The sequence below is a fragment of the Procambarus clarkii genome, chromosome 43, assembly GCF_040958095.1.
Source record: "Procambarus clarkii isolate CNS0578487 chromosome 43, FALCON_Pclarkii_2.0, whole genome shotgun sequence".
Taxonomy (NCBI): Eukaryota; Metazoa; Arthropoda; class Malacostraca; order Decapoda; family Cambaridae; genus Procambarus; species Procambarus clarkii.
The window spans coordinates 25,878,956-25,981,938 of record NC_091192.1 but is presented as its reverse complement, the minus strand read 5'-3'; the positions used below and the strand labels follow the sequence as shown (position 1 = coordinate 25,981,938).

At 40.6% G+C, this 102,983-nt stretch overlaps 5 protein-coding genes across 10 annotated transcripts; 3 read left to right on the top strand and 2 right to left on the bottom strand.

The window, feature by feature from the left end:
- The first annotated feature begins 7,409 nt into the window (after nt 1-7,409).
- Nucleotides 7,410-27,808, top strand: LOC123755855 (telomerase RNA component interacting RNase). Its single transcript, XM_045738755.2, has 3 exons — nt 7,410-7,799; nt 23,075-23,152; nt 25,922-27,808. Exons 1-3 carry the CDS (start codon nt 7,476-7,478, stop codon nt 26,033-26,035), a joined length of 516 nt encoding a protein of 171 aa, XP_045594711.1. The 5' UTR covers nt 7,410-7,475; the 3' UTR covers nt 26,036-27,808.
- A 1,577-nt stretch (nt 27,809-29,385) lies between these two features.
- Nucleotides 29,386-40,854, bottom strand: LOC123755856 (kinetochore protein spc24). Of its 3 annotated transcripts, none has more exons than XM_045738758.2 (6): nt 40,619-40,854; nt 37,580-37,780; nt 36,018-36,133; nt 35,523-35,650; nt 32,780-32,856; nt 29,386-29,710 (listed from the first exon to the last, which is right to left on the bottom strand). In XM_045738758.2, the coding sequence occupies exons 2-6, from the start codon at nt 37,767-37,769 to the stop codon at nt 29,586-29,588; spliced, it is 636 nt and encodes a 211-aa protein (XP_045594714.1). In that variant the 5' UTR covers nt 37,770-37,780; nt 40,619-40,854; the 3' UTR covers nt 29,386-29,585. The 3 variants fall into 3 exon arrangements, with proteins under 3 accessions (XP_045594714.1, XP_045594715.1, XP_045594713.2); XM_045738759.2 differs by having other exon boundaries at nt 40,810-40,827; XM_045738757.2 differs by lacking the exon at nt 40,619-40,854 and adding an exon at nt 40,273-40,586.
- A 1,028-nt stretch (nt 40,855-41,882) lies between these two features.
- On the top strand, nt 41,883-68,242 carry LOC123755857 (mitotic spindle assembly checkpoint protein MAD1). The gene is given in 15 exon segments (XM_045738760.2): nt 41,883-42,209; nt 45,169-45,341; nt 46,250-46,417; nt 46,934-46,999; nt 49,676-49,816; nt 50,122-50,252; nt 51,462-51,585; nt 51,928-52,073; nt 53,461-53,605; nt 53,717-53,746; nt 53,748-53,909; nt 55,034-55,203; nt 62,669-62,847; nt 66,738-66,928; nt 67,820-68,242. Coding segments are annotated over 15 exon segments (2,331 nt in total). The 5' UTR covers nt 41,883-41,989; the 3' UTR covers nt 68,105-68,242.
- Nucleotides 68,243-71,976: 3,734 nt separating this feature from the next.
- LOC123755859 (matrix-remodeling-associated protein 7) lies at nt 71,977-82,420 on the bottom strand. 3 transcript variants are annotated; one of them, XM_045738763.2, is made up of 4 exons: nt 82,058-82,354; nt 77,825-78,043; nt 73,593-73,717; nt 71,977-73,348 (listed from the first exon to the last, which is right to left on the bottom strand). In XM_045738763.2, the coding sequence occupies exons 1-4, from the start codon at nt 82,103-82,105 to the stop codon at nt 73,234-73,236; spliced, it is 507 nt and encodes a 168-aa protein (XP_045594719.2). In that variant the 5' UTR covers nt 82,106-82,354; the 3' UTR covers nt 71,977-73,233. The 3 variants fall into 3 exon arrangements, with proteins under 3 accessions (XP_045594719.2, XP_045594720.2, XP_069156254.1); XM_045738764.2 differs by having other exon boundaries at nt 82,064-82,351; XM_069300153.1 differs by lacking the exon at nt 82,058-82,354 and adding an exon at nt 82,355-82,420 and having other exon boundaries at nt 73,092-73,348.
- A 321-nt stretch (nt 82,421-82,741) lies between these two features.
- Nucleotides 82,742-102,307, top strand: LOC123755858 (DDB1- and CUL4-associated factor 17). 2 transcript variants are annotated; one of them, XM_045738762.2, is made up of 10 exons: nt 82,742-82,960; nt 83,051-83,190; nt 85,968-86,108; nt 88,858-89,124; nt 89,826-89,944; nt 93,004-93,174; nt 95,099-95,244; nt 96,792-96,873; nt 97,278-97,421; nt 99,885-102,307. In XM_045738762.2, exons 1-10 carry the CDS (start codon nt 82,890-82,892, stop codon nt 100,356-100,358), a joined length of 1,755 nt encoding a protein of 584 aa, XP_045594718.2. In that variant the 5' UTR covers nt 82,742-82,889; the 3' UTR covers nt 100,359-102,307. The 2 variants fall into 2 exon arrangements, with proteins under 2 accessions (XP_045594718.2, XP_069156253.1); XM_069300152.1 differs by lacking the exon at nt 93,004-93,174 and having other exon boundaries at nt 82,760-82,960.
- Nucleotides 102,308-102,983: the final 676 nt, after the last annotated feature.

Genomic DNA, 102,983 nt, shown 5'->3' with positions numbered 1-102,983 from the left:
ATCACAACCCACAAGAGTTATGATACTAGTAACACAATAATAACCTGAAAAAAAACATATATTATATGGAAAATTCTTTTGTATTTGTTTTTTCTTATATGGGACACAGCACACAAAGGAAGAGGTGCACAGTATATCATTACAAAAGAACTAACGCTGAAGGCCAAAACAGCAAGCTGCCTAAGCGGTAGGATTGATGACTTGACGTCGGCATACATGGAAAACAGTTCAGTTCAGTTGACTTCGGTTTCAACTTTTTTTTTTTTTTTTTTTTTTTTTTTTTTTTTTTAACAGTCGATTAAGGCAGTGTCTGGGATGCTCCCGGACGCAGGTTCGAATCCTCGTCACGGCCCTTGTGGATTTGTTCATTTGATGCATCACGTTAGTGTGATCTTTGTGTATATTAATGTTCGTTCCATGCCAATTTCTGACACTTGTTCAGCTTGACTTTCCCTCCGTGGTGCCTACCGGTGTGTTGTCTTTGGCCCCCTCTTTGGGTGGTGTACGTGCTGAAGGGCACCACGTAGGGGCCTTGTGAGCCATCAGAGGGTTGCCCGTGAGGGGCCGCCCTGAGTGGATGGTTGGGTGCCCAGGCTGGGGCGATAGGGAGAATGGGGTCTTGGCACCAGTGTGGGAGAATGGGCGATGTAGTAGGACCCCTGTTAAAATGGGGGAGCACTGCTGGGGACTACACACCCTTCCTGCACTGCACCATGCTCGGCCTCCCTGGCTGCCCTGGTAGGTGGTATCCCTTGGTTCCATGTCCCAAACCTTTAAATTAATTGATTGCATGGATGTCGACACGACTTCTCTTACTCGGGGGTGAGTTTTGTTGGGTTCCCAGCCATATTGGTGTGTCTTTAAATGAGCGTGCGGATGCTGCCGCCAAGGAAGCTGTCCGCTCTTGTCCCATCTCTCGTAAAGGTATTCCGTTTTCCGACTTTTACCCGGTTATCCATTCCTCCATCCTTACCCGTTGGCAGGCTTCTTGGTCGTCTGTTACTGGTAACAAACTACGTACTCTTAAATGTTGTTTTTCCTCGTGGCCGTCCTCCTACCACCGTAACCGGCGATGGGAAACGGCTCTGGCGAGGTTGCGTAGTGGCCATACTCGCTTAACCCATGGTCATTTGATGGAGCGCCGCCCTGCTCCTTATTGTCCTAATTGCATTGTCCCTCTTACGGTCGTGCATGTTCTTCTTGAATGTCCTGACTTCCAGGACGAGCGTGTCTTGCTTTCCGACCGCCCCTCGCGGTCACCTGTCCCTCAATAGAATTCTTGGTGACTTGGATACTTTTGATATTGTTCGCTTTATGCGTTTTTGTTCTCTTATAGGCATCCTTGGTGATATTTAGCGCCCTCTGATTATTCCGCACATTTGATGGTGCTACATAGCCTTCCCGGTTTGGTTCCTTCTTTTGATAATTACTTACTTACTCGGGGGTGGGCGACCAGGCCCCTGAGTCGGACTGTCCTGGAAGACTGGGCTCTCCTTCCTCCTGGATGGGTCGAGCCCCAAGCCCTCTGTGGTGACTGCCTCGTCCCCTTACACGGCTCCATCTCTCATTGTGACTACTGCGCCTAATAACCCAGCTCTCTCTAGAGGTTCTCACCGCCGTCCCCGCCACGGCCGCTCTCGTATGCTCTCTTCCCATACTAATTCGTACCATGCCTTGTTTGGTCCTGCTACGTGGACTAAGTACTTTGACCTCCATCCTTTGGATTAGACTCGTGACGATTTTTCCCTTCATAGGCAACTTGTTGATTCAGTAGATGCCTCTGTTACTTTCAACCCCACCCGTCTCGGTACCTGTGTCATTGCTGCCGCTGCTGCTGCTCTTTAGGATGCAGCTACCCGCTTGGCTGCCTTATCCTGCATTGGCGAGACCCCTGTTTGGGGCTCCAAGAACGCTCGTTTAAATGCCAGTGTTGGCACTCTTCTCCTACCGCACCATGTTGCGAGTGGTGTTCGAAATCTAAGGGATTGCCTCGAGGATATCAAGCATATCCTCGAGGCCCAAGGCCATTCTGTCCTTCAGGTGATACGTTTACTCATCCCCCTCGTGGTCGTCGCCGTCTGCCCCTTCGGGTTGTGAAGATTACCTTTGATGGTAGGACCCTTCCGCCCTGTCATTCTTGCTGGTGCCAGATGCTCCGTTCAGGAGTATATTCCATCTCCTAGGCTCTCCTAGACAAGTGCTAGAAGTTTGGGCCTGGTGCCCTCAAATGCTCTTAGAACTGTCTGTGTCCCATGCGTCTGGATGAGGTTCACTCTAAGTTGGAGTGAATTTCTCCCCAGGCCCACTGCCTCAATTGCGGTGAGGCCCACCCCTACCTTCTTCCACGCGCGTGTATACGTTACAAAATTGAGGCAGCCTGTCCTCAACTTGAAGCACCGGGACCGTTTGTCTTTTCCTGAGGCGAGGCGCCAAGTTCATCGTCTCCCATTCACTGGCGTCTCTTATGCTCGCATGTTGCACTCTTCCTCTCCTCGTCCCCACCTTCCTCAGTCTCTCAACCGTTTCCAGGCCTTAGACCCAGACACGCCCACCACCTCCTCCCCTGTTCTTTTACGTTCTGTCCCGAAGGGTCCCCCTTCTGGTTCTGTCTGGGGTTCACCTTCTCTCTACCCAGTCTCTCATGCCTCCTGTGTCTTCTTTCTCCTCTCCCCTGTGATCCTCCTTCCCGTCGTTCTCCTCCGTCTCTTGGCTCTCCACGCCGCCTGTCTGTGTGGGCTGATGTCCATCGCTCGCCCGGAGATGATAATGTTCGCTCTCGTTCTTCTTCTTCTATTGAGACGATCGAGTCTGTTGCCCAGTACATTGCTGCTGGGACACCTGTCTCTTTGAGTCAGAAGTGGAAGCCTGGCTCGTCTCCTTCCTCTTTCCCGGCGGCTAAGAAGGCTTCGCTTTCTTCTTCGCCCGCTATCTCTGGCTCTATCGTTCCATCCCCTCCCGTTTCGGTGGTGGAGCCCCCCTGTTCCCGCTATGGAGGTTTCTTTGGCCCCCGCTTCCGTCTCGGTTGCTACCCTTGCTGAGGTGCCCTCCCCTCTTTCTGCCCCCTCCTCCTGCTGTCCTTGACTGCCCCTCTCGGTTGTCTCCCCCTCCGGACCTTGCTCGTCAACCTCTGGTCTGTCCTCGCTCCCTTCCTACCCAACCACTTGGGCTGGACGGTAGAGCGACGGTCCCGCTTCATGCAGGTCGGCGTTCAATCCCCGACCGTCCAAGTGGTTGGGCACCATTCCTTTCCCCCCGTCCCATCCCAAATCCTAATCCTGATCCCTTCCCAGTGCTATATATAGTCGTAATGGCTTGGCGCTCTCTCCTGATAGTTCCCTTCGCTCCCTTCCCTTCGTCCTTACTCGGTTTAACCATGCCCCCTAACCCTGACTTATCTGTTCCTGATCCCGACCCTGAGCTACTTTAACGTGCTATGTTCCCTTTTCACCTTTGTTCCTTCGTTGTTCTCTGTTGCTATCCTAGTCTCTTTGTGCGTAAACGGTACATGGTTTGTTCCATTTATCTTCCCCCCAAATGTCCCACTTTCTCTTCCTGATCTTAAACACCACCTGGACTCCTTGCCGGAGCCTGTGCTCCTGCTGGGTGATTTCAATTGTCGACACACCCTTTGGGGTGATGTTCTGACAAACACCCGGGGTCGCCTTCTCGAACCGTTCATCCTCTCTTCCCTATCTCTTCTGAATTCTGGTGAGCCCACTTATTTGGACACTCGGACTCGCACTCTTTCATATCTCGATCTTTCTCTTTGCTCGTCGTCTCTTTACTTAGATTTTTCGTGGCGGGTTCTTGATGACCTCCATGGCAGTCAATTCTCATATCAGGAACTGTTGAGGGCCACAGGGCTAGGCATGACAGGGCGGATCTCTTCGAAGCTTTTAAAATACTGAACAATTTGAAGGATGTTCATCCAGGCAATTTCTTCAAAAGGTCAAATGTAACATGATTGTGCCATAGGCACAATCAGAGAACACTGTATAAACATCAGAGGTCCGCGGTTGTTCAACGTCCTCCCAGCAAGTATAAGAAATATTGTCGGAACAACCGTGGACATCTTCAAGAGGAAACTAGATTTATTCCTCCAAGGAGTGCCGGACCAACCAGGCTGTGGTGGGTATGTGGGCCTGCGGGCCGCTCCAAGCAACAGCCTGGTGGACCAAACTCTCACAAGTCAAGCCTGGCCTCGGGCCGGGCTTGGGGAGTAGAAGAACTCCCAGAACCCCATCAACCAGGTATCAACCAGGTAACAAAAATAAGGAAGAACGTCTTCAAGCTCAAGCCACTATGTAGGACTGAGAACAGAAGATGCTTCCTCACTCGGTTATAAATCCATGGAACCGCCTACCCGCCCAACCCCTAAATGCCAAAACTTTGCTGAACTTCAAAATCCATCCAAAAAAAAAAAATCATCAGGACAAATGGGGAGACCTTTGACAAGTCATTGGCTTACTGTCCTCGTCGAGACCACTTTAGTGACCTCGACGAGTAGAGTAAGTTAAGGTTTTTATAACAAATCCCAAGTTACATTACTGTACTTATGTAACACATCGTGGCCTTGTGGTTTAAGGCGTATCCTTTGGAGTACCAAATGTGCAGGTTCGTACCCTAATCATGGTTCCTACTGATTTTCTCATTGATACATCATGTTAATGTAATTTCTTTATGCACAACGTGCACTAAAAGAGGCTAATTGAAAGAACTGAAATCTATGGAACCGCCTACCGGCCAAATGCGTAAATGCCAAAACTTTGCTGAACCTTAAAATCCAGCTTGAAAAAATCATCAGGATAAATGAGGAGGTGGGGGAGGGTATCACGTACGTCTCTTACGGATATTCTCATTATTATTATTGAGGATAATATTATATTATTATATGCCATGGTAGTAGTGTATTCGGTCCCTCCGACCACACGACGAAAATCACAGAAAACGACCCCAACATGGATCAGACAGCCAGACATATCCATTTATAAATATAGATTAGATTTAGATTAGAGATATTTACCTGAATTTACCCGAGGGTCACTAACACCTTATTGGCCTAGACGAGGACAGGAAGCCAGTGTCCTATCCAGATGATTTTTTAAATTTTGTAACGTACGATTATGTTACGTTGTTGGGTAGATTAGGTACACAGTGTTTAGTGGGCTTTCATATTTATTTAGTAGTCTTGGTTACAACAGTTGGTCGTTTGCAGTGTCGTAGGCGTTGAAACGGAACTTGGAGCAGAGCAGAGCAGAGTGAGGCTGGAGTAGCGGAGAAATCTGTGCGGGAGAGCGTGGCGGCTCGATGGGGAATCGTGAGTGTCTAAACTCGATGAGGAACGAGAGCGTTGTAGTTCTATGGTGTTGTAGTCTGCCGTCTGCTCTATGTCGAAGCTGTAGCATCTTGGGGGGTCAGTTGAAACTGTACACGCCAAGTGTACAATTCTTGAGGTTGAAGAGGTGTGGTAGCTCTGAAGAGTCTGTACTGTAGCTAACTGAATCACTGTGGAAATTGTACTGTTGGCTATTGGCATCTCGAATGGTTATATTATTGGACTACACCTCAGCTTCCTGCAGTAGGATAGAAGGATGGAAGATCTGTTACCTGCAATTATGGAAAAGATTATAGCTTTCGTAATTACTGTTAATGTGTTTGTCGTAGGCTAATAAGAGCGTGGAGCGAGTATATTGTTGACATAATATACTCGCTACAATTTCACAGTTACAATTTCCCCCTCAAGGCAGAGGAGGACAGAGGAGGTCTTCTTGAAGCTTGAGGCTTCAAGAAGACCTGGACAAGCTGCAGAAATGGTCGAACAAATGGTTGTTAGAGTTTAACCCAAGCAAATGTAATGTAATGAAGATAGGTGTAGGGAGTAGGAGACCAGATACAAGGTATCATTTGGGAGATGAAATACTTCAAGAGTCAGAGAGAGAGAAAGACCTGGGGGTTGATATCGCCAGACCTGTCCCCTGAAGTTCATATCAAGAGGATAACATCAGCAGCATATGCCAGGTTGGCTAACATAAGAACGGCCTTTAGAAACTTGTGTAAGGAATCTTTCAGAACATTATATACCACATATGTCAGACCAATCCTGGAGTATGCGGCTCCAGTATGGAGTCCATATCTAGTCAAGCATAAGACTAAACTGGAAAAAAAGGTTCAAAGGTTTGCCACCAGACTAGTACCCGAGCTGAGAGGTATGAGCTATGAGGAGAGACTACGGGAATTAAACCTCACGTCACTGGGAGACAGAAGAATTAGAGGGGACATGATCACCACATACAAGATTCTCAGAGGAATTGATAGGATAGATACAGACAGACTTTTTAACAAAGGGGCACAGCACGCACTAGGAGACACAGGTGGAAATTGAGTGCCCAAATGAGCCATAGAGACGTTAGAAAGAATTTTTTCAGTATCAGAGTAGTAGACAAATGGAATGCATTAGGAAGTGATGTGGTGGAGGCTGACTCCATACACAGCTTTAAATGTAGATATGATAGAGCCCAGTAAGCTCAGGAACCTGTACATTAGTTGATTGACCGTTGAGAGGCGGGACCAAAGAACCAGAGCTCAACCCCTTACCTAGTTATGCTTGCTTACGCAAGCATAACTAGGTAAGTACAGTTTTGGCAAAACAAATCAATAAACTAATTAGTCACTCGATCTTACAGTATTGCCTTAAATAATTTTTCAGTGGCTACTACAACCTGTACTAAGGGAGGAAATCCCCTGGAGGTAATGGATTTAAAACCGCTACATAATTATATATCAATAATAGAGTGCGGCCTCACCATAGCCCGTGCTACTTGGAACTTTTTGTTCTAAGTAGCGAATTTAAAATAACAACAAAACATCAATAATAATAATAATGATAATAATAATAATAAAATTATTTTTATTTACAAAAAAGTACAATGGGTTGAAAATATGGAAGTTGAAAACTATTTGAGTGTACCCGAGAACTTGGTTTAAGTGTAGAGTGACACAGGTGCCAGTTTAGCGTGTGATCTACCTGGCCATTTACACTTGAGGTAAGCTAACATAAACCAGAACCTGAGCCGAGGTGCGGGTAGCCTCGCGTCACACCCTAGACTATGGAGACTGCTGCACTCCATCCTACTACCGGCACAAAGTATTATAAATAAATGACCTTTTTCACCTTTATTTTACCATTTACATTTTACATTTACATTAGAAGATAATATATTATTTGTAATTATAAAGAGCATTTATATTAATTAATAATATTATAAAATGTAATATCATGGAGGAAATAAAATAAGAATCAACTGGCGGATGTTCGCAATAAAAACTGCAAACTAGACAAGAATATCTCTGATATTGGAGTTGTATGTGTAAGAAGGGTGTTATAGTGTAGTAAAGTGGTGAGGGTGGCGAGGAAGATGTAAGTGTGTCCATATGTGTGGCGGCCTGCGGGAGGAGGAGAGGCAGGAGATGTAAACATGGCGGACGGTCACCACCACTACTCCAGCTCTGATAGCAGGGAGGACGACTCTAATAGCCAGGATGCCACCAAACACCAGTCACCTAACATCTTCAGGAACGATGGCTCCTTCATGGAAATGTTCAAGAAGCTACAGGAAGATCAGAAGAAAAAGGAGGAGGAGTCGAAGTGTGGTAGTGGATCAGGGGCGACCACCACTACCACCACCGCAACCACCACTACCACCACAACTACCACTACTACTAGCAGTGATGAGGACAGAGGGACCACCACCGTCCACTCGTCTGGGAAGGAGCAGCAAAAGAAGACGTCGCTAAGTTTTGTAAGACCAGGCTACCATAGCATTCATTATGCTTTTGTCAACCACATCTTGCTGTAGTAGTAACTCTTAATCAGGCTTGGCTTCCATGGCTGATCAATCTGTCATCTTTCTCTCTCCTCTTTATCCTCTTCTCTCTCTCTCTTCCAGGTTTAATTTGATTTAAATTTTCAGATCGCTTAATTTTTGGATCCGGTGCGTCTGGCCGATGCCGTTGAATTTTCTTTTTCAGGAAAACAAAGCTGTATCGGGTATTGCACGTGGAAAGTTTTAATTTCGCAAAAATAGATTTTGTAGATTTCTATCATACTTTTAGCGTTAAAAGTATGATAGGCGTGATGATTGATTGTTCTGCACTATGGGGTCATTTTTAGTACTCCTTCAGTTCTCTTCAGAACCCATCTTGGTAACGTTTTGTTTTTCTTAGGGCAAAGTATTATCAAAATGTAGAACTGATGAGAGCTTGCAAAAATGTAAAAGAAAAAAATAGCGTCAATTACCAGTTGGTACGTATTTCCCAAGTTCAGTGTTTTCTGAATATGGCTCGTCCGTCATGTTAGTATTAATGAGGTTAAAACGTATGCTTGGTATTGTCCATTTTTGTTTGTATATATTCCAATTTGCCACTCCGGATCAACCAACCACTGAAGTGTTTAAACCACTCTTATTTAACTTTAGTGTTGTACATCTTTGGCAGTTTAAATATTTGTTCATATTCAAATATTAATATTTATTCACAAATATTAATTTGTGAACACTTTAGTACAATCCTGTATATCGATATTTTTTGAGAAACATGAGAAGCAAACCTTGTTTGGTTTATTGAGTTTTCCTCCTACCCTAACTACTGACTTTCCCCTAGATACAACCCACAACAGTTACCTAATTCACAGGTACAGTACCTATTTTACTGCTAGATAAATAGAGACATTAGGTGTAAGGAAATCTGGCCAAAAGCTTCATCATGTTTGGAGGTAGCATCTGGGACCCTTTGGTTGTGAGACTGTGCTGATCACTGTGTTATTAGTGTTAATTTTTGTTCAACCTAATTTCTGCTTTTTGAGGTCATATGATATGGACTGTGAGAATGTTAAATGGTATATAGAAAAGTGGATTGTGATAATGTATGTGGTGCATTATTTATTGATTATTTAAGTAATGCTACATCCTTACTTTTAATCTTAATTTAAGGAGATTATATTATTTTGAAGAACATAACTACAATGCCATAATGCTTGAATGAAGGTGAAGGAAAGACCCAATATGTGTTAAGTGTATTAAAAAACAAATTTTTGGATGTACCCTACATCTTTTCTCAAGGTGCTGTATACAGCACCTTGAGAGTTAGGGGGGACATGAGTTACAGGGGACATGATCACCACATTCAAGATTCTGAAGGGAATTGATAGGGTAGATAAAGACAGTCTATTTAACACAAGGGGAACACGCACAAGGGGACACAGGTGGAAACTGAGTGCCCAAATGAGCCACAGAGATATTAGAAAGAACTTTTTTAGTGTCAGAGTGGTTGACAAATGGAATGCATTAGGGGGTGATGTGGTGGAGGCTGACTCCATACACAGTTTCAAGTGTAGATATGATAGAGCCCAGTAGGCTCAGGAATCTGTACACCTGTTGATTGACGGTTGAGAGGCGGGACCAAAGACCCAGAGCTCAACCCCCGTAAACACAACTAGGTGAGTACTAGGTGAGTGCAGTCTTGTGAACAGGTGTCTTGGAGTTTGTGTTTATATAATAATTCAATAATAATAATAATAATAATTATTCTGTGTTGGAGAACAGGAAGTCAGAGTGTATTCATATACGTTTGGCTTTTATCGAGATCCCCCCCCCCCCTCCAGGCCGAATTACTGACCCCGCCCGGGATGCAACCCCACAACAAGCTGACTAACTCCTGAGTACCTACTCACTGCTAGGTGAAAGGTGCCCAACCATTTCTGACCCGCCCTGGATTCAAACCCGGAATTCTCGCTTGTGCATCGAGAACAAACCCGACTGTACTACTGGGACCCTCTATATATCTAACATATTTATGTGATTTCCTAGAATCTTGTTCAGAACATTGTATACAGCTTCTAGAGAAAAAAATGTAGGTTATATCTGAAATTTTTGTTTTTAATACACGCATTGGGTCTTTCCTTCACCTTCATTATTATTTTCTTAAAAGCTTTCAATTTGAGATGTTAAGGGGTTGTAGTAGGCATTCATCAGTCTCTTCTTGAGACTATGGAGTTGCATTCTGGTTGTCAATCTCTCCAGGGCACAAAGCCTGGGTAAGTAGATATGGAGGAAAAGCTGTTACCCATGCAGCAGGTCCCCCCCACTCTACGTTGCTGGAATTATCCAATGGAAAGGCAAATGCCAATACACATGGTTTCAGCATCGTCGCAGGAGCTGCCAGAACGAGGTCGAAGTCAAAGACGAACTGCCTTAGCGGCTGCAACTCCTGATTTTTCCTCGAGGTTGTCTCGTGAAACCTTTCCCAAAAGATGGGTATGGCCGCAAGGCAGTGGAGGTTTGAAGTTCGTGTTTTCCTTCCCAGTAGATGGGTTGCCTTCCCAGGCTAACGAGTCCCATCTACCCGGAGCAACTGGTTTTAAGGCGCGGAGGCACACCCTCGCCCCTTCTCCTGTCAGTAAAAACAGTTCCGCCGGACATAAGACTAAGCCCCCGTGCAGGCCAGGAGTTGGACTTGGTTGTCAGAGGCTATTTGAGACGCATGCCATATGGGAGCTTTTTATAGGTAATAGGAGCTCGTCCCCCATTATCACCCCTGGCTATGACAACCCCTTGGAACCAAGGGGTTGGTTCCAAGGGGGAATAAATAATAATATATAAGAGGTTGTATATTATTATTTATCGATTCCTTCAAATTTTGTTGCTCAAAACTATTGCATTCCATAATATATGCTTGGGAAAATCTGAATTTCAAGGGGAACCTCCTATCATTTACTTTTTTCTTCTGTAAATATAGGCTAGATGCACTTCTGTAAATATATGCGAGTCCATTGATACCAAAATTAACGCTGTAGGACAAGTGTGGAGGTGATAACAATCCCAAGAGTAAAAACATTTTGTTGCTGTTGGGTGCTCACGGCGAGTCATCTTCGTAGTTATTTATTTGGTGCTGGTATCCCTATACGTTTCGTGACTTTGTTTACTGATGTTCTTCTAGAGAATTTTACTGCGAACACGATTGGTACCAAAATGAAATACGTAGCTCGAGAACTAAGGTCAGGAGAGTAAAAAGAGTATACACATTTTTGTTTTTACGCTTAAGCGACAAAAACGCCGCGTGCACATACCGCTTTTTTTTTTTACCTTCGCCGGGCATGCGAAAGTGTTAACTATAGGGAGTGCTTTTACTTAGATTTTGTTTAGATTTTGATTAAATAAACCAATTAGTTGTAATTTGCATTTCATTATTTCCATATGTCTCATGTCCTTGTCACGTGGTTTCCACGAGGCTGAGTTTAGTTGGGCCTGCAAGCCTACCAAAGCGTAAGAGTTCAGCTATCCCTTTGTTTGCTATAATTCCCCACACTTAACGTAGATTCTTCCCTCCTATTCCAAATAACTGGGGATCAAGCCCCACAGTTTATTGAGTGCTTAATCTGTCCAGACCCCGGTTATTGCGCTTCGTGTTAATGGTCTGGTGGTGGCAGCAGAAGATGCTAGAGTTTACTGGGAGTCTAGTACCACGTCGTGAGGCTGTAGAATCTTAGTCAGTCAAAACGGCTAAGACCAAGTGGCGTGGGATTCGGCTTAGAGTAGCTCTGGGGTCCCTCGGTAGAAGAGAAGAAAATAGAATACGGACAGGGGTTTGGGGGTTTGAAGAGTAGAGTAGAGAGAGAATAGCCCCCCCCCCCCAAGGGGAGGGGGGATATGTTACAAGGGGAGGTGTGTTACAAGGGGAGGGCAGGTGAAAGTGGGCGGGTGGGTTGGTGGCTAACTGGTGGGTGAGCAGGTGAGGGCAGATCACCGTATTACTGGTGTGTGGGGCTGTGATCACTGTATTACTGGTGTGTGGGGCTTTGATCACTGTATTACTGGTGTGTGGGGCTGTGATCACTGTATTACTGGTGTGTGGGGCTGTGATCACTGTATTACTGGTGTGTGGGGCTGTGATCACTGTATTACTGGTGTGTGGGGCTGTGATCAGTGTATTACTGGTGTGTGGGGCTGTGATCACTGTATTATTGGTGTGTGGGGCTGTGATCATCGTATTACTGGTATGTGGGGCTGTGATCACTGTATTACCGGTGTGTGGGGCTGTGATCACTGTATTACTGGTGTGTGGGGCTGTGATCACCATTTTACTGGTGTGTGGGGCTGTGATCCCTGTATTACTGGTGTGTGGGGCTGTGATCACCATTTTACTGGTGTGTGGGGCTGTGATCCCTGTATTACTGGTGTGTGGGGCTGTGATCACTGTATTACTGGTGTGTGGGGCTGTGATCCCTGTATTACTGGTGTGTGGGGCTGTGATCACTGTATTACTGGTGTGGGGCTGTGATCACTGTATTACTGGTGTGTGGGGCTGTGATCACTGTATTACTGGTGTGTGGGGCTGTGATCAGTGTATTACTGGTATGTGGGGCTGTGATCACTGTATTACTGGTGTGTGGGGCTGTGATCACTGTATTACTGGTGTGTGGGGCTGTGATCACTGTATTACTGGTGTGTGGGGCTGTGATCACTGTATTACTGGTGTGTGGGGCTGTGATCACTGTATTACTGGTGTGTGGGACTGTGATCACTGTATTACCGGTGTGTGGGGCTGTGATCACTGTATTACCGGTGTGTGGGGCTGTGATCACTGTATTACCAGTGTGTGGAGCTGTGATCACTGTATTACTGGTGTGTGGGGCGGTGATCACCGTATTACTGGTGTGTGGGATTGTGATCACTGTATTATTGGTGTGTGAGGCTGTGATCACTGTATTACTGGTGTGTGGGATTGTGATCACTGTATTACTGGTGTGTGGGATTGTGATCACTGTATTACTGGTGTGTGGGGTTGTGATCACTGTATTACTGGTGTGTGGGGTTGTGATCACTGTATTACTGGTGTGTGGGGCTGTGATCACCGTATTACTGGTGTGTGGGGCTGTGATCACCGTATTACTGGTGTAGGCCTTAATCTTTATTTTCATGTAAAGTATTGTACATAAAAATGTACATTACTGTAATGCACTGTAATGTGCCATTCCTCCATTTTTTTCCCTAGGTTGCCATATTCCTTCCTTATATTGTACTTGAAAGTTTATTTATGTAGTTCTTATTTTCTTTCAATTGTAGTTGTTATTGATGATGGGTTTTTCATTGTGGAAGTCAAGCCAAAATGGAAAAGTCTTGAGTTTTAAATTTAAATGTTTGTAGTAAAGTTATTGTTTGTGTGCTCAAGATTAAGGATTTGATGTTCATAAGTAAATTACTCATAGAAATCTGTTTTTAGAAGTTAGTTCCTGTAGTAGTTTTGGAGTAATGATTCATCAGCTGGTTTTATGAGCTTATTTATGCAGTTTTCTTGATGAAGCTAATTATCTCATCCTTCAAGAATTTTGTGTAAAGTATACTGTATTTTTATTTACACACTAGTACAGCACTGCCAAATATTTCCATATATAATGTAGCTTCAAATGAAGCTTTTTCTGGGGGGAGCCACCTGAAGCTACTACTATATTTGATGCAGCGCCAGACTACAAGGTGCCTTCAGTTGTGGAGTTGTTCTTGGTCTACCAGACACCACGAGCCGGAACCTCAGAGAGGCACAGGGAGCAGTGGCACTTGAGGAAAATTTTATGTAAATTTATTCATGTCTGCCACCACTAAGGTAAGGCACCCAGAAAGTTAGCAAAACAAAACAGACCACCAAGAGGTAAGAAATGAGACAGCAGCCTCGGAATAGCCAAAAGAACTTTCCCAACGATGTAAATTATGACAAAATTTGTGAAACTAGCAAGAGCTACTTTGTCCCACCTATCCCCCTTGTTTTGGGAGAGGAGGGAGGCAGACCAGGTCAACCAGTTCTACCATCAATTCTTATTCTAATATGCATTGTACCTGGATGCCCTCTCATTTCACTCTGGCTCCTGTCTCCATTCTTAGGTTAAGTGGTGTTTTGCCTTTGAGGCTTTTCCTGTACATGGTTGTGCAGTGTGAGCCAGGAATTTAGTGTGCTTGGAGCTATTTGTACTCAGGGTTATCTTCTCTGTGTACTCCTTAATTGTTGCCCCTTGTGCTGTCAGGGTTATATTCCCTGGGGTGTTTGGGATTTCACTCCCTCAGGGGGTCTCCTTGCTTGTGGTGATCCTCACCCTTCAGGTAAGCCAATTGTCTTGGCCTGCCTGTCTATCCTTGGATCGGGGGTGTTTTTGGCTGGTGAAACAGTGCTGGTGGTCGCAGTGGTTCATGTGACCTTGCCAGCGTGCCGCTCTTTTAGCTGTGGTCTGGTTTTAAATCGCGCAAGTGGTCCTTTTTGTTTTGCTGTACTTTCTGGGTGCCATTCCCTTGGTGGTGACAGACATAAAAAAATTTATGTAAATTTATTTGTAAGTGCTCCCTGTGCTTCTCTGAGGAGGCCAGGTTCTGGCTTGTGGTCTCCAGTAGGTCAACAAGAACTCCACGACTGATGGCACCTTGTAGTCTGGCACTATATCAAATATAGTAGCTTCAAGGAGCCACTACAGTTTGCCCATAAATTGGCGTTTGATCACATTCAATGCTGGTTTTCTGTGGGGAGCCCCTACGGCTCCCTGGAGCTATTGGGCTAATGTGTGATATATTAGACTGGGGTGTTAGTCTATGGAGTTCAGCCTACCGGAAACCATGAGCCAGAACGAAGCCCCCTCAGAAAGGTTCAGGGAGCAATGGCCCTGGAAAACCCTCCCTGTGGTTGGAAGTTTTCCTTATCTGCCATTGACCGGGGTTAGGCACCAAGAAAGGTAGGTATAATAAAACAAACCCCACATAGTAAGAAAATTACAACAAAAACCAAGAAGAGAGGCAGAACTCCCTCCAATCCCAAGGAAACAAGCAAACGCCTCGCTCCATCGCTGCGCCGTTCATCCATGCAGCCATCCCCTCCCCTTCCCGAGAGGGAGAAGCCCCGGACCTCCCTGCACCGGCTTCCTAACACTCCAATTCGTTCACTAATGAGGTCCGGGTCGGAGGTATTCTCTGGCCTCGATTTCCAAGGCAGCGTTTTGCCTTCATGTTGGCCTCTGCAGTGTTGTATGGTGGCCTGGTGTCCTCGTCAGTGCCAGGCTGCATGTGCATGCACCTAGGCACCCTGTGAGGAGTACACTTGTGTGTTAGGGGTTCCCTTCCCTGGTGTATTCGGGGAAACCATTTCCGCAGAGGTTTTTGCGGCTTGGTATTTACCTCGCCCTTGGGGCCAGCTGGGGTTTTGTGGTTCTTCTTTGGCCTTGGGTAGGGAGTGGTATTGTGCTGATAGGGGCATGAAGGTGTTGTGCAGCCTGCCTACCTATGCGGTGGCCTATTCCTGCTTCCTTTGTTTTTAGTTTTCCGTGCCTGGTGTGGCTATAGTTCCACTTACAATATTTTGGTGGCCCTCTGCTAAGCCCCCATGATTGTACACTTCGCAGGGGTTTCAGTGTTTTGATCTGCCCCCCTTGTTAGCTTTGGGTCTTAACTGGTTAGCAACACCTTGCCTGGGGTTCCTGTAGCAGTCAGCTTATGGGCCCTGGAAAACCCTGTTGGGGCTCGGTGGACCTATGGATGCGTCTTCTGAGTTCCAGCCCGCCTCCTGCAGGTTCGAAGGTTGCTGTGTGCCCTTGTCTCAGGGTGACGGTCACCTCTTTTGCCTCGGTTATGCTGCCTGTTGGGTCAATGACACCTTTGACCCAGAGTCTTGCGAGTCGTGTTCTCTGCTTGTTCTCCAGTATTGTTCTGATGACATTACTGTTAGAGTACAGGCTGCATCCACGTTGCATGCTAGGTTTAGGTTCCTGCAATGCGTTAGGTTGGTTTCCCACCCGGATGCCCTGTGGCTGCCGCGCTTTGGTTATAGGGACGCGAACCTGAGGGCGTTAGTCGCTTCGACTTTGATTCAGTCCACGCTCCCTGGTCCTTTCCCTGTTGTTCACCCTGCACCTCCTTCCCTGCTATCGCCTCCCAAACTTCTGAGTGTTTAGGAGTCGGAGCAGGGTTTACTTGGTAATGAGACTCTGGCAGCTTCGGGGACTGTTCCAGTTTGGGTTGGGGATGGAGGCATTCAAACTGGTTCCTCCTGCCGAGGCTTCTGGGTCCCACCAGCAGGCCACCTTCTTTTCAGCCTTTTCCCTGGACTCTGCCTTTTCTTCAGGGGTAGAGGGTATGGAGGATGGCTCTGCCCCTGGTTCGGACTTAGGGGATCCCGGGGCTAGGGTGGAGTTCGACCTGGGGGCCTTGGGTCCCCTTTCACCCCGCTTGGGTGTTGGTGCCCTCTTCGCAGGGGGGAAGTGGGTTTTCTTACCCCCCCCCCCCCCTTCCCTGTATGAGTATGATTTGGGGTCGGCTCCTCCCCCGGGTTCCGGGCTCCCTTGGGTTCCTCGGCCCTCTCCTTCCGGAGGGTTTCTGCCTCTCGTATCATCTCTATGGAGGTTTGGGAGGCTCTTGCTGCATACCTCCTGAGATCCGGCTTCTGCCTCCATGATGGATCCATCCCTATTTGAGTTTGGTTCTTCCCTGTATTGGGTGCATTTGGAGGTTCCAGAGTCTTCCTGGCTGTCAGATTGCCCATTCTTTTCGTTGGGAGCGTGGCATGGGTTTTGTCGGAGCTGCACGCTTGAGTGGCGAGAAATTTCTACTATTCTGCAGGTTTACCTGGGGGGGGGGGCAAGTTTGCTTGTTCACCCCTGTGCTTTCTTGGGATGTTGGCCTTGTGCAGCTGCACGTGCAGGTTCCCACCCTTTCGGCGTCCTTAGTTGCTGAGGACTTGCGTACCCATGGGCATTTGGCTTTGGTCTTGTGCGTCTTTTCTCCTCTCAAGCTGTCTTGGGCCTGGCTTGAGGAGGCTGTAGAAGTGTTGAATGCCGCGCCTTCGTCTGGTGTGCTGTTCTCTGTGCTCGGGCGTTGATCACACTGTTAAAGCTGTTTGCGCCTATCCTGAAGGAGGTGGTGTCTCTGTTCTTTACTTCCTACTTTGCGTGCCATCAGGCTGTACTCACGCTCTCTTTGGTACCCGTTTGGGCCCTGGCTCTTAGGTTTTCATTGCCATTTTGTCCTTTGCTGTTTGCGGAGTCTGCTGTCAGTTTCTGCAAGGCGGCTTAGTCTAGTTAGTCGTCCTATATTGGACTTGTTTGTTCTCCCGGGTGGCCGTTCTAGGCATTCTCGGAAGGGTCATGCCAGGGCTCGGGGTTCCGCTGGTCGAGTTGGGCCATTGGTGCCAGCTTCTGAGCCGACATTGGCCTTCGGAGCCGGTGTCGTCTGGTCAGCGTGATGATTACTCCTGTTCAGTCGGCTGGTTTCTTGTAACTTCCCTTTCGCGGTTCGTTCCATTGATGGGGCGATGGAGGGAAGGCTCACTCTGTTTGCCCGCACTTGGTCCCACGATTCGTGGGCGCTTTCGGTTGGCTCCTTCCCCTTCGGGGCTGGCGGGGCAGGGGTCTTCTGCACTTCGTTGGGTCATCTCAGAGTGGGTACGCTTGGGTGTGGTCGAAACAACCCCATCCCTCAGGTTGGTTTCCCGCCTGTTTCCAGTGCTGAAATGGGACTGTACGGATCTGAGGTTCATTCTGAACTTGTCCTGTCTGAACCCCTGGATTCCTTGCTCCTCCTTTCGGATGACCACTCTGTCTCAGGTCTGGCTTCTTTTGGAGTTGGGTGCCTGGATGGTGTCCCTGGACCTCAAGGATGCATATTGGCACATCCTTATTCATCCGGAATTCAGGGACTGGCTAGGTTTCAGTGGTGGGGCTTACAGCTTACAGCTTTCGTTGCCTTCCTTTTGGCTTGAATCTGGCACCTCGTGTATTCACACGTCTTGCCCGAGGCGTGGTGATTTGTCTGTGTCTGCTAGGGGTTCGGGTCCTGGCCTACCTCGATGACTGGCTGGTGTGGGTTCCCATTAGTCTGCTTGTCTGCTCACCAGGGATGTGGTTTTTTCCCAGCTTGTTCAGGGTTCCTGGTGAACTGGAGGGAGTCTCATCTAGTTCCGTCCCAGGTTCGGACCTGGCTGGGTCTTGTTTGGGACTCTCGGACCGCTTCCATGTCTCTCCCTCCAGAGGCATTGTTGAGGCTGCGGTCTGCCTTCGGCTGTTTCTGGGGGGGGGGGGATTCCGGGTTACTCGGCAGTTGCTTGAGCAGTTGCGTGTGGGAGTTTGAACTTCACCGTACTGGTCTACCCACTGGGTAGACCAGTACGGTGAAGTAGATCTGGTCTTTACGAACATGAAGACATTATCAGAGACATTACGATATCAGATACCACAAGCTCATTGAAGTGCAAACGACCATCAATACTCAGAATAGACCTAAAATGTTGATAAAGCGAGAGGGGCTATTCAGTAAATTCAATTTTAATAATAAAAGGATAGACTGGGAGATAATAAACAGGGAACTTACAAACATTCCATGGAACACTGTTCTAAGTAATACAAGTCCTACAGAAGGAATAGAAAAACTGACTTTGGAAGCATATCAAGTCTGTCTGAAACATGTTCCTTTGAGGAAAGCCAGAAAGAGATCCAACGTAGAAAGAGAACTGCAGACGACACTATAAACGCAGGAAACAAATAACGGAAATGCTTATGCAGACACGAATTTCCCGTCAAAGAAGGAATAATATAAATAGGGAGATTGAAGAAATCGAGCGAAAATTGAAACACTCATATCAAACTGAAGAAAGGCAGTTAGAACAGAAAGCCATTCAGGAAATGAAGAAAAATCTAAAATACTTCTTCACATATGCGAAATCTAAAGCAAAAACCACTGCCGGTATTGAACCTATTTGTACAAGTGAAGGTTCATACACGGAGGATGACAAAGAAATTAGTGAAATCCTAAAAAAGCAGTATGAGGACATGTTTAGCACTCCAATAAACAACATGAAAGTGGAAGATCCAGACAATTTCTTTATGTGGGATATTCAAACCCCTGTTACGGCCCTCTCGGGTCACAACTGGGTTCGTACTCTGATGTTATTAGAGGAAGTTGTATCCGGCCCCAAGCCAGTAGTGGCTTTCAAGGGATGAGATCCGTGATGCAAGTAAAATAAAAAGGGAAGGGAAAGAAAGGCAAAAACTTAAGATTATAATTACCTTCACCAATAAGTAATATATAAAAGTTACACAGGGGGAGGGGTATTAACACTACACAGGGGAAGTATATACATGGGCGTCTTCTCACAAGAGACGCTGGATCCTCTCGGTGCCAAGTCCTCGGTGCTCTCGTGGTCTCTTGACGAATCCTTCAATCAAGCTGAGTCTACCCCTGACACAGGCCAGCCAAAACACAGTTCCACTGGGGGCACCGCCGTGGAGGCCGTCAACCACAAGTCCAGCAGAACAGCTGGCAGGTTCCGGATCAGCAACGCTGGTCAGGCCACTCCACGAGCGATACTAGGGTAGCGCCCTAGTCAGGAGCCTCGTGTGATACCACAGATCACTCTCCTGTCTACAATACCCCAGTGGTTAATCGTCTCCAGCAGTCGGTCCCGGGTACGACAATCCTTCACTGCCGCTTCACAGGCAGGGTAACACCACAGTGTTCCTCCGGGAGGCGACTCACAGCTGCTGCAGCAAAGCACAAGGTATGGGGACGGCTGCCTTGGGTAGACTGACTCAACTTCCCTTACAGCAGTCCCAGGTCGACTCTGTAAGCAGACACGTCATCAATAACAGGGACACACTAAAGCACCTCACTTACAGGCTCAGACACAAACGCCCGACATATCCACTCCATAGATGGCGTTGTCGTCTGAGCACCACCTCACCAGAGGTCAGCAGCGGCTGTGTTGTGAGCTGAACAGGACTGGAAACTGGCCCTTGTGGCCAGTACACTTTCGCCCTCACCAGGTGTCTTCGTCCATTTGGAGGGGGTTTCGGGAGCTGACCCACAGATGGCGCGGTCGTCACTGCTCCGTGCTCGGACGCTGGATCCGGGTCCGTAACAACCCCTGTAAATATAACTGATATCAACACGAGCGCACTAGACTTTGAAAGAGAAGTTGAAAACATGCACTCGGCTCCAGGTCCAGACTCGTGGAATTCAATATTTGTAAAGAAATGCAAAGTGCCGGTAGCACAGGGCACTCAGTATAGTGTGGAGGAAGAGCTTGGACACAGGGGAGATACCAGATGCACTTAAAATAGCAGACATAGCCCCTCTACACAAGGGAGGGAGCAAAGCATTAGCAAAGAATTATAGACCAGTCGCATTAACATCGCACATAATAAAAGTATTTGAGAGAGTGATTAGGAGTCAGGTCACCAATTTCATGGAGACCAATGACCTTCACAACCCAGGCCAACATGGATTTCGAGCGGGAAGATCGTGCCTCTCACAGCTACTTGAGCACTACGACAAAGTCACTGAGGCATTAGAAGAAAAACAGAATGCTGATGTGATATACACGGACTTCACAAAGGCTTTCGATAAATGTGACCATGGCGTGATAGCACGCAAAATGAAGTGAATGGGAATAACTGGTAAAGTAGGATGCTGGATACTCAGTTTTCTGTCAAACAGGATTCAGCGAGTAACGGTCAACCATATAAAATCTAGTCCAAGCGCAGTTAAAAGCTCTGTACCTCAGGGTACAGTCCTTGCACCGCTGCTTTTCCTTATTCTCATATCAGATATAGACAAAAATAAAAGTCACAGCTTCGTATCATCCTTTGCAGATGACACAAAAATCAGTATGAAAATTACCTCGGCTGAAGACATTGAAAAAACTTCAAGCTGATATCAATAAAGTTTTTGAATGGGCATCAGAAAATAACATGTTTAACAGTGATAAATTCCAGGTACTCAGGTACTGTAAAAATGAGGACCTTAAACATAATACAGGGTATAAAACACAATCAAATGTGCCCATAGTAGGAAAACAGCATGTAAAGGATTTGGGAATAATGATGTCTGACGACCTAACGTTTAGGGAGCAAATATTGTGACGACCAGAAAAATGACAGGATGGATTACGAGAACTTTCAAATCCAGGGATCCCATCACAATGGTTGTACTCTTCAAGTCACTTGTGTTGTCCCGTCTTGAGTACTGCTTAGTACTCACTTCCCCCTTCAGAGCGGGAGAAATTGCTGAAATAGAGGGAATACAGAGAACATGTACGGCACGCATAGACGCGATAAAGCACCTAAATTATTGGGATCGTCTCAAAGCTCTACAAATGTACTCACTAGAAAGAAGACGAGAGAGATATCAAATAATATACACCTGGAAGATACTGGAGGGCCAAGTACCAAATCTACACAGTAAAATAACAACGTACTGGAGTGAACGATATGGAAGAAAATGCAGAATAGAACCAGTGAAGAGCAGGGGTGCCATAGGCACAATCAGAGAACACTGTATAAACATTAGAGGTCCACGGTTGTTCAACACCCGCCCAGCAATCGTAAGAAATATTGCCGGAACAACTGTGGACATCTTCAAGAGGAAACTAGATTTATTCCTCCAAGGAGTGCCGGACCAACCGGGCTGTGGTGGGTATGTGGGCCTGCGAGCCGCTCCAAGCAACAACCTAGTGGACCAAACTCACAAATCAAGCCTGGCCTCGGGCCGGGCTTGGGGAGTAGAAGAACTCCCAGAACCCCATCAACCAACCAGGTTGTGTCGGTTGCTGTATCACCAGCTTCCTCTTCCCGGTTTTGGGGATTCAGTGCCTTGACGCCTGCCCAAGCCCTCGTTCAATGTGTTCATGGACGCATTGTCTCTCAGCTAGGACTTTGTGACCAGTGCTCACCAGGGCCGGCCAGGGGCGTTGGGGTCTGTCCTTCCGTTGGGCTCACAGCATGGTGTGGAAGTTTGCCGCAGTTTGGCTGTCGTTTCTGAGGGTTCGGTACACCGGTACACGGCTGGTTTGGTCTTCTCCGCACTTCATATCTGGTCTTTTTGACGCGGGTTTATCACCATCTGTATGGTGATCTGGTGGCTTCATTGGTGGTGTCCCACCTGTAAACTTTGTCTCAGCAACAGTATGAAGTTTCCTGGCGCTCTTTCTGGCATTTTCTCTCTCTCTCTCTCTCTCTATAGGTTTTGTCTATTTCTGATTGGGTTTTAGAAACTTAGTTATAATTTTCTAACCATGTGGGGTTTTTGTTATGTCTACCTTTCTGGGTGCCTAACCCCAGTCGATGCCAAATAAAGAACCCCCCAACCACAGGGGGGGTTTTCCAGGCCATTTGCTCCCTGAACCTCTCTGAGGGGGCTTGGTTCTGGCTCGTGGTCCCCGGTAGGCTGAACTTAATAGACTAATGCCCTGGTCTAATATAGAACATATTAGCCTGATAGCTCTGGGGAGCCTCCGGGGCTCACCCAGAAAATGGTGTTTCATTACATTCAATGCTGTTTTTTTTTTTTTAACCAGGACACTAAAGCTGTTTGCGCAATCGCGCGCGCACACACCCACACAGTATAGTATTAGCAGTGCATGCCATATATTTTTTTCCACTTGAAAGTCTTGTCTTTCAATTGGCAGGGATCCATCCCTCTAGTTTAGCAGGATAATTTGCAGAGGTATTTAGCTTGGCTTTCAAAACTATTTCTTTATTTAATTTTTTTTTCTAATGTACAACAGGTTGAAACACCCAAAATGATATACAGTACTTCTTTTAAGGCTTCCAAGATATCTTGTTACAAGAAATTGATGGTGGATATGCCCTAAAGTAATTTCATGGAAAGAAATTTAATTCTTAGCTTCTGTTATTACCAGAAAAATTAACTGCTTAGTTGTAGTTTGACTTGATTAAAATCTATAGCCATAATGTACTGTATATATTTGATCAAAAGGATAGCTAAGAATTCAGGATACACACATCAGGAGGGTTGGTGGGCCCCGGAGATGGAGAAGCAGACTTGCTTGTGTTGTGCTGGATGGTTGTATGTAGTGGGACATAAGGCCAGAGTGCAGTCATAGTGCCACGGCCAAATTGGATTCTCCCACAGGGCACTGGTACGGCTAGAGAGAGAGTCAGCAGAACTTGCCGAGGATAAAGTCAAGGTCCCCCTGGACTGGTGAGTCTTATGGGGCAAAGTGGGCCCAGTCTAATGGAGGTGAGCTTGTCTCTTCGCAGGTGGGCAAACGGCGGGGCGGGAGAATCCTGGCCACTGGGATGGTCAAGAAGCAGCGGAAAGAACCAGAGACTGTGAAGGTTAGTCTCGTTTTGCATTCCTCTTTGTAAAGTTCTTTTTATTCATTCGTAGCTGGTTTTCATGTCTAATCATTTTATTTATTTGAGAAATTGTTTTGGGCTTTCTATCACTTTCCAGTGAAAATGTTTACTGTTTATTCTCCAATAAGTTACTCAAATTTCCCAAAACATGATACTACCGAGTCTTGAAAAATAATATAAATGAACATTAACACTAAACCTGCACAAAGAAACTTGACAAAAGTGACAGGGCTGGTCTATTATGGATCATTTGCTAAGTTGATTTCATAATAGTTCAGAATATTATGGTGACGATAGATAATGGTTCAGGGTACACCAATGATAATAGCTTAGGGTAGAACTGGTGACAACAACATGGGGGAGGTTTTCAGTGGTAGCTCTTGGTCCTAACTACCTAGATAGCTCCACCCAGTTGAATTCTACTAGGCCCATGTGAGTCATTGTAAGCCTAATGGGGGACCAGAAGCTGGCCACCTGTAAAGAGGTGCAAGGAGGAGGGGAACTTAGCTAACCTTATAGAGGTCATTTAAATAAATTAAAACCAGTAATGGTCCTTAGAACAGCTCTGTGGAATACCACTTGCTAGCCTCTCATATCGTCTCTGACTAAGACACTTTGTTACCTGTCAAGTACTGCCGTACCCAGTCCAGTGCCTTTCCTACTATCCCCTCTTGGCTCTGTCTTGTTTATTAGTCTTCTGTGAGACTGTATCAAAATCTTTTTTGGCAGCCTAAGAAGATGCAGTCTACCAAATCTTCTCGTTTTATTTTGGTGACCCAACCCCAGTCGATGATTTTTTTTATACTTCTGAAGCCATGTTATGCCTGTTATAAAGTTTACTCCAAATATTCTGCAATCCTTTTCCTGATGACCTGTTCTAGAATCTTGCATGGAATACATATTAATAATGCAAGTTTATGGTTTAGTGCTTCATGACTGTCAACTTTCTTGAATATTGGAACTACATTTGCCTTCCAGATTTCCAGTAGCTCTCCTATCTTTAGTATAATGTTGAACACTGTAGTTATGAGTAACACCAGCTCTGTGCAGCTTTCTTCAGTATCCATGGTGATATCTTGTTTGGTCTGGTCCTACTGCTTTTGTTACATCCAATTCTTCCAGGTATCTTTTTACCTTTTATACATTAACTTAAATTCTGTCTAGTGCTGTTTCTGGTCACCTGGTGTCACCCCAAACAAAAAATATAAATATAAAAACGGAAACCACGTACAAAATGCAGTCTAATCCTAACATAGAATGAAAAAGGAATGTAAAGAATATTAATTCTCCCACCTAATATAATAATTTACACGTGGAAAATATGAGAGGGGCTGGTCCCAATCCTGCACACAGAAATAACACCACATGAAACCAGAAGGCATGGTAGGATGTGCAAAATACCCCTGTTGAAAAGCAGAGGTGCAATAGGTACTCAATAAGAGTACCTATTGTACATCAGAGGCTGAGACTGTTCAACACGCTTCCACTACACATAAGGGGCACAACTGACTGACCCCTCACAGTGTTCAAGAGAGAACTTGATAAACACCTCCAAAGGATATTTGATCAACCAGGCCGTGATTCATACTTAAGGCTGCGAGCAGCCACGTCCAACAGCCTGGTTGACCAGACCAGTAACGAGGTCTGGTCAAGGACCGGGCCGTGGGGACGTCAAGCCTCGAAATCATTGCAAGGTAAGTTAAGGTATTCTCTACTTGGACACCAATCTGGTTTGAAGATCTACACCCTCTTGTTGAGTTCTTCACACTTTATCATTCTCAGAGTGCCCCTCCCTGTTACTGCAGTCTAATCATATGGTCTCGTAACATTGTTTTTCACCTAGAATGGAAAGAGGTGCTTCATTACATTGTGCTGGTTTTTCAAGATTTCTAATAAGCAAATTGGGTTTATTCATGAGAAAAGTTAGAATTCACTTAAAATATTAACCATGTTTATTATCCATCCAAAGCACATGCCTTCATCTATTGATAATTATATATTTTTAGATTATAACCCAGATTAAAGTGATTTAAATACATTAAATAAGCAGATTAAGATAGTGTTCTTATTTCACAGCAGCCTTGGGTGCTATTAGTGTACATTGCAGGCTGGTAGTGTTTTAGGATATCTATACTTGAATAAATTGAGCAGTGTTTCCCCCACTAGCCAATAGGGTCTTAAGTGGATAATCTTGAGGTACAGTAGTCCTAGTGGAACACAACTCCATACACCATCCTGTACCTTACCCACCCACACTCTTACTTTATCCTTCTGCCTTAATTATACACTTTCATTTACAAGGACATTTTTTTTTGGTGCAATAAAGTTGGCTTCTATATTGGATAGAATTTTCTTAAGATTACAGTACCAATACTTCAAATACAGTTTTTTTTTATTTTTTTAATGCAATTATATTCAAGTTCATTTTCATATTTATTACTACTGTAACATTTTTTATGCCTCTTTAAATTAAAGTATTATAGCCATACAAACTTCTTATAAATAATAGTTTGGTCAATAAAATTAAATCAAGATTTCAGCAATTTGCCGTAAGTCAGAACCCCATCATACTTCTGTATTCTGTTTTACATTTACAAAGTGGGACTATGAGAAGCAAATACAACTGTTGCAGGCTTATTGGGAGGATCAATCCCAGTTTTAAGTCCTAATACAAATTGATTAGGTTTAAGAATGAGTTCAAAACCTCAGAAATAACTTGCTTCATTTTATTTTCCCCTTTTGTTTTAGCCGCAGCCGGATGATGGAAAAACCGATGCCTGGTCACAATACATGAGTGAAGTTCGTAAATACAAGGAGCAGTCATGTGAAGAAGAGGGAAAAAGACGACCCTTGGTTAAATGATTTGCCTCGAAGCCTCGTGTTTTTTTATATACTCGTTAAACATTTTTTCTGTGGCATAAAAATCTTGGCCTGTGTTTGATTCCAATATTTCAAATGCTGCATAAAAGTTTTATGGGGAAAATGAAGATCAATGGTGAAATACTTGTTTACATTGGCAATTAAGTTTGGAAGTACCCAGTACAGTAATTTATCGATAAAATGAATAAAGGTAGCAAATGCAGTTACAGTAATTGGAACAAGTTTCAGTTCTCATTCACAGGTTTTAAGGTGGAATCCTAGCCTATAGGCACTTGACTAAGTGATAATTCTACAATACTGCATCAATTTAAAGGCTTCTTTTTAGCCTTGAATAAGTATTAACTGTTCTTGAACTTCGAGATTTATGGATGTGGTGGAGCATCATGCTCGAGTGTTGAAGATACCTACTTGTTAGACAGAAGAAAGCACTGTCAAAATTTCTTGATGTAATAAATTAACATTAATTATAGGCTATTTTTTTTTCAAATATCTATATAACAAAATATTACTTGTAATGTCAGCCATGCATTGAGGTAAGCAGCAGATAACGTTACCTACTCTGTACTGGCTGTGATTAAACAAATATAATTTTTTTAATTAATAGATGTCTGCTGAATTACCAAAATTGTGTTGAATGAAGTAATAATTTGAGTTTGCTAAATTGTAAATGGATGAACGTTTATTATTATTATTCACCAGCTGCTGAATGCCTAGTCCATACAAGGAAATAGTAGAAGCAGCACATTTAAAAATTGTAATTACATTCTTTTAATTTCATGCTGATAATCTATTGCATGATTTAAAACCGGTGTAATGTTCTAAAAGATACTCTACAGGCTTGTATGGAATTTTTAAATGTATCCTTACTTTGTAAATACAATATTGTGAATTGAGATTCTTTGCGAAAGAATTGTGTTAATTGTTTCGGAGTTGCGTGTGACACACTGCTCTCTATGAAACTTGAAATCCTCATTATCTTAAGCATGGCGATCTTGAATTTGTATGTTAATAATTGCAAGACAAGTGAAAATGGGCTATTCTTGTGTGGGGGTAGTTTTAATAGATTTATAGGCAAAGATTTTATCACCAAGAATTAGGTATTTCTACATGAGCAATTGTTAATTTTCATAGAGGATATTGTTTTGGATAGGGCACATGTGATAAAATGCTCGACTTGCTCGGTTGACATCCACTGGTATGTCTACAAATCTGGTGTTACATCACTTGTCAATTTTATGCATTTGTAAAGCCATTTCTTCATATTTAAACAATATCTTGTCCTCTTCCCTAAAAAAGCTTTAAGCTAATTTTTGCTTGAAAGTGACCCTGTAAGGTTATATACAGTACAGTACTATAGTCATTGGCTTCATACATTTCTTATAAAGCATTTGCATTATGATACTGTAATTTCAGAATCTCTTAGATAGAAGCAAAAAAAAAAAATACTTCAAACATCATATTTGACAATTTATTTTGTATATAATGGCTATTGTTACTGAATGATGCTCATTATGTCTGCTCTCATTTTCAAAATATGCATAAAATGTATAAAAAACAAATGCAGACCAAGTTTAAATTAAAAAGACAAGAATATCATTAAATGATATTCTCAACTCTTTAAACCAAGTTACAACACTACCCGGTACGGGTATAACAATGCATATATTACTGATTATGCATTTCCTGTGCACAGAAAACTTACATTGTTAGTAAGATTACTTGGGATAGGCATTAACAATTAAAATTATGTTCAAGTACATTAATTTTTTTCCGTCCTCTGCCATAAGTAATAATCAAAAAGCTTTAAGCCCAAAAGCAAGACTACCAAGTATTACAGAATATTCAAGTTCCTAGATAATATTCAGGATGCCAACAGGAAAAAAAAGGGCACATAAGTGATATCATAGGTATTAGATTCACCAAGGGGGGGGGGGGACAAGGCAAGCTCTCCAATCTTGAAAATCAGGATGGTCTAGGTGCAGGACGAATGCAGTCTTGTATATGCTACAAGGTTTCATTCTCGACTCAATTGGAGATCCTGAGTTTGATTCCTGGGAAGAATAGAAATGGTTGGGCTTTTTCCTATCTTGCCTAATAGCAAATACCCAGGGGTTATATAGGGGCAGCATCATGGGAAAGGTCAGTAGTTTGGCTGGGAGAGACAGACCCTTGATAAAACCAAAATACAGTGTATGTGTGTGTGTATATATATATGTCGTACCTAGTAGCCAGAACGCACTTCTCAGCCTACTATGCAAGGCCCGATTTGCCTAATAAGCGAAGTTTTCCTGAATTAATATATTTTTTTCTTATGAAATGATAAAGCTACCCATTTCATTATGCATGAGGTCAATTTTTTTTATTGGAGTTAAAATTAACGTAGATATATGACCGAACCTAACCAACCCTACCAAACCTAACCTATATTTATAGGTTAGGTTAGGTAGTCGAGAAAACATTAATTCGTGAAAACTTGGCTTATTAGGCAATTCGGGTCTTGCATAGTAGGCTGAGAAGTGCGTTCTGGCTACTAGGTACGACACACACACAATATATATATATATATATATACACATATATATATAATATATACACACACACACTTACTTTTGGTTTTATTTGAGACTACGGGAATTAAACCGTACTTCGCTGGAAGACAGAAGAGTTAGGGGGGACATGATCACCATATTCAAGATTCTGAAGGGAATTGATAGGGTAGATAAAGACAGGCTATTTAACACAAGGGGCACAAGGGGGGACAGGTGGAAACTGAGTGCCCAAATGAGCCACAGAGATATTAGAAAGAACTTTTTTAGTGCCAGAGTGATTGACAAATGGAATGCATTAGGAAGTGATGTGGAGGCTGACTCCATACACAGTTTCAAGTGTAGATATGATAGAGCCCAATAGGCTCAGGAATCTGTACACCTGTTGATTGACGGTTGAGAGGCAGAGCCAGAGCTCAACCCCTGCAAACACAACTAGGTGAGTACACACATCTCACTGTTGAGGACAGGAAGCTGTATATGTGCTGTAATTTTAACATATTAACACAAGGGGTCAATGGAGGAGTCCTACAAAGACACACAATAGTAGTTACGCCTATAATGGCAAGATAAAATTCTAATTTCAACATAAATGCTTGGCACGGGAAGTATGTAAAGCTCCCATACGTGTACTTAAATGTAAACCTTCACGATGAGATTAAAGATTGTAAAGTGTCTTGATAACATACAAGTTTTTAACTGGTTTTCTTTCAATGTCTAACATAATAGTCCAGAGATAAAAAGGATACACTGTATTGATGCTTTCTCCATAATTAGAAAACATGGTAGAGATAATTGAAGTTTATTTTATATATATAATATATATATACACATTTATTTCAATACAATTGGCAAAATAATCTATATGACACATACATATTTTGAAACATGTGGATGATTAAAATATACACACACATACATTATAGGCAAATACAATAATGTTAGCATCAAGATGCATCAAAGGTTTAGGTGGTGATCAGCTCTCCTTACTGAAGGAAGTCATTATCTGTCCCTATCTGCTCCCACAGGAAGTTGGTGATGAAGAACTGTGAGTGAGAGCCTTTGTCAAACTTGAATGGGATAATGTCTCTCTTTTGAGGTTGATAAATAACTGATATCTGGTTAAGGAAAAACTCCAAAAAATTGTAGTACAGTACATAAAAAGTGAGTTATTATCAAAAGAAGGCACCAAACCAAAATATAAATGCATGTGTATGTGTAATTACCCAAGTGTAGTTACAGGATGAGAGCTACTCTCGTGGTGTCCAGTCTTCCTAGCACACTTTGAAATTACCGACAGTTTTGTCCTCCACCTCACCTCACCTCGCCACTCTGTTTACGAAAGTGAATTTTCTTATATTTCTTCGGCCTTTTTTTTTTAGTTTAACTAAAGAAAGTATATGTGTATGTGTACATCAAGAAATTAATACGTGATTAAGAATGTCAGACCACGAAGGAAGGATTAAAGACAGGAAATTCCGCAAGTACTTTCGTATTTAACCCTTGGGCCGCTAGGGGTCCAAATGGCTTCAACAACCACAGGCACAGGCACACACACACACACACACACACACGGAAGAATCCGTGGTTTAATAAGGAATGTATGAAAGCAAAGGAGCTGAACAAAAGGGCATGGAGGAACTTCCGTAATAACAGAACACCAGAAAGTAGAGTGAGATACCAGAGAACCAGGAACGAGTACGTCAGTGTGAGAAGAGCAGCTGAGAAAAGGTATGAAAATGATATAGCTAATAAAGCCAAGACCGAACCAAAGCTACTACACAGTCACATCAGGAGGAAGACAACAGTGAAGGAACAGGTGATGAAACTTAGGGTGGGCGAGGACAGGTACACAGAGAATGACAAAGAGGCGTGTGAAGAACTCAACAAAAGGTTCCAGGAGGTCTTTACAATAGAACAGGGAGATGTCGCGGCGCTAGAAGAGGTGGCAGCAAACCAGGTGACCTTGGATAGGTTCGAAATTACAAGAGATAAGGTCAAGAAGCACCTATTGGAGCTGGATGTGAGAAAAGCTGTTGGGCCAGATGGAATCTCGCCATGGGTATTGAAAGTGTGCAGGAGCACTTTACCTACCACTCTCCATAGTGTATAGTAGGTCACTGGAAATGGGGGACCTACCAGAAATATGGAAGACTGCTAATGTAGTACCAATATACAAAAAAGGGTGACAGACAAGAGGCACTGAACTACAGGCCAGTGTCCTTAACTTGTATACCATGCAAGGTGATGGAGAAGATTGTGAGAAAAAACCTAGTAACACATCTGGAGAGAAGAGACTTCGTGACAACCCATCAACATGGGTTCAGGGAGGGTAAATCTTGCCTTACAGGATTGATAGAATTCTACGATCAGGTGACAAATAAATAAATAAATAAATAAATTTTTATTTAGGTAAGGTACATACATAAAGAGATTTTACAAAGTTTGTTGGGTTAATAGATAGAGCTAGTACATACAATGCCTAAAGCCACTATTACGCAAAGCGTTTCGGGCAGCAAGATTAAACAAGAAAGAGAAGGGTGGGCGGACTGCATTTTCTTGGACTGTCGGAAAGCCTTTGACACAGTACCCCATAAAAGGTTGATGCATAAGCTGGAGAAACAGGCAGGAGTAACTGGTAGGGCACTCCAGTGGATAAGGGAGTACCTAAACAATAGGAAGCAGAGTTACAGTGAGGGGTCCGCAGTAGACCTCAGACTGGCGTGAAGTCACCAGTGGAGTCCCACAGGGCTCTGTACTTGGACCTATCCTGTTTCTGATATACGTAAATGATCTCCCAGAGGGTATAGACTCATTCCTCTCAATGTTTGCTGACGACGCCAAAATTATGAGAAGGATTAACACTTTCGCTCACCCCGCGCGCCACCCCTCAACTGTGCGATATGGGACCCAGGGTGTCACGGGAGCGTGCGTAAATTCTGAAAAGTGTATACTCTCTTCAACTTTGTCACCTTAATTCTCGTCCTACGAGATTAAATTTGGTATCATTGTGTTCGCAATAGAATTCTCTACAGCACTAAATGCATATAAACTCCAAAAGCCCGGCTAATTACCCACAGCAAATGGAGAAAGTGCGAACGAGTTACCCAGGAGCGCGCAAACGCGATAAAATGTTTTCACTATTTTCACTCTGGTCACCTCAATTTTTGTCCTAGGTCTTTCATTTTGGTCTCAATGGGTTCGCAATAGAATTCTCTAGAGGAACATTAGCATATAAAATATAAAACCTGGTCACGCTCCAACCGCCGACGAGTTGAAGACGGGCCACGCGTTAGCCGCGAGTGAGCGCTCAGACGCCTTCCAGCTACACTCCCAATTCCCTCCCTTTTCAAGCCTTTCTTTCGCAATTTTCTTCCTGGAAGGGCCTTGTTCATGATCACTATCCATCGTGGAGTAAAAGTAGATAGTTTCTAAAGCCGTCAATGCCCACTTTTTGTCAGACTTCCTCAGCCTATTGCGCCCAAAATACAACACCTACGATTTTTTTTTATTTTCCCGTGTTCAGGGAACGCAAATTAACATTTTTAGAAGATGAAATAATTTTTTAAATATTTTTTCTTGCGTACAGGGGTGTAAATCTCCTTAGGACCCCTTAGCAGCTTAAGGGTTAATACAGCACAGTTCATATGACTAGTATACTGTACTTTATATACCAAGTACTGTATGTATGTATGTATAAATTGCCATCCACACTTCCATGGAAATAACATTCCATTCACCTGGACTGAATGGGTCTCGAACCCTGGACCCCTCGCATGTGAGGCTGTAGCTCTATCAACTGAGCTATGAGCAGTCTTAAAAAGAAGTTTCCAGATGCAGCATCCTGCTGCCAAACTGAAATTTTCAACTTACCCTGACTACTATTGAAGCCCAGAAGAATTAAACTTTCCTTTTTAAGACTGCTTATAGCAGAGTTGATAGAGCTACGGCCTCACACGCGAGGGGTCTGGGGTTCGAGACCCATTCAGTCCAGGTAAATGGAATGTTATTTCCACAGAAGTGTGAATGGCAATTTATATGACGTGGGCAGTGGATCAGTAATTCCTCTGCCCTGTAGTTGTAGTGTATTTTTTATAGCAGGATAGGTTAGAGCAAAAAAAAAGTATTTTTACACATTCAGACTAACTAAAAATTGTTAACACTACTTATAAAAGGATACAACCCTTGACTACGTCCTCAGGAGCACAGTAATCCCATTTCAGGTTGGAGATTTTTGTGAATGTACTGATATCAGCTCTGCAATGAAAGACAAATATTAAAAACCTGAGCATTGAATGTTATGAAGCACCAATTTCTGGAGGAGCCCTGATGGCTCCCTGAAGCTATCTTCCTGGGATTGCTTCACACTGGGTTTCTGGGGAAAGCCCCTTGTGGCTTCCTGAAGCTAATCTTCCCCACATTAGAAAGGGTTACATCAGGAAGGCAGAAAGGCAATTAAGATGAGAAACCAGGGCAGGTAACACAATCCAAAGACACACATGACCAACTGGGCCCAGTAACAAAGCAAATTCTGGGTTGCCAGTACCATGTTAGAACACTAACTCCCCCCCAGCCCAATTATCAGCCCAACAGAAAAGACAGCGGCTATAGTCAAGTACAGCATGACGTGTACAAACAATGTGGGCCTTCGAACAAGAACCAAAGGAAACGAGATCAAACAAAGCATCCACCTGAGACAGAAATAGTAGCATGCAGGCAGTGGCAAAATTCCATCACGGGACAACAAACAATGCACCCCCAGCTCAACCAAACAAGCATCAAACACCAAAGGCCTCCTCCGGAAGCCCGCCAACACCATCTGAACCAGAAAAGACAATGGTGGCAAACAAACTGCCTGCCAGGACCAAAAAAACAAAACCCCTACCACTAGAGAAGAGCCTGAAGCTCCCCAACCGAATAGCCAGAGGTGAAAGCCAAAAGGAAAATCACTAAGAAAAACACAAATCAAAAGGGAAACCATTAACTGGGGCAAGGAAACAAGAGTCAAAATATGGTCAAGGGACCAGGACAGCACAGGAGGAAGAACTCATTAAGATAATATGTGGAACGGCACCAAGAAGGTGTCAACAAAAGGAGAGAACAGTGAACCAAACCAAGAGAAAAAGGGACAGGACACACCTGACCGAAACTGAAAAAGTCGAAATAGAGACATGGAGCGGTGAAATGAACACCAGCCACAAAGAAAGATGCAAGTGGGACACCAACAAACCACCTGCTGGTGCCACAAATGGCAAGCGGAATGCATCAAAACACCAAATGCAAAGAGCAGAGGAAAAAGTCAAAGCACCACTGGGCCGAACAGTTGGAAGAGGCATAGCCGTGGAAAAACTGCCCGGGTTCAGATGCCAGGCCAGCAGTACTGAAAACCATGGCTGGGCTGACCACCCTTCCCAAGTATAACTCCAGTCTGGACAGCACCTGAAGCAACAACTGCATTGGGGAAAAAAAAGGTAAGGTTACCTCTACCTTGACCAGTCCAGGCAAAAAGAAACCACCATGAGAGCCTCACAAGCAGGGAATGGAGTGGGAGGTGCAGGTTCAACACCACAGAAAATCAAAACCCCAAGAAGCCAGAGGCCGAACATACAAAGCGTCTAACTCCACAGGGACTGAAACAACCCCCCCCCCTACCCCCATGGTACAGACATCGAACCACCACGAAGTACAGTATTTGGAAGGAAGCCAGAGCACAGAGTTCAAGGGAAGGTGAAGCCTCTGCAGGGCCTGCCACACTGCCATAACACAAATTGTGCCAGGTGATTGATGCATCACAATATTGTGATTTCTGTGTGTAATGAAGTAAGGGTGAAGAGGTAGAATGGCCTATTGACATAGCTCGAGTGCATGGGGGCGTTGTGTAAAACCCTGGTTTGTGTCTCGGAGAGGCTGCAGGATCCAGTAAGTTCAGTAGAACTTCAGTTTTAACTCTTTTGACCATGTCGTAGCTCAGTTGATTAGGGCAGCGTCTGGGATGCTCTCAGACGTAGGTTCGAATCCACGTCACAGCCCTTGTGGATTTGTAGACCCAACTACTGCCCCTGGGCAGCCCGGGAGTACAAGCCACGAAGCCCCATCCCAGATTAGGCATCTGTGAAGGAAGACGATGCCATGGAAATGACCCTGAAAACCAAGAACCCGCCGGTTCCAGGAGTGGCAGAATAGGCAGAACCAGAGAAACCAGTACAATGCCAGAATGAAACCCCACCTATAGGAAGACAATGCAGGCACCTGCGCAAGCGCTCAGTCATCCAACAAATCACCAAGGATCGATCGAACCCTAAATGGCAACGAAGTAGGGCAGAGCAAAGCCATTGGAGGGAAGAGATGCCGACAGAAAGTCTCACTACTGAGACTACATAAGGCTGTGTAGTGTAAAGATTGAATGGGTCTTTTTTTTAAATCTTTATCTTATTTCCTTCGAGTGCTCTCCTACTTCCTGTTATGATGTCTCTCCTGCTCATGAAACTTGGAAATGAGAGTGCTGAGAGGTGACCAACGAAGCCTAAATCATACATTCTGAAGGCCTATCTAAGGAGGCCATGAGGCTAGGCCTGAAAACATGGTATATCAACTCCCTTCACTGTATGATTCAAAGACCGAAGACATTAATTTTGAATAAAATATACTATGTATATTTAAATGTGCTATATTTAATATTGCAAAAACATATTTCTAAGAGTAAGTATATACTGTACTGTAAATAGCACAAAACCTCTCATATTATGGTGAAATCAGAACAGAACTTTACCTTTAATAAATAAGATAAGATTTACATTATTAAGTTTTACACACATTTCAGGGATGGAACTTTGCAAATATGCAAGGATTTACTGTATGACTATAAAGCACACAATATTTTACATAAAGATCATTTATAAGTGAAGGTCATATTGGATACTCACTTCATTTTAGGGATGGAAGTGGAATTATGCAGGATTGTAGATTTGGTTCTAGTGTTCAGCTGGTTGTCAAGCTGTTCCAAATTAACAATACTGGAAACCAATGAAGCAATCTCGTTTTCTACGTCACTCTGCAACAAAGGTGCCATTAAGTGGAAATATTTTGAAATATAGTGCAAGATAAAAATGGAAATACTGTATTTAGAAAAGTTACCAAGAGTAAAATGTGTAATATTTAAAGCTCACTACTAATGTAGATTAAAAAAAATCAAAGGCGATAAAATTTAATTTTCTGTCGAGACTTTTCAGTGTGTGACTTGGTTACAATTTCAAGGTGGGGTGGTACTGATAGCATTATACCATATTAAATACTGTAGTGATATAGTAACTGCAAGTGAGAGATGATTGTTTTCCCATTTAAACTGATACTGTCAACTGTCTTAATGTGAAATACATTAACAGGTATATAAATAATAATAATATAGCAGTGTGATCAACCTTTTCTCTGTTAGCCTGAGCGATCTGAGACAGGAGATGTTGTGCTCGAGGACCCAGGGTTTGTGATCGCAGCTCATCAAGTGTACACTTTTCCATTTCTTGAACATGCAATAATTCTGCAAATATACAGTAAACCAAAGATGTTAGACCTATGGTAGTAAAGCTGTGTTCGTTATAATACATAGTTTAATAACTAAATTTAACTTCAAGTAAACAAATTTGTAAAAGCATATTGTACTTTGTGATTATCTTAACACAAACTAAGGTTTACATTGTATTTTTCAAATTCAAAACAAGTTATTAAAGGGTACTGTATATTAGATCAGCTTTTAGTAGCTAACTTATACTAAAATCTATACTGTGTTCCTTTAAGATCTAATGTTCCTTCAGCTTCACATTGTACAGTATACTTTTTTTAAGTCATTTGTCACAATATACATCAACAATATTAAATAAAGTTGAAGTTAAAATATGACTTCTTTATTAAGGTCAAGCAATTTCAAGATTTCTAAGGCACACTGGTGGTTACCTTCATTTATAAAATAAAACATTACAAAAAATATGAAATAGAGAGAAAAGGCAACATTGAGCAGCTGGATGCACTGGTAACCATTACTGGCTGAAAGAGGCAGATCATTAAACACCAACATGTACCAGCAATAGGTGTAAAGTAGACTTCATTATGCCTCAAATTATTTCTTTACAAACAGGCCATAACACTGGAAAAGATGTGCATTTACCAATAATCAGCTAAATAAAAGTATGGCAATTTGAAATGGGAAAATATAGTGGTAGTTTATTCACAATGTAATGATTAGCATATAAAGTCTAGCTTTTGTTGTTATTAATGTAAATGTTTCTTAGTTAAAATACTGTACCAGTTTGTTTTATTTGTGTTAATTTTTATGCTTCATTTGTGTTTGAGAGTATGTATTAGTAAATATGTATGATTCTGTGTGTTAAAGTTTTCCAGAGCATTTTTATGAGAGGAGTGAAAGAGCCGAAACTCGACACACACACACACACACACACACGCGTGGTGTGAGCTCGCGAAGGGGCCCACCTCAGTGTGAGGTTATTGACCTCCATTATATTTGAGTGACTGGAATACTAATAGTTTATCTGGTGAGTGAGAGATTATTCCTTGTTAGTGTATTATACCATTTCCTGTGTGTTAATAAATGTAATGCACGCACTGATTGATTGTCGAGTCCTGCCAATTCAAAAGTATGGCACCAGCCCCCACATGATTACCTGTGTCTGAAGAGTTTACAAATGCATATTGGTTCAACATCCCTGTTTTAAAATAACATATCTATACTAGAAGGAAGGAAGGAGTGTGCGAGTTCGTACTCTAGGGTACGGCTTACAAGCTCGTGCCCTTACAACAAGATGGGTGTGGAATGGGGAAGTATGACACATTTTACTCTTAGATTTGCAGTGCACACAGTAACTGTGGACAAGTGTCTAATTGTCCACAGTTACTGTGGACAAGTAGACAAAGAAATGTACAATACCTGTACTTAGAGTTACATTTTGGGTATAAATAACTAGATGCTTACCTTCCAATCTCTCATCCAGCAATTGCTGGGTATGATCATTAGTCTGAACTGCACTAGTGAAGGAATCCTTTGCAGATGTGACGAGTGAGCCAACATTGGTACTAGCGAGTTTGGCTACAACTGAACTCGTCAACTTGGTTACCCTCTGCATTTCATGCTCAATGTTAACCTCTCCTTCACTGCTCACCATCTTGAAGGTCACTTTATGATCAAGGAAAACAATAATAGTTTTGAAACAATGTCAATGCTTACAATGCTAAAATAATAAACTTTGTACCCCAAAAATCTTAAAAGATTAAAATGAATAGTGTAACCAAAAAAAATTAAATATCAGCTATGTAATTTTGACCTGTAATTTTTATTTATTTATTTATTTATTTATTTATATAGAAGAAGGCACATTGAGTTTGTGAGAATACATAGCATAGTACAGTATTTACAATCTTGTAAAGCCACTAGTTCGTGCAGCGTTTCGGGCAGGTCCTTAATCTAACAGATAATTTTAAGTAGGTAAATTCTATCAGAATTAATAAAATAACAAATACATTGCAAGACAAAAAATGAGATGAGAGAGATTAGTAAGTATATTAAAGCTCTGATTGATTACATTGACAACTTGATTGGTAATTTAAACAAGATTAATAGACACCATACAGCAGATTGACAGCATATAAGAAGACAGCAAATATCACAATGATAAAGATGTTCAAATTGGGTACATAAAGATTGGGAGATTGGGTAGCAATAGATACAGTGCAATTTTAAAGCAAAAGGTAAAAAACTATGAAGATGAAATTAGGTACTTTTTAGTATTGTTTTTGAATGACGCAAAAGTTGGACAGCTTTTCAATTCAATAGGGAGTGAGTTCCATAATCGAGTTCCATAATCTATGCAAATAAAGGGACTGGGTCCCTTTATTTGCATAGTGTGTTTACACGGATTAAGTTTGACTCTGGGTATATCAAAGAGATATTTATTTCTGGTGTAATAGGACCCATTATCACCACATCTGTCCAGGAAGAGTTTCAGAGCAGGATTTGCATTTAAGAACAGGGTTTTGTAATTGTAGTTGACACAAGAGAATTTGTGGAGTGAGATTATGTTCAGCATGTTTAGGGAGTTAAACAAGGGGGCTGAGTGTTGTCTGAAAGCAGAATTTGTTATTATTCTGATAGCAGATTTTTGCTGGGTGATGATGGTATTATTATTGGGTTAGGCAAGATTAAGATTAGTTAGTTTAGGAGCAGCAAGTTCTAGTTAGGTTAAGTTCAGTTAGATTTGGCCAAATTTCAACGAATGTAAGTACATAGTTAACTATCCACCAACATTTTTCTCCTCAAAGCAGTACAGCAGTGAACAAGACATCTAGTCTCAGGAATAGCAGCTCTGTTACACAATTACCGATAGAAATTAGAGGGTATGCGGGTGTACGGTGTCTCTCTACTTTTCAATTTCCTGCCATTATTAAATTTGTGTGCTAATGGAGACATTTATTAGTTATCTTTCATAAAGTTTCTAACAATTAAAATTACTTCTTTGTTAGAATTATAGTGACCCTTTTGTGATTCCCCCCACCCCAGCATAAATCCTGGGTAGTCTCAGCATATACAGTGGCGCCTCGATTATCGAATTTAATCCGTTCCAGCACCGAGCTCGTCACGTGAAACGCTCGTCTTGCAAAACAACAACACTGTCATCGGAGGCGTCCGAGAACCAGTGGGAACGCCAGGAAGCACCATGTGGCTTGCTTGTTAATGGAGCGAAAGATCGTCAATCAAGAAATTTTCTGCGAGTGCCTCGCTCGTTACTTGAAATGCTCGTCACTCGAGGTTCCACTGTACTTAGTTCACAAAACCAGTGTCTACCTGGCATCCAAAGCCAGCATAAACCTAGTATCCAATGTCAGTGTATACATGGTACCCCAAAGTCAGTGTATATTTCTTTCTTGGATTTTTGTTTTCTTTTTATATATTTACAATACACACACAGCATTTTGGGCAGGTTCTTTATCTTAATCTTACCTGGAATACGATCCCCCAAATCGTTCAACAACCAGGTATCCATTCACTGCCGAGTGACTAGAGGCGTACAGTTAAGGATTGGCACCCAGTCAATCCTCCCGTGCCAGGATATGAACCCAGGTCAAATTGCTCGTGAAGCTCCCGGCTAGTACATTACCACTGCACCACAGGGACTATTCAGTTTAGTCACTTATTGTACAGCTGATACCCATCCCGTAAGGGGGGATGGAAAGGGTTACCGAGGCACATAATAGGTTCAGGGACTGAACCCCAGACTTTATTTAGCTAAGCAAGTAATCTTGTGAAGCTAGCTACACAATTTTCAATGTTCTTGTACAATAATACATGTACATATATCTTTAGACTTTTTACATCACAAGTGATTCAAGAAGTGGTGTTACAACAGTTTATCTCTCCCACAACCCATGTCCATCGCTGAATACAATCAACATTTGCATCATGAAATCGTTATTTATTTATATACAAGAAAATATATTGGGTTGAAAGCGAACATAAGATTGATATTTTTACATTCTTGCAAAGCCACTAACACGCATAGTGTTTCGGGCAGGTCCTTAATCTAACTAATAAAAGTGAAAGTATTAATAGGCATATTGTTGTAGAATTTGAGTTAAACTTAACATAATACTGTAGCAAAAATTTGAGTTTACCATAATAACTATAATATAAATTGATGACACTGATTACACTAAAGTCGCACATCTTAAATACTAAAATTGGTGTAGTAGGTAGCATAAAATAGTTTGAAGCACAAATTAGGAAACTATGAGGAGGTCATTACATCTATCAAGGAAAAGTTTCAGATCAAGATTAGCATTTAGGAACAAGGTTTTGTACTTGTAAATAACACAAGAGAATGTGTGGAGTGAGTGTATGTTGAGGGACTTGAAACAGCGGGGCTGTGAGTGATAACTTTGATAACAGGTACAGTACCTGTGTGTGCACAAGACATATTTAATCTATAGCAAAAATTGCATAAACAATGGGTGTACTGACGGGAGAGCGGCGACACCACACAGGCTGAGGAGGACCGCAGAGGTAGAGGCAGACACCACACAGGCTGAGGAGGACCGCAGAGGTAGAGACAGACACCACACAGGTTGAGAAAGACCGCAGAGGTAGAGGCAGACACCACACAGGTTGAGAAAGACCGCAGACACCACAGAGGTATAAAGGTAGAGGACGACCAGCGGCTCCGGGCGTCTTCTCTTCAAATTTGAAGTTTGTTGTTGCGTCAAACAAAAATTCCTAACTTTACTTTTAAATAATATTATTATATAAAATTTAGCATCTAAAATAATTAAAAAAATATAAACGTGATTATATTGACAGATGCAAATAGTACAATAAAACTATAAAATTATTTATAAATTATAGAACTAAGATTATTATTTGTACAACACCAACACCAAATTCATTCACTCCACAATTTTTGTAACACTTTGTAGCGAAAATCATAAAAAACTTCAATGTTACTTAAAAGTTTTTTTATGTAGCACACGTGAATAAATAAGGTTAATTAATTAATGTATTTGACAAGAAATAGGTAAATATATAGTGATCATTTTGATAATGAATAATTAATAATTATTATTAACGATCTCTGTCGAATCATCATTATTATTATTATTATTATTATTATTATTATTATTATTATTATTATTATTATTATTATTATTATTATTATTATTATTATTATTATTATTATATTATTATTAACAGAGCCAATCTTATAAAAACTTTTAAAATACTGAACAATTTGGAGGATGCTGATCCGGAAGGAGATGCTTCTACACCCACAGGGATATAAACCCCATGGAACCGCCTACCCGCCCAAGCCGTAAATGCCAAGTCATTACTGCAGTTCAAAATCTAGCTGGATAAAATGACAAGGACAAATAGGGGGTACTTTGACAAGTCGCCGGCTTCCTGTCCTCGTCGAGGCCACTAGAGATAGTTGCCTTCAGATCCTACCTTGTGCTTCAAACTCACACCGTATCTTACTACCAACTTCCCCAATATTAGTACTTAAGACATATATATTCATAGGTGTAATCCCCTCAATATATAATGTAGTTATATGTTGATATAAAAATCTTGCTACAATGTGTCCTTTCATCTTACCTGATATGTTAGATTAAGGACTTGCCCATAACGCTATGCGTGTTGGTGGCTGTATAAGAATGTAATAACTCTTGTATATGTAAAAATTAAATTGAAATAACAATGCGTGTACGAAACGTTCGTCAACAACTGTGAGTGGCGGGAGTATAAGCGACCTACTGGATAAACACCATTGCTGTCTTGTACAAGCTCACTCCCCACGTTTTTCACAATTTCACCGTTACTCTTCACCATTTAACCACCATGGATGCTTCTCCTGAACCAACATTCATCGCGAAGGCGATGAAGGACTTCAACCAGTTCCTGTACAGCGGCAACAGGTCTAGAGACTCGTGCATGAGTGGGTCCCGACGCCTCAACTTCTCCGAGGCCCACAGTGACTGTAGCAGCGTTATGGACAATGACTCCACCGATGGATTCCACAACTCTAAGAAAAGACACCTCGACTCTGTTGCTGGGTTTGGTAAGTCTAGGCTTGAGAAGATGCTTTAGTTACAACTTAAGGAAGAAATGTAAATGAAGTAATGTACCACATAAGAATGAAGGTGATTGCAGAAGACTTATTGGCCCATACGAGGCAGCTCCTATTTATATCTGTTCCTTCACATATATGTCTGACCGCAGCGGGTGTGCATATCACTCGGTTAAACAACACTGAGTCCGGCCGGTAACTAGTTGGTCACAGTACAGACAGCCTCACCCTTAGCAAGGCAGGACCTCATTAATTCTAACTAGACTTTCTTTCCCAGCAATGGGAAGCCATGTGGTACACAAGCATATCACACAAAGTACTCCAATTAAACAAATGTCATATAGCATTAGGTTGGGCTGTGTTAGATTTGCTAAAAATAGAAACTAGTTAAAATAAGGATGTCACTGATAATGGATTCAGTAGAGATAGAAAGAAGCTAAAGAAAACCTGTTGATTGGAATCAAATTATTTTTAGAAGTCTTATGAAGCAGCTTGGTAATAGGTTAAAAAAACAAGATTTAGAAAGAATATGAGGCCATTATATACTGTACCTCTAACCTTTTCCACTACCATCCATGGGATGGGTATGGGGTGTATAATAAATTAACAAAATCAGTCAAAATTAGAAGAAAATATTTAAAAAATGTATGAATCTAAAGTCAAATTCAGAGTAGACAACATAAAAACCAGTTTATGGGGTACCTGAACAAGCTATGCAAGATATGAATCTTAGTTTAAGGTTTGAAAAATCTAAATACAGTATGATAAAAAAAAAACTGAAATAGTGACCGAGTCATATAAAGTTGACATTATGGATGTTAAAAAAATTGGAAAATACTGTACTGCATGTCATTCAGGTAGCAAGCAGTTAGAGAAGTATTTTATTTTTCAACCAGAGACCTGACCACACATTTACATGCTAACCAGCATATATACATTTTAGTTTATTCTCCATGGACAAGGTTAGAGATCTGTTTAACATGCTATTTAGTGAGCAATGAACCACAGGTGATTGTAATGCTTTTAAAATGCTAATCTAACCTACATACATAAGAACGTAAGAATAAAGGTAACTGGAGAAGGCCTATTGGCCCATACGAGGCAACTCCTATTTATAACCACCCAATCCCACAATTAAATACATTAAATACACACATTTATATCTGTCCTACGTAAACAGTGTTTGAGGTGTCTTTACATGGTGTCATTAATGTGCGTTTACAAAGGTGAAATGCAATTCTGACCAGCTTCCACATATGCTGTATACACATATACATACATACGAACAAGCTTGAATGGTCCCCAAACCTATATGCAACTGAAAACTCCACACCCCAGAAGGATTCGAACCTAGACAGCCAGGAACACTATGCACCGTGGCGTACCTGGTACTTTGACCACTAGACCACACGACTGTACAAAACTCTTGGTAGTCGTGAGACTATCCAAGATCCGACAGTGCACGGTGGTCAACTTGGACATAGATATTTCATTGAATCGCCTCACTTGGTGAGGCCACGTGAGCAACACAAATGCAAACAAGCTTGAATGGTCCCCAAGCCAATATGCAACTGAAAACTCCACACCCCAGAAGGATTCGAACTCAGACAGCCAGGAGCCCTATGCACCTTGACGTACCTGGTACCTTAACCTCTAGACCACACGACTGTACAAAAATCTTGGTAGTCTTGAGACTACAGTATTTATCCAAGATCCGACAGCGCTCGGTATTCATATAGTATTTGCAGACGTCAGCATACCTCAGCCCAGGAGGGTGATAGTCAGTCACTATATATAATGTAATGTATATAATATAATGTTCATGGGAGTGCATGTTTTCTCTTTCACAAAGTTGACACATGGTGAATTCAATATTTGGGTTTTGAGAGAGCTGCCAGATACGTCTATATCCCAGGCATATTCTGGCCACTATAACATCACATTGCCGAATTCTTGCTCTATTAGTTCCAAATATGAATGTTTCCCCACGATATTTATCATAATGAAATTGTGTAATGAAATGAAATATTTCTCTTTGTCACTGCTATTGAAACACCCATATCAATTTCTACTACTGGTTTTCTACAGGTTGTTTTTGTAAGCATGTCAACAGTGTCATGCTTTGAGATGCCAACATGTGATGGTATCCAAATGAATTTAATTTCAAATCTGTTTTCATTAGCAGCTAAAACATTCATCACTGACTATTTTCTGGGTGTTATTACTATGTCATTCAATGCCAGGAGTGCACTCTACGAGTCACAGTACTGTATATAAGTCCACTGGCTTTGTCTTTTAAAAATTTGGTGGCAAGGTAATATGCCTGAGAGAAGTAGTAAGAGGTCAATAATTGTTACTCTAAAAGAGAAAATGAACTAAAAGCACTGAGGAATGCCTTCAAGTTAAGGAATGTGTGAATGTAAAATATATATAGTGTATATTTTATTCACATATACAGTATCCTGTTTTTAAGTAATGCTTAATGATTGGAGGCCTTGGAGTGGAGAGAAGTGATCATAAGAACATAAGAACAAAGGTAACCTGCAGAAGGCCTATTGGCCCATACGAGGCAGCAGCTATTCATAACCACCCGATCCCACTCAGTATACATGTCCAACCCAGTATCTGGGTTGTGGTATCTGATCAGTCAGATACCACAAACTATCTCTGTTCTCTCCTTAAAAAATTTATAAGAAAATACCAATGGGGAGTAGAAGAACTCCCCATTTCTACTCCCCATGAACTCCCCCATCCTCTACTCCCCATGTGGAGGATGGGGATTAGAACAACTCCCAGAACCTCATCAAGCAGATATCAAGCAGGTACCCTATTTGTAAATGTTTGCCTAAAATTAAATTTGAATAAACAAATAATAAACAGATTTTAGTATTCTTAGATGAAGGTTATTTTAATGTGTATATTACTCTTAAAACTCATTTCTCGTCCTCAGATATTACAAAGAAATTTAGAGAAAAAGACAGCGAAATCATTGGTGCTCAAGCCAAGATATCAAGGCTTGAGGGGCGCATACGTGACTTAGAGATGACGACGAAGAAAGCAAAACTCGAAAGAGACACAGAACTGGAAAGTTTGAGACGAAAGCAGCTTGGAGCTAAAGAGCTGGTAAGTTGAGACTACAGTACAGTACTTCATTTCCATTATAACTATATTTTGTTTGATATGATAATTGCTGTTAGTATCCAGATTTCTACAAAATGATTGGCAAAAATTCCCCCCTCCCAGTGTTACTGTATACAGTAATGCAGAACGGCTATGAATACATTATATTTTGCATGGTAGTTGTAGAGGATTTGTTTTGCACCTAACAGGTACCTAACACATTGACATCATAATCCTTGTAGCATCTGCTTTGTTTTCTTGCCTGACTGTGTCATAATCATACTAAAGCATAATGAATAAAAACTATACCTGTACAATATCTCTGGAAGCTACAGAATAACTGGTCAGAAACTTTTCACATGGACAGAGAATATATTTTAAATTGATAACCCATAATATGAAATGATTAGTTTTAGAAATTTGTAGTTTCAATGAACTTCAGATTATTGTTAGATAAATTGCCAGCAGCATTTCGTGAAGGACATTGGTGATTGATTGATTGAAGATTAAGCCACCCAAAAGGTGGCACGGGCATGAATAGCCTGTAAGTGGTGGCCCTTTTGAGCCATTATAAGTATCAATAGATGATACTGGAGATCTGTGGAGGTGCGACTGCACCCTGCGTGACAGGAGATGTCTCCCGTGTCTGATTATTGATTGATTGATGAAGATTAAGCCACCCAAAAGGTAGCACAGGGCATGAATAGCCTGTAAGTGGTGGCCCTTTTGAGCCATTACCAGTATCAATAGATGATACTGGAGATCTGTGGAGGTGCGACTGCACCCTGAGTGACGGGAGATGTCTCCCTGTGAGGACATTGCTGGTAGCTGTTCAGTTTCAATAATTTTTGTCTATCCTTCAGTATTATTGATTTTCAAATATGATTACACTTATTTCTGCCTATTTTCAGATTGACGACCTGCAACATAAAGTGAAGCAACTGCAGACTCGTGAGAGGGAAACTCAGGATTCTGCACATAAAACTAAAAAGGAATGCAATACAACTAGCCTGGAGTCTGAGGCCAAGATGATCAAGATGCAACAAGAATACCTGCAGCAGTGCAACAGATTGCATGTGGTGGGCAAACATTTGTTTATTTATGCATCCTGAAAAATATACAGTACTTGCCAGTCCTTGGAATTTCTGAATCAAATCTCTAGTTTATAATATTCTAGCACTAAAGTACCTATAGTAAAGTAAAGTAAAGAGACTGATAGAACTACATTTATCTATTCAATATTTTTTGCAACTCTTAGGCTACTTTGATTTGTTAAGCTAGGGAATACTAATAGGGTGCTTGTATCTAGAAGCATTATAGTATTAGTGAACACTACATGCTATCCTTCAGGTTTATCTTGCCCTCTGTGAGCCTCACTTGCATCATGTAGCACAGTTTTGGTCACTGTACAAGAGTAAGATCACTTGAAGGTATATAAAGGAGGATGAAGAAGTTAATTCTGGGAATTGGGAGCCTCTTCGATGAAGATACTAAGAAAACTAAATTTACACTCTTGAAAGGTATAGAAATGATTATATATATCGATTATAACGATATTATAAAATATACTTGATTTTTGTTTATATATTTAACAGGAAATCAGAAGCCTTCATGATAAAGTGTTGAATTTGGAAAAAGAAGTTGATGAAAAAACCTCACAGGTGAGCACAGTAGTTAAAGGTTCCATAAAGTGAGACACTTAAAAAGTACATGTAGCACATAACTTTAGCTGCCCAGGTCAGCATGTGGAATAAATGGAAAAAAACACCTTTGCTTTATTTTAAATGTTTTCCCGAAGCCACATCAACATTGAAGCTATATTCAATAATCTCCTACATACTGATGAGCTCTAGTAGTTTATTTTCAGAGAATGTTTATGAGAAAACAGTTAAAAGTAGATTTTATTAAAAATTATTTTTGGCCCATAAGGGCTTGTACCAAAGAATTTGCAGGCAAAACATCATCAGTAATAAGGTTCACAAGCAAAATTTAATCTATAATAATTATTATTAATCTATAATAAGACTTACCAGGGGAGAGTTGCCCCTTCTGGCCCCTTGGTGGCCGGCCCAGCCTTGGTTTCAGGCGCCGCTTGCTCGGTGTCTCAACCCGAGGGTTTTCCCACAGCTCCACCTCTTTCCGCAGATCGGGCTGGTACGTCACGTGGCTGGTTCGATCTTCTCCTCGAGTCTTCGCGTATGGGTTTTTTGACTCGAGTTTATCATCATCTCTATGGCGATCAGGTGGCCTCCTTGTTGGTGTCCCACCTGAGGGCTTCTTCTCGGCGGCAGTATGAAGTTTCCTGGCAGTCCTTCTGTTTCATTTTGCGTCTTCGTCGTGTTAGTTCCTTGTCTGTTAGGGTGGTCTTGTCCTTTCTCTTGGTTTTTTCAGGACCGTCATCTTATGCCTAACACTGTCGCCTCGTATTGTGCGGAGCTGGCGGAGCCGCTTCAGCTTGCCTTCGGTATCGATGCTACGTCTGCGCCGTTTCGCAAGCTGTCTCGTGCTTTGTTTCACCTCTGGCCTGCTCATGCGCCGCCTGAGCCGTCCTGGTCTTTGGACCGAGTGCTCACTTTCCTTTCGTCTCCTTGTTTCGTTGTGGCCCCTTTGGTCCGGGATTTTTTTCCAAGGCTCTTTTTCTTGTTGGCATTGGCCTCTGGGGGTCGGGTAGGGGAGCTTCATGCTCTCCTCCGGCGCAGAGGTTTCTGCTCTTTTGGTCGTGGAGCTTATGTTCGCTTGCAGCCGTCTCCTTCTTTTCTGGCGAAGAATGAGACTGCTGCGTTTCGGAGGGGTCCGTGGGTGGTTGATGCTTGGTTGGTCAGGCCAGGGGTGTATCATGTTTTGTCCGGTTGCGGCGCTTCGCCGTTATTTGCGCGCCACGGCTTCTGTGTCCGGGGACGCACTTTGGGTTGATCCGGTTTCCCTTCTTCCCTGTTCGCGGGTTCGGGTCTCCCAGGTCGTCCGCAGGGTTATTAAGTCCAGCCAGCTTGTGGTCTATCCCTGTGCCCATGACGTCCGTAAGTTCGCGGCTCTTGCTGCCGTCTTTGGGAATATGTCTTGGTCTGATATTCAGGCGTGGGAATTTTGGCGGTCGAACAGGGTCCTGGCTGCTCGTTACTTTGTGAATGTCCCTGGGCCCCATCGGGCCTGTGTTACTTTGGGTCGGCGGTTGCAGCCAGTTGTCTCAGCTTCGAGTTGAAAAGTGAGCGACGACCGCTTCCCGGGTAAGTCCTTCTTCTTCCGTCTGTGGGTAGTTAGCTCTGGGGAGCCGATGGGGCTCCCCCAGAAAACCAGCGTTGAATGTAATGAAACGCCATTTTCTGGGTGAGTCCCGGAGGCTCCCCGGCATCCCTCCCTCCCTCCCTCCGCTCGGCGTTTTTTTCGTGTTTTTGACATCCAGCCTCAAGAACTGAGGTGTGGGTAGCTGGTGTGGAGGGTCTGGGGCTCCCCCTTCCCCCTCCCGGGGAGGGGGGAAGCTGCGCAGACAGCGGTGCGACGACGTGTGACGTCACACTAGTTTGCTTGTTTTCTGTTGGGGAGTTCTATCCACTAGTTCAGCTTTTGGTAGCAATTTTAACCAGAATAGGGGTTTGTTTTGAGGCGCTTACCTTTCTGGGTGTCTGTTCCGGTCGATGGCAGACAGAATGCTTCCAACCACACGGGGGTTTCTATAGGCCATTGCTTCCCTTGCCTCTCTGAGGGGGCCCGGTTCTGGCCGTGGTCCCCGGTAGGCCTAAGAACTCCATACACATGACTGATACCAAAGTCTGACATTAGCATATCAGCCTGGGAAAGCTCCGGGGAGCCTCCGGGACTCACCCAGAAAATGGCGTTTCATTACATTCAACGCTGGTTATATTAAGAACATAAATTATTGATTTAGTTATGTTAGTTTAGGTTAGGTTAAGATAGCTTAGGTTAGGTTAGGTTGGGTTTGGTCATATATCTCCATTAGTTGTAACTCAAATTTAAAAAAATTAAGTCATACATAATGAAATGGATAGCTTTATCATTTCATACGAATTTTTGTTTGAAAAATATTGAAATTCAGGAAAACTTGGCTTATTAGGCAAATCGGGCCTTGCATAGTTGGCCACAAACTGCGTTCTGGCTACTAGGTACAACATATATATATATATATACATACATACATATACACAGTTATTTATATGCAGTCTTGTTTTCCCCCCTAAAAACAAGTTGATAATCCATTTCAATAAAAGTATGATGAAACAGTATCTGGCAAATATGATATACTAAACTAAAATTTGTTTGTAAAGAATATTTGGTGCAATTTCCTTAATTTTAAATTACATTTTTTATTTTTTTACTCAAAGGCGGAGTTAGCAAAGTCTCTAGCTGAAGAACTGGAGGAAAAGCTTACTGCTTCCCAGAACAAGTTGAGAGAGTTGACATCCAGTCAGCTACAGTTTGAAACTCTGAAGCTAGAGCTTGATCAAGCAAAGGCAAAAATTAAGGTGAGAAACCATTGCTCTATCCTAAGAATGCTGATTATCATTGTCTATTAAAAATAATATACTGTACATTATTTCAAGCGAAATGATTTTAATCTTTTTCTGTGAAGAATGTAATTGTGAGATAAATTGTAGGTTTAATGTTTTCTTGATTCTCAAAATCTTCTAACTGCTGAAATTACCTGAGAAAATATTGAAGATTTACAATATGATTGGAACCACATCCCTGAACTCCTCAAGTACACACACAGTCTAGCTTATAATTATTTTATTCAGTGGTTACTGTGTTAAATTTGTACTATTTACAGGAAGTTAAAGTACAACAAGAAGAGCTAGAGATGTTAAAGAAAAAATCTGACGTTTTTGAGGCGACGGTGAGAAAGATGGCAATCCTGCAGAAAGAATCGGCCAAGTTAAAAGATGACAATAAGTTTTTAAGGTTTGTATGATTGTACTGAAAGTACTAGACCTAATTAAACTTATGAAGAAGTGTGTTGTTTTGTCTATTTTTCTGCTTGAATTTAGGGAATTCAAAGAAGATAATCGTGTTCTGACAAACTGCTGGCTTCCTGTCTCTTTCATGGCGACTGGAAAGAGATGGCAGTATTTGGGTAAATTCAATAATACTGTAATAGGCATTGTGAAAACATGTTTTAGCTAAACTGTGGCAGTGTGAGAGGCAAGTCTGCAGGTGGCAGTGAAGAGTAGAGATGTTATTGGCACAATTAAAGAACATTGTACAAACATCAGAGGTTCCCAGCTGTGCAGTATCCTCCCAGCAAACCTATGAAATAATGCCTGAACATAAGTGATGTATTAAAAAACAACAGACAAGTTCCTGCAAGAAGTGCCAGACCAACTGGGCTGTAGTGGATGTGTAGTCCTGTAGGCCTACATATCCACTAACAATCAAGTTACAGTACAGCACTAACAATCAAGTAACAATCTGTTGGACCTAGTTGTCACTATCAAGCCTGGCCTCAGGCCAGGTATACACCCAGTAAGGTTTCATTTTATGTACAAGATAAAGAACAAGATTTGTAAGTACAGTGTAGGTAGGTGTGTGGATGAGTGAAAAATATGATCAGTGCACAAGGTTTTCTTGTATTTACTTGATTTAAATTTTGGGGTGTTTAATCCTTAAAATGCACATACCATCATCAGATGTTATACCCATGGTGTGAACACCATCCTGAGATGTTTTAGTACTTTGCAATGTTTGAAACTCCTACAGGTACATGGTGTGTCTAATAGATATTTGAGGCCTCCAGTAAACGTCTACTATCTTGAAATGTGACATTATATTTGGAACATTGATCCTATACTTAGGGCTTGATTTTTAACAGTATAGAAAAGCAAAAATCTTGTTTTGGAGACCATTTTTTCTATGTGACACAGATGTGTATCATGTAACGTTTGCACAATCAAGGAGTTAATCTTGTTTGAATGACCTCTCTAATTTTGAATGAATACTTCTGTCATATTGGGTAGAAACTAGCTTATATTGCTTGACAAATCTTAATTGTATTGCAAGTACTGTATCTTGAATTTGGTAGACACTACCTTAGTCTGAGTAGAATATCTCATATTATTTTTACTATTAATATTTTAATATATTTTTAATAATTTTGTATATTGGTCATTACAGAGACACTGCAAGGAACACTGAACTCATAGACGAAACACTCACTAGTGCTCAACAGCAGATAAAGCTCTTGGAGAAACGCTGTAAAGAAAATGCCCATCTCCAGGCTGAAAATGACTTGTTGAAGGTAGTTACCCAGTTACCTAAGTGATGCCAGGGACAGAATGGCATTAAAAAAGTACAAGGAATTCACAAGAACGTAATACTGTATATCTATGAGAAAATAGTAATGCCATACGATGGGATCCAACCCCTATTCTAGAACACACAGTGTGTGTTCCCAAGAAGTTCAGGGATGGGGGTTCAATTCCATTATTTTCTTTCAATATTTTCTGAACATTATACATGATTATAAATAATTACCAGTTTGATAATTAATTGTTTGTTTTGGTATCTAATTTATTTTATCCTTATTATATTCTGAATGTCACTGAAGAAAGAATAGAAATGTTTTTATTACAAATTTCAGGAAACTGTGCAACAGTATGAATCAGTGGCTCAAGAGGAGTTCAGGTTGGAACACAAAGCTACGCCTCAAGAACTACAGAATCACATTATCAGGCTCAAGCGAGGAGATGAAACCCTTACTAAAGGTATAACACAGCTGCGGGCCAGGTAAGTTGTGCTCAATTCATATTTCTAACTAAAGAATGAGGATGTTTCCATCGTTTATCAGTCTGAAAATTTGAACCTGTTAGTTTCTTCATTTCTTTCTATGTAATAAACATCTCTTTCCTCCCTCCACCCGTGGTTCCATCTCCTCTGTGACCTCCAGCTATGTATGCTACTGTGTTCTTGCATCTTAGGTCAGCTGAAATGGTGTTTGAGGGTTCTTATCTGAAAAGTGAGCTGTACTCGACAACAAAATTTAATTAATTAATGAATAGAATTAAACGATAATCCTCCTCCAGTTTCCCTTAGTATCCTCTCCTGAAATCAGGTTTTTCAACAGCTTCATTTTCCTCATTCTCTTCTAGATTGCATACTTTACTTCCAAAAAAACATGGTCACTTTTGCCTCCTTGGGCAAAAGTGACCATGTCACACAAAAAAATTATCAAAAGTCCTGTTTCCAAATTGAGTAGCCTTCTGGGAATATGATTTCATTTAAGATATCATCTTTGGGTTTCATCTCTGTTAGTGCAGCCATGTCTGATGTGTTCAGCTGTATTATATTATTTAGCTCCAGTATTTTTTCTCACTAAATTGATGTTAGTATATACAGTATATGATATAGTACTAAACCTTCTGGTACTCGGCTAGTGATATTTTTCCAACCTGATATGTTGCCTCTGTTTGCCACCTTCATTTTTCTGTTGGAAAATCCTTCACACAGTCATTGCTTAGGATAAGATCTCTTCTCTGGAGTATTATGAACCTGCTTTGACCTCTAATGTTCTTAACTAACAGGGCCAAAGTGTCACAATGTGCACCAAGAAGCTGGACTTCTGCTAGGTTGTTAGAGGTGATGGGTGCACTGTTTGTGGTAGCTGGCTGCTACCCACTGCTGCATTTTCCAACCTCAATACATTTGTTATATTATGTGAGGTTTAATGCATCTGTTTAATTATGCATTACATACATGTTTAATGGGTGGTGATGAAAGGGTTACAGAGGCACATAATGGGTTCAGGAACTGCATCTCGGCATTCATTGAGTTAATGATGAAGTAGATACTATATGAATGGTTTATATACGTAGGTGGTATAAACTTAGTGCTTGACCTCACATTCTCAGGTCTAAAGTAAGGTTGCAATGCAGGTAGATAATATGTGCCATTTGACTGCAGGAATATTACTAAAAATCAATATGGCGATAATATACACTAATCTTGTTCAGATAGAGCAGATCCATATCTTGCTATAGACATACAGTACTATTTTGATATGTTGCCAATAGCCAAGTGTAAGTACTGTATACTTGTAAAATAAATACAGCTAAAAGTAGAGTTTCTACACCTAAATTCCAAATAATTATTTGCTAAGCTGTTTGTGATCCCACAGTCAGAAATCACTAGAGAGCAGTCGGGCATCAGAAGAGGCTGAGATTAAGGAGCTTAAGTCCAACTTACAGAAGCAGCTGTTCAATACCCAGCAGAATGCTCAGCTCATCAAGAGACTTCAGAGGAAACTCATTTTGGTTACCAAGGTAGTCTGTCAATATGTTCTTACCTTATTGTTTAATTCATATTTCTTATTAAACAAAAAAACATCTGTCTCCCATATATTGTAAACTTTGGCTATTCTTTTTTTACAAAAGGAACGTGATAGTTTGAAGAGCATCCTCTCAGTCCTATGAATCGGAGGTAACAATCAACCATTCAGTTGTTAGCCAAGAAAAAATAACAAAGCTAGAAGATCACTTGGAATTATACAAACGGGAGCTTCAACGCCTTGAAAGTGAACTGGATACATCAAGCAAACTTAAAATAGATGAAACCATAATACGACAGGTAAATTAAAATGCAAATTCTGTTCAAGTTTTACTAAATTGTTAAGAGTAATCAGAGTTGCAGTAAAACCTCACTTTTAACAATATTTCATATTAATGAAATCTCACATTAACCCTCCAACCATGTGCCAAAATTCTGTACCTTGCCCCCTCATTTTCATAAGAGGGGGGCAAGATACAGAATTTTGATTTTCATCTGATTTTGTGGGTCCAACTATTGAGCTTTAGTTGAGTTTTAGTTCTTTGGTCCTGCCTGTTGACCTTCAGTCATGTGGGCAGGAATGGGCTATTGGGCCATGTGAGGCCAAGTAGCATTTGGAAGGGCTTTAATTTTGATACAATAAATCCTCCTAGTTATTTTGAGGTTAGATGAGAGTGCTGCAGTTTCTGCCCAGCACCATAATGACCCAACAGATACATTTGAAGAGATCCCTACTGCGCAGGTGCAGAGTGTTCTAGCTCTTGCGGGTCTTCCTTGTGGGACCACAATGATGGCCTTGCTTTTTGCAGAATTCCTTGTTATCGTATCCCTTCCAAGTGCTGTATAGTTATACTGTCTTAATACTTTCTTATAATTAATAGTTCCTCTTGGGACCAGTAGCATCTGAACTTTGAGAGCAACCAGGTTTCTTGCTAAGAAAGATACTTTTGAAAACTGTTGTAATATAAATTTATTAAAAAATCATAATCTTTCATTTGGGTAACATTTATACCACACTAAAGTTTCATCAGCATCCCAGAAGATAGATAAACATGCATAATTTCTATACATACTATATTAACTGCATGTATATGCACTAAAAGTCATTACCTGAGTTTACCCGAGATTACCTGAGAGCCACTAACACTAGTGGCCTTGATGACCTTTTCCAGCTGTACCTTAAAAGTAAAAAATACATGTTAATTCTTAAATACACAAATGTAATGAATATCAGTTTAACATATTCTCACATTATCTTAACATAATTTTATGATGAACTGCAGACTAAATTATTTGTTCAAACGAGGTTTTGCTGCATTCAAAAAAATAACTTGACAGATATGCTATTCATGTATTTATTTAGAAAGAAAATATAAAAATGAATGTTTAAATTAATTTAAATGTCTGTAATTGCTGTTTCTTAGACAAGAGAAGACGAATCAGAGAAGATTTCATCTTTAGAAAAGAAGGTAGTGGAACTAAAGAATGAGATTGCTAAATTGACACAAGACAAGGAAATCTTGGAAGTGAGGCTTGAGCACCGTGCACTCAAGGGCGACTATGATCCAACGAAGACCAAGGTTCTGCATTTTGAGTAAGTTGAGCTTTGGGTGTACATAGTTGAGTGGCAAAATAATGGGAAGATTTGTGGATAGACCATCACCATCCTTGGAAAGGAAAGTAAGGAAATACTGCACTTAATAATAATAATAACTCGCATATACTGTGCATAGATAATATACAGTATTGGTGATTACATGGATGATAATGATATTATTTGTTGATGAAGCTAAAAACTAGAGGGCTGGGAAAGGTGCACTTAAATAAGTAAGGACTGTTGAGAGTGAAGAGTTTAGAAGATCTTGTGTTGTGGGCACTTATGAGGGTAGCATTATTTTAGGTTTAGATCAGTGATGATTAGATTCAAATTGCATGCTTTTGATCTCAATCTCTTAGTTTTTATGTTTGCTTTGAAATTAACATTCTATATTTTTAGTGGTTGTGGCAGACAAAAGTGGTGACTATTGGATGAGGAACCCCAGTGGTCCAGATTTCAAATCTCAAGGGAGAGCAACACTATTAAAATAAGGTTGTGGGGTGCAAGTAGTAGTAGTCTGGCTGAACAGGCAGTCACTACGTCCTCAGCTCACAACCAATAGACCTGGGTTCACCTACCTGTAATATACGTGTCCCTGAGTTAGGCAACTGTTGTGGGTTGCATCCTGGAAAAGGTCAGTAGTTGACCAAGGGGGGACTTCAAAATGCCTAAATACAAGCTTCCTGTCCCTCACAATGGAAATTAAACTATATAATATGAGAACAAAACTATATACTCAATATATATAATTAACAAAAATGTTGACCAAACCACACACTAGAAAGTGAAGGGACAACGATGTTTCGGTCCGTCCTGGACCATTCTCAAGTTGATTGCAATGAGGGAAGGAGGCTAGGCAATAAATAGGCAAGAGAGAGAGGTGAGGAGAAGAAAAACTTAAGAGGAAGAAAATGCAAGGCAAAAGGTATGAAAGGTAAGGTGTAATAAAGGAGATAGTAATAGGAATAAGAACATATGAACAAATGTAACTGCAGAAGGCCTATTGGCCCATACGAGGCAGCTCCTATTTATACTCGCCCAATAAGAAGGGGATAGTAATAGGAATAAGAAGGGGATAGTAAAGGAATAAGCAACAGCCTTTCTCACATCCAGATCCAACAGGTGTCTCTTGATCTCATCTCTCATAATTTTGAACCCTTCTAAGGCTGCCTGGTTTACTGCCCTCCTCTGCCTCTAGTACTCACCTAATTGTGCTTGCGGGGGGTTGAGCTCTGGCTCTTTGATCCTGCCTCTCAACTGTCAATCAACAGGTGTACAGGTTCCTGAGCCTATTGGGCTCTATCATATCTACACTTGAAACTGTGTATGGAGTCAGCCTCCACCACATCACTTCCTAATGCATTCCATTTGTTTCAACTGCATTTCCAATGCATTTCCACTCTGACACTAAAAATGAGAATCTTGAATGTGGTGATCATGTCCCCCCTAACTCTTCTGTCTTCCAGCGAAGTGAGGTTTAATTCCCGTAGCCTCTCCTCGTAGCTCCCCTGGAAACAAAACCTGAAATTGTCTCTATTTTCCGCCTGTTACAACTTGTAATAAAGTTGTTACATCTTGGCTTAACGTGTTTATGACGTATTAGAACGTTGTTACAACTTGCTATATTGGTTGTTATAACTGCTTAGGAGGTGTTAAAACTTGTTCGAACGTTTTATCAACGTCGTAGTTTCAGTGTGTGTTTGGCGGGTCATACCTCTCAGCTCGGGTACTAATCTGGTGGCAAACCTTTGAACCTTTTCCAGTTTGGTCTTATCCTTGACTAGATATGGACTCCATGCTAGGGCTGCATACTCCAAGATTGGCCTGACATATGCGGTATACAAAGTTCTGAATGGTTCTTTACAGAAGTTTCTGAATGCCGTTCTTATGTTGGCCAGCCTGGCATATGCCGCTGCTGTTATCCTCTTAATATGGGCTGCAGGGGACAGGTCTGGTGTGATGTCAACCCCCAAGTCTTTTTCTCTCTCTGACTCCTAAAGAATTTCATCTCCCAGATGATACCTAGTATCTGGCCTCCTGCTCCCTACGCCTATCTTCATTACATTACATTTGCTTGGATTAAACTCTAACAACCATTTGTTTGACCATTCCTTAAGCTTGTCTAGGTCTTCTTGAAGCCTCAAGCAGTCCTCCTCTGTCTTAATCCTTCTCATAATTTTGGCATCGTCAGCAAACATTGAGAGAAATGAATCTATACCCTCCGGGAGATCATTTACATATATCAGAAACAAAGATAGGACCGAGTACAGAGCCCTGTGGGACTCCACTGGTGACTTCACGCCAATCTGAGGTCTCACCCCTCACCGTAACTCTCTGCTTCCTATTGCTTAGGTACTCCCTAATCCACTGGAGCACCTTGCCAGCTACACCTGGTTGATACCTGGTTGATGGGGTTCTGGGAGTTCTTCTACTCCCCAAGCCCGGCCCGAGGCCAGGCTTGACTTGTGAGAGTTTGGTCCACTAGGCTGTTGCTCGGAGTGGCCCGCAGGCCCACATACCCACCACAGCCCGGTTGGTCCGGCACTCCTTGGAGGAATAAATCTAGTTTCCTCTTTAAGATGTCCACGGTTGTTCCGGCAATATTTCTTATGCTTGCTGGGAGGGTGTTGAACAACCGCGGACCTCTGATGTTTATACAGTGTTCTCTGATTGTGCCTATGGCACCTCTGCTCTTCACTGGTTCTATTCTGCATTTTCTTCCATATCGTTCACTCCAGTACATTTTATTTTACTGTGTAGATTTGGTACTTGGCCCTCCAGTATCTTCCAGGTGTATATTATTTGATATCTTTCGTCTTCTTTCTAGTGAGTACATTTGGAGGGCTTTGAGACGATCCCAATAACTTAGGTGCTTTATTGCGTCTATGCGTGCCGTATATGTTCTCTGTATTCCCTGTATTTCAGCAATCTCTCCTGCTCTGAAGGGGGAAGTGAGTACTGAGCAGTACTCAAGATGGGACAACACAAGTGACTTGAAGAGTACAACCATTGTGATGGGATCCCTGGATTTGAAAGTTCTCGTAATCCATCCTATCATTTTTCTGGCTGTCGCAATATTTGCTTGGTTATGCTCCTTAAACGTTAGGTCGTCAGACATTATTATTCCCAAATCCTTTACATGCTGTTTTCCTACTATGGGTACATTTGATTGTGTTTTGTACTCGGTATTATGTTTAAGGTCCTCATTTTTACCGTACCTGAGTACTGTACCTGGAATTTATCACTGTTAAACATCATGTTATTTTCTGATGCCCAGTCGAAAACTTTATTAATATCAGCTTGAAGTTTTTCAATGTCTTCAGCCGAGATAATTTTCATACTGATTTTTGTATCATCTGCAAAGGATGATACGAAGCTGTGACTTGTATGAGACCTGCCTGTCTCTCCAGCTTATGTACCAGCCTCTTATGCGGTACTGTGTCAAAGGCTTTCTGACAATCCAAGAAGATGCAGTCCGCCCAGCCTTCTCTTTCTTGCTTAATCTTTGTCACCTGGTCGTAGAATTCTATTAAGCCAGTCAGGCAAGATTTACCCTCCCTGAATCCATGTTGGCGATTTGTCATGAAGTCCCTTCTCTCCAGATGTGTTACTAGTGTTTTTCTCACGATCTTCTCCATCACCTTGCATGGTATACAAGTCAAGGACACTGGCCTGTAGTTCAGTGCCTCTTGCCTGTCGCCCTTTTTGTATATTGGGACTACATTCGCCGTCTTTCATACTTCTGGTAGGTCTCCCGTCTCCGGTGATCTACTATACACTATGGAGAGTGGCAAGCAAAGTGCCTCTGCACACTCTTTCACCCATGGCGAGATCCCGTCTAGACCAACAGCCTTTCTAACATCCAGATCCAGCAGGTGTCTCTTGACCTCCTCACTCATAATTTTGAACCCTTCCAAGGTCGCCTGGTTTACTTCCCTTTCTCCTAGCATAGTGACCTCGCCTTGTTCTATTGTGAAGACCTCCTGGAACCTCTTGTTGAGTTCTTCACACACCTCTTTGTCATTCTCTGTATACCTGTCTTCGCCTGTTCTAAGTTTCATTAGCTGTTCTTTCACTGTTGTTTTCCTCCTGATGTGACTATGGAGCAGCTTTGGTTCAGTCTTGGCTTTGTTTGCTATATCATTTTCATAATTTTTCTGTGCTTCTCTTCTCACCCTAACATACTCATTACTGGTTCTCTGGTATCTCTGCTTTTTGGTGTTCTGTTATTCCGGAAGTTCCTCCATGCCCTTTAGTTCAGTCCCTTTGCTTCCATACATGCCCTATTATACCTTGGATTCTTCTGTTGCTTCTCGGATTTTTCCCTTTGGGACAGAATGAACCTGTTTACTGCCTCCTGACACTTTTGGGTGACATAGTCCATCATATCTTGTACAGATTTATCTCCGAGGTCTGTGTCCTAAGGTATTTCCCTCAGGAAACGTCTCATCTCCTCATAGTTCCCCTTTCGGTATGCCAGCCTTTTGTTTCCTAGTTCTTTTTTGGGGGAGATAATTCCTAGCTCTACCAGGTACTCAAAGTTTAATACACTGTGGTCACTCATTCCCAAAGGTGGTTCCATCTTAACTTCCCTTATATCCCACTCATTTAGAGTAAATATCAGATCGAGCATGGCTGGTTCATCTCCTCTCATTCTTGTTGGTTCCTTGATGTGCTGGCTTAGAAAGTGTTTTGTTGCCACGTCCAGCAGCTTAGCTCTCCATGTTTCTGGGCCTCCATGCGGATCTCTGTACTCCCAGTCTATTTTCACGTGGTTGAAGTCTCCCATGATTAGCAGTCCAGATCCATTCCTGCTGGCAACAGAAGCTGCTCTCTCTATTATGTTAATGGTGGCCATGTTGTTTCTATCATATTCCTGTTTGGGTCTTCTGTCATTTGGTGGTGGATTATATATGACTACAACTATAATTTTTTGTCCTCCAGTTGTTATGGTACCTGCTATGTAGTCACTGAAACCCTCACAGCCCTGAATAACCATCTCCTCAAAGTCCCAGCCCTTTCTTACCAGCAGAGCTACACCACCACTGCCTTTTCCTTCTCTCTCTTTCCTCATAACATAATAATCCTGTGGGAACACTGCATTTATGGTTTTCGTTAGTTTTGTTTCTGTGAGTGCTATTATGTCTGGGTTTTCCTCTAGTACCCATTCTCCAAGCTCATTTGCTTTATTTGAAATTCCATCTATGTTAGCTTACATTGCCCTGAGGCTCACTTTCTTCTGTCCCTTCTCAAATCGCTTCCTTGGTGAGTGTTCTGCTGGTGGGGGAAGCTGTTCCATGGGTGTGGGGATTTGTGAGGTGGATAACAGGGTCTCGGAGGATACTGGGGTGAGGGGCGGGGGATCAAGTGAGGGGGAGGGGTGACAGGGAGGGTATGAGATGAAGGGGGAGGGAGGACCAGAAGGAAAAGGGGGGAGGGAAGACATGGCGGGATGAGGGGAGGGGTAGCAGGGTGGGAATGGGGTGTGGGGGAAGGGAGATTTGGCTGAGCTTTTGAGTGGGGGCAGCGGGGTTCTCTATGCAGAGGAGGGTGGTGTGGTTGCCCTCCCCTCTGGTGTTACTGGGTATCTGGTTGTGGGTTCCCTCCTCACCTCTGGGGATGTTGTGTTGGGAGCTGTGAGTTCCTGGTTTTCCCCTCTCGCCCTGTGCCTCTTCCTTGCTTCTGCTGCCATGGCTCTCTCCTCCCTTGTCATGTCCCTCTTGAGGAATACTTTTTTGAATTCTCCCACATGTTACAGATGGCTTTTCTTTGTGAGGATCATCTCCTTTGTGTTCTCGTTTGCAAACACTATCTTTAACACACGGTCTCGGTCTTTGTTGTACCCGCCTAGCCTGAAAACCTTCTGGTGTTTTTGTCCCTGTGAGGCCTGGTCACCAGGGTGGAGAGGCTCACTTTGGGATATTCACAAGTTTTTGACTCCTGTTTGGGCCCTTGGATGAGGGCTTTGTTTAGTGTAATTACGTAAGTGTAGTTACAGGATGAGAAGTACCTTGTGGTGTCCCATCTTCCCACTACTCTGTCGTGTAACGCTTTGAAACTACTGACGGTTTTGGCCTGCACCACCTCACTTGACCTGTTCCAACCATCTACCACCATGTTTGCAAAAAAAAAAAAAACTTTAATATATTTTTGGCACCTTTGTTTCCTTAGCTTGAATCTGTGTCCTCTTGTTCTTGAAGTTGCTGGTTTCAGGAATTCCTCTTTGTCAATTTGGTTGATTCCTGTTTGTATTTTTAGGGGTTCTACAAACCCCAGTGTGCACTGGGGTTCACACGTTTGTTTTTACAGCATGCCACGGTCTTAGTTTGTTGCGGGAGTTCTGTCCACTCGTTTGACTTTAAGTAGTCCTGGTAATTTCCCTGTGGGTCTCTGGCATGCAAGCTCAAAAGGTACTCATATTATTGATGATCCTGCTACTAGATGATGATTATTCTCTTTACCTTCCCCATGCTGTTTGCTGGGTTGGTGACACGTACAATCCTGAGTCCTGCGAGGTTTATTCTCTCTGGGTTTCTGCTTTGACTGATTTGGCTTTGAGATTGAAAAAATTTCATACAGTTGTTGTTTTATGGGCATGGTTTACTTATATTAGATGTTCATGACATTGCGATAGATTGGATACCCCAGAGTTGTTCCCTATGGTGTTTAGGGACCCAGAATTGGAAGGGTTGGTAACCTTCACCAGAATTAAGTCTGCACCTGCAGGGGAATTCTTTTCCCCTGCAGGCATGGTTCACCCAGCTTCTGGTCTTTTCCCCTCCTCCATTTTTGAAGCACCTGAAGTTTTCGGAGTTTGGTCAGGGTTTAGCTCAGGGTGTAGCTTGGCCTTCTCGGGGAAGGAAATAGGGGAGAGCTCTGATCTCTGGTAGGTCAAGCAGAATTCCTGTGACTGATGTGACCTATTAGAATGCAACCCGTCCTCACAGTAGGCTGTTTAAAGCAGCGTCCTCCCCAGACGCATTCATCAATTTTAACATACAGGTACAGTACTGTTTATTCAAAGTGATTTGTTCTCATATATAAATTAATATTACTATACATAAAAATTATATGTATAGTTAGGCATTGGTTAGGTGTTTAGGTTCTGTTGGTGATTATTTGTATTTGAAGTACTGTACGTGGATGAAGCATTTATAGAATTGTGGTTCGAACAGAGGACGTGAGCAAAGCACTTGTTTTGGAAGTGTTTGAATGTCATCAGCTGTGAGTCATGTATAAACCGCTTTTCATTCATAAACCGGCGGGTTTGGCAGTTGGATTAACGAGCTTGGATCTTTGTATGCAAGGACGGGCTGTAGAATGGAGCAATCTCAGCGAGATGGCTTCAGGGAGCCACTGGGGCTCTTGAGGTGTTTCATTACATTCAATATTTTACATTGTTATAATTAAGAGATGAAATATAACAAATTCAGCAGGTCTAATTAATTAATATTTTGCTTAGGAACAATCCTTTGGCAAAGGCAGTTAATAATCGTGAGACAGAAATTCAACGTATACAGAAAGAAAATGAAGCTTTACAGGAGCGCGTTCGACTTTTAGAAGGCGGCGAGGCACTTAACATCACAGAGAAGGTTGGGATAAAGTTGAGCGATGAAGCTCACTCTAGCAGAAAAGTCAATGGTAAGTTACTTAAGAATATACTGTACAGGTTAATTATTCCATTCAAGTGAATTTGATATTTGTTTTATAGATAATGAAATATTCAAATTGTTAAGTGTTGTAATGATTATGTATTTACAGATAAAAAAAGTTTCTTCTTGCCATTTAACCTTGAACTGCTCTTCTCTGCTACTTATTACTACCCTGCTTCATAGACTGTTCTCTGTTACTGGTTACATCTCTCTATTTTGGACTTGTTAACATCATTTTAAGCCTGATAAATATGCAATGATGATACTCTTGGGCTAATTGTGCTTCTCTTAGCTAGGTAGAATAACAGTTACTGTACTGTAATTAATCTGACTAATTATTTCATAGTTTGAGCACCTTCATTATCAGTTAACACATTGGGAATTACACTTAACACTTTGCCTGGCCCGGTGCGCGAGGCCCAGCCCACCCTAAGGTCAGCCTGGCGTTTCCTGTGAGCGCTCACCCGCCCTAAAATGTGTACACTCTTTTCAGTTTCGTCACCTCAATTTTCGTGTTACGTCGTTGATTTTGGTATCATTGTTTGCAATACAGTAGAATTCTCTAAAGGGATATATACATATAAGGTCAAAAAAGCCTGGCATACCACCCGCAGCACCCGAAAATCGACCTAGCAGTTATCCATGAGCGCACAATTGTACTAAAATGTGTTTACTCTTCAGTTTTCTCACCTCAATTTTGGTGCTACGTTGTTGATTTTGGTATCAAATTGTTCGCAAAAGAAACCTCGAAAGGGATATACAGTATGCATATAAGGGCAAAAAGCCTGGTGCGCTACCCACAACAAATCAGAAAATTTGCCAAACGTTACCTGTGAGCGAGCACCCATCCACACACCCACACTAAAATGTGTATACTCTCTTCAGTTTTATCACCTCAATTTTTGGGTTACGTCATTCATTTTGGTATCAAATTGTTTGCAATAGAATGCTCTAAAGGGATATATGCATATAAGGGCAAATGGGAGAACAACATTACCAATACCATAAGAATAAAGTACATTGTCATGTGGAAAACCGGCTTTTCGTCATTATTTATACTCGTTATTTGTTCCGACATTATTTGTTACACTATTTGTTTTTGTCTGGCTTCCTTCACATATGTGTTTGTACCACAATATCATATGTATAAAAAATGAATAAACATGTCTGTACTTACCACCCAATGATGTCTGTAGAGTATGAGTCAAGCATTAGGTAGAACCACTCCACTTGCTCCAAGAAAATGTTTCCTGAAGTTTCTCAACCCATGTTTTATAGGTGAAGTAGATGGTGGGTAAGCATTACTGCTTATCCACCCAGTATGTCCTCTTGCGATGGTACAAGCCAGAGCATGGTACAGCACACGGTGACACACCACACCACTTGCACTTATACCTGCTGCTGCTGTCCTTCCTTTTACCAGACTTGTAGCAGCCACGACACTTCAGACCTTTCTCGATGCGAATTAGGGAATAATTCAAGTTTCTGTTCAGACATTCGGGTTTATCCGCAATACGAGGTCTAGCCGTAGCACCACTTGGAGTTGTCTGTACCTCGTCTTCTGAGTCAGATGATTCTTCATTTAGAGGTGAAGAAGGAAAGAGTGGCCGCCTCACACCTGATGGTCCGGGGGATGCAACGTTGTCGCCAGTAGATCTGTTCTAACCATCATGTACATTACCAGCATGTGTGATGTTGTCATTTTGGAGTCAATTCCTATACTCGAAGTTCAACAGTGATCAAATTATTTCTTCGTGGAACTGGAGCAATGAGAGTTTCAGGAAATGGACAGAGAAAGATCTAGGTGGTGATATCACACCAAATCTGTCTCCTGAAGCCCACATAAAAAGAATAACATCTGCGGCATATGCGAGGCTGGCTTACATCAGAACAGCCTTCAGGAATCTGTGTAAGGAATCATTCAGAACCTTGTACACCGCATATATAAGACCAATCTTGGAGTATGCGGTTCCAGCATGGAGCCCATACCTTATCAAGCACAAGATGAAGCTGGAAAAAGTTCAGAGATATAGTCTGAATATATTGAATTTCTGAGACTAGGCTAGTCCCAGAACTAAGAGGCTTGAGTTACGAGGAAAGGCTGCCTGAAATGCACCTCATGACACTGGAAAACAGAAGAGTGAGGGGAGACATGATCACTACCCACAAAATTCTCAGAGGAACTGACAAGGTAGATAAGGATAAATTGTTTAATACAGGAGGAGGTATGCAAACAAGAGGACACAGGTGGAAACAGAGTACCCAGATAAGCCACAGGGACGTTAGAAAGAACTTTTTCAGTGTCAGAGTAATTAACAGGTGGAATGCATTAGGAAGTGATGTGGTGGAGGCTGACTCCATACACAGTTTCAAATGTAGACATGATAGAGACAAGTAGGCTCATGAATCAATCTGTCAATAAACATCAGTTGATTGACAGTTGAGAGATGGGACCAAAGAGCCAGAGCTCAACCCCTGCAAGCACAACTTGGTGAATACTTAATTACCACACCTTGGCTTCAGGTTACTGCCACATCCCAAACCATTTGGTGACATGCCATCTCATTTCTTATATCATCATCCTCAGCTTGGCCTATAAGGTAGTCATCATGGTAACTTGGCTTCTGACTGAACTGTACAAGTGGAAAAGTAATGAACATTTTGTATAAATCATAATTTATTATTTATATGCATTATAAATTGTCATCCACACTTCTGTGAAAATAAACATTCCATTTACCTGGATTCTAGGAGACTGGAACTATGGACCCCAGTAGTCTTATTGTCAGCACTGTGGAGAAATGCCCGACAGACCACTGGAACATTATCTAACACAGTGCAGAGTTACAAACCCCATAAGATTTCAACTTAGATTCAACAGAGCAGAAGTTGTTAAACACATGGGGCAAAATCTTACTGAAGCGACCATACGAGTCATAAATGCTCACACTCTGCCTAAGTAAAACAGAAACAAGCAACACTTAGTGGGGCCAGCCAGAGGCTTAGGACCCATGCAAAAATTTCCCTGGAAAAAAAAAAAATATATATATATATATTTATATATATATATATATATATATATATATATATATATATATATATATATATATATATATATATATATATATATATATATATATATATATATATATATGTCGTACCTAGTAGCCAGAACGCACTTCTCAGCCTACTATGCAAGGCCCGATTTGCCTAATAAGCCAAGTTTTCCTGAATTAATATATTTTCTCTAATTTTTTTCTTATGAAATGATAAAGCTAGCCATTTCATTATGTATGAGGTCAATTTTTTTTTATTGGAGTTAAAATTAACATAGATATATGACCGAACCTAACTAACCCAACCTAACCTATCACTATAGGTTAGGTTAGGTTAGGTAGCCAAAAAAGTTAGGTTAGGTTAAGTAGGTTAGGTAGTCGAAAAAACATTAATTCATGAAAACTTGACTTATTAGGCAAATCAGGCCTTGCATAGTAGGCTGAGAAGTGCGTTCTGGCTAATAGGTACGACATATATATATATATATATATATATATATATATATATATATATATATATATATATATATATATATATATATATATATATAATAAATAAATAAATAAAGCACACAGAAACTGTATTGGAGGGGATCTAAACATTCCCTCTAATGCGTTATGCGTGGTTTCCTCCGAGGCTATGGGTCCCCCTTCCATATATTTTAGAAACAAAAAAATATATATATATATATATATATATTTATTTATTTATTTATTTTGAATACTATTTTATCACAAGCTGTTTTCAAGTACTCTTTTACATAGTGTCTACTTATACTTTTTTGTTTAAATGATCTTATTGTTTGAATAATTATTTTTTCAGAATTAAAGGAAAAAATCAAATCAACGGAAATACGGAACAAGCGCCTGTTGGAAGTATTCAAGCGCAAATCATTGGAGATGCGTGAGGTTGTGTATCGATTAACTGGCTATAGAGTAGATGTGTCAGGGGATAACCATTATAAACTGATCAATATGTATGCAGAATCTGCCGACGACTTCTTTATGTTTGAGGTATGTTACACCACATTTGTTCACAGGATGTGGCACTGGGGACAGTGAAGAGAATAATACATTATACTTGCCTGGTTATCTTTGTAGCTTTCATCCACATTCAATGTCCCAACTACAGTAATTGGATAAATGGTTACCCTTGAAAGATAAGAGCGCCATATAAATACCATATGTGCTAGCATATAGGACACACCTTCACTAGAGATGCACCTGTTTAAGGATATTTTATAGAACAAAATAATTTGAGTGTCTCCTCATACATTTATAGAAAGTAGTTTCAAAGTGTGACTAACTTATTACCATGTTTTTCACTTAAGCTACGATATTGAGCTTAAATTTCTGTTATAGGAATGCATTGTACATGCTAGCAAATATGATTCTGGGGCTCACCCAGAAAATGGTGTTTCATTACATTCAGCGCTGTTTTTTTTGTAGTCGGTATTTAACTTGTACATTGTTAACATGACAGCCCATTTTGATGGTCTGGGTTAAACTAAAAAGCTATTATATAGGTATTACAATATATCTTTTTGGTGTAATTTTTGTGGGTCTGGCTTTCCAAGATTTTACAGAAATGCCATTTAACCCCCCCCCCCCCCCCCCACCCTTGAAAAAAAAATCATCACAAATGCCTCTTGAAGGCTTCTCTGGCAGAAATGAATCAGTGTGATCCTGTTTCTCAGAATGCTTCTAGTCATGTTATAATTTATATATAGAAACTAATACTGTACCTGCAGTGAATCATTATCATTACCCCATTTCCTATCATAGTGTGGTCAGGGACAAAATTATAATGATCATTATTAATATTTTGATAAATACATCACATTGTTTATTATTTATGAATTATGGGGAAGTTTTTTATTAGAAAAGTATCACTTGATTTTTCAGCAAACTGCAAACAAAGAACTGCAGCTGTTGGAAACTGACTTCTCAAGCACGCTTGACGACCTCATTGATGCCTATCTTCGCCACGAGAACTCCTACCCAGCATTCTTGTCAGCGGTTACTCTTGACCTGTTCAACAGACAGACAGTTGAACAGCCTCCTTCATCCAGTGAAGTGGAGGAAGAAGAGGAGGAGGAAGACATGGAACCAGAGTCAGAAGAGCCTAAAATGTCACAGCCAGATGATGACGATGAGTATGATGACAATGATTTGGTGGTCTTGGATTAATAACAAGTTTGATGACAATGAATTGGTTATCTTGAAATAGAGCACCAAGTGTACATATGTATATAGAAGCGAACAGATTGGAATTTCGGTATTTTTTATAAAAACATTAGAGAAATGCTAAAAATAATGTGGATTTTATATAAAAAAATAGAAAATATGTTCACCGGTTAGTTTTATGAATTTTTATGATACTTTACATTAAAGTAACATGTAACAGTCTAGGTTAACTTATTGCTTTAAACATAAAAATGGCATCATGTAAATAAAATTTTATTCATAATTTGGCCTCATCTTTTATCAGTATACAGGAACTCTGAATAAAGCAAATAGAATATTGAGATTCATATCTAGAGGTGTTAGCAATAAGACGCCTAATGTTAATCTTCAGCCTTATTTTTGCCTACGTTACGTCCCATTTAGATTATGCAGCTCAGTTTGGAACAATAGCATATAGTTCTATACTATAGAATGACAAATTCAGTTGACTCTATATAGAGGACAATGTACAAGTTAATCCTAGGCATTAGAAACCTTCCTTATGAAGACATGAAAAAGAGCTACATTCTCTTGAAAGACAAGGCATAAGGGGTGATATGATTGAAGGGTATAACAAAGGGTACATTAGAAAGGCAGTAAAATTATTATCCAATTTCTATCCATTGTTTTGTTAAATGTTGATTCAGTAAAGACCTGGGGTAAATACTGGTTTAGAAATAGGGTTGTTGCTTTGTGGAACCAATTACCCGGTGCTATGATTGATGTGGGATCCATCCCCTCCCTCGAGTGTTTTCAAGATTAAACGTGTTTAACATACGTGAGAGTTTGGGTGGATATAAAAAGGGTCTGCCTCAGTTTCCTTTATTCTTATGTTCAGTTGTATTCATATAGGACTTTCTCTTATACGGAAAATGTAAATACAGTCCCATTTCTAATACTTACTTACTGTTATTTCTGAATTTGTCTCTGCATAATTATTTGTATACAGTATTACTTTTTATTTTACAGATCAAAAATGTAATGAAATACAAAATTAATAGCTTTGTACTTCTTAGTAAATCTCATAATGTACTATATATGTTTCCAGTTTTTATGTAGTAACTTTGAGGCCTGGTAAAGGACCAGGACATTGAGCCCCAAAATCACCACAAGGTAACCAGCCTATTAAAATATGACTGTTGTGGACTAATTTAGCTTTGCTTAGCATTTTCAGGGACTTTACTATTTGACAGGTATGCAAATCTGACCTATTCTGTGATAATGATTGGTAGCTCCAAGAAAGTTAACTTAAAAATGCATATTACATACTGTACTACTGTATTTTATTTGGTTCTCAGACAACTTTATTAGTATATTACAAATAATTCAAATTTTTAGTACAGCATTTTATTTTTTTTTTACTAAAATATAACATATCTTAACTTTATATATAAAGTGAGAATAGAATATAATTTGTCTTACTGTAATACTCTCCAAGCTATGAATTGTGTAATGTTGATATGAACATCTGAGATGTTAAGTCTCATTCCTGGATTTATCAACAAAATGAGCAATAGTGCTTTTTATGCGCTTCATGCAAACTGCACATACCATCAAGAAGAAGATAGTGCTTTAGACTTGTCTGCAATCATTGCTACATCACTGAAGTGATAAAGCTAGAATCATGCACAGCCATGTTTTCCCTCTAAGCCATGCACTTCCATATCCAAACTTGAATGACGAGTAGCAGTCCGCTATCTATTGGCAGCTTATGCTACGTCTTTACTGACAAATAGGGTAGTGCAGGAGAGGGGCTGTAGGCATTCCAAAGCATGGTGATTAAATTGCACTTTATATACATAGGTGCAGTGTAAATTAGTTTCTAGTCAAATTTTGGTCCTCAGGAAATGCAGAGAAGTGCAGTCTCCCAATATTTCATCTTCTGTTACAGTAATACTGTAACATTCTTAAATTATACTCTCTACAAGTAATAATTTCCACTACCCTGGTTGGCTACAAATTCTTTTGTAAAAAGTTATATTTAACTAGAATAAATATTGAAAGATGTATTGCTTATACATCTCTGGACTTTTGTATGTACAGTACTTGCATTAGATTTATACTGCAACAAATTTGCTCTCAATAGATGCCTTTAAATAAGAATTGGTTTGATACCCCCAAAACACTCATTATTACTCCTTATTTAAAAGTATCTGTGGCTTTCTTTATACTGCCTGTATTGTGGAGAGATTCACCTGCATATAGTGCATTACAGGTACTATTTTTTTTTTGTCATTTTACACGTAACCCATCAGGGATGTATACAACAAGGGGTGTACCCTGCTTCCCAATGTGTATACATAGGTATATTTGCTGGTTGGTCAGTAAGCTATTGTGGTGGCCTTAGCTCCTGTGGTTGATAGAACATAAGGCCAATACTAAACTAACATGTAACCCTACTTTGGTAAGTAATGATCTTAATAATTATAATTTCTAAAATATCTACACATTTGGTTTGGCTAACCACCTTGCAATCTAATACAAAGAAGTTCACTGTACAAGTATAGTACAGTACTAGTCAGAGCATACAGGCTTCAAGTTCTCTCTCTCAAGTAAAATATTTGATAAGAAAAATCTTCAAAGGAATAAATTTGGTCTAAGTTATGAAGGCAATTTTAATTTATATTTAAAGTTTTGAATAGTTTACAATAAATCACTTTACATTTTGCTAAACAACAAGGGAGATTTTCATTAGTCATATAAGTGACTACTTTTAAAATAAACTAATGCTTATACAGTATTTAGTCAGTATTTAGCAATCGTTATACAGTATTTAGTAATATTACAAATACTGTACTATGTAGTTTCACTACAATTTTAATTTGAAATTATAAAATTCTATTGGTAGTCAGTCATTTAAATAATTACTCCAAAATAAATAATATTTACTTAGTTATGTAAAATTATGAAATGTAATTCAATTGAAAAAAAATCATTGTATTTTAGTATATAAATGTCATTAGTGTTTGAAAACATTTTGGTAAGCAGCACATCACCTCTATGTTAATGTGTTGGCTCCTCGAGACGGTGGTCACAAGTGACAATATGATTGAGTGTATGCCATGCTTGGAATTTAAAGGATAATATGGTATTGTCATTGTTCCTGTTAATAAAATCGACTTTGACAATTGTGGCCTTCAGCTGGATTTGATTCTCTTGATTCACCCCGTGTGGCATCACGACACCGCTGCGTGGCTCGTGGTTTTCGTGACCATGCGCATGACTGCCGTGGCCTTCCCCTCCAGTCAAAATGTGTGCCTGTTCCGGTTGTTTTCCCTCTGGTATTTTTTGTTACTGCCTTTATAAACACAAAGCAAAAAACAAGAACAAATGATACAGTGTAACAATGTCGAGAGTGAATAATGACTAAAAAATGACAAAGCTGTTATTGTTCACATGATGATGTAAATATCTTATGGTATTGGTAATGTTGTTGTTCTATTTGGCCTTATATGCATATATCCCATTAGAGCATTCTATTGCGAACAATTTGATACCAAAATGAACGACATAGTACGAAAATTGTAAAGAGTATAAACGTTAGTGTGGTTGTGCGCTCACGGGCAACGCACGACTACCTTGTTGTGCACTGTGGGTGGCCCAACGGGCCAAGCAAAGTGTTAATTCAAACTCAATACGTTGTTACTCACCATTGAGAGAGACATTAGACATGATAGCATTCTCATTACATTTAGTTCCTCCCACCGTGGCTCGTGCAAATATCAGTGCATATTTATTAGGTGCAAGTCTGTTATATAATGAGTTACAAAATATCAATTCATGCAAAGCATACAGTAAATATAAGAAATGCAAGGTGTGAATAATCTAACATGAACTAAATTTAATAAAAATTTATTAAATATTGAATACTGGAACAAATAATCAAATTCTACATACAGGATTATATATGTTGGCCACTTTGGGATGGTGCAATCTGGCAACTACCCTCTAACCTCCCTGCTCATACACTGACAACAATGTCTACACTGTCGTAATGGTTTGTGTCAATTTGAGCTCGCACATGCTACAGAAACTTGCTACATATCTTGGAGAGGGAAAGGGAGACGAAGGGATACATGTTTATGTCCAAATGAGTGAAATATACTTCCTTGACACTGTGACTGCACACATGAAAAATCTTGACAGGTTTCATATATTCCAGCAACAATTATACATAAATGCTTTTATAATAATGTTCATAGTATTTATATGTATTACATGAAATGCAAATATGCATCAAAAGACATAAAACATGTACAGAGGAACCTCGGTACTTTAACAGATCCCAGCTCAAGCAATTCAGCAGTTGAATGCTTTGTTCGTGCTCAGTAGTTGATCGTTTGCTCAGCTCTCAAACATAAACAACCATAACTGACTAATCAGTTTCCTAGTAGCTGCCTTTAAGTGCACAACCCTACTAAACTGATCTGTAAACTTCTCATGTTTTCTTAGGCATTTTTTATATACTTAGCACAAGGCACCATGTCGCCTAAGGTGGTCAGCAATAAGAGCCAAATGAAAAGAAAGTTAGTCAGAACTACAATAAAGATGAAAAATATGAAAGCGGTCCCTGTGTGTGTGTATTCAAAAACATCATTGGACAAGTCTGTTGTAAGAAAAGCATTGAGAGTTTCAAGGAGGAAATAGAAAAAGACAAAAGAGAAAGAATTCCAAAAGCATAATTACCTTTAGTTTTCATGGTTGGGGATTCCTCTGCCACACAATAACATCTCTCCTCACTACCCTCCACATACATTATCAACTCTAAGTGCAGGTAAAGTGAGAATAAATTTGCATTTATTTACTGTATTTACGTATATTTTTGTGGTCTGGAACAGATTAATCTAATTTACATTATTCCTTATGGGAAAATTATTTGGTATTCAAACAGATCGCCACTTGACCGGCCTTCTGGAACCAATTAAATTTGAGTACTAAGGTTCCACTGTATAAATGATATGACATTTAATATAACACCTCTAGGAACAACATTAAGCAATTTATCACTAATTTATCTTGGCAAAAATTTTTTCATATGGCATGCTGGGGATCATGACAATAAAAACTTTGGGTTGTACCCTCGGTGGATACAATCAACCGCAGTAAAGCTTCATTTGGTCTTTTATTTCATCAATTGTTGTCTGTCCAAATTTATCTTCTTGGTCTTGCATCATCTTGAAAATGGCTGCCAACTGTTCAGACTGTGCTCTATGGAGGAATAAATAAATTATACAATTTATCTTATTTATCCACATTTTGTCTTTTTACCACTGATTCAGTACAAGCTGTACTTCATTTTCAGTTATATACAAAACATTAAAATGTCACATGCACATTGCATTGCACTTAATAATTCTTAAAGTTGGTGATAATTAATCTAAGTATACATTTCATATGAAATACAGTATTGGTATAACTCAAAAATATAAGTGTGCAGTGTTCTCATACTTACTCCCTTTCTGCCTGTCTCTGTTCCTCTGTCATTTGCTTCTCAACAGTCCTCTCTAGGACTTGACGTGGCACCTTCCTTGCCTCCCCAGGCAAAGGCCCACTTATCTCCAACAGCTTCTCTATGCTCTAGAAAATTTATTTGACAAAATTTGTGAACTTTCAAACATGATGTGATGATTTAAGAATGATACAAGGTAGAATTTAAGAAATATGGTATGATGATTTGGGAGTGATAAAATAAGGTAGAATAATTTGACAAAACTTTATAGTGATGGATTTCTTGCAAAAAGGATGAGCTGAACCATACATGACAGTTTCTAGTTCTATTCATCCACACACACACACACACTTGTATTCTTTTAACTGAAGCTTGAAACTTTCCCACCAAGTCTTTTTTTTATGATATTACTGTACTTGGTAACTTGTTCCATTAATCTGTGACTATTTCAAAACTAGTGTTTACCTATTTTATTTCCAAGTTTAAATTTATCAAACTCAAATAATGGCTTACAGGTCACATTCGTCAACAATGAACCACAAATGCCAATTTTCAGTCTATTTTATGTCCTACAGTATCTGAAGTTATTATCAACCCATATCCCTGATAAGATAGTACTTTTTGCAACTATAGTATGTGGACAATCGTACAAATATTGACATGGACAAATAAAAAGTAGAATTTTGTACTACTGTACATGAAAACAAGTAATTACTTTCCTCAGATAATTTGTGTGACAGACATGCATTAAGAAATCAATACTCTCCATTTCTAGTCTGTAATTAGAGATAGGAAATCAATACAGGTCTGACACGAGGCTGGTTAATATCTGGGGGGGATAGAAGTGCCATATCTGGGGGACACTAAAACTAAACCTCCATCAGGTGGCTCTTTCCTATTTATTTGTTGTTGTTTACCTGTAGTCAGTTCAGAGTTGTCATTCTCTCTAAGCTAGGCCTGGGGCCAGCTTGTCTTGTGATAACTTGATCTTATGTCATACTTCTAACATAAACCCAAGGAGGATATTTATGATGCCAGAAATTTGTAAGAGGGATGTCTCGTGAACAAATCCTTACATCATCGTAAGGGTGAAGAGGGAGAACGGCCTATTGACATAGCTCGGGTGCAGGGGGAGTTGTGTAAAACCCTGGTTTGTGCCTCGGAGAGGCTACGGGATCCAGTAAGTTCAGTAGAACTTCGGTTTCAACTCTTTTACCCTGTCGTAGCTCAGTCAATTAAGGCAGTGTCTGGGATGCTCCCGGAAACAGGTTCGAATCCTCGTCACGGCCCTTGTGGATTTGTTCATTTGATGCATCACGTTAGTGTGATCTCTGTGTGTAGGGATGTCTCATTCTCAAGAAAAACAAATATCCTTGATTGCAGACAAGAAGGACTGAAACCTCATCACTTCCTTCATTTTCAGGTGTGTGGGTTGGGAGTCTATCCTTGATTACATGCTTTATTATCTCTACCTTCTAGCTATCTTAAAAGCACTCACACAATAAGTTAAAAAAATTTACCATTTTTTTTTGTTTATACAGTACTTTAATTTTACCATTGCTCCTGCCATAGACTTAAATATCACACTATTGTAGTACTGTATAGCATTATCATTTCATTGTGTTAAAAAATTCTTCAACTGGAACTGCATGGCTACTGGTCTTTGTCTTTTGAAAGATTTATGTTTTTCATTTCTAATAGTGATTTTATCCCTTTTTTCATTATACATTGTAATTCTATTTTCATGGGATGTCGCTGTGAATTATTCGTAGGGTGGAGGTTCATAGTTACCCATGGAAGGCACACTAAATGGTCTACTGATAGTTGTAATATTTTATTAATATATTGAACCATCTTTTGCATTATTATTCTCAGGGATGCAGCATCCTCATAACCATGGAAAATGAAGTAATGATAATGAATGTATGAGGAAGCACTTAGCTCTGTGGTGTGAAAATGTGTCCTGCACAAACATCTCTCTCTATCACATGTAACAGGATGGGGAAGAAAGCAATGATGCTCATGTCATGAGATGACTTCTGTAGATCAAAACATCATGCCTCAACAAGGTGTTATGACTCACGCTTTCCATAAGAGATGGAGACGTGTTGCTTCCACAAATGGTGGAATAAGTGCACAAATAAGGTAACCACGAAGCAGGAATGACTAGTTATGTTGTATAAGCTCTGGGATGGTCAGAGGGGTAACAAAACCTCAAGGGCCTTTTGAAATTATTAAATGTCTTGTAGACATTTTTTTCAGATGTGTTTTCAAGTAAAGTTTAAATGTTCATGTCGGTTCATTCTGAAAAAAATACTGAATGTAATTTTAATTACATGCAGTAATTATACAAGACAGGAAATTTCAGGTCAGAGTTCAAGATAAAATTTCCATCACTGTTATACTGACTTAAGGTTTATTAATGTGGTGGGTGTAAGAAAACTGGGTATAATTTGTGTAAATTAAAAAGTGAACACTGAACGGTGCACAAAACCACAAAATGTGGCAGCTTGCAAAGCCTCCAATTGGGATGCAGAATCCATCATAGCAGACCCAGTGAGAACACACCTCACAGGATTAAACATCACCGACCCAACTGGCAGGATGAATGATCATCATCAGGTAGCAGAAACAATGAACAACCTTCAAACTTGTAAACAGCAAGACTGGCCGCTTTATAAGGACCACAACAGAAACGCAAAGGCCCGAAGGAAAACCAAGCTGGTACCCCAGGCACTGGGGCCACTCGCTGGAGGAACAGACATCAACCATAGTTGAACCACCAGACTACGGGAAGCAACCATGGTTTGCCGAGTAAACAAGCACACGAACCCTGAGTGTGCCCCAATACAATCAAAGACTGCCCCAACCAAGGTCCCAACAGAGGAAGGAAGATCTCTGAAGAAGGTGAGGCCCCACCCTGGTGGGGCCAGCCTCAAAAGGGCAAACACCCAAACATACCAGAGAAGGGAAGCTCTGCTTGTGCAAGGGAACATTAGCAGGCACACGGGGATAGAGAACCACAGGTACTGTACATGCAGCTCAAAATTCCCAAAGAGCTTAGCCACAAAACAGGCCAGAATCAAATTATGCACGTGATGCTACACTAAATTAGAAAACAATGCAAGAAAGCAAATGACCCCTACAGAACAAACAAATCCAAGGATGGCTGGCACTTAGCTTGAAACTTTGGGACTTACCCATGAGCTGGCATGACCAGAAACACTACAAGTTGATATGGGGACACCAACACCAGGAACAGAACTAACTTCCGGAGCTGGCTGGGAGCCATGACCAGGCCGCCTGGTGGTGGTACTAACAAGTTTTAAACTCATTTGAGTGAATCCCTTGTTCTGCAAGACCTGGTTGCTGTAGTTGTTTGGCAGTTGTTGAGGCATTGTGTTCTGTGAAGCCTCCAGTTGTGTGTAAAGTTGCACCGACTTCCTGGAGGCTTTTTCTGGTGAGGTGGTAGGTTCTGACCTGCTCTCTGCACCTCTGTGAGGGTGGCCAGGTTCTGGCACTGGTCCCTGGTAGGCCAAATTGAATTCACCATGACTGATGTGTATGAAGCAATCTTGGGAAGATAGCTTCAGGGAGCCACACGGGCCTCCCTCCAGAAACTAGGAGTGAACAAGGAAAATTTAATTTTTTTTAAGAGGGATGAATATTGAACAAATTTTTAGATAACTCGATGAAAAGCACTATATACTTAGTGCCAAGGAATGTAGTGCTGCTGTTGATTTTCTGAAGTGATGGTGGTGCTGGTTCTGTGATGCTACAGTACTTATTGTGGGAGATATGGTTTATGGAAGGGGTATCTTTTTGAGAATCTTTTTTTTTCTTTACCTATTGGCTTATTGCTCTCATCTTTTCGAGGCAAGTTCCTCGTGTTACATGAAAATAGGAAATAGGGTAATGATGATGATGTAAATAACCCATCCCCATACACACATGAAATAAACATGTTTCAGTCCATCTTGGACCTTTATCAAGTCATATGTGCAAGCTGGGTTATTTGTTTGAGCCATGTTATTGTGACGTTGTATGCATAATGATGTAATTAACAAGAAGTTTAAATATATAATTTCTCCTTTCCCCACTCATACTTTAACCCTCTTCTTGCTTGCCTATTTATTATCCTCTCTTCCCTCTGCCCATACCAGGCTACAGGTATCCCTTTCCTTCTCTCTCTGCCCATATTTATTACTCCAACATTTTATTCCTCCATCTCTTACCTCATCATTCCTCTCCTGCTCAGATTCTTCATCTGTATTTACTTCCTGAATGCCTTGTAATTCTGCTATCTCACACTGGTCTTGGTGCCCATGGTTTGTGTCGTACCCGGAGTCTCGCATCATCCAAGTGGTAATGACAACCGCCAGCGACAGTGCCACAGTCAACACAAAAATGAGCGACGTATTTTCCCATGACACCTCGTATGTTTCAAACCAGGCCTAGAGGCAATACAGTTTATGAGAGTACAGTACTTGCTTCACACAAAGCATGAAACTTATAATAAGTTAATTTCTCTCAAAATATTAATAAATTTATCTGTCCATAGGTTAGTACAAACGATACAAATTGGATTTTTAATATACTCTGGCCCAAAAATTACTTGAAATTTTTTAGTCTTGAAAGAATATTAATTTTTATATATTAAATTTTTTAGCAGCATTCCTGTCCAACAAATATACACACAAATTTCTAGTTGAGCCCTAGTGGGTCCCTGAAGCTACTGGGAGCTGCTCTCCTGCAGGAAAGCATGAACCTCCCCAACCTGATAACCGGAGGAAAGGGAAACCAAAACATAGCCTTAGAAAAAGGAATCCTGGATCTGAGGGGACACTGGGAAATGTGAACAGGAAAGAAAGGCAAACAAACGACCCAAAGACCAGGCTGGTTCAACTGGTGCACAAGCAAGCCAGAGGTGAAACAAGCTACAAAATGGCCTGTGAAATGGAGTCTATTCACACCAATCATGAGCTGTAGTGGCTCGACCAGTGCTGCACAATATGAAGTGACAGTATTCGGCATGAGATACCAATCAAGAAAAAGGCAAGACAGAAAACAGAGCATCACATTCAGAAACCAAAGAGCAATGAAAGCAAGTGGTGAAAGGAATTCCACGAAACCTCACACTGCTGCCGAGATTAACGAAGGTAGGACAACTTCAAAGTCACTCACTTGCTGGAAAGATGGCGATAATGAAGTGTAAAAAATTTCAGATGCAACGAGGTGAGGTCAAACCAGCGAAGAACTTCAAGCCAACCTTCTGATAAGAGCTGGAGCTGTGGAAAAACATACGGGTTCAGACACCAAGCAAGTAGAGCCTGAAACCAAGGCTGAGCCAGCCACCAGGAAGCCAAAAGAATCACTCCACCCTAGTAGGACTCAAACCTGGCTGTGACCCGGAGCAATAGCCGGACTATGGGGGGAAAAAAAATACAGAAATCCTCACCTCAACAAGTCCAGTTGAAAGGCATCCACTGCAAAAGGTCTTGCAATTAGGGACAGAGTTGCATACATGGTAAGGCACCGATTCCTTGCCAACTCTAAGAGATCCACATCCGTGCACCCGCAAGTCTCACAAAGCCAAACGAAGGAGGTGACATCAACAGTCCATCCCATGGAAACAGTAGGGATCTGGGACAGATCATCTTTGAAGACATTGGGCACTCTTTGGAGATGAACAGCACAAAAACCCAAACCCCAAGAACCCAGCAAACAAGGTACTCGAAGTGTCCAGCCCCAAAGAGACAGAGACTGAAGAAAACCTCCCAGGTGGAGACAATGAACCACGAGGGAACAGTCCAACTGGAGTCAGAACATGGAGCCCAGGGAAATCCAATTCCTTCACAGCCACAAACTCCTGAACTGTACTGTGTGCTCGACGAAAGGAATTAATGCCCATGACTGGCTTGAGTGTTGGTCACAAAATCCCAACCCAGAGTCAAGGCGTGCATGTGAGGGCGGAAAAAGGTGCCAAGAAACTGAATCCCAAAAAGCCCAAAGAGGAAGCTGGTGATGCAGCAGCCAGTGAGGGACCAAGGAGGGCCCACACCCAACAATTGCAGTGCTGGTGAAGGGGACTGCCCTGTAGGGATCAGAACAACCACCGAAGTCACACCGAAGCCCAGAGGATAAACTTTGCAGGCAAAATTTAGGCCCCGCCACATAAATGCACAAGCAACTGTCAAGACACCTGGGGCCAACTCAGCACCAACAGACAGCAGTGCTGCAGCTGGTTCAAGGCTGCTGGAGGAAGGGAAAGCAAAACTAACCGAGTGTCCCACATGAGGCCCAGTCAAGTCTGAACCAGGGATAGAACCAACTGGAACTTCAGCCAGCCCACCAAGAACTTGAACCCGGTGAGCTGGGAAAGAACCAGATCCCTGGCTAGCAGACACACATACTGGCTGGGAGCCTACACCAGCAAGTCATCAAAGTAGGCCAAAACTTGAACTCCCAACAAATGAAGACAAGGCACAATGACTTGAGTGAATGAGTGCACAAGAGTGGAGCCAAATTAAGTCTAAATGGGAGAACCTGAAAGAGGTAAGCCCCATGACAAAACCTATGCAGACAGTCACAATAATGTGGCTGCCAAGATATGATGACCAAACCACACATCGGAAAATGAAGAAACAATGACATTTCAATCCATCCTGGACCATTATCAAGTCCTAGCCAATCCTTGAACTTCAGATGTATAGGGATCCCATTGCCAAGACATCCATCATCCAGGCATCCACCTCGAGAATGAGACAGATTTGGGACAAAATTGTCACCTGGACTGAGGGGCAGGGAGTGAATCAGTTCAGCGGTGAAAGGTCGAGGATGAACCAGAGGTCCAGTGAGTTTCATTTCAGGACCAATAAAAGGCGGGAAAACCACCGAAGCAATGCAGTTGATTCTACCACTCAGGAAATGCAAGTTCTTGCATGTGGGGCATAACAACACACATCACAACTATCATATCAACATTACCTTGTAGCAGATTGATGAAGAAAAGGACCGTGGAGTCAAAATCTACTAATCGCTGAAAGTTGCAAAACAAGTGGGAGATGCAGTGTGAGTGAGTGAGTAAATAAATTATATGAAGTCGAACGAAACTTTGACCAAGGAAAAGAAGGTAATTATATAACTGTACAAATCTCTGGTGCTTGGATTATTATATCCAAGCATGGAGATCTCATCTTCAGAAAGCCATGTCTGCTTTGGAGGAAGTTTAATATTGGGTGACAAAGATTAATTCCTGAACTAAGTCGATTTCCATAGCAGGAACTGTTTAGGGCTGCAGGGCTAACAATATTGCAAACCAGACATGATAGAGCTGACGTCATGGAAACTTAAAATACCGTACTGAATAATTTAGAGGATGTTGATCCAGACCACTATATTGAAATGTCAGATGTAACACAAACAAGGAACAACGATTTCAAGCTCAACAAACCACAATGTAGGACTGAAAACAGGAGACACTTTCACCCACAAGGTTATAAACCCATGGAACTGCCTACCCACTGAAGCCATAAATGCTAAAACACTGCTGGACTTTAAGATCCAAATAGATAAAAATCATCAGGACAAAAGGGGGGGGGGGACCTTTAACAAGATGCCAGCCTTTGTCCTCGTTGAACCGTAGACACACATTGGCCCCCAGGTAAATGTTCACTCATAGGATGAGTGAAGGTGCCCAATACCTTAACCTTTAGGGAAAAGAAGGTAGTCATTCAATTGTACAAGTCTCTCGATTATTGCATCCAATCATCGAGACATCTTCAGGACATTGCTGCTCTAGAGAAAGTGCAACACCAGGCAACAAAAATAATTCTAGAGTCAAGTCATCTCTGGTACCAGGAACGGTTGAAGGCCACTGGGCTAACACCACCACAAACTAAGTATGACAGGGCAGATCTCATTGATACTTTTAATTATCAAAAGGCACTAAGCCAAAAAGGCTATGTAGCACTGATATTTTTAAAATATTGAACAATTTGGAGGATGTTGATCCGAACAATTTCTTCATAAGGTCAGATGTAACACAAACAAGGAGCAACCTACCCGCCCAAGCCATAAATGCCAGAACTGTGTCGGGTTTTAAAATACAACTGGAAAAGATCATCAGGGCAAATGGGGTGAACTTTGACAAGACACTGGCTTCCTGTCCTCGTCGAGGGGAGGGAATTATCAGAGGAAACTGCCAAGAAATTACGACTATATGGGACTTAGAATCGCTCTACCGTCCAGCCCAAGTGACTGGGAGAGTCCACTAGTACTAGAGTTTACTATTTACCATTAGTTTCTCCTCAGGTAAATGTTGGTAATAGTGTGAGTGTGGCGGCGTGTGGAGCCAGAGGAGGAGTGACACTCACTAAACCACATTAGTCATCTCTGAGGCAATGTCCCAGGCTGGTTATTACCTCGTATACAATAATGAGCTACCAATACACAACGAAAGCACGTACACTCACCTCCCACGTCTGGGAGTTGATGTATCCACTCATTGCTGCCATAATGTATCTCTCCGACCAATGGTGTTAATTGCATAATACAACACCTAACAAGGACGTTGCCCATAACACAACAACCACGTATCTCGACCGCTGGGACAAGTTAAAACCCCTTACAGTTTTAATGATCGTTTGGAGCTTGGCAGCGTATTAACTCCAGGGATTCCCGACCGTGATTGTTACAAAGTTATAGCATGATGGAGCGAGCGAAGGGCCACACCCTCCCCCGCCGCCGTCACCTGCCACACTGACCTGTTGTGCTGGTGACAGCTGGGAGCCGCCGCAGCGCTGCCAACCACACATCTTTTGTTCTCTTATTACTACATGTCGTGTCGTAGCGACAGTTACAACTATAGCTCCAGTTCTATACGGATTAACACGTCCTAATTTATCTAGTGGGATATATCACAATAATCTCCAGTTAATTATTGAATAAAAGGTAAAGTCGGCACTTGATATGTTATTAAACAGCTGTCTTATATGTAAACTTTGTGTTTCACAACAAATCAATTTTATGGACAAAATGACAATCAAACTAAATCAATAGATATAATATATCATATTCATAATTAGGTATGAATTTTATTATTTTGCCAACACTTTAGTATGCAAAACACGAGAAATATTAAGTGTGACACCATGTTGGAGGGAGCGCGAGTGTAAACTTGACACCACAACACTGATGGCTTGGGAGGACGTTGTGTGAAGTTGTGACTGTCAGAGTTGTGTCACACTGCTCACGTCAGCGTCTGGCAAGACTTCCACTCTGGCGCCCTAGAGGACAACCATGAGGCCTAAGAGGAGACATCTGGTGCACGAGTTGATGTGCAGAGAATATGGTGTAAAGTGCACTTGGTGGTAAGGTGTTGTCTGTGGTTGCTCACTGTTTATATCTCTTTGTGGGTATACGTATGTGATTATTTACTCCTGTCATCTTCTCCATTTCAGGGCTAGCATGCAGGCTCTTCGATACGCAGTTTTTGGACCAAGACGGAAATGGAAAAATATTTTTCAGACCAAGGAGAACTCTCTCTTGGAATTGAGTGGTGACCTCATGTGGATTACCAGATCAGCTGACCATCTGAGGTGTAGGATATCTGTATATTTTTGCAATTCTTTCAAACAAAGGTGACATGATGGGGTACCTGGTGCTGGCTTATTGTGCAGTGGTTAGCACAATCTGCTCATAACTTGTTGGACCAAAGTTTGATTTCTAGGCTGGGAGATCTGTTTTGGCATGTTTTCTTTAACCCAATACCTCTTTACCTAGCAGTAAATGCTTGAGGTACCCAAGAGTTACATGACTGTTGTGGGTTGCAACTTGTGGAAGGTCAGTTATTGGCCTATGGTGACTTGTATTAGCCTAATCTGGTTTCCTGTTCCTGACAATGGAAGACCAGTTGGTGTATGGCAGATACTAATCCCTGCACTGCTCACCTGTTTAATGTTGACAACCCCATGGTGCACAAAAAAATGGTTCTAATTTTATTTATATATAGGAAATTTATTAGGAAAAGTGCATACATACAAAATGAGTTAAAAGCAGAATGTTGGAATTAAAATAATAATAATTTATTGTGGACAGGCAGCCAGTGTATTCGTACAACTTAGGCTTATATCGAGGTACCACCCCCCCCCCCCCCAAGTCAAATTAATGATCCTGCCCAAGATGTAACCATACAACAAGCTGAGTAACTCTTGAACAGGATATAGGTGATAGGAAATGGCCCCCAACCATTTCTGTCGTGCCCAGGATTCGAACCTGCAATTCTTGTTTTTGTGTCAAGAACGAATCCAACTGTATTACCAGGACCCCTATATTTCTAGATAGAGCAAATACAGTGGTACCTCAGTTTACGAATTTAATCTGCTCCCAGAGACGGTTCGTAACCCAAAAATTTGGAAACCGAAGTGAATTTTCCCATAAGAAATAATGTAAATTGAATTGATCCGTTCCACACTCCCAAAAATATTAACTTCAAGGTAAATTTTAGACCTAATTCACCCAAATCTTTATTACTAAAGCATGTACAAGTTATTGCTTACTTTTATTGATGACTCTTGTTGGCGTATGGAAGACAGTGAGGAGGGGGATGTGGAGGAGGAGAGGTGTTAGTGTTTGGAAGGGGAGTCCTCCCCTTTCATTATAACATCAGGCAGTGATGACTTCTCTGGGGTACTCTCTCTCCTACGTTTAGCAGGAGTACCAATAGGATCTGGTTGTGGCTCACTGCTTGCTTATCTTACTAAGAATCTGTCTAAAGACACTTGTTTTTCCCCACATTTTAACACTTGTCTGTAGTGAGACATCACATTGTCATTTAAAAGGTGAATGCAACGACCTGATACAGCTTTGTCTGGGCAAGTGTTTCTTTTTTAACAAAACTTTGCAGTTCTTCCCATACTTCACACATTTTCTGAATGAGGAAGGGACATCCTCTACAGTACTGTCTTTACTCACAACAATTTTTTTAGGTTGAACCTTACCACTGACTTTCTTGGGACCCATGGCGAGATATAATAACAATTACTTTTATGTTCAAAAATCTGAAAAACACTGAAATTCTTTACAATGAATTCAGGCAAGATTGTCATTAGGCAGGAGGCACTTGTAAACTGAGGCGCAGCCGCCGTGCTACCACGTGCTAGGTTGGCCGTACGTGTATCAACAAACTACATTACCCGAGGCAAAGTTCGTAACCCGATTCGGATTTTACGAAGAAATTGGGCTCGTAACCCGAAAAGTTCGTAAAGAGGGGCATTCGTAAGCCGAAGTGTCACTGTATAAACTATGCCTAAAGCCATTAATATGCATAGCATTTGAGCAAGATGTGGAAAAATAAACTTAAAAATAAGACTTTAAAACTAATTGAGATCACAAGCAAGAATTGAACTGAAGTAGAAAAAAAAATGACTAATTACATGTTGAATGGAACAGGAGAAATTGGAACAAAACAGCAGATAGTAATTTTAACTAAATAAACAGATGGAATACAATTGTCTTAAGTTTATTCATGGCTGTTTTACAAGTTAGATATTAATCATTAATGCTTGACAATAGGAAGAAATAGGTTGACATTTAGGAGGTAAGATAGGTTACATGGAGTTGATTAGGTAGTACTTAGTTTTTCTCTTAAACTGTATTAGCCTATGTATTATTTAAGTATTAGTCTAAATCTTATAATTGCACATAGCACACATTTTTCCTCTAAATATACATGGTGATCACTCATTTGCTGCTGTTAAAAGTTCAATGGTTCCTAATGTGTGTCTTGCACATCCAGACACTGGATGATAAAGTGCCAGTCATTTTCCTATTTTTTTTCCTAAAGCCATAGATGGAAACTGAGGGACTCGGGATTTTTTTTAAAAGATAGGGAAATGGTTACTGGAGGCCTAAGGAAGCAAATGTTTGTGTAGGACTTAAATCTTATGTGGTACTTTAAAACAGTTCCAGCTGTTATGCGCAGTTTGTGGATAATTAGGCTGCATGACTCCAGCTGTGATGCGCAGTGGAAGGATTAATGGAACACTCAAGGCTATCTGTTATTGATCATACACTATGTAAACTGCTCCTATACTTGGCCCACTTTAATGTTGTGATAAATTTATAGTGTAAAGCATATTAAATTAAATGTGCTCCTTCAAATATTTAAAGTTCCCTGCAGAAAATGTTTGAGTAATTTGGCTGAAACGTACTACAGTATATATCAAATGAAAGTGACAACATTTTGGTCTGTCCCAGACCAAAACGTCATCACTTTCATTTAATTTGATGTGTGTGTGTGTGTGTATTAGATAATTTAAAGCTCAGTATTGTGTCGTTTAATGATGTGTGACCTAATCAAACATGGTTAAATTTCAGATTCTTGTAATGTCATGAAGAGAATTTGTGGAGATGGAAGAGTCATGACCCTGTACACATCAGACCTCCATCCCCGGCCTATGGAGGTAGCTGTATATGAGATTCCTGACCCACATTTTAGGGCCTCTATTCCTCAGCAAGGTAATTAAAGCAAAGACATAGAAATAGACTGGATGATGTTACAGAATACAGTACAGTACAGTTTTACCTGTAAGGGAAGAATTCCCTTCATGTAAAACTGTGCTGTATTCTGTAACGTCATTCAGTAAAAGTGAAGACTTCCATGAGAGACATATTCCAGTGGACAAAACATGCTTAGGTAATATTTAATTAGAGTTAAATTGACATCATTTGCCTATCCTTGAACACTCCTGGACAATTAACATACCCCCTAATTCACCACCATCTACTCAAAACTGATCTTAAAAACACCAGTGTATGATTCATATTTGGAGTAGAAGTAGAGTAAAGTTGTCTTCAATTTTTAATGACCTTGGCTAAACAACTTTGGCAGCAATACTGTACAACTTTTGGAGCAAGACTTCCCTTGATTGCGTCGCTATTTCTTAAGTCACTGGTCATTGTAGGCTACGGATATCGTACCACGATGTTCAGGGTCTCAGTAATACAGTTGCATTCATTCTAGACTCACAATCTTGAATCCTGGGTAGGATAGAAATAGTTGGTCACATTTCCTTTTGCCTAATGCCTCTGTTCACTTAGCAGCACTCGCCAAGTTGTGCTTGCAGGGGTTGAGCTTTGGCTCTTTGGTCCCGCCTTTCAACTGTTAATCAACTGGTGTACAGATTCTTGAGCCTATTGGGCTCAAAAATCTTAGAATTTAATAGATTTCAAGAATCTATTGCATTTGAAACTATGTATGGAGTCAGCCTCCACCACATCACTGCCTAATGCATTCCATTTGTTAACTACTCTGACACTGAAACAATTCTTTCTAATTCTTTCAGTTTCCGTGGTGTAGTGGTAAGACACTCGCCTGGCGTTCCGCGAGTGCTTTGTCATGGGTTCGTATCTTGGCCGGGGAGGATTTACTGGGCGCAAATCCTTAACTGTAGCCTCTGTTTAACTCAACAGTAAAATGAGTACTTGGTTGTAAAAACGATTCTTCACGGCGGGGATCATATTCCAGGGATCTGCCCGAAACGCTACGTGTACTAGTGGCTGTACAAGAATGTAACAACTCTTGTATATATCTCAAAAAAAAAAAAAAAAAAAAAAAAAAAAAAATGTCTCTGTGGCTTATTTGGGTACTAAGTTTCCACCTGTGTCCCCTTGTTTGTGTTCCACCCATGCTAAATAGTTTCTTTGTCCACCCTGGCAATTCCTCATGAGAATTTTATAAGTGGTGATCATGCCTTCCCCCTTACTCTTCTGTTTTCCACGGATGTGAGGTTTAGCTTCCATAGCCTTTCCTCGTAGCTCATACCTCTCAGTTCTGGGACTAGTCTGGTGGCTTACCTCTGAATCTTCTCTAACTTTGTCTTGTGTTTAACTAGGTATGGACTCCAGGCCAGTAAATAGGTACCTGAGAGTTAGTCAACTATTGTGGGGTTGCATCCTGGGAAGGGTCAGTAGTTTGACCTTTGGGGGAAGGAGGACCTTGATACAAGCCTAATGCGTATACATACACTGGCTGCTTGCCCCCTGACAAAATGAATTATTAAGTGTACCACATCCCAGCAAGACATGTACCTTTTCAAATTGTCTAAAAGGGACAAGGAGCCCAAGGAAGAGCCTACTTTAAGTAGTAAAAGATGAATAGTAAGAAGGAAATTATATACTTGTCAGTAAGATCACAGCCATCCACCGGGGAACAAGAATTGGGGTAGGGTGCGTTCAACAGATGGCGCCGACCTCGTTACATCCACATTCCTGAACTCCTCAGACCAACTGGACCATGATGGGGTTATGTATACCAACCAGATGAACAGTGTACTACTGTACTTGATTACATATTTTCAATATTTTCTCAGATTTATTATATCATTTTATTGTGATTAAATTATGCAGAAGGTGATTTAATTGTTATCAAGATGGAGGCTTGATATAGGCCTCCCAGCCCTAAGCCTTTTATATTTCAAGCCTAATTAAATAACCCAATGTCACACATCGGCTGTGGTGTAATATCTGTACTTGGGACATCCAAATCTATATATGATGATCCGGCATCACCGCGTTCCTTCTTGAATTAGTGGTTAATGCCGAGATGCACTGAGTGCATATCTTTACATGTCATTATTACACACAACTATGGTACTGAGTCAGCTGGGAGAATTCCCCATTCTCGTAATTGGCAAGTATACAAAACTACATACACAATATATTTGTTACTTGGAGGTGTCAAAAATTCAAGCACAGTAATAATAATTTTGAGGAACAGTGCTTGTACTTGTTTTATTAAAATCAGAGTAGGGAAAGGGAGCCTTTTGGAAGTTTTTGGAATGTATTCCTATATTTCCCATGTAGTCTAACTATGTTGTACTCGTATGAGTTTTCCCACTACTGTTCTCGTGCTACTCGAGAGACTGTTGTAATTTGTAGTAGTCTACGCTATGCATTTTATTGGAGATGTGTTTAATAATGCAGTAGTCTACAATCTGGGATCCCGGGTTTGATCCCTGAATGAAACAGAAATGGTCGGGCACATTTTCTTTCACCTGATGCCTTTTGTTCACCTAGCAGTAAAATATAAGTACCCAGGAGTTAGGCAACTGTTGTGGGTTACATCCTGGGAGGTCAATAGTTAACCTAGGGGGATGATTCAGTAAGCCTAACTATTGGCTTCTTGTCCCCAATAATGGGAAAATTACCTTGTAAATTATCGTTGTACAGTACAGTATAATTTGTATTCTCTTATAAATCTTTTCAGAATACCAGCCGGTGATGTTTACTCTGAGGAAAGGTGGTGTGCTGACCCGTCATAACCTGGAAACTGGGAAGTTTTATAATAGTATATTCCTAAGTCATCTGCCATGTAACTCCCTGTCTGTGAGTTTTCTGTCTGACATCCTCATCGTTAAGTCGCCCAACTTCAAGTTTCATCATCGAGCAGAATGCCTCTTCCGGTTTCATGCATTTCACATGCATCCCTTCAAATGGTTGGCAAAGTTTGATATTGATGGCTCAGTATTTCCAGGTAATTTGAAGACTTTCTTATATATTCTCATTAATTTACATAACTAGATTGTCAAAGCACAATATTAATAACAATGATAGAAACATGCAATGATTAACTTTATCTTCATGTTGTACTGTATTCATGTATTGTATACATGTTGTATACGAATTCCATAATATAGGAAGGTATAGTGTCAATGGACGCCTAAAACATTATATTATGATATAATAATTCTGATTATAATGTAGGTTACACTAATTACAAAAATGATAGTAACAGTACTGCAATGTCAATAATAATACCTATAAGGTTAGACAAGCAGCAATTGACATTAATCCATGGACTAATATGTTAGGTGATGAGAATCTATTCTTTAATTCCCATTATTAGGGAGAGAAAGCCTGTACAGTAGTTAAGTTTATCAAGAAGCTTATCAAGGTTCCCATAGGCCAACTACTGACCTTCCTCAGGATACAAGCCACAACAGTTGTCTAACTCCTGTATACCTTTTTTTACTGCTAGGTGAAGAGGCGTCAGGTGAAAGGAAACATTTCTGTCCTGCCCGTGGATTGAACCTGGGTTGATTGTGAGCTGAAGACACAGACCACTGTGCTACAGGACCAATCATTATGTACATAGTCACTGTCATTGAGTTCAAGGATATATTTCCTTCTCCCAATCTTACCTATTCCAAAATCTCACATTTTGATATTTTTAAGAAAAAGAACACAAGAGGCGGTATGGGAAGCTTCGCAATGCCGAGATCCACGACGATATGCTAATTGTGATGACAGAGAAGAACTATAGTCTTATATATGATGCACAGGAAATTATGAAGGTAAGTTATCTTTGTCAGAAAATTATACCAGAGAGATAATGAAAAATTGTATTACATCATGTTGGGGGTGGAGAAAAGATTGTAAATAAAGAACAGTGTTATATTAAGAATGAGCAAATACTGTACTGTACAGCATTTGATATGCCTAAAAGAAAACAGAATTTTAAGGATGTAAAAGAAAATAAATCAAAGCCTAATGATTAAAATATTAAGAGATAATTGAGGGTAAAGTACTAGAGTAAATAGAACACACAAGGAAATTAGTTGAGGTGATACATTACAGTATATGCAGTGTTCATGTGTGCCTTTGTGTAGGGAGGGGCAGTGATGAGTAACTTATGAAGCAAGCCACCAAGATTTGGAAGTTCATGTAGTACTGTATTGTAAGAACTTGGTAATTGAAATTCCTGTAACCCGAATTTGCAAGTAATTCTAATGAATTCCTGTTAAGGTTTTTTTTTTTTACCCAATTTGACCTTTTAACCCGAATAGGAATTCGGGTTAAAAGGTTATACTGAACAAGAAACTCGAATAAATTTAAGGTCAAGTGCTTGACCTCTCAACTCAAATGCATATTCAAGTTCCTGAGATTTCTGCCAAATGAGAAACCAGAATCAATTCTAATTTCTTAATTTTAGATGTTCCCAGTAAAAACATGGGCTAATTCAAGTGGCGGTGGGCCCCATATGATTCAGATTACAGATTGTAGACAATATTACCTTTAAGGAAATGACATGCGAGGCAAACTACCAAGATTTGGAAGATCAGTTTAAAGAAATAAATCTTTAAACCTTTAAAGAAATAAATCATAAAGTATATTGCTATGATGCTTACTCATGAGGGTTTACCTACCAGTTTCTACAGAGAGAGAGAAATCTGGCTCTTGGGTCCCACCTCCAAGCTTTTCGTACCTGGTGCTTTTATATCTCTAGACGTTCAACTTTGCTGCCGTACTTGCTCTTGAAACTGCATACAGAGATACATACATCGACAACATCTCGTGGTACATTCCACTGGTGTACTGCCTGCATTGCATGTGAGTACTGTATTTTCATACATGAATCAGGTGGTCAAGTGTTCCCTTTTACATACTGAATAACTCATAAGTCTCAGCACTTGGCTTTGGTCTAATTAAATTCCATAGTCCAATCTGATTATGTTCAAGTATTTCCTATGCTGAAAGGAAGTATTAAGGATGCCGCTGTGATTCAGAGGGTGAAATATTCCCTGTAATGAAACATTCCATTTACTATATTCTTGTAGATTGGATCTATGTTCTTCAGTTCACTTGTACAGTTTTATGACAACACCCCAATGGGCCCGCTTATTGCTGGAAGCATCTTTATTGTCAGTTTCTAAGTGTAAACTATGATGGCTACCAGACATTGTGTTAGGGTGAAAATGCCAAGTAGACTTGGTCAACTTACATACAGTGTTAATATACAGAAAATCCTGTAGCTTGTGAACTGTAGTGGTAAATGTTTGCATAAACTATCTTGTTTCATGGCAGAAAAGTTAATATGATGGCAGAAAGGTCAATATGATGACAAAGAAGGTCAATATAATTGGCAGAAAGGCCCACATGATGGCACAAAAGGTCCATATGATGGCAGAAAGGCCCACATGATGGCATAAAAGGTTCATATGATGGCAGAAAGGCCCCACATGATGGCACAAAAGGTCCATATGATGGCAGAAAGGCCCCACATGATGGCACAAAAGGTCCATATATGGCAGAAAGGTCTATATGATGGCAGAAAGGCCCACATGATGGCATAAAAGGTCCTACAGTATATGGTGGCAGAAAGGTCTATATGATGGCATATAGACAAAAACAGTATATTGTACAATATGTACAGTATATATACTTGTATATTGTACAAATGTATAATATACATATATGTACATGTAAATGAAACAAATGTACAGTATATTAGACTTTATAAAATTGATATCATTTATGCTAGTTTATTTAATTTTGCTATGTCAGCTTTATACAGTATTTCAAATAATAGAACTTATAAGGTACAATATTTGCATATAAACATGAAAATATTGAATCATGAAGTAGAGTACACGTGAGGATAGGGGAAAGAGAAGCCACGGTGATGGACAAACCCCGGAATGTGAATGTGTGTGTGTAAGTGTGAACGCTGTACTCACCTAGCTGTTGCTGTGTGAAACTGGTTGGGATAATGCTTGATGGATTCACTTTGTTAGTAGCAAGTTAATGCTTGACTATTATTGAACTATTGTTGTATTTTAAACTGCAGTAATTTGCAGAAAGCACTCTGAATGCTCTATACAACTTAGTGTAGTCTGCTCAAACAAAATGTGTCAAATATGTTGGTATTATAGCAGTCTTGTGCTGAAAAAAAGCAGAGCCTATAATGACTTAACCCATCTTCTTAGGTTGTAATTATTAGTGCTAGAAAGCATATAATTTCCAAACTGAACTGCCATGTAAAAGTGCCCTAATTAGAAGCTTGTGCATCTTAATGTGGTGCATTTAGGGTTGGAGCAGGTTGGAAGCGGTAAGGGTACTGCTGTGGAGGATTTGCTGGAGTTTGACAGTGCTAACTCTTACATGAAGGAACACACAACACTGCAGAACTGGAAAGAAGTGTCAGATGCAGTTCAGTATTGATAAGTGCAAAGTCCTAAACTTCGAAAATGACAGTGACCCTTTCTTTCAGATGAACGATGCTGACTTGGGCAAATTGTGTTGCAAAAATCATGATAGACCCAAGACCTAGGCAGCAGTGTATCAATCCATATAACAAACAAATAGAATGCTTTGCTTTATGAGAAGTGGAATTCTAGATTAAGAACAAAGAGTCAAAGATGAAAGCATGTTGTTTTCTGTGTTTCATGAATACTTGAAGAATAATTTGCATATAAATTGTTTTATAAATAATTGAGTTACTTATTTAGCAAACTCAGTTATTAATGTTTGTGAGGCTTAGTAGAAATACAGATACAATACAAAGTTCACAAAATTAAAAGTATATGCCATACTACTGAGAGTTGATGTTTTCATGCTTTAATTTCCTTCATAGGAGAAGATGGTAAGCAGTATTCATGGTGTTGAGGATTTTGCATCCAACCATCTGGAACTTGTGGAAAAGGCTCCTCCACTTCTGTTTGTCACATTGGCACATATGGACATCTTAGGCTTGGGTGCGTGTCCGTGGACATATATACGAGCAGTTTCTGACTCGGTTTTAGAGGTAGGCAAATGGGCATGATATTTAGTTTCTTTAGATTTGCTATCTTCCACAACCCTTATTAGAGCATTTATCTTAAAATATATATGGTAATTGTAAATGGGAAGAATGTTACTTTCCTGATGACGTGAGGATCACAGTAGCAGCCCGTCCTCCTAAGGTTTCCCAATGTCAAGAAACTGTCTTACTAAAGTGCCCTGTTCTATCCTACCAGAGAACCCAAAACAGAAGACTGAACAGTGCCTGTACGTCAATTTCACGAGCCGCTACCATTTTCTTGTACGACGATTTTTGGCCTTAGCATATGCGTCAAAATGTGATGCTCTATTAGGAGGATGGGTTACACATAGACCAATAGACTTTTTGCTGTTTCTTATGTACTTATATGTTACCATCCTATACATTTGCTCGTATGGATATCGATAATTTTATTCGTATACAAAGTGAACTCCAAAATACTGTACTTTAAACAGTCCCAGTTTAGCCTGGGCAACCAAACATGGTTTAATTTCTATGCTACTAAAACATGTGGTACATGTATGACATGTACCGGTAAACTTATTGTCCATCACCCTCCATTATTTCCTTGCATTTCTACAAATCTGTTGCTTTTCCAGCTTCCACACATGTACTATTTTCTATGTTTAGACACTATCCTTGTCCACCTTTTCTATTCCCCTCAGTATTTAGTGTATAGAGACCTTATCTCATCTGCTCTTTCTCTTGTCTAGCTTGCCAGAGTTAATACCCTTAACCTGTCCTCACAGCTTAGTTCATTTAATTCTGGTATTAATCTTGTTGGCAATTTTTGTAATTGTATGTTTTGGTGCTTCACATAGTGCATATTTCATGCTAGTGTGCATACTTTAGTAATGTCCTCACATAGGCTGTGTATATGTGCATTCTACTTTGTATTTTTAAATACTGTTCTTATGTTTGTCAGCTTCCCCATATGCTGCTGACATTATTTTGTTTGGTGTGCCTCTTGGGTTAGTGTTGGACTCGTACACCCCCCCCCCCAGTCTTTTTTTCATTAGAGATGGACAGAAGCAGGGGGCACCCTCTTGACATGTAGGTGCTAACACCTGTGGTGGTTGTGTAGCAGCAGCCATGTGGGCCAATTAGCAGTAAACTTCTTGGCACTCTCTCTGATGTACAGCTTCGCTTGGAAGGGGTAGTTGAATGAGCCTAGATCATTCCAGGTGGGAATGATCTAGATAAGGCATACTCTGGTGACACTCTTGCTTCAGTATCACCCAAGACGTGTTTTAAAAGATCCCTGTTATGTCACTTAGAAATATCAACCAATTTTGCTACAGTATATGATAATTCAAAGTTAATTCTTATCAAAAATTATTTTCATTCTCGGTCCTACATAATTGATGATGTGATCGTTTATATATTAGCCGTATGAACGTGACAATTCCTAAAATTTTTGTGAACAATGTTTTGTTTTCATCTTCTCAAATGCGTATCTGAATAGTAATTAAATATTTTGTATATATTTTGATAATGATTCATTTTCATGGTAGTGAGTTAAGATATTTGTGGTGATAGGTATGGTAGGAAATGTAGAATAACCCAGTGAAACAGGGTTTAATATCAATCATAAGCACAATCATACACAAACTTTGTGTATACATCAAAGGGGTGCAAACTTTCAATCTCTTATCAGTAAATACAGTATAAGAATATTGTTGGATCAAAGGCTAAATCCTTGAAGTTCAACTTGACAAGTTCTGCAGGAGCAGGCTTGTCAGCAATCACCAGACAAGCCTGGCCCTGACCCTGACCCTGAATCAGCAATCACCAGAAAAAGAAAAGAAAAATAATTAAAAGTGATCACAGTTAATCAACAAGAGGAGCTTAGCCCTGGAGCTCCATTAGGAGTTTGTCCATTACTAATCACATAAAACTAAATCCACAGGTGCGTGATTTAGCAACAGAGGAACTTCTTAATGGAGGACGGGTAATGTGGAGGGATAGAAATGATATTCAGATTTCTCCTGACTATCTTATGTTCCACCCTGATGACTCTAGCAGAGTTATTCATGTCAGGACTTCAGAAATCAGGTAATAATGTTGTTAAAAAAGATTAGTTTTTTCTATAGCACTTATTAACTTGAAGTATGGGAACTATAGTTTACATACACTGCAATTGGGTATCGTACTTTCATCTGTTGACCCTTTGCAGGCTATGTACAGTATTTACAAAACCTGGTTACCCTGCCAGGATGATGATTTCAAATGTATTGTATTATAAAAAAAATTCCGAGAGAATGCCATTAGGTGATATGCAATATAAAAAACATACAAAAAATTAATACATTTTAACTAAAAGTAGTTAAACAGTTATCAAGAGAAAATGCTGAGCCACGTTTTCCAATTTAAATGCTTAACAAAATATGCAAAATAAGGATATTTTATTGGTGTTGCTACCTGGCACCTGCTAGGTAATTCTTGGAGGTTGTGATAATGATTCATAATCACTGTACATGTATTCCTAATCATTAAATAATCAATGTACACTGTTGTATACAGTAATTGTATCAATAATAACTAAGAGTATAAATAGTTTTAATGTACTACAGTTAGCCCTGGATCATTCTGTTGAAACATGACGCAAGTTTCATCACCCAACGAAAAATCGGCAATTAAAACAATAACAGACTCTGTTTTCATACAACACACAGCCCCTCTGTTTAAATCTCTGAAACATGCTAAACATTAACTCTACACATTCTCTTGTGCCATTTACATGTACAAAACCTGGGGGTCCACAGGGTGTAGTGAACTGCTCTGTCTTGTCAATTTTACCAGCATATCTCCTTGTAGGAAGTCAAGTCTGTTTAAGTTGCCTTCACAAACTCCAAATATCAGTATATTTTAAATGATACTTCAATTGAACACCAAACCTTACATAGAAAATGAAGAAACGACGATGATTCGGTCTGTCCTGGACCATTATCAAGTCGTGTGATAATAAGTTGTTTCAGTCCAGGACGGACTGAAACATTGTTTCTTTATTTTCTGATGTGTGGTTTGGTCATCATATCTTCAGCCATGTTATTGTTACTCATCGTCTGTATGCTTCAGATGATGAAGCATACAGTTGCTTCGTCGTCTGAATCACTGTCAGCTATTGTGGAAATTTTCTGTAAGGATACTCAGGTACGAAGCTACCATAGATATCCCTACTCTTGTTCACATAATGAACAGGACTGAGAAAGGAAGCAGAGTTTCCTCTCTTGAGAGCCACATTTTTGGTCATTTCTAAATTCAACACTGCATTTGGGATCTTGGAGTGCACCAGTAGTTGCCAAATGTTTGAGAGGAACCATTATGCAAGAATGTAATCCAAAAATTATTAGAAGTAAAGAGTTCACTTTTTGATATTTGGCCATGAGTTTGGACTGGGCAAATTGAGTACAGTAATTAATTTTTCTAATAGGTCTTTGAGGTAAACCGGCAATTAATATGATGTTAGCGAGTGGTTGAGTACATCCTGCAGAGATCAAATAGTACTGTAGTTGTCCACAGAGTCCTGTCAATCCAACAGTATTGTTGTCATTAACAATGCTCAAATTTGTGTAGATTAGTTACATAGTATCCTATTTCAGAATTTTGACAATTCGGGAGAGAGAAGGGAAACGGACATTAGAGGAGGAATTTGGTTACCCGGAGAGAGGAAGGATTACCAAGGTTCGCAAGTGTACCATTACTGTTTATTAACAAACAAGATATTTGTTTACATGATATGTTCAAGTAAAGAACTGAATAAAATTGAGCTTAAAATTGTTATAAAATTTCTAGAGACTGTTTTTGTTGCATGAAGTATATTAGCTCTGTGCAGTTGTGTGTGTTAACAGAAAGTGCAAACTAATAAGCTTACAGCATGACAATTTCCATAATTGTTCACAAACATGTTTGAGCAGGGGGTGTGCTCATGGGGTGCCACTGGATATTAACATTGGTTAACTGCTGATTTTGCTATGTAGTTAAGTGATTTTCTTCTCCCATCTCTCTGAGAAGTCTCAATAAGCCTGAAGTGTTCCCAGTTCTAAAACTGACATTGCGCATTTAGCATTTATTCTTTCGTGTTTCAGACAGTGGAGGCTGCTAAATATTCTCGTTCTGGACGATTAATAAAAACAAAGTTTGAACTGGATGATTCTTTAAACAGAGCCATTGTCTTCAATGTAGAAACAGATTTGAGAGTTCTTATTATCCTGGAGGCTAGGAGAGATGATGTAAGTAGTTCATATTTTGTTAACTATTCTGAGCATGTCTTGTCGGTTGCTACATGTGTCAGTGCCTGGGTCCATCCACAATGCTGCTTTGAGCCCCTTGCAATAAATATCATTGAGAGCTTCAGAAACTTGGCATGATAAAGAAATTACCATTTTTGGTTCACTGTAGATGCTTTTTGGATTGTTGTGTGTTCTATGTCTCGCATCATATATAATAGAAATCAAAAGATATTCCCTATGTCTCACATCATAACATGTAGGAAATTTATCATATACTAAGAACCATTATGTAAACACCATACAGCATCATACCGTCAGCGTGTTGTATTCACCACCGTGCTTTATGATAACAGTATCATCAGTGTGTGTATCTGTCTCCAGTGGTAAACACACATTATTCCATTTGCCATTCTACACCAAAAAGGCACTTACCAATAGGCAAATGACCAAACCTACACACGAATATCCATTTAGAGTAAAATAGTTATGTATTCTCTGTTTATACTGTACATCTGAATGTTAATAACAGGTCAAGGATTGTCTCTGCTTTTGGGCTTGCATTATGTAGTGTTGGCTTTATGGAGCAGTGCCCAGTCATTGTATGCATGATTTCCTCTTCAGGGTTCTTTTTCTTAGTTACTGAATGTTATGAAGACTGAGTCTTCAGGGTTATCCTCTCTGTTGCTGTTGGTATAACTCTAGGTGTGGCCTTGCTCTTCTTTAGTTATGCCCACTATCTTGGCAGTGCACTTTTTGGTTTGGTCTTGGGGTTAGGCCTTCGTATTGAGCTCATGCACACAGACTAGGAGCTTGAGGGTGTAGTAGTACTTTTTTTTCTTTTTCTTTAGGCCATGGCTGCTCTCACATTTTCCCTGTTGTGGTTGTACAGGGTTTGGCGAGTGCATACCTCTTCCGTCTGGGCTACTGCTTTAGGAGTTTGGCTGCAAGGATGGGTAGTCTGTTTTCCTTGCTTTGGTGGTGGTTCCCTATGGAGCCTTATTTTGTTGTGTGCTGTTTGACATTGCACTGTTATAGTTTAGTCTGGTTTATCTGGCCCAGGGTTCTTTGGACACTTTTGCTTTGCCTGGTAAATATTTTTCCACTCCTGTAGGCTGCCACCCTGGCTCACTCGTTTGCTTCTTACTTCTCTTTATGGCATTAAATATTTTCATAATTCTGTTTGAGTTAGAGAACTGTTTATTTATTAACTTGCTGAACATATGAAAGTTCCTATCTCAGAAGTAGGGTTTTTGGGAATAGTGAAATGCCAATTTCTGAGCCAGTTTCTCAGATGCTCCCATTCTCACCCCTTTTTTATCCTATCTTCCATGAAATTTGCATTGTGGTTTTGTCTCGTCATTGGGGAATGATGGTTTTACGAATACTTATGTTGTGACGCATTCTGTCCTCTCGAATAATACATTGCATTTTGATGTCCAAATCCCCAATGGAGAAAATATGATGTACTCTAAATCATAACAGTTCACAAACATTCATATTTTCTATGCTTAGATCCATTGGTTAGGTTAGGTTCAGGTGTTTTAGAACACCATTTTTTGTCTTATGTCAACTAGAGAGGATGGGTGCTGCCACCTGGTGGTAGAAGAACTAACCTTGATTCCCATTTTCATAAGTTACAGAATGACAATTGGCATTTCTTGTCTCTGATTATCAGTTGCAGAGGGTGTTGCAGATATTGTTCACACTCTTGTATTGTAGTGAGATGAATACTTGATGACTTGAACTATACTTTTCACTGTCTCTCTTCCCTTCTTCCCTTGACAAGACAGTTTACCTGAATTTACCTGTGCGATACCATTTCTAGTGGGCTTAATGAGGGACTAGAAGCCTTGAGGGGCCAGCATCTGTAGTGACCTCATTGGGGACAGGAAGGTGGTGACTTGTCAAAGGTCTCCCCATTATTCCCGAGATCTTTGTCATTAAGGGTGACAAGGTTGACAAAAACCTGTGGCAGGTGATAAGACTCCTGGGTGGACCACACGGACTCTGGCTCAAGCAGTATACCAGATGTCCAGTTTAGAAAGCCATGTTTTGCTATGCTTAAAACCAATTTTTTTTTCCCCCAGTTTATTAATAAATTTAAATAAAGTTTAAAGAAAGCTATAGTATTATCAGTGTATTTATTATGTCTCTTAAATTTATTAAATGTAATTCCCTTCAAACTTCAGGTAATTAGGAAGTTGTATTTCAACTCTTTTACTACTGATGTCCTGTATCACCACATACTCAAGTAAAATACAAAAGTTACTTCTCAATAATATTTATAATTATCACATTGTTACTTGCATAGAATTGTATTTTATTAAATAATATTGTATACAATTTTCGAACCTATTACACATGAAAATTACAGTCTACTTATATTTATATGCAAGTTTTGACAAATTTATATAAAGAAGTATTCTATATAAATGAAATTTATTTATGTTTATATTATTTCAGGAACATAACTGTACAAAGTTGCTGAAGGTTACATTTTATGACAGCCTTTCCTATGACCTCCTTCATGAAATGAACCTCTCTGTTAAAGTTGATGGAGATATTGAAACCAACAGACTAAGCATCAGTATGGACAGAGACATATTGAATATTGTGTCACACAAAGGAAGCCAACACACTATCCTGGTGTACCGTCTCAAGGAGATGATGGAAGACGACACCGACGTGAGACGAATGAAGTCGAAGAGAAGAGCGTGCGATAATGCCGGCAGCAGTTACCGCGAAGACGAGAGCGAGTCGGGAGATGGGCCACAGAATGAGATCCCAAAGAAAGTCATTAGAAAGAGCTTAAGAACTGCAGTTGTTGAGAGACGCACAGAGAGAAGAGGAACTAATAAGAGAAGGGGTAAGAGGACAACTACTAATAATACAAGTAATGAGAGTGATCACACAGATTCTGATGAGTGGGTACCATGAAGCTGTGTGCATAGAAGGAAACAAGACTGACAGTTATATTGTGTACGTACATACAAAACCAAAAGGATAGATGTAAGGTTTAGCAGGTAAATTAATGATTAATAGTGAAACCAAAGATATGCAGAAATATAAAACCTTTTGTAATATATATTACAGAAAAATTATTTTTTAGATCTGAGAGAATGAAATGAAGTGAAAACTGAATGAAAAGTATAGAACATAATATAAAGTGTAGCGCCTGCAAGAGGAGTCCACTATTAACCCTTGCACTGCACATTTGTTTCATGTGACAACTCTATGGTGTGCCTGAAAAAAATAAAAAAAAATTGTTCTTTCTAATATTTATATGCATTTCCTGATCATGGGAATGTTACAGAAAATTTGTTATGTAGCTTACCTTGACTCGGATAGACAGGAAATCTCGTGGTGACATCACTGATTCACAGGCGCTGATGGAGAAGATGCACTGTGTAGGTCACCCAGGCCAGGTGCACGGCGGCGGTTGTCACCAATATTTTATACTGATTTTTTCAATGTCACTGATTTTTTTTTTTTTTTTATTTTTTTTGCAGGTATATTATGCAATAGTTTGTAATTTGAGATACAGTATTTCTATAATAAAATGTGCAGAACATTGATACACACAAATACATCCATCACTAATATGTGCACAATATTATATTCATTGGATGATAAAACATACTGTTTCTGCTGGGAGCCCAGTCGGCTCCCTGAAGCTATCCAAACTGACATGTGCCACATTAGTTTGGGGTCATCAGTCACAGGAGTTCTGCATGCCAACCGGAGACCAGGGACCAGATTCACGAAGCAGTTACGCAAGTACTTTCAAACGTGTACATCTTTCCTCAATCTTTGTCGGCTTTGATTACATTTATTATACAGTTTACAAGGATGAAAACTTCCCAATCAACTGTTGTTATTGTTATAAACAGTCTCCTGGTGCTTCTGAGCTCATTAGCTGTTTAATAATTGTAAACAAAGCCACCAAAGATTGAGAAAAGATGTACAGGTTCGAAAGTGCTTGGGTAACTGCTTCGTGAATCTGGCCCCAGAGGCAGAACCTGGTCCACTCAGAGAGGCTCAGGGAGCAATATCCATTACGAGCACTATATTTAAAGTATGTCATGTCTGCCATTAACCGAGGAGGGCACCCAGAAAGATAGGTTGCAATTTTTTCCAGTTGGGGGTTTGTATTGTTTTGCCTATGTCCGAACAGAGCCAAACCCCCCCCCCCCTCCAAATAAAACAAACAAGCAAATCATCATCCAACTAGCGCATCCACTCATCAGTACCCCATCCCCCTCGAAAATAGGGAGGGGAAGCCCGCTCAAGCGAGCCGGCGGCCCATCACCCCAGTTCTTGACTGACGTGCCTGGTGTCCATATGTCACATAGAGCAGAACTGATGTGAAACCTCAGGATCATATCATGTAAATCCGAATTAACATGTATAACATCTCGCAAACATAATTTGTGAGCTCTTGTAAAATAATTTGTGGATGATCTATGATTCATATTATGGAAACTACCAGAAATTAGTGAGTTTTAAGTATTAGTGTATGACGTAGAATGTGTCAAAATAGGAAACACTTTAGGACAAAGTATTAGCTAAATTTCTGGGAGTGAGAACTATATTTCCAGGAATGTGAATTTTGGTTTCAGTACAAAAATGATCTTGTATGGCATGTTGACATCTGGGGCTCCTGCAGCATTTGCTAGATATTTGGCAACTTCTTTGTGAGAGAGTAGTGTACATGTAACATTGTCCAAATAATTATGCCAAATATTAGAACATAACATTCCAGGTATTTTGAAATGTTCTTTATAATCCTAAAATAAATATTAATGCAAATGTTTTAGTTTATTGTAATTTTAGGTGTTTAAAGCTTTCCATGAATAAGTAAATAAAGTTTTACATGAGAATCATGATCCATATATTTTTATGAGTAAAATACCTGTTTTAATTTTATTTAAATCTGTGGTTTAGGTGTATGAAAATTAAAGTACTTTATATAATATTGCAGTGCACATTTTTTAAAGAAGCCTCAAAACAGTCTTGCTTTGGTTGCATGTTGTACTAACCCAAAGGGCAGTAGAGTAACTTATGAAGCTGCTTTTCTGGCCAACAGGTAAGAGCCAAGCAAAGTACAGTAAAGTATATCCTATGGCACCAATGTCACAAGGGTATACATACATACTCCTAACTCATGGAGTCGGATGTAAAACCTGAGAAAATTATGTGCCCTTCTATGTCATTGCTAATCTTTTAAAACAAACCCAACCCAGTTCAACCTATCCTATCCTAAGCTAACCAAAATAAAAGATAAAACTTTGTGTTTTATAAATGATGTGGATGAGATGCAAGTACGATAATTATCAAAAGGCACCAAGACGGAAAGACTACGCATCACTGTGTTGCGGATATTCAAAAGGTTTTAAATACGTATCACTCATGGAGGTGTGTGACATCACTGTGATGTAATAATGTTCATGCTGGTACAGGTTTTAGATCCAACTGAAATTATATGTCTATGATATTCCCTTAGCTGTCTCTGCCGGAATTAAAATTATGATGTCACATACCTATGCAGTGGAACCTCGACTT

Coding starts and splice junctions, on each gene's coding strand:
- LOC123755855 (XM_045738755.2), top strand. CDS start 7,476: ATGGCGGACGGTCACCACCACTACTCCAGCTCTGATAGCAGGGAGGAC. Junction 7,800..23,074: donor AGAAGACGTCGCTAAGTTTT/GTAAGACCAGGC, acceptor GTCTCTTCGCAG/GTGGGCAAACGGCGGGGCGG. Junction 23,153..25,921: donor AAGAACCAGAGACTGTGAAG/GTTAGTCTCGTT, acceptor CTTTTGTTTTAG/CCGCAGCCGGATGATGGAAA.
- LOC123755856 (XM_045738757.2), bottom strand. CDS start 40,357: ATGCTACCTACTACACCAATTTTAGTATTTAAGATGTGCGACTTTAGT. Junction 37,781..40,272: donor TTTATATTATAGTTATTATG/GTAAACTCAAAT, acceptor TTGATCATAAAG/TGACCTTCAAGATGGTGAGC. Junction 32,857..35,522: donor ACTTCCATCCCTAAAATGAA/GTGAGTATCCAA, acceptor CTTTCATTGCAG/AGCTGATATCAGTACATTCA.
- LOC123755859 (XM_069300153.1), bottom strand. CDS start 82,405: ATGTGTGGTTGGCAGCGCTGCGGCGGCTCCCAGCTGTCACCAGCACAA. Junction 78,044..82,354: donor AGCTGTCACCAGCACAACAG/GTCAGTGTGGCA, acceptor TATTGCCTCTAG/GCCTGGTTTGAAACATACGA. Junction 73,718..77,824: donor AGCAGGAGAGGAATGATGAG/GTAAGAGATGGA, acceptor TAAATTTTCTAG/AGCATAGAGAAGCTGTTGGA.
- LOC123755858 (XM_045738762.2), top strand. CDS start 82,890: ATGAGGCCTAAGAGGAGACATCTGGTGCACGAGTTGATGTGCAGAGAA. Junction 89,945..93,003: donor ATGCACAGGAAATTATGAAG/GTAAGTTATCTT, acceptor TTTCCTTCATAG/GAGAAGATGGTAAGCAGTAT. Junction 96,874..97,277: donor AGAGAGGAAGGATTACCAAG/GTTCGCAAGTGT, acceptor TTCGTGTTTCAG/ACAGTGGAGGCTGCTAAATA.